General features: G+C 38.7%; 2 protein-coding genes across 4 annotated transcripts; both read left to right on the top strand.

The window, feature by feature from the left end:
• Nucleotides 1–31,761: 31,761 nt before the first annotated feature.
• On the top strand, nucleotides 31,762–116,831 carry tlk1.S (tousled like kinase 1 S homeolog). Of its 2 annotated transcripts, none has more exons than XM_018238853.2 (21): nucleotides 31,762–31,925; nucleotides 69,839–69,957; nucleotides 75,372–75,440; nucleotides 81,585–81,660; nucleotides 83,224–83,270; nucleotides 83,365–83,460; nucleotides 87,648–87,737; nucleotides 88,891–88,983; nucleotides 93,817–93,927; nucleotides 96,566–96,702; nucleotides 99,000–99,188; nucleotides 102,626–102,692; nucleotides 104,745–104,842; nucleotides 108,436–108,517; nucleotides 109,530–109,621; nucleotides 109,699–109,788; nucleotides 111,371–111,540; nucleotides 111,934–112,069; nucleotides 113,697–113,808; nucleotides 113,888–113,995; nucleotides 114,971–116,831. In XM_018238853.2, the coding sequence occupies exons 2-21, from the start codon at nucleotides 69,844–69,846 to the stop codon at nucleotides 115,145–115,147; spliced, it is 2,154 nt and encodes a 717-aa protein (XP_018094342.1). In that variant the 5' UTR covers nucleotides 31,762–31,925; nucleotides 69,839–69,843; the 3' UTR covers nucleotides 115,148–116,831. The 2 variants fall into 2 exon arrangements, with proteins under 2 accessions (XP_018094342.1, XP_041435096.1); XM_041579162.1 differs by lacking the exon at nucleotides 31,762–31,925 and adding an exon at nucleotides 33,411–33,560.
• A 7,644-nt stretch (nucleotides 116,832–124,475) lies between these two features.
• Nucleotides 124,476–140,407, top strand: gorasp2.S (golgi reassembly stacking protein 2 S homeolog). Of its 2 annotated transcripts, NM_001095992.1 has the most exon segments (10): nucleotides 124,576–124,688; nucleotides 129,818–129,898; nucleotides 131,410–131,613; nucleotides 132,231–132,317; nucleotides 132,406–132,536; nucleotides 133,371–133,503; nucleotides 134,611–134,734; nucleotides 136,683–136,766; nucleotides 137,694–137,813; nucleotides 138,736–140,172. In NM_001095992.1, coding segments are annotated over 10 exon segments (1,278 nt in total). In that variant the 5' UTR covers nucleotides 124,576–124,625; the 3' UTR covers nucleotides 138,987–140,172.
• The last annotated feature ends 3,772 nt before the right edge of the window (nucleotides 140,408–144,179 follow it).

The raw sequence follows: 144,179 nt of genomic DNA, 5'->3' as shown, positions 1-144,179 counted from the left end.
ATCACATGGTATGTGGGTGTACTCATGTGTCAGGCGATTGCTGCTTGTAAGCACAGCAATGAAACCATATACTGTATAGTTCAGGGGTCAGCAACCTTTACTATCAAAAGAGCCATTTTGCCACCTCTTCCACTAAAGAAAATTAGTCTGGAGCCGCAAAACATAACATAGCTTATAAACTTTTAAAACACTGAATAGCCCTATTAAATGCTAGTGTTCTCATCTGTTTAATATGACTTCTGTTCACGGCCGGACTGAGAATTAAAATAGGCCCTGGCATTTCAGGTACACAGAGGCCCAATCAGCCCACAAAGAGGCCCAAACAGCCCCCACTAGCCCACTAAATACTGACTTTCTATGGAACCTTATAGCAGCCCCTCTGGCATTCTTACCACGGTCGCGCACTCAAGAAGCCGCCAGCAGGTGTGGGCTGTATAGCCGACATGACAGGCAAAGCCGCAAGACTAAGCCACAGCAAGCAGGATGAAGAGCCACATGAGGCTCCGGAGCCTCAGGTTGCCTACCCCTGGTATAGTTAAAGAAGTGAACTAGTAACATTGAAGGGTATATATTTGTATATACACCTATATAACAGCACTTGCTCTGTAGACTTATACCTGTATTTGGTTATGAAGCTACCCGGCACTCCTAGCAGTTCATTTACTAACAATCGAATAGTGATTTAATTTTTTTTCAAAAATCACAAAAAAATTGAGATTTCTATTTTTAGAAAAAAAAAAGCTCTAAAAAATGTGACATTTATCTAATGAAAATAACACTTGCCTTTCATGCCAAATTTCGTCAAGTAAAAGTTGTAGATGTGCTATTGTAGTCAATGGAAGGAGCACTGATTCTATTTGACCATTTTTAAACCAGAAAAAAAAATCAGATCTTAGAGGTTTTCAGGGTTTTTTTGTTACGAATTGTCTGAAAAATTAATTTTTTTTGAGGTTTTAGAGGAATTCCCAGTTCTTTTCTGATCGTTCAGTGCTTTTTTCATTCATACTTTTTATAATCAGAATTTTAAATAAATTCAATGACATTCATGGTTTTAGCGTTTGTGAGTTTAGTCGTGGTTTCAAAAACCACTAATATCTGTCCTTAAAATGTATAGTCATATTATCTGCTTGTTTGCATTCATCTGGGAAGATGATCCACGGGTGCTGAATTTGTACCCTAAACTGAGTGCTAGCATGTTGATGGAGGATGTATTAGAGTGCATTCATTTACCAAGGCGCAGTGAGCAAAGTGCAGTTTTGTATGCAATGCAGCATTTCTTCCCAGAATCCTGGCGTCATTGCGGATGTAAACAAGTGATTCTCTTGATGCAATTGTGCTGCATCTACTGTAATAGCATCCAATTCAACAAACTTAAGGCAACTGCACGTTTGTTTGTCACAAATCAGAAGCAATTGTACGGAAGTCTGTCTGCCATAATTTGCAGTGTTCGCCATGCAAGTGCACCTGCACCCATTTCTGTAGGAGCCAGTGTGCTGCATCTATTGACTCTGGGTTGCAAAGTGAACCCTGGAGCTACCGACTGGTCAGGAGGTGAAGCCGGCAGCACCAGGGTTCCCTTGCATCAATAGGTGCAGCAGCGCCCAATTCAGAAAGGAAGGCAGGAAAGACTGCACAACTACACGGAAGTGCAAGGAGCATGTTTTGACACAAGTACCTATAATGAAAGTGGTTTTATATGCAACTCATTGCAGGGAAAAACCACAAGCTGCCCACTGCGCTTACAGATATAAATGGGCCCAATTATAATCTGGGTCGGATGTATCATATGTACATTGTACAGAATTCAACATATCCTTGTAGCTGGCTATGCTTTACACTTCACAGTGCACCAAAGGGAGCAACTGTTACTTATTATTTTATTAATCTCAGCCTGCTGCTAGTTTTGTTTAATTGTGCTCAAGTAAAAATCCCTTGGTTTTAACATCTGTGAGTAGGCAGTAATAAATCCCATCCAGCGCCTGTCCTAGTACCTCCTATTTCAGTGTATGCTCTGGAATGTATGAGATCAGTTACTACCTTGAGTGTACCGGTATTGCATTCCATTAAACTAATGGCAGATTTAATCCCAGTTTAATTGGTGTGCAGCACTGAATCATTTAACTGTTTCATTTCTCCAATTAATCTTTTGAACAAGTTGAACCAGGCCTGGACTGGCAATCTTTGGGTTCTGGCAAATGCCAGAGGGGCTGCTGTAAGATGCCATAGAAAGTGACTATAAGTGTGCTGGTGGGGGCTGTTTGGGCCTCTGTGTACTTTGAATGCCAGGGCCTATTTTGAGTCCAGACCACCATTTGTCATAAGAAGTGCTTCAGAGTATGAAAGGAGAGATGCCTTATGGTGCTTAATTCCTTTTTTGACAACCCCTTCAAAGCATTATAACACACTAAAATACATTATAATATATTTCATAAACAGGCAGAGCTCTGAGCATGATGGTGAGATGTGCAAACAAGAGTGTGGTTGGGGCAGACTAGAGTGTGGTCAAGATGTACCACAAATACAAGAGCACTAGGTTGGTGTTTCAGTCACTAAGACAGAGGGTTGGTTGACAGCACTAACAAATTATACCTTAGAAAGTAATAGAAAATGCTGTATTTTATATAGGGAACTTGTTATTCCAGCCCAGAGGTAAACCAGAGCTATGAAAGTTATAATGCATGACTTTAAATTTTGTTCACTAGGGATCGCCATGCTGTGATTTTTTTAGATTATCTTTTGACTGTCAGTGACCCTGCACATGCTCAGTGTGCTCTTAGCTGAAGCTTTGTAATCAACAAAACATTAGCAAGAAGTAAGGTAACATATATCAGAGAAGCTGAATTTACAGCGCTGTTTAAACCTCAAGCACAGTTCGGCTGCATGTTTATAGCTATGACAAATCCTCTTTGTGCTTTGCCTTTCTTTGTGATATTACATTTCTAAAAGTAAAACCTTTTGCACCAAACATGTTAGCTTTTTTCTCTCCTCTGGAAGGTGCCAAGGACAACTCAAGCTAGTTTGCTCATTATTCATCCCAAGGAATGATGGGGTTTTATTGTATCAATTCTTAATGCTGCAATATTTTAGGGCTATTAATATAACATCTAATATTCAGCTTTTTCTGGTGATAAAAATCGAAATTTGAAAAAAAAAAAAAGATGTTATAAAATGAGATAAAGATTGCACAAATAACAGGGATAAAAGATTTTGATTTCCTTTGTTCTGGAACAAAATGACAGGCTTATTACCATACCCATGTTTTTTATTATATGCTTTCGCCAGTTGACTAATAATATAGGACAAACTCGGTGCCCGTGTTCAGTCCATCCTGCTTTTATTTTGCAGCTCTCCCTGTGCATGTAAAACACTGAATATGTGAATTTTTATCATCCTCCAGACTGTCCGTTTTTCTCTCATCTTACAGAGCAGGCTTTGTCCATCTCATGCAATATGCATGTCGCTAGGGCTCTGCTCACATGCTGGATTACAGGCTCTTGAAGGGCAGCACTTTTCAGAGGCAGTTCATTTTTATGATGCTCTCTGGACTTTGCTAAACAAAAGGGTATTAAATCAGTAATCCAGTAGCATTATTAATACATAAGTACCAGGTCTGTATTTGTCTAACTGCCCCTACCCCCATCAGAAAATGTATGTTATGGTATGGGATCTAATATAAGGACACCAGTTATGCAGAAAGCTTCAAAATAGATACTGAATACTGTCATTTCCCCATAGAGACCTATCTAAACAAGCAATTATTTATTTTTTGTGGACTTGTTTTTTTCTCTGTAACAACTACATAGTACGTTGTACTACCTCTTTCTAACAGTCTCCCAGACTCCCAACTTTCTCCTCTGTAATCAGTTTTAAACTCTGGTCCTAGAATCCTCCTGCTCTCTGCTAAGAGGGAACCTGCTCATCCCCTAATAAAATCTCTATTATGGCCTGTTAAGCAAAGGATAGCATACAAAATCCATCTGCTAACATTCAAAGCCCTTCACTCCTTTGCTCCTCACTACATTTTTTTTTCCTATCTCCCAGTATGTTCCTGACCGTCTCCTTCACTACTCTCTAAGACACTGCCTTTTAAAACTCATTGCTATCTCTCGTCTAAACCATTCTATCTTGATACTCCTTGCCTTTGGCATTCAAATCCTGAATTTCTGCATACTCTCTGAACCTCTTCAAATCAGATCTTACTTTCTGGAGCACTGGAACTCTTCTTGCCTAGTCCTGGAATTAAGAACCAAAACCTTTACCCTCCAATTTGTGCATGTGTGGTATACACCCACTTGACTGTAAGATCTTAATTCTCATATGTTTATATTTATTTTTGTACAATTCATTAAATTATATTATTTGACTATATTATATATAATACTGAGATAAAGAAATAAGTTTTAAATTAATGTCATGTCCATGTTAAGCAAATAATTCTAATTTTAGCTTGCCTAGTCCTAGAATTAAAGACCAAAACCTTTACCCTCCAATTTGTGCATGTGTGTTATACACCCACTTGCTTGTAAGCTCTTAACGCTCATATTTTTATATTTATTTTTGTACTATTTATTAAATTATATTATTTTACTATATTATATATAATACTGATACATAAAAAATGATTTCTTTATATACATAAAAAAATAAGTTTTAAATAAATGTCATGTCCATGTTAAGCAAATAATTAAAATTTTTAAAAATTATTTATTTTTCTCTGCAGTAATAAAACAGTACAGGTATGGATTCCGTTATCTGGAAACCTGTTATCCAGAAAGCTCCGAATTCCGGAATGCCCGTCTCCCATAGACTCCATTTTATCCAAATAATCCAAATTTTTCCTTTTTCTCTGTAATAATAAAAAGTATCTTGTACTTGATCCAAACTAAGATATAATAATTCCTTTTTGGAAGCAAAACCAGCCTATTGGGTTTTCTAGTAGACTTAAATGAAAATCCATGATTTTCTAGTAGACTTAAATGAAAATTCAAATTATGGAAAAAACCGTTCTCTGGTAAACCCCAGGTTCGGAGTATTCTGGATAACAGGTCCCATACCTGTACCTTGTACTTGATTCTAACTAAGCTGGATGAATCCATATTGATGGCAAAACAACCTTAATGGGTTATTGCAATTTTTCTTAGCAGACCTTCTGTCCGGTGTAGGAAACCATTTTTGGATGACAGGTGTCCTTTAAGATATGGAGACCCATATTACAGAAAAACCTGTTGTCTGTAAAACCCCAGGTCCCAAGCATTTTGGGTAATAGATCTTACGCCTGTATAAAATCTTTAAAGGAGAAGGAAACTGTTTGTTACCCTTGGGGGGTGCCAAAAGTAAGGCACCCCAAGTGATTGTATTGATTTACCTGACACCCCGGGCCAGTGCTCCTAACAGCAGAAACCTGCACCGGCCTGGGGTTATTCCACAGAGCACCATGGAGCAAACTTCTTCCAGCTTCTTTAACGAAAAAGCCAGCTATTTCGTTTTACTGCGCATTTGAAAATAGAATAGTGAAGAAGACGATCACTCCGTGGTGCTCGCTGGAAGAACCCCAGGCTGGTGCAGGTTTCTCCTGATAAGAGCACCGCAAATACAATCACTCGGGGGTGCCTTACTTTTGGCAACCCCAAATGTAAATGACATTCCTTTTACTTAAAGTGGACCCGTCACCCAGACATAAAAATCTGTATAATAAAAGTCCTTTTTAAATTAAATATGAAAGCCAAGTTCTTTTTTTTATTAAAGCATTCATAGCTGTTGTAAACTCATTTAAAAATATCAGCTGTCAATCAAATATTGCCTACCCCGCCTCTATGCCTAGGCATAGAGGCGGGGCAAACAATTACTTTCACTTTCCATTCAGCACTTCCTAGATGTCACTGCTCTCTCCACATTCCCTCAGCTCTCTTAACGATTTAATTGTGTAACCAGGGCATGGGGATGGACTTTGGGTCCCTGTCCCCTAGTGCATAAACAAGATTCTGAGATGATACAAGACTTTCCTTAATAACACTGTCCACAAAATGGCTCCTTCCTGGTTAATATAATTATGAGTTCCCAGACTGATGGGAACAATATTCAAATAATTTATACAGTGTAATTAAAGTTCCTTTTGCTTGACTAACATGATAAAATAGGATTTGGAATAATTTTGTTTGGGTGACGGGTCCCCTTTAAATGATAAAAGTGATTTGAATTTCTGGTATGCCTCATGTGTTGCTTTGCTGACTTGGCTCCCTCTCATATACACAGTGTGCTAATCCCTTATACCACTTCTGAATAAAAGTATTCCTCTTTATATCTTCCTCTTACTATGTAGCTTCTAAGTGAAATGTTACCCTAAGGATGTTACATGGGAGATATATACAGCTCTGGGACCAATTAATAGAGCTACATAGAACAAGGCTATTCATTTAAGTAAGGCAAATAGTGGTAGAATATTTTGTAGGTCAATAATATGGTCTGCAATTCCCTTCTTAGAGCTACAATGAGTATAGATTGGCCAAATATAACAGAGAAAGAACACCAGATAAAGGATAGTACATGACACTGGAATTTAGGCTGTTAGGATGATGCTATAGTGACATAATTGAGAATAAATATAGCATAAAATATTTTTATCATTCTCATATATATATAGTAGTATGTAACATTTCCCATATCTTTCCCAATTATCTGCATAAGAACATTGATGCAAGGGTTACACTGCTGTGTTGCTTCCAGTGGCATTAGACTCTAAAAATATCAGGCCCTAATGGATATAAATAAATTGTGCAGTTAACATCTCCAGAGATTGATGCAACTGATGTAAACAATATGGCAGCCCTTGTGAATAGAAATAAGCATCTTATTGGCTGTTCAACAGAAAATACAAAGAATATAAATTCTACTTAAATGGACATATATTTCCTTTAAAGGGACAATATCATAACAATATAATGGATAAATTGCATTTAAATTTGTGCTTGAATATTGAACTTTATACCCCATGGTTCTTCTATTCTAGTCAAAAAGCAGCAGTTATGTCATGCTGTACAGTACAGCTATACAAGTCAATCTATTTTGTTACGTAAACTTAAAACAACAATTTTTTTTAAATGATGACCCAATTATAAACACTCAAAAAACGTAAAATATTTCAGATATACTTGAAATAACTGCATCATTGTCATCTATAAGCAGCCTAAATTACATATGTACCTACATTGGGGATCATATTATAATCTCCCTAAGCCTAATGCCAAGTAGGTCCTTCCAGCTGACACGTGGGCACCCATTCTGATTATAAGAAAGGAGGTTCTGGCTAAATATTCAGAAGGCGTTTTTTATAGTGAGAGCTGTGAAGATGTGGAATTCTCTCCTTGGGCAAATTCACTAACCTGCGGAGTTGCACTAGTGCAGGCTTCGCCACACTTCGCCAGGGCGCCGCTAATTCACTAAAAAGGTAGGCAAAAGGTAGTGAAGTTGCGCTAGCGTTAATTCGTCAAGGAAAGCGACTGATTTGCATACGGCGCCAAGTTAAAGTACAATGGATGTATATGTAGCAACAAATACATTACACTACACAAGTCTTGGAAAGCTTCATAAGATAAAATAGAGTTGTCACATTGCCCTACACATGAGCCCACTGTATAGTTTAGGTGCCATATGTTAGGAAATGTAGGGGGGAAGGAGGATAAAATTTACGATCTTTTTCAGCCCATCACCCTTAAAAAAAAGGAAAAGACGCCATCGTTTTTTGGGACTTAGAAAAAATTTCAACTTTTTTTGAAGCAATCCCAATCTACTCTATTGCACTTCGCCTGGTCTGAGGTGGTGAAGGCAAGTCTGGCGCAAGAAGTAACGTTCAGTAAAATGCGCAAGTTAGTGAATTAGCGTACTTACGTCCCTTCGCCATAGCGCAACTTTGCCTGGCGTAAGGGTGTGATGTAGCGCTAGAGTAGGTCCACTTCGCTATCAAATTTACGCTAACACCCGTTAGTAAATCTGCGAAGTAACGAAATGACATCAGGCTGGCGAATTTGCGCTAGCGTTAGGCGATTCGCACTTTAGTGAATTTGCCCCCTTGAATCAGTTGTACAGGCTGATATATAAGATAGCTTTACGAAGGGGTTGGAGGAATTTTTAGCAAGTGAAGGAATACAGGGTTATGGGAGATAGCTCATACAACAAGTTGATCCAGGGACAGGTCCAACTGCCATCTTGCAGTCAGGAAGGAATTTTTTCCCCTTCTGAGGCAAATTGGAGAGGCTTCAAATAGTTTTTTTTTTTTTGCCTTCCTGAATTCATCTTAACCTATTATGTTACTATACACATAAAGTACACTTAAGGTCCATTGCACATTAGGAGAAACTAACCATATTTGTGAATGCAGGTTGCCTGGAAGCACTGGTCAGGTATAGTTGCCTGCAAGATCAGACTGCCTTGTTTGCCAACCACCAGTTCTTGCCAACAATTTACATGCAAGTGAAATGGGGAGGGTTTTGGTACTTTGGCACCACATTTTAGGCTACTTAAAAAATAGCCAGTCTCGATCCCCCTGATCTCCCAGCACCCCCCCCCCCCTTGCAGTTGCAGGGTCTGCTACATTGTAGTTACACCACTGAAAATGTGCTTATAATGGGCACAGTGTGCATACTATACACTAGTTGTGCCTTCCATGCATAATTCTTTTTCAATTTAGGATAGCAGGATGCTGTGTGCTAACTCCACAAACATCTGTCTCTGCTTTACTTCCCTGTTCTGCTTTAAAATGTCCCAGTGACTGGGCACACTTTAATAACATTTTAACCTGATGATTATGACCTTGATTCTAAGCCTAGTCACCCATCAGCATGTAGCATCACTGGTCAAGTCAGAGATAGGCCAAAAGGTACAGGTGCCCAAGGCTACCAGAAGCCAAGCTCCTTCCTTGAACCTCACACCTGCTGTCCACCACCCTCCCACCCTCTGCCAGTTTTCCACCAGTTCACTGCTGATAACTGGCAGTCTCCCTGTGCCTAGTCCTATACACAGAGGACTTAGGGTGGTGGGAGCAGATGAAAACTGCAATTTGTTTTCCCTTGCCTTGCACCCCTTCCCAATGATGCCAGTAAAAGAATGAATGGCAGAAGGTGAAAGTTAAAAACAATGGTGCCCAGTTGACAGACCTTAACAAAAAAGGCACTGGGGATCCTCTGCTAATAGGAGCCACCAGTTTACTGGGAAATAGTATAGTTGAAAATAAACAAATTTGTTGCATAAAATATAAACAATGGAGATCTTTTCAAAGCAGATGGGCTGGAACTAGGGGTAGACAGAAGAGGCACATGCTTGGGGCGCAACAATCAAGGAACATGTACCTCTTCTATCACTTACCCTAGTTTGTGTCCCTGTCCACCTACCAAACACTTGGGGGGAAATTTACTAAAGGGCGAAGTGGCTAACGCTAGCAAAAATTCGCCAGCGTGACGTCATTCTGCCACTTCACTGATTTACTAACGGGTGCTGGTGTAAATTCGCTAGAGAAGTGGAGCTACTCTAGCGCTACTTCGCACCCTTACGCCAGGCGAAGTTGCGCTCTGGAGAAGGGACGTAACTACGCTAATTCACTAAGTTGCGGTTTTTAGTGAACATTACCTCTTGCGCCTGACTTTACTTTGCCACCTCAGACCAGGCGAAGTGCAATAGAGTAGATAGAGCTTGCTCCAAAAAAAGTTTACATTTTTTGTAAGTCCCAAAAAACGCTGGCGTCTTTTACTTTTTTAAGGGTGATAGGCTGAAAAAGGGTACCCTCCTTCCCCCCTACATTTGATAACATATGGCACCTAAACTATACTGTGGGCACATGTGTAGGGCATTAGAATACATTTATTAAGGTTCCCTGGCATTGTGTAGTGTAATGTGTTTTCTGCTGCATATACGGCCATTGTACTTTAACTGCACTCCGTATGCAAATTTCCGATCGCTAGCGTAACTTTGAACCGCTGATCGTAACATCATTGGCGCAACTTCGCAAACGATCAGTAACAGTAACTCCTAACTCAATCAGTAACTTCGGATCTTCGTGAATTTGCGCAGCCCTGGCGAATCTACTCCTGGCGAAGTTCGGCAACATCAGAGGTAAGTACATTTGCACCACAGTGTTTACCTTCATCTCCCCAACCCTGCTGTCAGTCTAAATATGTAGAGGGCCTCCTGCTGGGTGTCCCTAGAATGCATTGGTTGTGAATACATGTACTACCGAAACAACATTGTGATAGACAGCCAAGACTCAATTCCCACAATGCCCTGCACACTTATTTGATTAGCCTTCTTTTGAAATGCTCATCTTTATACAAAATATATTTGTATTAACAAACTATTTAATTTAATGCAAGTGCATTAGCAGAGAGCACACTTTTGCAATCCAATGGTTCATGTTAGGGACAGTTTCCTGTAGACAATTTAATGGCTCCCATATTGCTGAGTATAATTATATTTATCTTGTTATTCATTTGTATGTATAAGAGGAAACCTCTGATTTTTTTCCCCCTCATATTTGGGAAAGTTTTTATCAATGTGAAAGAATTCGGGAAGAGAAGCATGCAGGATTTTGCAGTCAGTCCGCTGGAAAAATTGGTCAATTTACTTTACCCACCAGCAACACAAGCAGCAGAAACAGTTAATGAAGAAAGCAAATTTGTTAGAGTTATGATTCAGACAGGACTGGATGAAAATACATTTTTAAAGCTCCAGCTTTGTGATACAGTTTTAAATTATTGATGACAGTGATGTCTTTAGATTTAGAACTTTATATTTTCCTTGAGTGTTTTTGGCAAGGATTACAGTAAGAGTGATACTGTATAAGATGATAGGAGAAAACACTGTTGTAATAGGGTGACTACGTGTCACATACATGTATGTTTTAAATGAAATTTGTATCTGATTTAGTCAGACCAAGAATTCAATTTGTGTAAAATCCCCTTATCCAGAAAACCCAAGCTCCCAACAATGCTACTGAATGTAGGCAGAGCTGTATTGATGTGGCATATTGCAAAATGCTATTCAGGTTGCACATGCTGTACCTGAAAAGTATTACAAGCAGAACTGCAAACCTTAAAGGGCACCTATGATAGTTAAATTGTTTCCCCTATCGGAGGAATGGGTTAATAGAACCCACTCTCTAGTTGGCAAAACAATATTTGTTTTGTAAAAAAAAAAAAAAGCTCCTAGCAAGCACAATGTCACCTGCACTGGAAAGGCGCTCCTGGTACGAGCAGCCGTGTTTGCTAACATGCACACGCATACTAAGCGAGTCTTGCCCGTGCACAGTGTGGCCTTCTACATTGAGAGCTCCCACACAGTGTGGGTGGCATAGTGCTCACAAGGAGCATTTTGGAGATAAAATAGTACTTTCCTATGATAGATTCCAGTTAAGAAAACAATCGTATATGAAAACTTCTTCATATTTGGATTCATATACTGTATGCATTTAGTTTCTGTTCCAGTTATTTTTCCAGGACGCTATTCAATCAAGGATCTGTGTGAAAAAAATGTAAATAGATGCCATGGAAAAAATATCATTACCCCTATAAAAAGGTCCATTTGGAAAGCACAGAGAAAATGTCTGACAAGAGTCATTTTGAAAATGGAGTAGAAAATTTTCAGGACATTGAGAAGAGACTAAAGCAAACACTGGTTAACAACTGAGCTGACATTTGAAGATATAATTGGAAGCTGTTCACTCTCTGTCATGTATATAAATGAGTAAGGAGAAGTGCAGCATAATGCAGCAGTATAGAGCCCCACAGTTCCCACTGTCAGCAGTATCAGGTTATATATCAGAGGGCTGCAGACAAAAACTCCTCTCTAAATAAACAACAGTATTTCAATGCAAATCATTCTTCATTTGGGAGCTATGAATTTACACGATGCACAGGAAGATGAGCTGTCCATTCAGGGACATTCTGTATTAATCATGATGAAAAAGACTATAAAATCTCTATGGCCAAATCAGACAGCAAGATATCATTAATAGAGTTTACTGTGAGATAACTGCACAGCCTCAAGTTAAACATAACCATTTGGCAAAGCCATATAGACGGGTACATAGGTAAAGAATTTTAAAAGATATGCCAGCAGGTGCATGCATGTGCTGTTAAGCAGACTGGGGAATTATATAAGCCTCCATATTTTCGGCAACTCATTTCCCTGTTAACCCTCTCTATAGAAAAGCATTGAATTGCACAAGACTGTATCCCAATATAGTCAGAAACGGGCAAAGCTCCCAAATGGGGAATGGCCAAGGGTGGAAATGGGCACCTGAAGATGTACCTGAAATACAAACCACAAGATTGGTATCTCCATACACTGCTTGGTTGGTATTTGAGGATTAAAAATCCAGTGTTTTCTATGGTTATGTACCACAAGTGGTCTTAACCAGAGGCATAACTTCATATAAGCAGACCCTGCAACACTGGAGGACAATGGGTACCTGGAAAAGAATGTCATTCTGCTAGAACTAAAGGTTAAAAATGAATGCTTTTAATAATCAAATAACAAACAAAATACTCTGGAATCAGAACTTAAGCAAACTTTAGTACAGTACAGCACATATTGATTGAGAGAGGTTATGTGGTTATTTGTCAGGGTCCACCAACTGTGACTGATAAACATCTGCTCCCCCACCAGGCTCAGGCAGACAGGAGGGAGGGTACACGCACCCCTACTGGGCTCCTCTCCAGTTATATGGATATGAATATACAGTATATATATGGTCAGTATATAAATTAAGGATGTCCAAAGTGTAGAGTAAAGCCCTAGTTTTTCAGTATGCATAACATTTTCTTAAGACTTTTAAAGGAAAACGATACCCCCCCCAAACAATGTAGGTTTCTATAAAAAGATATTGCATAAAGCAGCTCATATGTAAAACCCTGCTTCATGTAAACAAATCATTTTTATAACAATATACTTTTCTAGTAGTATGTGCCATTGGGTAATCATAAATAGAAAATTGCCATTTTAAAAAATAGGGGCCGTCCCCTGGGATTGTACGATTCACTGTGCACACAAACATACCTAACAAACTATACTTCTTAGGTCACATGAGCCAATTAACAGACAGAGTTACGTATTTTGCTTCAACGCTTCTTCCAGTTAGAGTTGCAGTATTTCTGGTCAGGTGATCTCGGAGGCAGCACACAGACCATCACGAACTGGGGGTTCAAGGCAAGAGATGTAAAATGGCAATATTTACTTAAATATATATATTCCAGTTTGGTAAGATTCTTTAATGTCACTTAATATGATATAAACTATAACTATAAATCAGTTACTTAAGCATTCATTTGGGGGTATAATTTTCCTTTAAGGACCGGTATTGTATTTTATATCTGGTATGTACTTAGCATTGTATCTAGTATTCATTTTGAAGCAGTTTTAAGTATTTCCTTCCCACATAGTTTCCTAACTTAGAATAGGTCAGTAACAAACTCAAACAATGACAAATATTCATGTGCATTCAAATATTATTTCCTCTCATCCATTATTTCTATAAAGAATTCCACTGTAGAAGAATTCCTAATTGGTATGAAAATGGTTTTCATAGTATGGGTGTTTACATAGCATTGACCTTGGTGAGACCCCTACATGGGACACATCACCTCACCTAGGTGTAAACCACACAAAGGCCTGTTTTTATAAGCCTAAGCATATGCGGGAGTGAGCTAGGAAAATCCAAAATCTCCCCACTGAAAAGTCAGTTAAAAGGCAAGGTATGCAGATGCTCCTTTCAATGTGATTGGTTGCCTATAAGTGGTGATGTAGGAGGAAAACAACAAGTATGTCAAAACAGGAGAAGTGATATGGGAGAGAGATAAAAGATAGTAACCACAGAGACACAGAGCAAGACACTGGTGCTATGGAGTAGCCATAGGTCCCGAGCATTCTGTATAACAGGTCCCATATCTGTACGGTATTTGCAGGTACAATATTTAAAAATAAAAAAATAAGCTTTACATCAAGCTGTTAACTTCCAGTTCAAAAGGCTGCATTTTATTTTCAACAGAGAACACAAACAACAGGGCAGAATGGTGTAAGTACAGCACTCACACACCCATATATGCAGTGATAACCTTATATAGAGAAATTTGTGTCTAGAAGTATGAGTCATTTCATACACTGGTGTGTGCCTACATCTAATTACCAATTTATTACTAATTATTTTACTTGATATTTTCTCACACTTTACAGGTATGGGATCTATTATGCCTGGGGTTTTCTAGATAAGAGGTCTTTCTGTAATTTGGATCACAAAACACAAACATCACACAGAGTCACATTGACCAAACTCCAATCCAGATTTTTACCTTATCATTAAATTAACTTGAAAATATCTGGTGCAGGAAAAGACTTTGAGGGCTGCTCGCCCTGGTGGCCTAGTGGGCCGGCAGGGATGCCTGCCACACTGGTCTTCATCTTCTGCGCCGGTTTCCTAGTGCGCGTGCGGCGCACATCTGCTGTTTATATAGGTGCATTGGCGCTGGGGTAATGATGTCAGCGCACAATGGCGCCAAATTCAAACTATTTAAAGGGGACGTGGCATCATTTTCATTGCCCGTTATAGGTTCATTCCTTGTGAGTTCCTGGTGCCTTCTGAGTAAATTCCTGTCTGATATCTGATACCTGTTGTGACCTCTGCCTGTTTTGACGATCCTGACTTCTGAAATCCTGACCCTGCCTGGTAATCAACTCTTCTATATCCGTATCCCTTCTGATTGATCTTCTGGTTTGACCTCTGCCTGTCTGACTCCGCTTGTACTCTGCCTGCCCCGACCCAGCCTGATTCGACTATGCCAACTGTTACTCCTTGTAGTGTGACCTTCTGCCCAAAGACTTTGCTTTACCGTCACTCCCCTTTGCTCGTCCAGAACCCTACGCTTGGCACCTCTCATAAAAGACCTGGCGGCATCCGATTAGTCGAGGGCTCCTCCCATGGTGAAAGGCAGTTGTTAAAGGCAGAAGCAAGAGCCGAGAACAGGGTGCTTAGCATTGGTTCTGGATTTAGGGTGCTGACCATGACAAAGACTTGATAGAAATTTTTTTTCGGATTTGTCACCCAAAACTCTAAATTTTTTGGATTATCCCCTGAAAACCACAAATTATTCAGATTATTGTATGAAACCTGGTGCAGATCATGATATCTTCCAATTGTAAAAGGGACATCTGCTATTGACTTCTACATGACATCGGCAGCTGGAGAACTTTTTTTCAGACTTTTAGCAGCCTCTGGGTTTAATAAATCTTGAAAAGTTTTAGTTTTTTTTCCCTACAAAATAATTGTTTTTCCCCTTTAAAACGCTGACCAAAAAAATTCAATCTGATGAAGAAGACCTTCCAGCAATTTGGAGCTTTCTAACTGATGGGTTTCTGGATAATAGATCTCATCACATACTAGGAATTGGTTGCATTTTTATAAAACAGTTAATTTATTACAGCAACAAAAATTTGCCCTCCCCCCAGGACTTTCAGAATCTTAAATAATCCTGTTCCATCGATTGGGTGGCTGTACCAGATCCAAGGCAACCCCTATGTCTAAACTGCCTCTTAAATTAGCTGTACTATCTATAGACCAGGGGTCCCCAACCTTTTTCACCCGTGAGCAACATTCAGAACATTAAGAGTTGGGGATCAACAAAAGCATGAAAAATGTTCCTGGCTGGTGTAAAATAAGGACTGTGATTGACTAGTGGTAGCCCCTATGTGGACTGGCAGCCTACAGGACTCTGTTTGGCAGTAAGTACATCTGGATTTTATGCAACTAAAACTTGCCGCCAAGCCAGGAATTCAAAAATAAGCATCTGCTTTGAGGCCACTGGGAGCAAAATCCAAGCAGTTGGGGAACAATATGTTGACACGAGCTACTGGTTGGGGATCACTGCTATAGACTATAGGATTTACCTAGGGCTCACCTAGGGCCAGAAGTTCTAAATTGCATCAATGAATGTACTCATGGCAACCAGTCAGCAATTTTAGATGGCACTAGGACACAGCCTAACGCGTTTCGTATCAGCAGGATACTTAATGCATAGGCTACATATTATTCTTCCCACAACATATTTAAAACAAGAAAGAGACAATTGGCTTTGTGAATACTAGAGTTACACATGTAAAGCAATAAGGGACATAATCAGTGTGACTTCACTCTAGTCAGACCCACCCTTAAGGGGTTGGTTAACCACCATCTTGGGTCTCTCTTGGAAGTCAAGACAAAGATATCTTTATACAAAATAACACAAAATAATAATAAAACAATGTATTAACAATGTATATACAAATATATTATATTGTTTTATTATTGTTTTATTATTATTATGTTTTATTATGTTGTGTTATTTTGTATAAAGTTTTCTTTGTTTTGTTTTGATTTACTGCATCTACCCATCAGTGTTTATGATTCTAATTCAGCAATTTTAGATGGATAAAAGTTGAAAAATTAGGATAAAAGAAAAGATCATCGACTGCTATAGTGTCACGATCGCCGCCCGGAGCAGGTCCAAGAGCTCCGGGCGGCGCGTCCCTCCTTGCCGGCGTCGCTCCCAAAATGGCGGCGCCCATGGCCGCCACGTGGGTAGCGGCGCCGGCGCGATGACGTCAGCGCGCCGACGTCGGCGCAAGGGCGTCAATGACGTCACAATGACTTTGGACTTTGCTGAATTCTGCCTGCCTGCCTGTGAACTCTTGCCAGGATCCTGACTACTCTTTGAATTAACCCTTTGGACACCGCGACCTTGCTCCCTCAAGAGGGCTTCCTCCTCGATCCTGACTGCCTCCCTGGAGGGAGCTCCCGGCTCCCTGACATTATACTTGGGCCATGGATCCTACTGAGGAAGCTACGCCTGATGTCGGACGAGCGCTCCGCGGACTGGCATCCCGCATGCAGGAATATGAAGCCCAGCAGTACCACATTGGACAGGCACTCGATACCCTTCTCTCCCGAGTGCCTCCAGCGCCTCCTGCTTCCCAAGCGGCTGCAAATCCTCCCATGGCGGACGTCTCGTCTAGCACAGGTTTCTCGTCTGGTGAGCCTCGTATTCCCCCTCCTCCTCGCTTCAGTGGGGACCCACAGGCCTGCAGAGGTTTCGCTACTCAGTGCCAGATCCAGTTCGAGTTTCAACCCTCGCACGAGGTGGGGTATGTGATGTCTCGTTTGGTGGGCAAACCGCTTGAGTGGGCAACATCTCTCTGGGAGAAGAATTCTCCACTGACTTTTGATGCCAAGCATTTCGTACTGTGTTTGATGCCCCGGGTCGGGTCACTAATGCCCCTTCTCGTCTTCTGCAACTCCGACAGGGTAACCGCAGTGTCAGTGACTATGCTATTGACTTTAGAACTTTGATGGCTGAAACTTCCTGGAATGACGATGCCTATAAGGCCGTATTCTATCAAGGTCTGTCTATCCGCATTAAAGATGATCTTGTCTCCAGGGAGTTCCCTGATCTGCTGGAAGATCTGATTGCACTATCCATCAAGGTGGACACTCGTCTTAGAGAGCATCAAGTAGAGAAGGAGCGTTGTAAACGATTTCTACCCGTGTTGGCACCGCGCTTCCAGAGACCTCTCTTGCAAACTCCGGCTGCTCAAGCTTCTCCTTCCCCTCCAGAGGAACCGATGCAAGTTGGAAGGGCTCGTCTCTCCGAACAAGAAAGACTCCGTAGACGAATGGCTGGCTTATGTCTGTATTGTGGCGGACAGTCTCATTTTGCGAACTCTTGTCCGGTGAAGCCCACGAGTTCTGTTCCCCGAGGTATATCTAGGGTAACTCATGTAGGGGGCACTACTCCGAAGTCTCAAGAGAACACTCACAGGTTTCTACTTCCTTTACAGATTCGCCTAGCCACTAAGACCATTGTCGGCTCAGCTTTCATTGACTCTGGAGCTGCTGGGAACTTCATAGACGCTCTTTTCGCCAAACACATGGAAGTTCCCTTATTCCCATTGTCCACTCCGCTTCGTGTCACTGCCATTGACGACAGACCCCTGGAGGCTGAATTTATCTCTAAGACGACTGGGGAATTGCCTGTGCAGGTTGGGACGCTGCATAAAGAAAGACTATCGTTCCTAATTATTTCCTGCCCATCCGTTCCTGCTGTCTTGGGTCTCCCTTGGCTGCGCCTGCATAATCCCACCATTGACTGGTCCGCAGGACAGATTTCCCGTTGGAGCCCATTTTGTCAGCAGCATTGTCTTCCTGCTAAACCCCTCCAGAGGGTGAATATCTCTATGTCTGATCTGAAGACTCTACCTTCCTTCTACAGGGAATTCTCTGATGTATTCTGTAAGAAATCCGCAGAATTCCTTCCTCCACATCGGCCATACGATTGTCGATCTCCTGCCAGGAACCATGCCTCCTAGAGGTCGCACTTATCCTCTCTCCCCAGCAGAGACCGCTGCCATGAAGGAATATATCCAAGAAAATCTCCAGCGGGGGTTTATTCGCCCTTCTACTTCTCCTGCCGGGGCAGGTTTCTTCTTCGTGGAAAAGAAGGATGGAGGCCTACGTCCTTGCATTGACTACCGGGGCCTTAATAAAATCACTGTTAAAAACCGGTACCCCTTACCCTTGATTGCTGAACTCTTTGACCAATTGAAAGGGGCTAAGATTTTCTCTAAGTTAGATCTCCGTGGGGCGTACAACCTCATCCGCATCCGTGAAGGGGATGAATGGAAAACGGCATTCAACACTCGGGATGGGCACTATGAATATCTCGTGATGCCCTTTGGCCTCTGTAATGCCCCCGCTGTCTTTCAGGAGCTTGTGAATGACATTTTCCAGGACCTCTTGGGAAAGTCTGTGGTCGTGTACCTGGATGACATCCTAATCTTCTCGAAAGACCTCGAATCTCACCGCTCCCAGGTGAAAGAAGTACTCTCTCGTTTGAGGAAGAACTCTCTCTTCGCCAAGTTGGAGAAATGTGTCTTTGAAGTGTCTAAGATTCCTTTTTTGGGTTATATCGTCTCCCCAGAAGGTTTCGAGATGGATCCCGTTAAGGTGTCAGCAATCCAAGAATGGCCCCTTCCCTTGAGCACCAAGGCTATACAAAGGTTCATCGGATTTGCCAACTACTACCGGCAATTCATCAGGGGGTTTTCTTCCCGGATTGCACCTATCCTTACTCTCATCCGAAAAGGGGGCAATCCCAGGTCCTGGCCTCCAGTTGCCGTAGAAGCTTTTCAGTCCCTAAAAGACGCATTTTCTTCTGCCCCAGTCCTCCGTCATCCGGATCCTAAGTTGCCCTTTTGCATTGAGGTGGATGCATCTGAGGTAGGTGCAGGGTCTATCCTATCCCAGAGACATTCTTCCGATGGGAAATTGCACCCCTGTGCCTTTTTCTCCAGAAAGTTTTCTCCTGCAGAACAGAATTACGATGTAGGAAATCGAGAACTCCTGGCTGTCAAACTTGCTCTCGAAGAGTGGCGTCACCTCCTAGAGGGTTCTTCAATTCCGGTCACGATTTACACTGATCATAAGAACTTGGAGTTCATACATTCTCTCAAGAGACTGAATCCTCGTCAGGCCAGGTGGGCTCTGTTCTTCTCCCGCTTCAACTTTGTCTTGACCTTTCAGCCTGGCTCCAAAAATCGGAAAGCCGACGCTCTGTCTCAAAGTTTCACTCCGGTGGATCGTACTCCTGAAAGACAAGAGCCTATTATTCCTCCTGTCAAGATCATCGCTTCACTGTACCCTCAGTTTGCTGATCAAATCCTGGCTGGTCAATCTTCTGCCCCTCCTGATACCCCCATCGGATTGGCTTTTGTACCTCCTGAGCTTCGTCTGCCTATTCTGCAACAGACTCATAGTTCCAAACAAGCGGGACACCCTGGTCCTGTTAAAACTCTTGAACTTTTACGGCGTCTTGTCTGGTGCCCGACAATCCGTAAAGATGTCAAAGACTTTGTTTCTGCCTGTACTGTTTGTGCCACTTCCAAGTCCAGCCATTCTCGCCCCAGTGGGTTACTACAGCCGTTGCCTGTTCCCTCTCGTCCTTGGACGCATTTGGCAATGGACTTCATTGTTGAACTTCCTCCCTCCTGTGGGAACACCGTGATTTGGGTTGTCATTGACCGCTTCAGCAAGATGGCCCACTTCATTCCTCTACGGAAGCTTCCATCTGCAGTGGTGTTGTCACAGTTGTTCATCCAGTTCATTTTTCGCCTGCATGGCTTCCCGGCTGAGATCGTTTCTGACAGAGGGTCCCAATTCACGGCAAAGTTCTGGCGTTCCCTGTGCAAAGATCTGGCTATTAATCTTCAGTTCTCCTCAGCTTATCATCCCCAGACCAATGGAGCGGCTGAGCGAGTGAAATAAGCCTTGGAACAGTTCTTGAGGAACCACGTTTCCCTTTGTCAAGATGATTGGTCTGATCTCCTCCCGTGGGCGGAATTTGCTCATAACAATGCCTGCCACACTTCCACTGGAAGGTCCCCTTTTATGTCGGTCTATGGTCAACATCCTCAAGCCATCCACAAGACTTTGTGTTGTCTGATGTTCCGGCCGCTGATGACCATGCAGCCCACATGTCTGCTATTTGGGCTGCAACCAAGTCAAACCTGGAGAAGAGTGCTCTGGTTCATAAGACGTTTGCAGATCGTAGACGTAGACCCTCTCCTCCCTACAAGGTCGGTGATAAAGTCTGGTTGTCTTCCAGGAACATTCGGTTGAAGGTACCATCTCCTAAGTTGGGTCTGAGGTTCGTAGGTCCATTTCCCATTTTGGAGGTGATCAATCCTGTGGCTGTCAGACTTCAGCTTCCCCCTGAGATGCGAATTCCCAACGTGTTTCATGTCTCCTTGGTGAAACCCGCCACCTCCAACCGCTTTTCCGTGGTCCAGCCTTCCCCTCCTACTATCTCTGTGGATGGCCAACAAGAATATGAGGTGGAGAAGATCCTTGACTCCAGGATCTCCAGGGGCTCTCTTCAGTACCTCATCAAGTGGAAAGGCTTCGGCCCTGAAGAATGCTCCTGGGAAGGACGCTCTGATGTCCATGCTCCTCGTCTGGTGAGGGAGTTCCACTCCAAATTTCCCCAGAAGCCAAGTCCTGGTGGTCCGGAGGCCCCCCGTGAGGGGGGGGGTACTGTCACGATCGCCGCCCGGAGCAGGTCCAAGAGCTCCGGGCGGCGCGTCCCTCCTTGCCGGCGTCGCTCCCAAAATGGCGGCGCCCATGGCCGCCACGTGGGTAGCGGCGCCGGCGCGATGACGTCAGCGCGCCGATGTCGGCGCAAGGGCGTCAATGACGTCACAATGGCGCCAAATTCAAAATAAAAACGCCAACTAGATGCCAGAATGGCGCCCAAGTATAGGACTACTTTCCTTATAGTATCCTGGGTTTCCTGTGAAGCTTTATTTGCTAAAATCTTGTTCCTGATCGATTTCCTGACCCTTTGCCTGGACTTTGGACTTTGCTGAATTCTGCCTGCCTGTGAACTCTTGCCTGGATCCTGACTACTCTTTGAATTAACCCTTTGGACACCGCGACCTTGCTCCCTCAAGAGGGCTTCCTCCTCGATCCTGACATATAGGACACGGTACTGGTGCAACATAGCCCCTATATTAATAAATCAACACTAGCATTTTCCATTCACCATAGCCATTTTCAGATTAGGGTAGACAATGCCAATTTTCGTCCTGTGTTATACTGGCCTTCGGGGTTGGGTGGGCAATAGAGGTACTTGGAGGGCGAAGTGATGTCATTTGGTGGGAAAATAGATGGGCTGGTGGAAAATGGGCAGATGGTTCAGAGAAATGGGCAGCGTGGAGGTGGACCGGCAAGCTTGTCAATTACCAGCCCAGTGGCAATCCTTATTCCGATATAAATCTAAGATTATGTAATGGGGAACTGGTAAGTGCTTACTTTGCATACAAAGATAATTAAAGGGGATCTAAACACTGCTGCTCAACCACACTTGTGTGTTGCCGAACCACATATTTTAACATATTATTATTCAGTGCTATATTGTGACATTTACATTGTATATTTATACAATATATTGTGCATTAGTCCCTAAGCTCAGTAAGTGACAGCAGCACACAGCATGTGAAGTAAATCAGCAGAAAAGAAGATGGGGAGCTACTGGGGCATCTTTGGAGCAAGATCTTTAGTGCTAAAGGGCTGTGGTTGCCTTGAGCAGGTACAAAAGTCCAAAACATAATGTACATTTCTACCCTACTTCTTTAGTTAAACTTTAGTTCTGTTTTAAAGCATGCTGTGGCCCGTCCTACAATATCAGGACTGTGTTATGGTAATATTGCCCCAAAACATTTATTACTGGTGGGATATGGAACAATAAATAGGACAAACTACATACTTGCAAAACAACTGTGTGTTGCTACATCTATTTTTTAAGATGCATTTATTATTGGGCAGCAAAAAGTAAATGTTTTTGCATATCCCTCTTTAGTAAAATGAAACACCTGTCTGTTTACAAACACAAATGGGGAATGTAGAATATCTCAAGCAATCTGCTGGTGGTGTTTCCCACATTGTTTTATGCACATTTGTTTATATGTAGATGCTTTGTTTACCTTCTTCTACCAGTACCTCTTGTATATACTGCATGGCAAGCAGAGATTTAGCATATAGAGTGTGCCATAGATGTGTGCCTTTCTTTTTTCTTGAAGCACAGCTAAAATCTATACTCTATACTCCTTAGAGTTCTTCACAAATACTTTTGTGACATCTGGAGGTTTGTCTGCCATGGTATTTGGGCAGTATTTAGTCATCCTTTTCTGTTCTCTGGTTCTGACTCTTGAAACATTGTAGCAGAAGTCAGTTCTCTACCTCTGATTTAAAATGTTGGCTTTGCATAAATGGCTCAATTCTAAGCAAGCTATTAGTCTTTTCTTAATGTATAGTTTAGGAATTAGTAGACTTCCTGTTCTGCCTGTGCAGCTAAAAAGTTATGGTGCCAAACCCAAGTGCAGGTGAAGGAGATCTGAATCTTCTGTGGTTGGATTAAGTTGCAGATACTCAGAATAGCCCCATCCTAATCTCTAATGTAATTCAAAAGGTTATTTTGGACAATGCAGAACAGATAACTTCATACTGGATCTGGAAACACAAAACTTTATGATAATGAACTGTAAAATCGATGACTCACCTAGCTCAAAGTCAAACACTTTTTCACTTAACTTACCACAGGGTATGCATAGGAGTCATACATACAATACATGTATGAATAGGAGACATTTCAAAGGGCCACATACATACAGTTACATAGAAGGATTACCTTTCTTTATTTTTCAGGTCTCTGCCTCGACCTGTGTCCATAGCAATTACAGATGCGCTTTTTGCCCGAGTGTATCCCATTCCCATTATAATTTTAGGGCGGTGGCTAGGGTTGCCACCCGGCCGGTATTTTACCAGCCTAGCCAGTAAAACACCTGCCAAGGCCGGGCCGGTATTACAAATTTACCGGCAATGTAGCAGCCGGTAAATTTGTAATACACCTAACAAAAGCCGGTGGCCTGCCCCCCAGTCTGGTGAAAACTCACCTTTTTGCCAGCTTCTTTCGACACGAGCACTGTGGCTCCACCCCTTTGATGTCGCGACCCGTCCCATCCAATTGCGCACTGTGGCCCCGCCCCTTCCAATCATGGTCCACCCCTTTTCACGTCACGGCCCGATATTTTGTTCCCGTGCCCTCCACCGGACGGTCGAATTTTTTTTAAAAGGTGGCAACCCTAGTGGTGGCACACGTGCACAGGCGACTAATCTCCTCTTCTTCAGGTAACTAATCTGCACAAAATGCCTTCCCGCTGGCAAGAATTTGAATCGCAGGCTGGATGGCATTCGGATTGCTTTGTTTTCCAAAGTCGCCAGAAGTTGCCTCACAAGGAAACATCAGGCGACTTCGGAAAACTGAAACGATCCATATGCCATCCTACTGACTATTCGCATTCTTGCTGGTGGGAGATTAGTCGCCCGAAGTAGAGGAGATTTGTCGCTGGGCGACCAAACCCCCCCTCCGGAATCTGCAGGTGTGCTAGCACCCTTATGGTCTATGGCAAATGTGAACAAATTCATTATCTACAATGTGAAGGTGTTTATTTAGTTGTTGAAGCTGTCTTGTATCACCTTGATCTCGAGGGTAATGTGTTCTTGAATCTGAATTTCATCTGAGACTCATGCACATTATTACATTTTTGGGCTGGAACATCAGCAGTATCATGTTGAATGCTTATCTATCCCTCTGTGCATGGAGATGAAGATTTCACCACTAACCTTGGAAACCTAGAAAGCATCCAAGGACTGAATTAAGTAGCCATCGAATACCCATACCATCACTCAAAAAATTACCATAGAGGTTGACAGTGTGCTTTTGCTATCTCGTTTTGTCATTTACCAATCAGATGTAATATTGCATAATATGTATGTAGCATCACAATTGCTTGAATACAAAAAAGATGCTACACCACTAACTCCCCACATATCAGATAAAAGTCACACTAAGACCCCCCCCTGCAGTGTTTCTGTCAAAAGAGGGATCTGTGTAGAGTGAATGGAAGCGGGAAAAATGATGGCCAGCAAGACTGGTTTGGCTGAACTCTGGGACTTTGAAACTATCCTTGGACTCTGGATAGTTGCTGTCTTTTGCTACATAGAAAGGGGCTCCTTGGTAGGCCCCTCTGATTATTTACAAGTGTCTTGTAATTAAATAAAAGTTTAAAATCACACTGCTATAAGAGTTTAGCGTTATTTCCTCAGACTTATGCTTTTACATACAACCTTGCAGGAGCATTTAAGCATTTAGGAATCAGTCTTTCAAACATGCAGAGATTCTGGTTTGTCCACAAGTCAAAACATGGTAGATGCTTCAACAGATGTACTAGGCCAAAGTATTCCAATGTGTGTAGTGAAATATAACGTTAACTGTTCTAATATAAGCGCAGTATTGTTCACTCCACCCCAATCTATACTGTATATGAGATAAAATACTAAGGCATACATACTTTATTACGGTGTTGTATGAAGTTACATAATTAACATATTTTAAATTCTTATAAAAAGGAAAAACCTTGCATAACTTCATATTGTTCATGCATTGGTTGAGATCTGTTTTCACAGCTTCTCCAGTACCATCAACATCACATTAATCCTGTTTGTTGTACGAAATGAATTGCTCACATCTGCCTAGTTCAAAAAAGCAGAATTGTCTCCTAATTCATTGGGACATTAGCACAAAAAACAAATATTTAAATATGAAATTATCATTGAAATTTTACCAAGTGGTAACTATTTTTTTTATATTTGGTTTACAGCTAAGTAACTGCATTTCTGTTCTCAGTTTTAAAAGTGGAACAGAGTACACTATGACTTGGGGCAAAGGTTAGGTTATTGTTTAATGTATTTCCTGTTTCACTTATGGCAGGCTACCACTTTCTGATTTTCAGAACTGAATTCGTACTAATATTATGATTTCCTAAAATAGCACCTACATTTTACCAACATCATTGCATCATTCTCCGCCTCAGAGGACTATATAATCTAACCCACAAAACGAGTGTGTTTTTCACCAGAAGCCAATTAACCTGTTCTGTATATTTACAAAAATCCAATTGATGGAAATATATCACTTCATATTCCTAACTTTGATACATCTCCACTGATAGATACCCCATCTGAGCTAAATACTTCACCAAACATAAATTAGCAAATTTCAAAAACAAACAAAAGATAGTCATCAAGGTGATCAGAGAAAATTATATTAATGAAACCCATTCTTTAGTTGATTTATTTTGGAGGTCATCTGTAATAACTACTATCTTTTCAGAGGCAACAGATTTCAGGGATGTTTGGATTATTTGAATACAATGAGGAAGTTGCTAGGACAAAGGGCTGGCCTTGCATTTTTGTTTAGAAAACAATGGAGAGTTTTTGTCTTGGAATATTTATCTCGTTACACTGTGTTGGAAACTCTTGAGGGAGATAAAAGTGTCACCTTAGTCAGCAAACACAACACATACTGTAGTTGTATATAAAACTTTTTTTAGGTTAATGGCATACTGGGAGGTTTGTCAACCGCGTTTAAATCTGTGCTAATGTGGGCGGCAAGTCTCCCCAAATGCTTTGCCATGGGCAATGAAGTAAGTCGTCTAGAGTCCAAGTTCAAGTCTTATACTTGCGGCCCTGGAAATATTCTGGCAGGAGGTGCGAAGTTTCGCTGCTGTAAAGATAGAACTATTTTGACAGCTCTAACTGGCAAATGGTTACAAGTAGCAACTGGCCAGTTATGATCAGCACAACGCTTGGCTATTTGAGTTGCAGTTTGCAAACATGACACTATTTTGTCACATCTAATGGTTACATCCAATAGCTGGTCCACATACAGTCTTTCAAGTGGAATGCAGTTTATTACTCATCAGATATCAGGCTCATGTGACCTTATCATTATATAGCCCAAACATAACTTCCTTGTAATTTTTTATAAATAATAGCAGCCCTACATGCGAAATGCAATATTATTTTCCTAGGGGAAGTTCACTTTTATTCTTATTTCAATATGTTGCACGTGTAAATAATCTAAACAATATACGTCTTTCTATTTTACCTCTTTTGCTGGAACCATTGACAATTTTTTTAGGTATTTTTATTTTACTATTCTAGTTCCATACCAACGTTCAAATAAATAATTGGTTAGCAGGGCCTGTGAACCTATTATGCAGATAGTACCTTTAAGGACGGTCCAAGTATGGGGCCCATACATGGGAAAACCATATCATATAGAGTCCCTTTTAATGAAATAAGTAAATTTTTTATAAATTGATTTCATTTTTACTCTGTAATAATAAGACAATTACTTGGACATCCAAAATAAGATGTAATTAATCCTTATTGGAGGCAAAATAACCCTATTGGGCTTAATTAATACTGAAATGATTTTTTAATAGACAAGGTATAAAGATGCAAATTACAGAAATATCCCTTATCCACAAGCCCCTAAGTATTCTGATTAAGAGGTCCCATATGTGTTTGTAGTTACTGTGTATTTTAATTGTAGAACTGCATATTTATTGCCTTACTGTTAAAATGGTTCAGTAAAATCCACTGATACTTGTTGATGCTGACTGTAAGCAAAGTCTATAATTATTATAGCATTTGAGTGGTTATTCTCTTTTTTCTGTGAAGTATTTTACCCTTTCCCAGAAAATGATAGACTGAGCAAGGGGGGAAATTATATACCAATGTTCATCAATTATTCTTTAAAGGAAAAGTAATAGTAAACTTGAGTGGCAATATGTTATGTACCCATCAATAACTATAATTACAAACCTCTTCCATCTTCTTCATGACTCCCAGGTATCCTTACACTTGTTCATGAAGTTTTATGTGTAATACAATAATCTCTACAAAAGGTCTCTACTGCACATGCATTGCCCATGGGACACCCTCAGGCACAGACTAACAATTTGTGGATTCTGATGCTGCTGTAGGATGCCATAGATAGTCACTATTCAGTGTGGGCTGGGGTGGGGGCTGTTTGGGCCTCTGTGTACTTGGAATGTCATTGCTTATTTTGACTCTCAGTCCAGAGCTGGCCACCCTACTTTAGAAGCTGTATGTGGCTAGATAATTTTAGAACCCTTTTTTTTCAGCATCTCTCCAGTTTTCAGTTTCAGCTATCTGGTTGCTAGGGGCCAAATTACCCTAACAACCATGCATTGATTTGAACAAGAGCCTGGCATATGAAAAGGAGAGGGCCTGAATAGAAAGATGATTAATAAAAACTAGCAATAACAATACATTTGTAGCCTTACAGAACATTTGTTTTTTTTGAATGGGGTCAGTGACCCCCATTTGAATGCTGTATAGAGTCAGAAAGCAGCAAATAAATAAATAAAAAACTATAGAAAATAATTAATGAAGACCAACTGAATTGAATTAGAATTGGCCATTCTAATTTTATTATTATCCTTTATTAGAAGTCATAGACTACAGCACTATACAGATTATTCATCATTTAAATTAGTCTGCAACCCAGTGGAGTTTACTATGGTTGGTTTTATACACAATTAAACATATTTCCCAAGGTAATCCTGAAACAAAGCTGTCAACTTCTAAAAACATATTGCTTAGGGAAGATTATTTTACATCTTGGAAATGATGTCACGAGTATGCTCACAACCTATCCTGAAGATTCCATGCCGCGCATGTGCACATAGCTCCACTGACTTCACTGAAATGTTCTGCACATGAGAACATTGGATTTTTGTCCAACATTGTGGAAAATTGGCAGAAAAACAGTGGGATGAAGCCCAAAATCGTGTAACTCCCGAAAAAAATGTGGAGGGGGGGTTGACAGCTTTGTCCTGAGACGCTTGAAGACCAGGGCATACCCTCTCTCTCCTACCCAAAAACTGACCCCAATAATAATAATACATTGAAAATGCCATCCAAATATGTAAGAAATCTAAAGAAATCTAGTTAGAATGAAAACAATGTGAACATGTATCATGAACAGTATCCTCATACCAAAATAAAAAAGTGGATGTTGTTTAATATAAATCTTATCAAGACTGGTGTGAACAAAAGAGTGCAAATACACAAGATTGCTGGAGGGCTGGGGCTGTGCTGCCAGGGGATGAGGAGGACAATAATATTATCATATATACATAGAGATCTATTTTTTCCTGGCATTGTTTTGCCTCAGATTCATAGGTCTCACATTACACAAGCTAAGCATGAAGCCTAGTGATGTATAGTTTACACAAACATGGGCTACTTGCAGATGTAGTGCAGTAGTAGAGGCAGGTTGTGCAATACACGTTGGGCCCGGCTGCAATACCCACAAACCTAGTCCAGGGGAAACCCCACAAAACCAGGGGAAACAATTTACTTCACAATTATATTTTCTGTTCTATGAATTGGAGGGGATGCCATGTTTGTCCCAGTTCTCCATATCCCTAGCCATCTCCAAAATAGTCTTTTTTGTCCTTTAATTGTGAAAAATCTGGTCATAGTATTTACATAAAACACTCAGATCTCTGATGCTAAAAAAGAACCTAAAAAACAAGATAATGTTTTGTATCATACCCATTATTTCACAGATTGTTTTGTCACCAATGTTTGCTGAAAACCACAGGGACCCTCCAATTCCACAATAAATATTGCACAGAAACTACAATTACTGTGGCTATATATCACCAATTGTCTTCTTCTAAATTAGCTCTAAAAACTCAAGATTATCTTTGGTCAGTTTTATCCATTAGCTTCAGGTACATTAGTTATTATTTGTTTCTAAATTGAAAAATCTGACTGGCACTTAAAAAACACAGGGACCCTCAGAAACAATAAAAAACTAAAGCTTAACTCAATACATTTTACTTAAAAATTCAGTCCAATATACCAAGCCACCACCTCTACACATACCTTTGTGTAAGACATGTTCTACTCTCCAACAAGTAACCATGCCCCAGTATCTCAATGTCATTTAAATTATGCTGACTCAAACACCCTACTAAAACTAAAGGCATTACCTTATCATATAGAATTTTTCAACAAAAATATGCAGACACTAAACCAAAAGCAATCATACTCTGGAAAAAGGTTGACAATAGAATTATATATTTGAACAAACACCAAAATACTCCAAATCCTTGAACAACCAGGAGCTATCCATTAAATTGATTTACATATACTGGACTCCAGATAAAATCCATGCAGCCTACCCCAATCACCCATCGTCTGCTGAAGGGGCAAGAAAGACACAGGAACCTTGTTTTACATATGGTGGACCTGCCCAAACAGTAAAATTCCAGTCCCCTCTTTAAAACTGATTCACCAATCTACCAATTCTACAAACAACACTATTACCCTCACCATATCAATGGCTCTACTAGGCATGTTCCCAAAGTACCTACCGACCAAAGCAAAATGAGTAGCACTCCAGGTTATATATGCAAGTAGATCCCTTCTGGCAAGAAATTGGAAGCAAACCACATTACCTAGAGAGACTACCATTAATTCTGAGACAAAGATATATGCCCTTCATGAATAAGCCTTTTCTACTGAATGTTATATTTAGCTCTGATCTCACTCTAAAGTCTAATGCATAACTTTTATTTAACTGTTTAGATTTTGTATAACATCTCATCCTACACTCTCAAACTTTCCTTCCCATCTTCCTTCTCTGCCCCCCACCCCTTATTCCATGGTTATCTTAAAAGAACAGTTGTAAAAATGCAAAAGAAAGTTAATTAAAAAAAAACCCAAAAACGAAAGTTTACTTTTAGGGGGTTATTTATCAAAGGTCGAGTACTGTGAATTTTTTTAAACTCTAACTGAGTTTTCCTTAAATAAAAACCCGACTTTTTATGACGCACATTTTTTTTCTCCAATTGGAGTCTATGGGGTGTAATTTGGCTCATCACTACTATTGACATCTTCAAATAGTTCAAGGGACCTCTGCCATTGACTTCTACATTAAAGGAGAAGGAAAGGCTTCATGCACTTGGGGATGCCAAATGTTAGGCACCCCCAAGTGATTGTATTGACTTACCTGAAACCCCGGGCCGGTGCTCCTATCAGCAGAAAACTGCACTGGCCCAGGGTTATACCAGTGAGCACCACAGATCGATCCTCTTCCGGCTTCTTCTTTCTTCAAATTTCCCGGGAAAGACGCATGCGCAGCTGAACGGAAAAGCGGACTTTTTAGTTAAAGTTGGGCTTTTCGTTCTACTGCGCATGCGCGGCCACCCAAAGAAAGAGGAAGCCGGAAGAGGATCGCTCACTGGTATAACCCCGGGTCGGTGAAGTTTTCTGCTGATAGGAGCACCGGCCCGGGGTTTCAGGTAAGTCAATACAATCACTTGGGGTGCCTAACATTTGGCATCCCCAAGAGCAGGATACCTTTCCTTCTCCTTTAACTCGGCAGGTTTTAGATGGAGAATAGTCGAAATAGAACTGTTTCCAGGGTCCTGGTGTGATAAATGTCACATTCAATTTCAAGTTGGTGGTTTTAAATTCAAATTTGTGAGTTTTGACCAAGAAAAATCGAATTTACCATTCGATTGGGAAAAGAGGCTTTGATGGTGGTAGATCAACCCTGGCTGGAGGACTGAAACATTTTCTTGTTGATGTCACTGGTGCCATCATTGCATAAGGACCACTGGAAGTGATGTCATTATGTATATGAACACTCTACTGAGGTCACTGAATGTCTACTGCACATGTGCACATTGCATTCAGCAGAGAAACTGCAAAAAACCCAGTGGAATTACTTATGGCAACAGGAGACCGGGGGAGGAGAGTGTGGTCCAAAACCAGGTAAATCTCAGAAAGCAACTAAAAAAAAAATGTAATTTTTGTTCCCTGTTGGCCCAAGACGTTGGAACTCACTTTTTACTTAAATTGTCAGGAGGAAAGGTTCTGGAAACTGTTAAGTTATAACTGGTACCCAGTAGTAAAAGAAAAAAATAAATAAAAGAGGATTTAACTTTCTTCTGTTTCCTCACAGAAGTATAAATTCAAGAGAGAAAACAATTCTATTTCTTAAAATACTGAGAGAAGGCTGATGCCAGCAATATGACAAAATATTCTTTTTTTTTACTATAACTTATCCCCTGACAAAAATAGGAGCTTTGAGCACACAAAAAAAATGCGAGAGGACGCACTGCACAAATGACCGCGTGTTACTAGAAACTTATAACTTGTGCACCACTGACGTTCTCCGTCATAGCTCGTCACTCCCCTAAGGCAGCTACGTGTCGCGTCACTTCGCTTATATACTTGCAGCGTGACGTCACAGTCTCGCGAGATGAGACTCGTGAGTCTGGATGTGCAGGTCGGCAGGAGCCGAGGAGCTGGACATTTAAATGGCGTTGCGGGACGTTTAAACAGCGATCCGGGACTGCGGGCTGTGTTGAGAAAATCTGGACTGTCCCGCTCAAAGCGGAACTGCTGGGCGGTATGTGAGCCATTGTCAGTTCCTCCTCTGTATGCACTTCTTTTAGTAGCAGCTGGGTCTCTTGGGAGAAAAAAAAAGGAAGGGGGGGTGAGTGAGTGAGTGAGTAAGAAGACGCTGGTCTCTTCTAATGCTCCAGATCTGCCTATTCCAACAGTTGCAATGCATCTCTGTAGAGCGCTGAAGTCCATTTTCTCCGAACCTAGATGTTTCGCCTTTAAAAATGGTGTCTTTCCCCATCCTGACATTCAGTTTGACAGCCAGACCCTGCTTCTGAGACCTTTGTCCTCTTTTATGTCATTCATGATAAATGTTTAGCACTGCTCTCGGGCAACGGGTTAACTTTTCATTGTAAAGGGAATGTAAACCCACAACGAAAAAATGTTTGCAAAAGGCAAAAAAAATTGAATGTCAAGCAACTTTTTTGACATGCATTCATGTCAGGGTTTAAAGTTTTGTATTTGAATTTAAAAGCACTGATAATCTGATAATGACCCTTTGCTGTCGACACCAGAACAGTCTAGCAGAAAACAGATCTGCTGAATTTTCGGAGGGTGCCAGTATGTCATGCAGCCCCCCACCCATCCATGAATCTGACCACTAAGTTTTTTTCCCTGTGCTGTTGCTCCTTGTAGCAAAAATGCATCCCCATTAGCCTTTCCTGATAAGCTGCCTTATGCTACATTGTTTCAGTAGTCAAAACCAGGAGTGCAGAAAATATGAACAGCCAGAAAGATTAAAAGTTGTTTACAATAATGTTTTCTTTTATTGCACAAAAAACAGTGTTTGGGTTTATTTAACCTAAAGTGTTGTTAAATTATGTGCAACATGAGAATTTGCAGTTCTAAAATTGGTGTCATTTTCTCTGATCAATTTTGACCAGAACTCCTTTATGTTCTGTCACGCTCGTCTGAAAACTCGGGAAAACTATGCAGTGCTGCACACTGGGATTACACAGTGACATGTGATATTCACAATGTTCAGTTTGTTACCATATTGCCTGTGGAATACATACTACATTGCATACTCTGCTGTAGTGTTTCAGAAGCTTGGGGGGGGGGGTGAAGAATGTTTTCTATTTTTTCTAATGGTGTTCTTTTTATACAGTAATTCAGTTTATTAGCAAAGTTGCAGATGCTAAAATGAAACTCTGTGGCCTTTACGTTTGCAGCTTTGCTCAGATAAACACATTCAAAGAGCATGTTTTCAGGGAGGTTTTTGACATTTCTGAGCTGGTTATCATTCATAGCTTTGACCTTCCTTTGGCTGCTTTAATAAATACCAATGGTAATGCATTTGTGGAGACTGTGTTTAATATTGTTACTGAATGGTTATGTCACATAGGATGACTTCCCAGAAGCAGAGGGAAAAGTTGGCATGTCACCCTGTGGCACATGACACATGAGTCTGCTGTTAGGCCTAAACCATTGCATTTTAAACACCTCTGCAAAATTAACATATTGTGCACACTGCTGAATCTGACTGATGCTGCACTGTAACTTTCACGATCACTTTATTGCAGTGAGGTGAAGTTGAACAGATGTTAGGATAGCAACCGTTGGAATCTCTGCTCTAGCATGTTCTGAGACCAAAATGGCCCATGTTTAGATTTCGTTTGTACTTCGCTAGTTAACACAGGTATGTGACATGGAAACTAGGTCTATGGTAGTAAATATGATGTTATGCTACAACCTGTAAGAGTTGCTTGTTTTTTTTTGTGGGGGATTTTTTAATCTAACATAGTCAAAATTCAAGAACTATGTAGAAAATATCTGTGCAGTACAGTTGTCTTAATCAATTAAAAAAAAACCCTAAAAAAAGCATTTTGCAGTATTTTGTTAATATTACAGTACTAACTATTGTATTGGGATTATTCACTGTAAGAAACCCATGTGTGAGGATGTTTTAAATTTTAAGGTCCAGCATTGCAGATTTTTTTTTTTTGTTTTCTGCAGTTCAAGTTTTCGCAATGAAATAAATGGTATCCTGATTCTTTTTCAAATGGAAGATTTCTGTTCTGGAATTTTTAAAGTTTATCAATAAAAAAAAAGAAATCTTAAACTCAAATGTAAAGATTGGGCACCTAAACCTAGCTAGCTTCTCTAGAATCAATTGGAGCGACATTCTCAAAATTTAATTTTTAACTTTTTCTGTGATTTTTGCAGTATATCAGTACAATTTGACTTTAGTCTGTTTTTTTTTTTTTTGCACAATTTAAAAACTGCATTTGAGTGGTTATTCAGGAATCATTTAAGATGTAAAAATCAGGACTAGCTGCATAAAGAATGACCGTAACGTAATTATTTTCAAAATAATGGGTGCATCCAAATCTTTAATTTAAAAGCTTAAGTAAAGTTTACAATTTTACTAAGGATGGTTATGGAGAGCTCGACTTTGTCATGTTTGAAATTTTCATTTGTAGATAGATGCACCAAGGCTGCGGTTGCATGATGAACTGGCAGATGATTATATTCCTTTCTACTCTTGGTCATTCAGGCTGTCAACCCAAAAGGAAGGAGCAATGGTGTTTTGCCATAATGTTTGTGAGAGCTTTTCGGGTATTGGTCAACTTTGTCCACCAGCACATCAGTTTCTGTAGAATATGTGTCAGCGTATGGTCAGCTTTAGTTTTTAGAAGAGTAGGGAGCTGTATGACTGCCATTTTTCAAAGTACCATTTTTATTTATATAGCTTTTTTATGCTCAAAATGCTAGTTAAGCAGCAGTTTCACTATTGATTTATAAACTACCATGTAAAGTTTTGTCACACCATGGTATCAAAGTAATTCACTAAAAGTTATACAAAAATGTATAACAACTATATGCTATATGATGTGTTGATTTAAGATGTTGATATTGTGGTTAAGGTCCCAATGGTAACTTTGCAAGTTTTTTGAGGACACTTATAACCTGTAGAGTTTAGCCCTAAGCTAATTGTCGGGTCTTGTTTCACTAAAAACATGTAGACATTTTTTGTGTATCTCTTTAAGGTTAATGGTATACATTGATTTAGAGAGTTTGAGTTCTTGTGAAATTTAGAAGCATGGGGTGGAGTGTTTCCCCAGTTGCATGCTATTCGATTATTAAGTGATTTAAGCTCAGAAACATGGCACTTATTGTTTCCAAAAGAATAGCCCAATCTATTGTTATTGACTCGTATTTATAAAGCACCAACATATATAACCACCAACATATTCCTCTATTCAATAAATGGGTGCATGCATTGAAAATACAGATTTACATACAAACACAGCCAATAACTGAGACAAGAGGTAAAGAACTCTCATGTGATTATCCATACAGCCAATGGAAGGGCAGTGGTGAGCATACTGCCATCCACCCATAAAAATGGAAATTGCACAGACGAAAAGCACTCGGTTTTACCGTATTATTTGAATCTTAGGTTGTAAGCTTTTTTGGGCAGGGCTCTTATGACCTCTTGTATTGGTTAGTGGCTGATTTGTATGTAATATGTATGTTTATACAGCCATTTTACGTCGCTGTGGAATATGTTGGTTCTTTATAAATACCTGATAATAATAACACAAAGTGGGATATAGCCCTAGCCACAAATTGTTAATTTTAAGCTTAATAGAACAATATAGTTTTCTAACTGATGGAGAGGGTATATGAAGGAATGTCGCCGCTCTTTGTAACTAATGGCTTGTGTGTCCGCTGGATGGAGCAACATGGCAGCTCTGTGTAGCCTATGAAGAGTGCCCCCCTTTACCCTTTGCTGTGACTGTTTGTCTTACAGATAAGGAGTAGTTCATTATTCAGGGGACTTATCTGTGCGCTTCAGTTTCCTTGTTTGTTCTGTTTAGCACAAAAAGTAATAAAATACCATATACAGGTATGGGACCTGCTATACAGAATGCTCGGGACCTGAGATTTTCCGGATAACAGATCTTTCCTTTATTTGGATCTTCAAACCTCAAGTCTTCTAGAAAATTATGTAAACATTAAATAAACCCAATAGGCTGCTTTTGCTTCCAATTAAGACTAATTCTATCCTAATTTGGATCAAGTACAAACTTTCGTTTAATCATCTCAGAGAACAAGGAAACCGTTTTTAAAAATTTGAATTATTTAATTAAAATGGAGTCTATGGGAGATGGTCTTTCCCTAATTCTGAGCGGGTTAATTATGAGGGGAATGGAAGATGAATAGGAGAGGTCTGAATAGAAAGAAAAGGAACAATAATATTGTAGCCTTACAAAGCAATCCTTTCTTGGCTGCTGGGTAAAAGTTGAAAAGAGTCAGAAGAGGAAAACAAATAATTTAAAATCTATACAGTATAAAAAATGAAGACCAACTGAAATGTTGATAAGAATTGGCCATTCTATAACACAATAAAAGCTAACTTGAATGTCAACTACAGTTTCTATTTTAGAAGCCCATACAACATTAGGCATATGGCAAACACGATGTATTTTGTCTGGCATATAAATGCCCAAATAAATTAGTTTTAATGGAAACTGCTGATGACAGTTGGATCTTGACCCAAAAAATACTAAAATTCATTCTATTAATATTAATTATTTTCTCCTCCACCTGCTTGAGGTGCTTCTCTTCAAATGAAAAAGGATGGAAGATATGTGCTACAATCCCACAGTACCACGTTAAAAAGAAATAAAGTTAAAACTCAATTTATAAATACCCTGTTTTTTTTTAGTTTTCTTGAGTTATACACCATTTTTTTCTGGTCCCCTGAAAAATATAAAATGGGTGTTCTATTGTATGTATATATGTGCTCTGTTATTGGAAAAACCCAAAAACCCACATGGTTCTTGAAAGGTGAATGCTTGATTTCTGGATGGTGAAGCCGAAGTAGGTATTTGCTGAAACCAGGATTCAGTTTGGGATTTGCCCAAATCCTAGCTCTCTTGAAAGTACTGTTAAGCAGAACTGAATCCAATCCCACATGATTTTAAAGCTCTGCACAACTATACTTAACAAATTTTCATACAAATTTATGGGATTTTTATTTTTTCCCAAATACGTGAATTAGGGTTCAGGTTCAATTTGATAATCTTTTCTGTAATCTTTGGTTTTCCTTGAAACCAAAAATAATGATTTGGTGCATCTATAGCCAAAAGTGACACAAATATGACATTTAGTATGTACATTACGTTCTTGGGGAGATGAGACTAGAAGCAGCTGTGTGGTATGTGTGAGTTAAAAAAGGTTTTAAGGGTAATTATTTCACTGGTGATGGGGGATGAATGTGTAATACATGATTGTATTAGGTGCATAAAGGCTTTGTGTTACAATTTGCCAAATGATGCCTTTCCTTTAGGATTGCTTCTCTTAGGGCTGCCTGTGCGCCAGACCTGGCGATTTTAGCTGGTTATATACATCTCCATAGAAATCTCTCCCGATTTGGTTGGCAATTTGTTTTTAAAGTGTGGGACTATACAGTGTATACACACTGTACATTTATATTGGGTGGACAAAGCTGTACAGATGCCTCTTTAGCTGCATTAAAAAAACTATACATTCCCCAATATTTTTTTTAGATACTAATTAAGAAGGAGTCCCTAAAGAAAACAGTATCATTCTCTTCTGGGAGACAGACGCTTGAATTGAGCCTTCTTTACTCCCAGCAGGACCAGGAATGTCAGAATCTTTAGCTTCTTTTACCTGCTTTGTGTAGACTATATTTCATTTTTATCTTTCAAATATTGCCTTATTTACAGTACTAGCAGCATAGTTGATAATTTGAAAACACCATGTCTTAAATGCCATGTAGGCTTGCTGCTCAGAATTTTTTTTTTTCATCTCCCTGCTTCTGTTTGACCTGGAACTAGCACAACAGCTGTTTATACATGTTTTCTCCCCCCCCCCATAGCTTGTCAACAACTGTAGTAAACAAAGTTATACTGCTAATTATATTAATCTTATATCAAATGTCCGAGAGACACACAAATTCAGCAAAATATGGACTCCTTGGCGGGAAGTCAAGTCGGAATATGCTTCAGTGTCTGCTGTTAATCTGCGATGAAATCTATGTGATTGTACTTTTATCTCACTTTATTATTTTTTCATAGGGACCTGTTGCCTAAAATTTGTTTTGACCAACTGCAGGTGCATGCTGACAGAGCCAGCACTCTGGCTCCTGGTGCAGGCAGCCATGTTGGGCACATTCATGCTTAGAATCCTGCATTGTGTCAGGTACTCTCTGTTAAAGCACTCTACTGAACATGCAGGTGGTCTGCAGGTATCTGCAGGAATTGGGAATGATGAAATGAGGAAAAAGATTTTTGCTATAGTGCCACAAGGGCAGGTTCAGACCGCTTTTTGAAGATAACAATGCACGGGCAAGCAGGTCTCTGTTGGACATGAGTCGACTGAACTAGACCCTTGCTGGGGTGCCCAATTTGTACTTTTGTTGTGCTCTTTAAACTATATAAATATCTGATACTCAATGAACTTTACGCTTAAAAAAAGTGTTTGAATCAGACTGTGTTGAGGGCCAAGAATTAATTCTGAATTTAGCAAATGGAGGTATAGTTTTCTAATGAGTCATATGCATGTCGTTTTCTTCTGCCGTTTTTGACTGTACTGCTTTCTATCAAAAAATACATTTGGGTGTGGATACGTTTTGCATTGGCATGGTCACCTACTGCAAGCCCAGTCAAACTGCATTGTCACTATGCAGTCACAGCCTCTGCATTTGCCTCATCTTGTTTGCTCTTATTTGCTGTGCTGCTTGATACTTCACAGAATCCCGTTCATGTGACAAAGGAAACACTTATTACATTTAGGATAGAGATCACTTTCAGCACAGGTGTAAACTCACAACTCTCAATTCCTGTTATTAATGGCATGCATATCTAAAGTGGCAACATATTCTTCAGTGCTGGACACAAGTACAGTTAGGCCCATAAATATTTGGACAGACCACTTTTTTCTAATTTTGGTTCTGTACATTACCACAATGAATTTTAAATAAAACAACTTGGATAAAGTTGAACTGCAGACTTTTAACTTTAATTCAGTGGGTTGAATAAAAAATTGCATAAAAATGTGAGGAACTAAAGCCTTTTTTTTTTTTTTTTAACACAAGCACTTCATTTCAGGGGCTCAAAAGCAATTTGACAATTGACTCAAAGGCTATTTCATGGGCAGGTGTGGGCAATTCCTTCGTTATGTCATTATCAATGAAGCAGATAAAAGCCCTGGAGATGATTTGAGGAGGTGCTTGTATGTGGAAGATTTCAGACAACATGATGTCAAAGGAGCTCTCCATGCAGGTGAAACAAGCCATCTTTAGGGCTCTTACACACGGGCGGTTTTTCCTGCGCTCCCCTGCATTGCGCTTTCTTCAGTTCAGCCACAGGGGAGTGCAGGAGTAGACGCACTCAATTTTTGTGAAGGGGGCTGTACTCACACAGATGCATGGTGGGATGCAGCATGTTGCATTTCACCTGCGTTCACACTCTGTGTGAGTACAGCCCCCTTCACAATAATTGAGTGTTTCTACTCCTGCGCTCCCCTGCGGCTGAACGGAAGAAAGTGCAACGCAGCGGAGCGCAGGAAAAAACACCCGTTTGTAAGGGCCCTTAAGCTGCAAAAACAGAAAAAAAACCATCCGAGAAATTGCTACAATATTAGGAGTGGCAAAATCTACAGTTTCATACATCCTGAGAAAAAAAGAAAGCACTGGTGAACTCAGCAACGCAAAAAGACCTGGACGTTCATGGAAGGCAACAGTGGTGGATGATCACTGAATCATTTCCATGGTGAAGAGAAACCCCTTCACAACAACCAAACAAGTAAACAACACTCTCCAGGAGGTAGGCGTATCGATATCCAAGTCTACCATAAAGAGAAGACTGCATGAAAGTAAATACAGAGGGTGCACTGCAAGGTGCAAGCCACTCATAAGCCTCAAGAATAGAAAGGGTAGATTGGACTTTGCTAAAAAAAACATCTAAAAAAGCCAGCACAGTTCTGGAAAAACTTTCTTTGGACAGATGAACCCAAGATCAATCTCTACCAGAATGATGGCAAGAAATAAGTATGGAGAAGGCGTGGCACAGCTCATGATCCAAAGCATACCACATCATCTGTAAACATGGCGGAGGCAGTGTTATGGCTTGGGCATGCATGGCTGCCAGTGGCACTGGGACACGTGTTCACCGATGATGTGACACAGGACAAAAGCAGCCAAATGAATTCTGAGGTGTTCAGAGACATACTGTCTGCTAAAATCGCGGAGCTTGGTTTTCCGAAGTTGCCTCACTTCGATTTTCATTTAAACCGGCAGAAGGCAGGGGGAAGTCAGTTCGGGGAGATTGTCACTCCAAAGAAGAAGAGATTTGTCACGGGAAATGCATGGATAGTGAACTGTACGTCTAAATAATGTGGCATCAATGTGTTTTCCATTATTGCTGAGAATTTTTTTTTTTTTTTTTTTTTTTTACAATACCAATGCTGGTTACCTAATAGAAAGATATTGAAGTACTTGTCCATGTATCCCAAGCACTTCCTGGTCTGCAGAAGGATTGTATTACATTCAATAAATAGAATGTATTGCTCCCTACTAAACTTGCTCCTTTTTGAGAAAACACCTGTTTGCAATAACTGTCTCCTTCTACTTAAGACTGAAGGAATGTCTCAGGATTTGCTTACAGTGAATTTTTATCCCTCACTCTCCCAGATTTGTCCTTATGCGCTCTCATGGTACTTGTTGCTAGTGCTGCTGCTTTTGTCTGCTTTCTCAAAAGAGTGTCTGCTTGTCATTGAGAGCAGTTAGTGCAACCCAACTGCTTCTCGCCACCATTACTGGACTTGTGGGCAATGACATCAGTCCCTTTTACTTTTTAGTAGCAATATACAGTACAATATACAGTATGTATTCATTAGGGATGCACTGAATACAGGGTTTAAAGGAGAACCAAACCCTTAATAATAAAAAAACCTACCCTACATAGGCCCCCTCCCTGCTCCCCCCAAGCCTAGGTGTTACCCCCGGTAAATGCCCCTACCTGTTTACTTACCCGCCATCTTCTTCTCTTTGGTAATCTTTGAGAAGAGAGTGTCATAACGGGGCATGTGCAGTTGGAGCAATCTTCCGGTTCCCGACAACTGCGCATGCACCAAAAGTGACGGAAATTGCAGAAGCACTGGAAGAAGACCTGAAGATTACCGAAGAGAAGAAGATGGCGCCCGTGAACTCTGCTGCACAGAATCTGCACCGAGGGGTAAGTAAAGAGGTGTGGACAACTGAATGTGTCTATTCTTGCTCACAAAAGCTAAAATTTAAAAACAAAAATAGCATTTTGTTTTCAAATTACAGTTCTAATTTGGTTCAGAATTTGGCTAAAAATAGTAGAGCCCTGATTTTGTGGCTTTTTTTAATTTATTTTTATTCCAGGCTTCGCATCGAAATGACAAGCATTTGCCTGTATGGGACTGAGTATAAAATTATTCTCTTTTTATTTTTTACTGTATATATTTTGTGTAGGTTTAGGCTGGTGGCATATGGGCAGATTAGTCGTCAAACGATTAATCTTTGCTACTACGAGCGACTAATCTCCGCGAAATGCCTTCCCCCTGGCAACAAGGTGAAAATGTGAATCACCGCTGCGGTGGCATTCACGTTGCTTCAGTTTTCCGAAGTTGCATCATAAAGAAACTTCGGGCGATTTAGGAAAACAAAGCAACGCAAATGCCACCCTGCCATATGTAGTGGATTCTCCGGTAACCCCATTAACCCCTACACTCCTAACAGCTTTCCAAAGTGCCTGCACCCGAAGCCACAGCGGCATCCCAGATGCCGGAATGAACAAATGTACGAATGAATGAATGAAACAGATTTCGGATGTGAAATGGACTAGTATGCATTTTGATGCCAAAATCTGCTCCACATGACTGCACCTGGCCTGACAAAGTGGCATCAGAAAGATGTTAGGAGCATAGGGACCAATTCTTGACCTGCATTTATTTTGTCCAATGCAAACATGTTGGGTTTGGTTCATCCCTGCAGTACCCATCTTGTAGACACATTTGATATAGACTGGAGCCTCTGCAGTTTGGTAGTTCTTTTTTGTGACCTATGGAACAGCTGTTTGAAGTCAAACTGCTTAATCACTGCCTTTTCTCTTGTAGGAGAGACTTTTATGGTGATTGATGGCTTTTAAAATGGCATCAGCTTCTGACAAAATTAACATTAAAATGGAAGGATAATATAGTCACACAACAGTAATCAAGTGTTGCTCGCACTATATTTTCATAGCATTTTAATGTAAACCTTTCAGTGATTCCAGCTAAAAGTTTAATTTGATTAATATCATTAATTCTCAGAGGTTCTAAAACCTACTTATTTTGTTGATTTATAATATTCTTTCTCTCAGCGGAAGAATCAGGAAAAGGGAGATTGGAATTGTACTCTACCTTCATAGAAATATCAATAGTTTCCTTATAAGATCAAGTTGTTATAACCACAATGTTTACAGAACTGAAGAATCAATCACAAGAAAATAACCACAATGTTTACAGAACTGAAGAATCAATCACAAGAAAATAATCAGATGGGTGTTTCACTATTTATGCTATTGCACAGAGTGCCAACCATTTTAAATAGATTATTTTGATTATCTGTTGTTAGAAACTCCCTTTAAAGGGACACTAAACCCTTCTACACTTCAAAACCACAATTCACTCAGTTGTTGCTGGACTGCATATCCCATCATACATATTTCAACATATTAACGAGGTTAAGGATAACGGGAGTATATTCTTAAAGCAATATTGCTCTTTAAAAAATTTTCTCAGCTCTCCAGGGCACTCAGCTCATTAAAATGTAATATAATCCTCCATTGAGAATCCCACCTATGTGAATATGTCTCCGTTATTCAGCTTAACAAGTCCGTCCTTACCCCTATTTCTGGTTCCATTGCTGTGCCCTCCACCTGCAAACCTACTCCAGGATTGGGCTGCCAACACCAATCACAGCCCTGCTGTCCCACAAGCAAAGGCAGGCTTCAGTTCCCTATCAGGTCAGCCTAGCTGCTGATTGGTTCCAATCCTACAATGAAGTGAGCTAAGTGCCGCAGGCTCCCTTGCATAGCCAGACAATTCAGTGTGTAAGAAGTAGAACAGATGGGCAGACTTGTAGGGTTTTTGCAGAAATTTTCAATAAAGTAACCAGAAATACAACTTTTTCAAGCATATTCTTTCTATATCTAAAGAGTAAAATGCACTGGTACATTCTTGTTTTTTATGCAATATGTCGCTAGAACCACATGTACATACTGCTTAAATTTTCAGCTATACCAGGAACTGACCTCCCTCATCCTGCTGTGTCTTTGTACATACCACTTAATCTTAATTTAATGTATGTCCTTTCTGTACAGTTATACAGTATACATATACATCACTGTGGAATTGGTAGCACCGTATAAATAACATACATTTTTCATACAGTTTGATTTAAAAATGTACAAAGTGGTACTTGTGAGCCCTTTAAAATGTTCAGTGCATCAGTATGGTGATCCATCAAAACAGAATACCGAGTTGATCAATAACAAAATTCTGTAAGTGTATTAAGTCAACAACAAGCCAGAAATGCATACGCTTCAATTTCTGCTTCATATATACTTATTTGTATAACTGGGCCATCCATGTTTGGGGCCAGATTTCACTAATGCCTGGCTGGTGTGAGGACAGCACAAAGCTTGTTTTGTCGGCCTGCCATGATAGTGCATCTGCATCCATTCATTCATTGGAGCCCTGTGAATTCTAAGCAGTAGAAAGCTGCTGAACTTAATCTAAAGACATATGCAATACTGATGCAGGTTGATCTGCAGTTCATGTACACTCCAAGGGGCCACTTTTAAATTCAGACTGGCTAGATGGGGCACATGTAGAATGTGAGTAATAAATGTGCTGAAGGTGGCCATAGATGTAGAGATCCACTTGTGTGGCAATGTCGCCAAACGAGTGGATCTCTCCCCCCATATTCGCACATAGAGGTGGGCGATATCAGGCTGATCATAATGCATCCGATACGGGTGGGCATATTGCGGGACCACATAAACGCACAGATGCGGCCGCGATCCAGTGGGATTTTTTAACCTGCCAGATCTCGATCGGGGAAGCCCGTCTGATGGCCCCACACACGGGCCAATAAGCTGCCGACTCGGTCTGTCGGCAGCTTTTATCGGCCCATGTTTGGGTGCCTTTACACAGAGCTTTTTGTTCTGGGTATGGTTGAATCCATTAAATACTTAATATAGACCACTGTGTAACCTTCCACATATGACTGCAGACATGAAATCTCATATGTCTAGTGTGATGGGTGCTGTGTATAAGACTTCTGTTTCTTCTTTGAGAGGACCTAGCAGGTGTTAAATGTGGATTTAGCACTTTCAGCTGCTAGCTGCATATTTAATAAAATAAAAAAAATTCACATTATTGGTAGTTTTTACCTCTAAAAATTGGATTACCTTGAAAAATCTGAGATATGTCTCATTTAGAAGGCTGATTGTAACTTTTTTTTTTTAATTGCAGTCAGTGTAGCCCTGTAACATTTATTGTGTATTCCTCAGTTTTTTTAGTGATGCAGTAACTTTACTACAAACTTATAATGTTTATCAATGTGCAATTTATATATGCCTTCAAACTCCTTTTCTTGCATTACTCTTTTTGTGGGAAATGTAATAAAAATTCACAAAGAGAACACATTTGGCATAAATAAGAATAAAGATTTGCATGTTGCAAAGTAATATTCTTCATTAGACTTTCATTGTATTGCGAATACGGTTCCACTGTCATGTGAAGGGCAAAGGGTTTGCAAAGGACATTTTTTCCCCAATGCAAATATTTATTCACATTGCAAACAATTTTTTGTTAGTGACCTATATTAACATACCCCTCTTTGAGTCACATTTTGATTTGCTGTAAATGTTTGTTTGAGCTACAGTTCCCTTGACTGTTGAAGGATTAAGTGAATATTATTCTCCAACTTTTTAAAGGAGATGCTGTCAATCATTTGTTTGACTCTATATTATACACCTCTAAACATTGGATATGTTTTTAAAGTTGCTTTTTGTAATCTGTCATCCAGAATCCTGTTGTAAAATTCTCTGAATTACAGGAAGACTATCTTTTATTGAGTCCATGTTAGAGGGGTGGTTAACTTTTAGTATTTTATAGAGTGGCCATTTCTAAGCAACTTTTGAATTGGTCTTCATTGTTTATTTTTATATCATTTTTAAATTATTTACCATTTTCTTCTGTGTCCAGCTATCAAATGGGGGTTGCTGACCACATCTAAAAACAGATGCTCTGTAGTGCTCTATGTACATATTGTTATTGCTACTTTTACACAACTTTCTATTCATGCACTCTCCTATTGGTATTCCATTCTATTATTCAAATCAGTGTATGGTTGCTAGGGTAATTTCTTTTTAGTAGACTTAATGAGTTTTCCAAATAACCGAAAGATCTTAAGAGGATCTATGGGAAGTTGCAGTAAAGGTGTAGTTTTTAAGCCCAAACTGAGATCAGTCCCTGTATATTATTCATTATTGCTATACAATATGGGTGATTTTCAGAAAATTGATATGCTGCCTTTCAGAATCACATACATGTTGGTGTCCCCACCTTTAAACTGTGATGGGTCAGTGGAGATAAAAATGTTACAGTATGTATTATATAAATATTAATAAATTGTATTTGGAGTTTGATTGACACCTTGATGGCGTGTGGTTGAATAGAGCTTGGTGTTAGCAAAAGGTGCTTCCTCTTGTGCTGCAGAGCAAAGAGTTTGGCTTCTGAGATCATGCTGAACCTGGCTGCTTTACATTTTCACTCTTTTATCTGTTATGCTGTTATGAAGGCAAGTGACCTTCAGATTCTGTTGATATCGAGGACATCCTGATGTGTGAATGTGGCCCAGTGTTGTGGCATATGGTCAGTGTTTTGTTTTTCAGTTCTTTTAGTGTGTATAGCAGACCTTGAGAAAGCATGAAAAAGTTCCTGACACTAAGCAAGTGATACTGATAATAATATTTGGAAATGAAACTGTGCATGCATATCTTTCAGTCGCTATTCTGTAATTGCCTTCTCTACAGACTCTACAAATGTGTGTATGATATGTTGGGTTGAAAAAATATTGAATCTGACACTGCCCCTGTTTTTACAGTGTTTGCTGCCATTCCTAAAGAATAAAGCTTGCATGCAATTAAAATCAAACATTTTATTTATAAGATCCTATAAATGTCTGTTTGTACTTTAGTTTCTCTGTATATTCAAAATAGTAAAACACTAGACCAAAAGGGACCATAAATTCTCAGTTCAGTCATTTGTGATAATATGTAATCAACTGTGTGTGAATACATTTAAATCATTGTTTTGAATGGGGCGGTTTATAGTGGTCAATGAAGCTTGTCATTTCCTGCAACTGAAGCACTAGTATATCATTGATTTATATGCTGCAATTAATGGTTTATTAGCTTGTCACTCTATAAAGCTCATTTGTTTTAGGGAGCCCTAATGGAGCACTAGTGAATTGTTTTGCTTTGTTCTTTTTTGTCACAAAGTTTTTAATACAACACTTTAAAAAAAAAAAAAAAAAAGTCCATGTAAAGTTCACTAAAGTGATTTTTAACAATTCTTTTTTATTTATGCACAACTGATAAGCGTTGCAGACCTATATGTAGCAGTTACATTTTTGTTGTACATATTTTAATGAAATGAACATAACTTAACAATAATTAACCCGAGTGGTGTCGTCATTTACATATACAATGCCATTGGAGAAAAAAAAGCATATTAAGTTCAGCATTTGTTTCTTAGGAAAATATTCTGGAGGGTAACCATTAGGAGTGCAAACCCAGTTGTACCTTAATTGTTCAGGTCCCTGGAGGAGGGCAGTGCCCCTCCTAGAGCTCCAGATCTCAAGGAGCAGCTAAGTCTGGGTCATCATCTGTCCACAGTGCCCACACCTTGTTAAATTTCTCCGGACCGCCCCTTCTTATATACCGGTAAGTTATTTATACATTGGTAGTGATTTTTCAATTACCTGCTCCCACTCTTGCACTGATGGCCCATTTCTTGATTTCCACTTCACTGCAATCATCTTTTTTGCATACATACATAGAATAGTTATTAGGTTTCTCTGTGCTCTTTTTGGTGATATTTCTGCTACCTGGTTTAATAATAATACCTTGGGGTACATTGGTAAGGGGATTTCAGTTTTAATTTTGATCAGCTGTGTTACCTCCCTCCAGAAACTATGAATGATCGGACAGCCCCAAACCATATGCATAAACTCTGCTGGGGAATCTGAGCATCTGGGACATTCATCTTTTATATTTGGGTTCATTTTGTGAAGCCTATGTGGGGTAAAGTAAACCCTGTGAAGGTAGTTCAGCTGTGTCATTTTATCTTTAATGCAGATGATACCTTCAAAGGCAGCTTCCAGTATATCCTCCCAGTCCTCTGCAGTAATCCCGGAATATCCCTTTGCCATTTATTTAATGGAGAGGCACTCCCTGCCTGAGACAACTGGGAATAAAAGGATGAAAGAGGATTCTAAGGGTCTCTTGGGTCTCTTTTCTAATGCTTAACTCAATACTTCTTGGAATTGTATCTACCGATACTTTTTGAAATTGGGTATCTACCGCATGTCTCAGTTGTAAGTATCTAAAAAAATAAGCTGTTGGGAAGGGTATAGTTTTGTTTCAGGACCTGGAATTTCATTATCTTCCCATCAGCCATACTGTCAGCCAAGTATTTTATATTATGTTGCGCCCATATCTGTGGGTCAGGGATAGTGCTGAGATGTTGTAATTTGGGGTTTCACCAAAGTGGAGAAAATTCAGAGCAGTGTTGTTGTGGTTTGGGGTAAAAATTTAGGACCACCTGCCATGCTTTCACCGTGGCTTTCATTAGAGGGGAGACATTTTTGGTATGTGAGGTTCCTCTATACAGTAGTTTTTTTTTTAAACCCTCTAGCAAACCCACCAGCTGTGCCTCAATGAGTGTTGCTGCATTTGATTGCGATGAGATAACCCAATTTCTTGCCACTACTAACTGTGCTGCGAGGAAATACTTATAGAGGTTGGGAGCAGCTAGGCCCCCCTGCGTGATTGGCAGTTCTCGGGTACTCAGGGTTACTCTTGGGTGGGCCCCGTTCCAAAACAATGTAGTCATAAGATTTCTCAACTTTGTAAAGATTGAGCTTGGAATCATTATCGGGGCTTGCCTGAACACGTATGTGAGTTTAGGTAAAATTATCATTTTAAATAAATTGATGCCTAATAAAGAAAGCGGAAGATGCACCCAAGCTTCTTTTTTCCCCTATCTACCTTAATATGGGTTGAACATTCAAATCCATGAACTGGGTAAGGTCAGCGTGGATCCAAATCCCTAGGTATTTAAAGGACTCTACCCACTGCAGGCCGTGAGTGGTTGAGGGCTTGTGAAGTGGGGGAGGGTCTATAGGGAAAATCACAGATTTAGACCAGTTAATTTTAAGGCCAGAATAAGTCGTATGTGTGTTAATGATCTCTAGTGCCCCAGCCAATACCCTGTGAGAATTAGGTAAGTAAAGGAGAGTATCATCAGCATACATGGAGATAATTTCCCGTTTTGTGCCTACTCTTGAACCCTCTACTTCCTGCGAGATCTTTATACGACAGGCCATAGGTTCCATCGCAATTGCAAAGAGCAGGGGGGGGATAAAGGACAGCCTTGCCTAGTCCCCCTTCCTATTGGTATGGCTTTTGATATCGAAATATTGGTCCTGACCTTGGCCACTGGCAAGTGGTTTAACACTTGCACCCATGCAATAAATTCTGGGGGTATTCCCACCCACTTCATTGTGGCCCATACATAGTCCCACTCCACTGAATCATGTCAGTTTTGAGTTCATCAATTTTACCCATAAGCATGGTATGATTTGTGGTAATGGCACTGAGGACATCAGTGATTGTAGGCTCCATAGGCCCAGGTGCGTATGTGGTGTTTGAGTGGGGGAGGGGGACCCTTCCGACGCACTGTCCCCTTGGTTTATTATATTTTACGGGGTATTCAGCGTACATTTGTTATTGCACTGTTGCGGGAATCTCTCGCGAACCGGGCTAGCCTGCTTTCTGCAGTATCTCCTGCCCTCATGTCTGTCTCTGGATGTACCCGCCTCGGCGCCATTTTGGTTCGGCATGGTGCGCTGATGTTTTGTGTTTGCTGGGGCTGCGCTTCTACTCCGGCCGTTCCGCACCATCAGTGCTATGTACAGGAGTCTTGGGTTGCTCACTGCTTGGTAGGTATCCTTGTGTGCGGGTATGCGACATTATAAATACAGTTTAATTACACCATAGGACGGAGCTCACACCTAACACGTCCTATCTGTACCCCATGCAGGCCATGCCCCCCTACCAATGATTTTTATATTTTACTGAGCTTTAAAGGGGTTGATATGTTTAAATAACCTGCTTTGTAGCAGACTTCAATTTTATTTTGAAAAATTTGAACGGATTCTCTAAGCTTACTGGGATGCCTTTTCATCCACTTTTGGATTTAAATCAAATTGTCAAAGGGGAAACGGAAACTTGTTGTCAACAGTGTCTCAAGTAAAAGGCACCCTTTTTTTGCTTATATGTGTGAAATGTATTTTACAAAGATGGCTTCCATGTACATGAAACATGCCTGTGTACTACTCATTTATCTATATAGCACTAGCAAGTTATAATTTATTACAAACAGGGGTCTTAACTAATTTAACATACTTGCTTTAAAGAATAAAAATAGCATCAGTGCATCCTGCTCACAGGAGCTTACTTGCTAAAAGGGTTAATTTGTTGTGCTGCTTTTGGGAAATTTGTGTTGTGATTAGATTTGGAGCCAGGGAAGGGGAGGAGGTGGAATACAAACATAAAAAATATTAATTTTAGTATCTATGGCATACGTAAATGAAACCTTATTTTAATTTTTTCATTTTTTTGCCACTTGGCTAAATCCGTGTAAGACCCAGAATACAAATGTGCTTTATTAGCTTAATCAGTTCAGCTGTTTGAGTTAAATGACTGTTAAAATGTACAAATGTGCCTAGTTATTTGTTGACAACGCAGGTTAACATTGATTGGAATAGGGTGGCTACCTAAAAGTCGTATGGACGTCTTTAATAGCAACGTTGGTGCAAATGTTTGAAGTGGCCACTTTTTAATACAAATGTCCAATGAGCCATAATAAAGACAGAACAGATACTCTAATGCGGTAGACATGAGCCCACCCTTATATAAATGTGGCATGCCCCTTAAATTATTTAATACAAATTTGTTCACACATACGTTTTTAAAAGTTTGGACTTTTGAAGGCAATCTTTAAAAAAAGAAAAGTCGTCAGCGATTTTACAACGTTCATGCATTTCCGGCATCCAGGATTTGGTGTCACTGACATAAGATTGAGGAAGATGTAGCTTCGTTTTATCAGTTTGCCTGGTCTGACATGGTGAAGTAAACTCTGGCGAAAGAGGTAACATTCAGTAAAATTTGCACTTTATTGAAGTGATGACTGTTCGGCAGAGTGAAAAGTCGCCTGGTTATAGAGTGCAAATGAACACGAACGACTGTCTCGTTCGCTAGCAAAATTGTCCTCTATGCCTGTTAGGGAATTGGTGATGTCCCTGCGGATGGAATTTTTTTAATTGATGCTAGCATTGGCCACTTCGCCCTTTAGTGTATCTGCCCCCATGTGTCTGATGTTCTCCTTGCCCCCAACTCTTGGTAGCCCTCGTGCATACTTTGTTTTGTTGCACACATTTTAGGGGGTTGGAGCATTCACAGCACACAACCACCACACAAGCCAGCCAGCAACATTCAAGGGCGCACGTTTTGTGCCAGGTCCAGTCTAGGGGTAGGCAGAAGAGGTAGCTGTCCAGTGCTCCCCAATCGTTGCGCCCTAGGCAGCTGCCTCTTCTGCCTACCCCTAGTTCCGGCCCTGGCTGCAAATCAAGCCAGAAAAAAAAAAGAGAAATGGCACACGTTACAAAGCACAGAACAGATAAGCTCTGTCCAATACAATGGTGTTTTATCCATTATCTGCTTTGTAATATGTGCTTTTGGCCTCTGGCTTCATATGTCGATTTTATTTTAACAAGGACACCTTTAACCAGCAATAGCCAGTGCTGTATTGTGTTTGAGGGGCCATCCATTTTATAACTAGATTTTTTTTGGCATCAAATAGGACAGTTTTAGTGAGAGATTCTAGTTAGGGATGTACTGAATTCAGGAGTCGGCCTTTTTCAGCAGGATTCGGCCGAATTCTTTTGCCCAGGCTGAACCAAATCCAAATTTGCGTATGCAGGGAGGGTAATCGCATGACTTTTTGTCACAAAACAAGGAAGTAAAAAATGTTTTCCCTTTCACACCCCTAATTTGCAAATTAGGATTTGATTCGGTATACAGCTGAATCTTTCTTGAAGGATTCGAGGTTTGACCGAATCCAAAATAGTAGTGGTTGTAGGTGGTTGTAGTCTTAACCAGTGAAAGTATTAGTATTATTCCCAATAAACACACCTACGTGCAAGCCCCAGGGAAGGCCAAATGTTGCAGTTGTTAATCCACAATTTTTTAGGGTGTTTAGTTATACATCTTTGATGTATCTTTGATACAGACATAGAATTACACAAAAATTTAGGTGAATTTGGAAAATGTTGGTAATTTTTGATACAATATTTGTTTTCTTCGGTAAACTAAAAGTTCCCTAAAGTGAAAAAATCAGCTGACATTTAGTCAGCTAGTGTGAGAGGAAAAGCCAACATGGGAATATATTTTATAATGCCATTTGTTTTATATGTACCTATTATAAGTTTTGATTCTAAAAAATCCTTGCACGTTTCATGCTGCGAGGCACAGCCTATAACTAAGTGCCACAAAACTTTTCAGGTTTTTATGTATATGTAATACTTAATGAATCAATACTTTGAATTTTATTAAACCATCACACTGCTCATTATTGAAGTTAATCCACGCCTAATATCTCTACTAGGGAGTTGATACATTCTATGTATCTATTACAACTCTTCTACTATACTTAATTTTTTTTTTTTTTAATTATCTTAACACACTTTTAATAGGTTGAAGTTTACCTTGCTTTTTCGGTGATTTCTAGCTGCATTGTTTGCCATTGCTGGGGCCACCAGCCAACAGTAAAGTATCGGTGAAAAATCAAACTGTCAACCAACAGTAAAGCAGTAGGGAATATATTAACTTACTATATTACTGTTGGGTTGTATTATGGGCAATGTGGTTGGAGATCAAGATAAGTTGCGTACTGGAGAAGTTAGAGATACATTATGTGTTAGAAGAGATCTGTTAATGGCACAAAGGTAGTCAAGTTATAAATGGCATGTATTGAAATTATGCTTAATACAAAAAAGTAAGTATAGAAGAATAAGGCACTTACAACAGAGATTAACTGCTCAAAAAGTGTTTAATTGCCACACAACATGTTTCGAGCCTGTAGAGCCCTTTGTCAACAATGCTTTTTTGCCCCCATAAACAGGTTTTAAGACCACATTCCTGTGCATTGGAGAACTTGATTTTATACTTGTGTATTTTGGCATGTGTTTGTATTGTTTAATTTCAGCCACAGTACCACATACACAGTTTTAATGACCCCCCCCCCCCATGTGTATTTGAGTTTCCGCACATTTTGTAATCTTCACGGTCCAGAAGAAACAAGTATATGAAGTATGAAAACTGCCCTGTGATGACATTTTCAATAGTTTGTTTGCCTTTGTGTGATTGGGAATTGTGCTTTGTTTACCTTAAGGGCTTTGTCACGCGTGGCATGTTCTCCACTGACAGAGAATAGATCCTGATCTGCCCTGTGTCTTTAAGTAGCTACATTAATGTCATCCTCACCTATTGTGATTTACAATGACTGCTTTGAGGTTGGGAAGTGGTTTCTGAAATCTAAACATGAAGGTATTTTCATTTTCCGCATCTGACAGTTACATTGCAGTGTCCACTCTTTTGCTGACATTTGCTTCTTTTTTTTCCCCTTTTTCCGTAGTATTGTTTTTTTTATATTCTAGTGCTGGTAGTCTTGCTATTTTGGCTGTTTGACCCCACTGTGCATGTGTAAAACAGTTTTGTTCCTGTGGGGGAGGACCAGTGTTTATAAATATTCTTTAAATCAGTTGATGGTGAATGTTCTCCTTTGGCTCTGGATCTGCTCAGGGCTCTTTAGGAAATGGATGCACAGGAGACTGGGGCTGTGTGATTTTCTAGTGGTAATATTTATGCTATTGAGGCCTTGTGCTTTTATATGGTAACTCCTCTGTGACTTATAATATCTTAATATATTAGAGTAGGGGAAACATTATCCACTATATTATAGCTCGAGTTTGCTCAAGGGTTCCATAGACTAAATTATGTGACATTATCACTATAATTATCAATATAATCCTGCCCTCGAACATGCTGTATGATAACTGGTCTGCTACATGTAATAAATTGGTTGCCACTGATGGGATTTTTAGATAATTTGTAGTTGGTTTTCATTTTTTAACCTTTGTGGATTTGGATCTGTAGCTTTCCATTTTGATATTAAATGGTTAATGGGATACTACAGTCCTTCTTGCTTATTGTTGCAACTAAAAAAAATTATACAGGATTAAAACCTACATTTTAGAAAAATAGAAAAAATATTAATATGCAATTGAAAATGTTATATTTAAGGTATGCTGTTTGAAAATGCAAAGTTGTATAATGGTGAACTGCTCCTTTAATTTTTTTCTAATTGGTCGGATCACTGACCTTAGGAACAGAGATTATTTTAAAGGTAGAGTAATAAGACTGAACATTTCAAATAAATAAATCACTTGAAAAACTAGTTGGAATATTTTTGGAATGTCATTGTCTTCTTCATTTTAAAATGTACTCGTTTGCTGAACTTCCCATTTAAATGAAGAAAATAAAATTTCAATCTTGAGATCAATTTTCAGTCTATTAAAATTTGAGTAACTTGCTTGTGTAAAGATGCCGAAGTGTGGCTTTTAATTTGTGCTTCAAACTATACAGCTCTGGCTATACAAGGAGGTTTTCCAACAGGCTATACAAGGAGGTTTTCCAACATCAGAATGGATTCATAAGATCTGATGCACTAAATTGCTTAAATGTGTTTCATGGAGTCCTATAATAACATCTGCAAACTATCCATTAGTCTGAGGCAGTTGCCATGTTTCATAGGCTCTCTCTAGTGTATCTTAAATTTCTTTTTGAAATGGCAAAGCCAGAATTTTGGTGAAAACTAATTATGGTCCACAACCAAAGAAAGTGTAACTAATTCTGCAGAGTCACACCAATCCCCCCCCCCTCCCCACCATTTTAGAGTTAAATTGCATTAATCTCAGCCACCTTCTCTTCCTAACAAGGTATTAAGCAGTTGTGTAAACAAGAGAAGACATTCATCATATTCTCTGAAATTATCTTCTGTAATACTCCATCTTTGAATATGTGATTGGAATGCCGTTTGGTAAAACATTATACTTTTACCTATATTTTGTTTAACTTTGCACATGTTGCTAAGAAAGAAACATCCATTGGATGCTTTACCTTCGTTCATTTGTCGCTATCCTTCATTCCCATCTTCCTAAGTGCCATTCTGTTCTTTACCTGCAACTCCTTATGTGTTATTTTACCTCCCTTCTTCCCAAGTGCCATTCACTGGTCTATGTCCACTCTTTATGTGCTAGTATTTCCTCTTCTGCTTTTCTATGCTTACTGAAGCTTCACTTTTTGTTAGACCCCCACCCTATGTATAATGTACATTTTCTGACAACTCTAAATGGAATATACATCACTTGGTATTGGTCTACCCTTTCCATCGCTATTTCAGGTTTTTCTACTTCATTAAAATAGTCATCATTTTGTTGTTTGTAGCTTCTGGCTCCATCTAATAAGTCCACAATCAGTGTAGAAGTGTACATGAGGGATGGGCGAATTTGACCCGTTTCGCTTCGCCAAAAATTTGCCGCTGGCGAAATGTCGCAGACGCCCATTAAAGTCCATGGGCGTCAAAAAAAATTTGACGCGTTGCGAAATTATTTTGTTGCGCGTCTTTTTTTTTTTTTTTTTTTTTTTGACGCACGTCTCCATACAAGTCTATGGGCGTCATTTTTTCTGCGAAACGAGGCGAAAAAATTCGCCCATCCCTAGTGTACATCATACTAACAAATTTTAGCTTTGAAATTCCGCTGGAAAATATCATAATGACCTCAAAGCAGCAGTTTGAATTCCTTACAATGTTGGATTGCCCTTACATTGTAATTCCTGTTGTGGCCTACCTTTAGAACCAGGCTAAAGGCTCCGCTTTAGTTTGCCAGGAGGGTTTAAATTTTTTTATATATATATATATATATATATATATATATATATATATATATATATATATATATATATATATATATATATATATATATATATATATATATATATATATATATATATATATATATATATATTTAGAATGGGTGGCACCCCACTTCTGAACATCACCCAGTTGCACGGTTATTTGCGATAGTGAAATAATATATATATTTGGAAGGCATGCATAGCCAACGTGACGTTTCGGTCCCTGCTGGGACCTTTCTCAGCAGGGACCGAAACGTCACGTTGGCTATGCATGCCTTACCAAATATATATATTTTTTCACTATCGAAAATAACCCTGTGTTGCTGGTTCTTTTTGAAGATATATATATATATATATATATCTATCTATCTATATCTATATCTACCAATAGTTTCCAAACTAGCACTCCCTGCAACTTACTAGCTGCTTTCAAAGCAGCAGCTAGTAAGTTGCAGGGAGTGCTGGTTTGGAAACTATTGGTGTATGCAAAATTACCGTGCACCCCCCTCTCTATTTTATATTGCCTTGGAGTGCGGATACCCATTGGAGAATTATATATATATATATATATATATATATATATATATATATTATATATATATATATATATATATATATATATATATATATATATATATATATATATATATATATATATATATATATATATATATATATATATACACACACATACATACACACAGTTAGGTCCATAAATATTTGGACAGACAACTTTTTTTCTAAGTTTGGTTCTGTACATTACTGCAGACTTGCAGCTTTAATTCAGTGGGTTGAATAAAAAGATTGCATAAAAATGTGAGCAACTAAAGCCTTTTTTTTTTAAACAAACACTTCATTTCACAGGCTCAAAAGTAATTGGACCAGGGGTTCAAAAGTAATTGGACAATTGACTCAAAGGCTATTTCATGGGTAGATGTGGGCAATTCCTTTATTATGTCTATCGATGAAGCAGATGAAAGCCATGGCGTTGATTTGAGGGGGGTCCTTGTATGTGGAAGATTTTGCTGTGAACAGACAACATGCGGTCAAAGGAGCTCTCCGTGCAGGTGAAACAAGCCATCCTTAAACTGCAAAAACAAAAAATACCCATCAGAGAAATTGCTATAATATTTGGAGTGGCAAAATCTAGATCCTGAGTGGTACATCCTGAGAAAGAAAAAGCACTGGTGAACTCGGCAACACAAAAAGACCTAGACATCCACGGAAGACAACAGTGGTGGATGATCGCAGAATCATTTCCATGGTGAAGAGAAGCCCCTTCACAACAACCAAACAAGTTAACAACACTCTCCAGGAGGTAGGCGTATCGATATCCAAGTCTACCATGAAGAGAAGACTGCATGAAAGTAAATACAAAGGGTGCACTAAAAGGTGCAAGCCACTTATAAGCATCAAGAATAGAGCTAGATTAAAAAAAAAATCTAAAAAAGCCAGCACTGTTCTGGAAAAAAGTTCTTTGGACAGTTAAACCAAGATCAACCTCTACCAGAATGATGGCAAGAAATAAGTATGGTGAAGGTGTGGAACAACTCATGAGCATACCACATCATCTGTAAAACGGCAGAGGCAGTGTGATAGCTTGGGTGTGCATGGCTGCCAGTGGCACTGGGACACTAGTCAGTCACCTGATCTGAACCCAATTGAGCATGCATTTTACTTAAATTTCAGACAGAAAGGCCACAGACAAACAACAACTGAAAGCCAATGCAGTAAAGGCGTGGCAGATCATTAAAAAGGAGGAAACCCAGAATCTGGTGATGTCCATGAGTTCAAGACTTCAGACTGTCATTGCCAGCAAAGGGTTTTCAACCAAGTATTAGAAATGAACATTTTATTTTCATTTTTTTAATTTGTCCAATTACTTTTGAGCCCCTGAAATGAAGTGATTGTGTAAAAAAAAAAAAAAAAAGGCTCTAGTTCCTCACATTTTCATGCTATCTTTTTGTTCAACCCACTGAATTAAAGCTGAAAGTCTGCAGTTCAACTGCATCTGAGTTTTTTCATTTTACATTCAGAGAAAAAGGAATACATTTTAAAAATAGTCTATGGGAGATGGCATTTCCATAATACAGAGCTTTCTGAAAATTTGGTTTCTGGATAACTGATCCCATAACTGCATTAGACGACTAAATATTGCGCAGGAGGAAGGTGTGATGGTTAAGTGCTTCTGTGTATGCTCAGGCCCCTTTGACATGCACTGGCAGCCAACCAGATCAATTTGCAGAAGAATTTAGACAGGTCATTCGTGCTCAGTAGCGCTTAAAGGAGAACTAACGTTTAACTAAAGAAGTAGGGTAGAAATGCTGTACATTATGTTTTGGGCTTCTGTACCAGCCCAAGGCAACCACAGTCCTTTATCAGACACTTTCCAAGATGGTGACCCCCTGTGACAAGTTTGAAGTCCTGGATCATTGCTTTTATTGAGAAGCTGAAACTTTAGGCTGTATAAAATATGGCATTTTTAGCCATATTCACTTTAACTTTGCTCTGGCCTGACTGACACTACCACTCTGACAGGACTTTGCAAAAGGTCAACATCCACTTGTGGTGGACTCTTATGCCAAAAAATAAAACCAGATGACAATGTGACCATTTTCAAATACGGGAATATATTTTTACCACCTAATATTATTAAGTGAAAATATATTTTCAAGATAGATAAATAGATATTTACACCTTGATCCAACACCATTATTACCAGAATGCAGATTCATTTAAAACCTACTTAATTTTTGGCAGCTCTGCTTCCTTTTGGTTACACGTGTGTGCGCCTCATAGGTGTCCAAGAAGCCCCTAAAGTTCAACTTTACAATGTGATGTTTTAATAATCTTCTTACACTTCCAAGTACAGGTATGGGACCTGGGACTTTACGAATAACGATCTTTATGCCATGTCTACTAGAAATCATGTAAACATTAAATAAACCCAATAGCTGTTTCTGCTTCCAAAAAGGATTAATTATCTCTTAATTGGGATCAAGTACAAGGTACTGTTTTATTATTACAGAGAAAAAGGAAATCAATTTTAAAAATTTAGATTATTTGGATAAAATGGGGTCTATTGGAGATGGCCTTTCCCTAATTTGGAGTTTTTTGATTAAAGGGTTTCCAGATAACTGATCCCATACTTGTACCAAGATATTTGAAAACCTGCCATGAATTTTTTTTCCTAAAGCTGTTCACTTAAAATAGGACTCACATTCATGACATATTGCTATTTGTGAACATTTAGACATAATTTCCGGTGCCCTTAATAGAGAACAATCACTTCATTGGTGAACGTTACTCTTCCACTTCCTTTAAAACTGACTCATCCAAGGTGGCGTATAATGAAAGAGCTTACTCAGAAGCACGCAGTGAATGAGACAGAATAACCAATCATCTGTATGACATGATGGGGGGAGTGGCATGCATATTTAGGGGATAGTTTGCTAGTTGCGTATATTTTCAAAGATGTTTAATAAAATGACCTAGAACCCATGCAAGGCTGTAATGCACCCTTTGACCTGCTTTTGCCATAAAGGCAGAGCACTCGAGCCATTGGTATGTCAGCTGCCAAAAGAAGTTTTCTGTACAAGGTTTCTGTTTAAACAATAGCTGCTGCATCCATGCATATTTACTGTCTGGCAGGTTCCATCAGTGGTAAGGCGCTTATACTTGACTTAGTTGTCATTCTTGCAATATATTTTAACAGCAGCTATCTTTTCTCTGTCTGTCACTGCATCTTTAAATGCCGGGCAGTGGAACAATATTCTTCTACTGACTAAAAAGATCTGAAACTGGCAGCTTTGTATAGACTTTAAAGAAGGAATTTTCAACCACATGAAAACATATCAAAATCAAGTTCATTACTGAGTCTCCGGAAGAAAGAGAACTGTAATACATTCCCAAATAGCAGGTAACTGCAGCACCTACGTCAAATGTTTTTGTTCCCCTCCAGAATGTACAGTAAGCTATCTGTGTGACAGAGGGAGGTGGTGTCTCGACACAGATGTGAATTGCTCAGCATGTTGGTTAAGTACCGAACAGCCATTTTGTGAGTCTCCTGTAACCATTCCATCGCCTAATGTAGATCCTCCACTGGGTTTGTACTCTGCTTTGATTTGATTCATTATTTTCTTAGGACTAGTAAAGAAGCATTGCATTCTATAGGCTTCAGAGTAATGCTCAGGAAGCAAAATACCTAACTACCTTCAGGAGGGGGTTTAAATAGTTCTAAATAAAAGCATTGTAAGCAAAATAGTTTAACCATTGAGGATACAAATGTTTTATGTCTGGCAGCCATTTCAGTAAATGGTACTATTATTTATTTTTAAGTTATAATTTCTACTTTCCAGTCTCCAGTAAGCATAATTGTTTATATTTTTATGCATGGATGGTGATTACTGTTAATAGTAAATTAAGTAGTAAATGTATTTTATTTATGACAATTCGGAAAAAAACAGGCAGAACCTTTTTAAACTTTGCAATATTTATCGGATTTATTTAATACAGGTATGGGACCTGTTATCCAGAATGCTCTGGACCTGGGGTTTTCCGGATAACAGATGTTTCTGTAATTTGGATCTTCATACTTTAAATCTAGAAAATCATGTTAACATTAAATAAACCCAATACAAAGGTTTTTACATTCAATAGGGATTAAGTATGTCTCAGTTTGGATCAAATATTAAGTACAGTCTTATTACAGAGAAAAAGGAAATCATTTTTCAAAATTTTGATTATTCAGATAAAATGCTGTCTATGGGAGACAGCTATTCCGTAATTTGGAGCTTTCTTAGCATAAACTTCAAACAGTTACTTAAAATTACTAGAAAACCAAAATGTTGTTTTTGTAGATGGTGACATTTATTTGCTTAAATTTGTATACAGAGATTACAGGTTTCGTTTTATGGATTTAGGATTTGCTGCATGCTTGCATATTTTGAAACTTTTTGATTTGTCTGCTTTGCGAGGAGCCTTTACTGAATGATAATATAAGTATGGGACCAGAGTAGTTGGGACCATGGGTCTTTCCATATTTTGGTTCTACATACTTTATCTGCTGAAAAATAATTGAATAACATTGAATAAAAAAAATGTTTTGGCTCCAATAAAGATTAATTTTATTTTATTTGGCATCAAGTAAAGGCACTGTTTGGTTATTACAGAGAAAAAGAAAATTTTTAATAAACGTTTATTATTTGATTAAAATGGGAGTCTACGGAAGATGATCTTACCGTAACTTAGATTTCTAAAAATTTGAAGCAGTTTTAGGAATGCTCTTTAGACACAAATTGCAGTGTTTGGATGTGGATACCTTTTATATGATGAAGCTCTGCCCAATATCAGTCATTTTATTATATTACAAATTTTAGATTCTCTTTCTGTTATTAAATAGACCTAAAATTTAGCTGGCCTTGAAGAATAAGCAGAGCAATTCAAGAATAAGCAATCCAAATCTATTTGGACCTGAATATTTCTTTGAGATCTTTAGGTAAATTAAGTGATCTGCCATAAAACTTTGCCTCTGACTTAAAAGCATAATTTCCTTTTGCCCACCATCCTAAGGCTAAAATACACGGGAGATTCTGATCAGATTTTGTGGGTAATATTTCAGCTGATCTTGCCACGTAACTGCAAAAGGTTTTGTTGGTTCCAACAAAATCTGATCCCCAAAGCTATAATGAAAAGTCGGATCGGATAAAGTCAGATGGTTTAGTTTGTTCATGCATCTACATCTGAAAGAAAAAAGTCTATTAAGACACCATCATATTTTATCTTGTTGGTTAAAGATACTGTAGGCATCATTTGCATCCAACAGGCTTTTAACATAGGATGGCAAATATTCCATGTAGATTACACATTTTTTTGCATCCATTTTTTTTACATTATATTTTGAACAATGTGACTACATCCGACATGTAGTTTAGCGCTTAAACTGGCAGTGATTCTTTCCCTCCCTCACCTTGATCCATGTTGAGGTGGTGAGGCAAGAGTTGAATGTGATTGGGGAGGGTGGTAGAAAATTTTCCTTGCTAGTCAGAATCAGATTGTAATGATTTTGTCTCCATCTGATGATGAATCATGTATGTCTGTGTAGAGAAAGGATAATGTTAGTGTGTGTATGTGCCAAAATGATGCCAGATAGGGTGGTAAAGAAGGCTGTGTAATATTAATATTGTACCTCATGATATAAGCTTTCGGTGGTAAATGCTATTGATTTAAGCATAGTTACCTTTAAATTTGTCTCTAAATCAACTTTAAAAAAAGCCTTTCTGTCATAGAAGGTATTTTTAGAATTAAGTTTGCTTTAATTATGAATTTGCAGAGAAACATTTCATTTTATTGTATTTTAAACATCTTGCCGTGTCTGGTCTTGAATGCTGCAATGGCTTTGCATGCCCCTTGGGGTCTGGCATTGTGGCTTTGCCTGTCGTCGGTAGCTCCCAGTCCAATTAGAACAATACAATGGTAGAAATAATTAACCCATGCAAAGTGCCATTGTGGATAAATGTCTTCGAGTCACTACCCATGATAATGTCAGGCCAGACAATTACCTTTGATTTTTACCTCTTTATGTTTGGTATTTTTTCTGGAAAAATATCTTGTTCACAAACGCTTTACTTTAGCCTTACATCGACTCTATTTTGGTTATATTCAGTAACCCACTGCTTATTTAGTATACAAACTTAAAGGTAGAGTAATGTGCTTTGGTACAGTATAACATCTGAAGATACACATACATTGGCCTGTCTCTATGGGGCAAATTCACTAAGCGCCGAACGCTAGCGTTACTTCGCTAGCGTTTGTCATTTTCGTTACTGCGCAAATTCACTAACGAACGCTGGCGTAGTTTCGCTAGTGTTACTTCGCACCCTTACGCCTGGCGAAGTTTCGCTAGCGACGTAACTACGCAAATTCACTAACGCGCGCAGTGTACTGAACGCTACCTTTTACGCTAGACTTCCTTCGCCACCTCAGACCTGGCGAAGCGCAATAGAGTAGATAGGGATTGTTTAAAAAAAAAAGTCAAAATTTTTTCTAAGTCCCAAAAAACGCTGGCGTGTTTTCTACATTATGGGTGATAGGCTGAAAAAGATCGAAAATTTTTTTGGGGCTCCCCTCCTTCCCCCCTACATTTCCTGACTCATGGCAACTTACCTAGACAGTGGGCACATGTGTAGGGGAAAATAAAATTTTTATTTGCTGATTTGAAGGTTTTCTAGGCATTTGTAGTGCTGATACGTATTCCTCCATTGAAATTTGAATTTGGCGCCGTATGCAAATTAGCCTTCGCTGGCGTAACTTCGCTTTACATAGCGAATCAACGCTAGCGCAACTTCGCAACCTTACGCTACCCCTGAGCGCAACTTCGGATTTTAGTGAATTTGCGAAGCGCTGGCGAAACTACGCCTGACGAAGTGTGGCGAAGTTACGCCTGGCGCAACTACGAATCTTGGTGAATTTGCCCCTATGAGAGAGGTTTCTTTCCTTTAAAGGAACAGTTCGGTGTAAAAATAAAAACTGGGTAAATAGGCTGTGCAAAATAAAACAAATTCTAATATAGTTAGTTAATCAAAAATGTAATCTATAAAGGCTGGAGTGACTGGATGTCTAACCTGACCAAACAGAACACTGCTTTCTACTTTTCAGCTCTCTAACTCTTAGTTTTTATTAGTCAGTGACTAATAAAAATACAATGCAGTGTTGCACTGCACTGGTAAAACTGCAATGTTTGCTTCAGAAACACTTCTATTGTTTATATAAATATGATGCTGTGAGACAAGGGGTGTAGCCATTCAAAGGAGAAAAGGCTCAGGTTACACAGCATTTAGCAGATGTGTCAGGGCCCAAAGGCTCAGGTTGGAGTTGTGGACCTGTAGCTGTAGAAGAGTAGTCAAATCCAGGCAAACGGTCAGTTCAGGCAGCAAGGTTCTTAGTTAGGATACAGGCCGAAGTCAAGATCAGGAATCACAATAGCAATATAACATAATATAATTGGCAATCCTTTTATAGGCAAGTGTTCCTTACAATAAGCTCTGAAGAACATAATGGTGTTAACTGTTATCCACTATTTAACCTGTGCCATATAGCCTTTTTTCAATCTCCACTATTGCTACACAGCAGCTTGTTTATATGAACTATAGTAGTGTTTTTGAAGCAAACCGTTTGACCAGTGCAGGGCAACAGTAAATGTTATTTCCATTACTTTAAAACACTTTCATATTTTAGTGTTACTGTTCCTTTAAGAGGGGCCACATGGGACATAACTTCAGTGAGTTTGCTTTTGAATCTGAGCTATGGATCAATTGCAAACAGTTATGACCCCTGTGGCGTCCCTCAAGTCTGATTGGTTACTGCCAGTGGTAACCAGTCAGTTGAAACCTAGAGAGCTGCAAAGCAGGAAGTATTGTTCTGTTCTGTTAGACATCCAGTCATTCTGGCCTTTATAGATTACGTTTTTGGCTAACTAACTATATTAGAAACCTTTTTATTTTACACAGCCATCTATTTACCTAGTTTTTTTTTTTACCCTGAACAATTCCTTTAACATACATTCGATCAAATGCAGGAAGCTCTTTATTGAAGTTCTGCTTTAAAATAATAATGAATAAATCATTAATTATATACAGTCATCTCTGCACCAATAGTTATTTGCAATAGAAACCTTAAAATGGCTCTTAATTATTCATAAAAATTTTAAAGGATCTTAATTAAACTTTCTATGCCTAGAAAATGTTACACCAAGAAGGTGTAACACCAAGGTTTGGTACGCACCACCAACAAAGGAGCAGAAAGGCTGAGCAACTGCAATAGATAAAATGTGACACAAAGAACAAACAAAACAAAGTCAATGTTGCTGGAACTTTTTCTGCATATACATTATTGGAAAGTGACAAACCAGGAATAGATCTTTTTAGAAACCCCAAACCTTTTGAATTTTCCCATAAGTGCTATGAAAGTGCTAATGGCTGCAACATGCTGCATTCCACCTGTGCTCCGCGCTTACGAGCGCCTGTGTGAGCACGACCATATTTAAATGAATGGAATGCAATGACTTAGACAAAAGCATCCGCAGCATATAATATAGCCAGCGTGTAAATGCAGACACATCCTATGTAGACTTCTGTTTCATCTGTTTAAAGTCCCAAAAACTTGTCTGGTCCTTGTGCTTTCCATATGCAGAAGTGAGGATATCAATTATGTCCATAGCAATTTAATCTTTGCGACTGACTTTAAAATTGAACACGATAATAGCTGCAGGTGGACATACATGCTCCATAAGTCTCGCTTTGTTTTAAGCAGACCCACTCATCTAATGCTTGTAAAGCAGACTCTATCCAGGTCTCAAATCTCTCTTCCCCTGTGGGAGCAGGTTATATGCCTGAAAATGTCTTTAGCTTTTTATAGTGGCTCAGCTTCAGAGCTTGAGCCAGTGCCTTTGTCATTTGGTTTATTGTGTCATTCAGTGAATGCTCTGAAATTCCGACATCTTTATCTTTATTGGTCTCAGGTGGTTCTTGCTTTACTGATGCAGTACATTACATGGCGGTGATGGAAGCAACCTCCCTTTTCTGACAATATAGCTTGCAGGTGAATTTGGTGCTTTACTTTTACTATTTGCAACAACAGTCTTTGGATACACCTGGGGGCGTCCCACAGTTAGATCACCCTGGGGCAACAGGGCATATGGCCCCCCTTCCATTGAGTGTATCACTCACTTGAAAAAGCAGGACTGCGTAACCATCCATGGCTGATCCCTCAGCTGCTGTCAGATGTGCAACCATTTTGACCAAACTCCTATCCACAATTTTACCTTATTTATCAATAAAATAACTCAAAAGATTTTGTGTAAAATTTGGTGCGGGAAAAGAATTGATAAAAGTGAGAAAATTCAAATCATATGAATTTCTTGTATTTGACGCCTGAAAACCACAAATGCTTTGGATTGTCGTACAAAAACCCAGCGCAGATCATATCTTCTACTTATAAAAGGGACATCTGCCATTGAGTTCTAAATGACCTCGGATTCAGAGAGGACTCCCTAAGTTTCTGTTCTTTAGGGCGTCGGATGTGCTATAGGGGAGACACTCTCCAGACTCTTTATTTGTTATGGTGTATGGGCCTCGGGGGTTATCTTTTTTAAAATGAGTTTTTTTTTTTCTTTTGACGCAGCATGCATTGTCTTCATCAGCTGACTCTACATACTGGGGTCTGCTCTCGGTAGGCCATCAAATCATACTTTAAGGCCTACCGAGAGATGATAAGGACCTTGTTCGTTTGGCGTTTCAAACCAGTCTGATTTATATCTGCAGATTTTGGACTAGATATTGGTAGACCTTGAAGTGGACCACATACATGAGCCTATAAGGTGTTGCTGCCTGGTCAAGTAATGGCTTTGTGTGTGGGTGAAAAATTACTTAGAATAACTTACTATTGATTGAAATGGCTAATAGACAAATTGTGTGCAGTCAGAAGATTGGAATTTGGAAATGCTGACTGTCTGATATTAGTTAACTGCAATTTTTTTTTTTTTGCAATTTTGTTAACTTAAATCTGAGATGTCAGACATTCATGCTGCAAATTTTCCTTTGAATAACTGAAAGAAGCATTTACAATTTTTGCACTTCTTAAAGTCATTATCTCACCCTGTTGGCTCATGTGTATTTATGGCAAGACATGGAAGTGCATTTTGATGATATCCTGACTTATTTACCGATTGCTTGCCATCTGTTAAGATTCAGTGCTCCACTCAAGAATCAACATGTTTTGTTCATCTTTGACTAAGCTCCAACTTTTTGATCATACAAATGTTTAAGTAATGCAGGCATGCAAGTTCATGAAACATTCATTTACATTTTGTGGTGCCCAAAATATATTCCATCTTTGTTGCCCAGTAGATCTGCCATTCATTCCATGGAAGAAGAGCAGCAACAGGTAAATAGAGAGAGATCATGATTGTTTGAGAGAGACAGCAGACCACCTGCAGCTTACTAAGGGCTGTAAAAATCTTTGACTTTTCAAATTAGTCGACCAATTATTTCAAACACATCATGTAAAATTAAAATGATGTCATACAATTAAGTCTTTAGAGCCCTTAAGTAGACTGGGGTTAATTTCAATTTTAATATCTCCCCCATTGGTCTCCATTTCCACTGCCCAAGTCTGGGGCATCATCTGATATGGCTCCTGTTTACCTCTTGCAGTTATGATCTTTTATAGGAACACTTCAGTGTGAAAATAAAAACTAGATAAATAGATAGGCTGTGCAAAATAAAATATGTTTCTAATATAGTTAGTTAGCCAAAAATGTAATGTATAAAGGCTGGAGTGATTGGATGTCTAACATAATAACCAGAACGCTACTTCCTGCTTTTCAGCTCTATAACGCTGAGTTAGTCAGCGACTTGAAAGGAATGGGCACATGGTACATATCTGTTCAGTGAGTTTGCAATTGATCCTCAGCATTCAGCGCAGATTCCAAAGCAACACATATGACCCATGTGGCCCACCCTAAAGTCTCTGGGTACTGCCTGGTATCCAGGGTAACCAGTCAGTGTAAACCAAGAGAGCTGAAAGCAGGAAGTAGTGTTCTGGCTATTATATTACACACCCACTCACTCCAGCCTTTTTACATTACATTTTTGGCTAACTATATTAGAAACATTTTGTATTTTGCACAGCCTATCTGTTTACCCAGTTTTTATTTTTACACAGAAAAATTCCTTTAAGCTAGCATCAGACCCATTCAACATTGTTTATTTCCCCTTGTACAGAATGCAGGTCCAACAGACCGAAACACAGGATCACCAAGAGAATGTCTCCATTTCTGTACAGGATAGAACATTGGGGTTACCGATTCCCATGTAATAATCTTGCTTTGGAACATATAGTGATTTTTAATGTTTGGTAATTTCTTAAAAACATTTTGGTCTGCAAAGCAGCCAGTAGTATGACTGTAGAGGGAACTGTGGAACTAGCAGGCATTCCAACCTTGCAATTTATGTGTTATGCAACTGTAGTTTTCTGTTGTTGCTTCACCATTTGGACATGACTTCAGGATGCCAAGTCTAAGCATGCAGTGGAAAGGTGTAATTTTAGCTAGTGTCATGTTTTTTGGTTATCCATATGTACTTAAGGACAGGCAGCTCAGTTGTTGGCAGTACTACCCTGCAGCACTGGGATCTTGAGTTGGATCCCATGTCATTACCTATATGAAGGTTGTATGTTTCCTTCTGTGCCTGGTTGGGTTTTTTTAGATACTTTGGCATGCCTCAAAATATTTAGATATATTAATGGGCTACTTATAAAACTGACCCCCCTCTTTTATAACCACCATTTTATGATGGTTTCCTTGACTACCACATCGGTAAATTCTGTTGGTTAGATTCAGACATGGAGCACCGAACCTACAAGATGATTATTGGAATTAGTGGGTGTAGTAGGTTGTGCATTTGTTTATGACCGTGCATGGAGCACCGAACCTACAAGATGATTATTGGAATTAGTGGGTGTAGTAGGTTGTGCATTTGTTTATGACCGTGTGGGGAGACAGTTAATATCTAGGGAAGAAGAGGAGGAGTTTTTGTGATCTCTCTTAATGCGAGAGGGTATAATTACCCAACTTTTATTCATTTTCCCATAAAAGTAACACAATCCCAATGTAAACAGACAGGTCACCGCTTATGGTTGCAATGTTTTATCTGCCACTGCTTAATCGCTGTAAAGTGAAAGGTGTTGGAAATTTTTACATGGAGTCCAGAATTATTATTTTATGAAAGACCGTGAACTTTCAAATAATTATTTATTAAAAGCTTAATAAAATGTAATGTTCATTAATTTGTAATTGCTGTTGAAAGAAGTGTCATTTCTTTTTATGCATTCCACTGCAAAATGTAAGGGGTAATATACCCTTTTTAACAACATGAGTTGAATGAATAAGCTTTTGTCCTTTTTTTTTTTTTTTTTTAATTTGCTCATCAGTTGCAAATATAATTATTATAAATATAATGTATTGACACCAAAACCACACTTGACAAACTTGAAAAAGGGTCATGGTGCCCGAAACATGTTGTGTGGATGCACAATAAAAGCATAATTTGTTTATACTGTGTGATTCCCAAATATAGACACCAAAACCATACCTAGTGCTAGAAATGTCTTGGTTCTGTCCAGTTGTTTTTTGTTCAGGGCTTCATCATAAAACAAGTTACCAAAAATGACACTATTGGTGTATTTGACTATTGCTTGTTTAGGGTATCATGGGTATAAATTTACAATGCAGAATATGGTGGTGAGATTATGTATAAGGAAGAGAAGGCTTGTGCAACAATTAGCTGCATTCTATCTTAGTGGATATATGTCGGATGTGTAATTTAGCATACTGCATCCCCATCTGAATTTACACAGAAGATTAGCATTTAAGATGGATAGCAGGAAAAACAGGTAACCAGAAGTTGCATTAAAGGGACCCTTGCTGTTTTTGGTTTTTTTTTGTATAATTGTGCAGAATTGTGTGTGGATTCATTGCTAGACCTTTGTCATGATGAACCATTTGGTCAGTGACCACTCCTCACTTAATGCTTGTCACCATTCTCCACTAGACTATCCCTTATGAATCTCATAAAGAGAAATTATAAGGTTGATTGGAGAACCTCGGGACTGCAGAGTATATAAGCAAGGTGTAGAAAAAGGGGGAAGCCAATGGCATTGTAGCACAAGGTAGAATCTGCTAAAAAAAACAAACAAAAAAAAAAGTCAATAACAAATTTAGTGTATTTGGAAAGTGTTTACAAAAAAAAACTATGATCAACCTGGTTCAGCTGAAGGTCTGTTGACTAGATGCTGCTGTGAAGAGATTTTGTCCCCCCCCCCCAGTCTCACTGGCAAAAGTTTGTACTGGTCCAACAACATGTAACTGCTAATGAGTAGGTGCCCTTTACTGGTAAGCAATTAGAATAATGAAAACAAGCATTTGATTGCTTGCTCTGGGTTACATGTTACTATGAACACACTCCATTCTAAAAGAAGAAGTTTTCAGTTTAAACCTCATTAGAATTTTATTTCAGTTCCACGTATAATGCCATTCCTTTAGATTTTAAACTCTTGATTCTAGCATCTGTAACCCTTGATTAATTTCTTATTTTTTTCTTGGTGCACAATAAAAAATTATGATGATGCAGCTGGTTATTCTACAGCAAATTAGGGACATATAATCAACCGATGCATATTGCAAAAAACATATGTCTCTGAACAAAACGACAGTACACGTGTCAGAAAAAAACAGAGATTAGGGTGGGGCAGGCTTAAATGAGGTGAAAAGGCCAAAAACAAAAACTAATTGTAGTCTGAAGATTTGTTTCATTACCTGATAGAACCATGTGTCATAGCCCAATTTGTCAACCGCATTTTGTCACTGCTACGAAATGCCAGAAAATACACTGCCATAGAAAATACTGCCTCCTTTAAAATATGTTTAGTATGAGAAGGTAGAGGAAAAATGAATAGGAAATGCTAAATATTTGTTTTATTTTTCTTTTAGGTGTCATGGATGAACTCCATAGCTTGGACCCCAGGCGGCAGGAATTGTTGGAGGCAAGATTTACAGGGGGAGTAAGTGGCAGCACTGGCAGCACAGGGAGCTGCAGTGTTGGAGCAAAAGTAAGTACTCGCTCGTACTGCAATTTTCTTGCATGTAGGGGGACACACTGTGTCCCTTACTGTGTTTTGCAACTTTGTGGTTACCACTCTTAACATATAGCAGTTACATTTACATTTAATAGTAATGAAAATATTAATGAATGGATAGTACAGCTGCCTAGAATTATATTTTCTTCCATTAGGAAATATTTGAATTTTTGATTACCATCACATCACAATACAGGCGTAGGACCTGTTACGCTAGATAAGAGACCTTTCCATAATATGGTTTCCCACACCTTTAAAGGTGGCCTTAGACATAACAATTACGATCTTTCCTGCGACCATTGGTCAGATATATAGGTAGTAACAATAGAATATTACCTGAATCTAACGATTCAGCAGTAAACACTGGCCATTGTTCGGGTGCTTTCAAAGGCAATATCTTCATCATCTTCAGTTTTCTTTGGATTCTCTTCATTCCCTTCGGCAGTATACAGAACTTTTTGGCGCATGCGTAGTTGATATGAATACCAGACTGCTCCAACTGCGGATGTGCCAAATACATCCGTGCCGGAGTTCCCTTACAGAAGAAGACCGAAGATCCGGAAGATGGCATCTATGAGCTCCACTGCGCTGCTATGCATAAATAACTGAGCATGCTATTCAGGGACACTTTTTAAAACACTGCACCATGTGGGGAGAAAGCAGGGGGGGACTATATAGGGTAGTGGATGGGGTTTTCTTATTGGGGGTGTTTAGTTCTCCTTCAAAACCTTGCCTGTAAGGCTTGAGGGAACATGGAGCATTGGTTCAGTTGCTTTCAGCCTGCAGTTTAGTAAAATTACACTGACAAGTACAGCTTCCGCCTCTGCCCGGGCTACACAAAGCCAAAAAGGAGAAAGTAGGCATTTTCAGACCAATTCTGACAACTTAAGCTGTACTTGTGAGTGTAGTTTTACGGAGGAGCGTAATGGAGCAGATCTGCTTCTCGGCTGTGAGAAGCAGAGCCATCGCTCTGTATTCCCTGAGCATGAAGCCTCCATATTCCATTCGGTTGGCTATATAACCTGCCTACATCCTTTAAGTCAACCTGAGCTCTCTTGTAGCTTTCTTCTGGGCCTAGTAAACCTAAGCACACATAAAAGCACAGAAGCTACAGGCATGTTTTCCAAAACTGCAGTTCTTGTTTCTGCTTGAACTCTGTTTCTTAAAGCGATACTGACACGTTCCTATAAAAATCATAGGAACGTGTCGGTATCAAGTAAATGCTGCACCCGTAATCATTCCCAGGAAAGCCACCACCAGCCCCTAGAAACCTGCATTCACCTGACCCTCCGACACTGCTAAAAGACCTTCTGAGTCGTTTCAGTGACGTTGGGCTAGCGGCGGCATGATCCTTCCATAGGCTGATTACGAATGAAAACAGGAATTCAGCTTATGGAAGGACACTTCCACCCCCGGCCCACCATCACTGAAGCAACCCAGAAGATCTGTTGGTAGTGTCAGCGGGTGGGCAGCACACAGGTTCGCGGGGCTGGTGGCGGCTTTGCGAGGGGACTTTTCGGGGAACGATTACGGGTGCATCATTTACTTTATACTAACACTTTCCTATGATTTTTATTGGAACGTGTCGGTATCACTTTAAAACATTTCAGTCTGTGAACAATCAATCCTGTTCCTAGAGGCAGGAGCTCTAGTGTGTCAGTGCAGTGCCTTAATACTTCAGCACACCCCTATATACACACTTCCTCCAAAATGTATGCAGATCTGTATGCAGATCAAAAAAAGGGTCAGTGTGCAAATGTGGACCAGGAAAAATAAACCTGCCCAGTTGACATTCAACATTGAGAGCCCCATGCCGAGGCAGATAAGCTGCTGATTTGGTCCGGACCATCACCTTAAATCTGCCTGTGTATGGATGAATGATTTTCACTTATTGGGGAGACTGCTATGGAAGTGAAGTCAGGAGAGAAGAAATGTGCACACACACACTGCAAGGTTCCTGATCTCTAGTTGTTGCTAGGTTTTGTAAAGCGAAGCGACATGTTGTTATTTATTTGTTGATTAGCCAACTGAAGTAGAGAACTGTAGTAGCCCTGTTACTTGAATTGCTTTGATAAGGAAACTGTGGGGTTTCTGTTCCTTTAACTGCAGCAAATGAATTCATAATATGAGGCTATGGTTCAGGATATTGTGTTTTTTTTGTGGAATCATTCAGATTTTTAATTTATATATTCTTTGAAGTATTCTTAACACCAGGGCATCATGCGGTACTCAAATTCCTAAAAAGAGACATTGAGAGCTTTGGAGCCAAGTATTCAACTCTCTCTTTATGTGGTCATGGGACGTTTCAGTGACTTATATTTTTCAATAGGGGGTATATTAAAGGAATTGTACAGTGTAAAAATAAAAACTGGGCAAATAGATAGTCTGTGCAAAATAAAACATGTTTCTAATATAGTTAGTTAGCCAAAAATGTAATGTATAAAGGCTGGAGTGATTTGATGTATAACCAGTCAGTCAGTCTATACACTACTTCCTGCTTTTCAGCTCTCTTGGTTTACACTGACTGGTTACCCTGGTTACCAGGCAGTAACCAATCAGAGACTTGAGGGGGGGCCACATGGGTCATTTCTGTTGCTTTTGAATCTGAGCTGAATGCTGAGGATCAATTGCAAACTCACTGAACAGAAATGTACCATGTGGCCCCCCTTCAAGTCGCTGACTAGCTCAGAGTTATAGAGCTGAAAAGCAGGAAGTTGGATTCTGGCTGTTTTATTAGACATCTGTTCACTCCAGCCTTTATATATTACATATTTGGCTAACTAACTATATTAGAAACATTTTTTATTTTGCACAGCCTATCTATTTACACAGTTTTTATTTTCACACTGAACTATTCCTTTAAGGCTATATGTACGTGCACTACAGTACATTACAGCCCCAGTATCCCTTTAAGAGTATAAAAAAAATTAAAGGTTTTATGGTGGGCCCTAAGGTTGATCCTGAGCTTAGTACTTTCTGATGGGAGCTTTTCTTAGGAGAAGTCTGACTTTAGGTACAACGATGTCAGTCACAGCTGTCCACCTAATGGTAATGACAGTCAGAACATTCAAAGTGCAGTTAGCCTTAAGCATTAGAAATTCACCCCTCCTCCTCCATAAACTGTAAAAACAGCTGCTTAGAGGTTACTTAATAATTAACGTACATTTATTTTTATGTTGCCATATTGAGAAGTTTCCTCAGCAATCACCCATGATATGCAAATTCAGTACAAATAGCTTCCCAGAACATAGTTCACCGATATGAGATGCTAACAACTGTCACAACCTTTTTTGTTGTACCCATCAGTCAAAAACTACTGGAGGGAAGCTACTTGCTATCTAGAGACGCACACTAGTTTTACCTAATCTCTATTGTCCAGAAATTGTCAGGTGGCACTACAGTTCTACATCTTATAAAATGAGGTTGGTGGTGCAATAGTAGCATGGTTGCTTAACCTGAAGGCTAATTTGGATGAGATTTTGAGGGAAAGGCTGGGTGCTCATTCTATCTCTGATACTTCTTTAGCAATAATCTGTTTCATCCAATCCCTCTTCTTTACTTGAGTTTTGGTTTGTATTAGGTATCTACAGTGTTTAAAATTGTTTATATAAAAATGTACTAGCTTGTGCATTCTGAACAGAACGGCCTGGTCAGTTTAACTTTAAGGGCTTCCCATTGATATGTGGCTATTGCCACATTATGAATAGGAGGTAATTTGTTGTTGAGGTGTTATGTTAACAGGTTACTTTAACCAGGTGTTGATATCTGACCAGTCCGATATTTAACTACTGTATATGTAAGTGGAAAACACAGCAACAACTAGCAGGATTCATTATTAATATTGCTTATTTACTGATGTCCCAAATGCATTTTTATTTTAATATGAGCTTCACTTTTTAACGGGAAAATAACATCTTTCTGAGTAACAATTAGGATGGCAAACACAAAGTGAGTTGCATTCTGGCAAGACTCTTCTAAGGATGAAGTGAAATGTCCTTTCTACCATTTTTATTACTTTGATAAACTAGGACCATCGCATTGAATCCAGAAATATTCATCTTTGGTCGCCTGGAAAAAAAATCAAACTGAATAAAAAGGGAAGAAATACACTTGCTGTCAGCTTTACTGTTGAAGAACTGAGGGTGGCATGGTGAAGTTTAGTTTATGAAAGGAGCTTGTTTGAGACTTTAATTAAAAAACAGAGGACATGATCATTACTGAATTGGCCATACACAGGCAGATTTGGGTCCTTTAGACAGATTCTGCAGCTTATCTGCCAGTGTATGGGGCCCTCTGACGGGTCACCCCAACCAATATCTGGCCAAAAATCGGGCAGGTTTGATTTTCCCGCCCAATCAAGGACCACGGCAGTTAGTTGATGTTGTGCTCCTTCTGTCAAGTTGTTGGAAAACCTGCCAGGATTCCCTATGATTGACGTGTCGATTGGCCGTTCGTCATGTCCTAGCCGTGCCCCTAGACAAATACAAGAGGTCCTCTGCACTTAAACCATAATATGTTTAAGACATTGAGACATTTTGTGCATAAATCTACATACCTATGCAGATTTATCAATACAATTTAAAGTCAGGTTTATAATCAGGTCAGCTATTAAGGCCCTAATGAAGTAAAAAAAAAAAAAAAAAAACACGGCATGCATTTTATTAAGCTATGCAAATCTATGCTATACACTCACGTGTATATATTTTTAAAGGCAGACTGGTAAAGGTGTAATGATAGATGACCATATTGGTTATAAGACTGCTTGGCTGACCTTACCCTATACTGTGCACACTAGTAACATTGCTTTGCATTGTGTTATATTGGTTTGTTATGAGTCTACTACACCCTGGAACTTTCTTTTTCTATTTTAAAAGAGCCCGAATCCTCCGAGCGTAAATGTCATTTGTCATGTTTATTGCTGAATAATAATTCTCCACCTACTGGCAGGGGCGCTCCACCAATGAGGCGAGTTGAGACACTCGCCTCAGGCGGCAGCGCCCCCCTGGTTGCCAGGGGCGGCAAAAATGCCGCTCCTGGTAACTAAGAGCCGAATTTCCGGTTTTCAAACCGGAAATTCGGCTCTTCTAGTGCAGAGAGCGCTATTGCGCTCTCTGCACTAAGCGTCGCGGACCGCCCCTGCCCTCTCCGGCGCTATAAAGGTTAGTGCCGTGGGGAGGGGTGGGGGCGGCGAAAGAAGGCCGCCTCAGGCGGCATTATAGCCAGAATCGCCCCTGCCTACTGGAGTATCTGTTTTTTAAGGAAATGACTTGCGTTTCAGAGGATTCTCTTCAAAACAATTGACTTCTGCATTGAATTGTTTTTTTAAGATATATTTTCAGATGTACTGTATGGCATTTGCTTATGTATTTCTCTTTCTTAAATCACAGGCATCAAACAATGAAAGCTCAAACCACAGTTTTGGAAGTCTAGGTTCTTTAAGTGATAAAGAGTCAGAGGTATGTTGTCTCTGTATTTATTTCTGTTTTTCTTTATTTGAAATTTCTTTAACAACATATTTTTATTCAGTAGCTTTTGTAAGCTACAAATTGTGCCTTTTGGGTCATATGGGTGTTAAAACACCTTTCCAGGGTGCTCAGGGCTTTGATGTTTTAGACAAAAATGAAGACTGCTGAGACCAGTTATCACCAACCTATTTTACCCGAAAAAGTCACACTAGTATGAAAAATGTTCCTGGGGTTGTGAAATAAGGGCTATAAGGGGGTTTCAAAGTACACACAGTGTTTTTATGCAGCACTTTCTTTCAATCCAGGAATTTAATCATAAACATTTGATTTGGGTCCACTAGCAGCAATATCAAAGTGGGTGTTAAAGGGGTAGTTCACCTTTAAGGTTACTTTTATTATATTATAAAACTGCAAATTCTAAGCAACTTTTCAATTGGTTTTCATTATTTATTTTTATAATGGGCATTGCTGACTCACTTCTAAAAAATGAATGCTCTGTAAGGCTACAAATGTATTGTTATTACTACGTTCTATTAATGATCCTTCTATTCAGGCCTCTCCTATTCATATTTCAGTCTCTTATTCATATCAATTCATGGTTGCTAGGGTAATTTGGACCCTAGCAACCATATGGCTAAAACTGAAAACTGGAGAGCTGCTGAATAAAAAGCGAAATAACTCAAAAACCTTCAATAATAAAAAACGAAAACAAATTGCAAATTGTCTCTGAATATCCCTCTCTACGTCATACTAAAAGTTATCTCAAAGGTGAACAACCCCTTTACGCAACATTTTGCATTTGAGCCATTGGTGGGGATCATAGGCTTAGACTAATCTGCAATGCAGGATGTTCTATTGTGTCATATAAATAAAGGACATTGCTGCAATTTTATGGTATTCAAATTTATGGTATTCTTTTTTTACTTATTAGGGTAAGGGCACACTGGGCGATTTTGGGAGATTTAGTTGCCTGGCGACTAATAGCCACGACTTTGCGGCGACCAACCTCCCCGAACGCCTTCCCTCACTCTGCGCTGGCTATAATGAAAAATTGTGGGCGCTAATCACAAGCGGCAATTAGTTTTCCGAAGTTGCCTCACGAGGAACTTCGGGCGACTCCGGAAAACGAATTGGTCACCGTAAAGTCAAGGCGATTAGTCGCCAAGCGACTAAATCTCCCCAAATCGCCCAGTGTGCCCTTATCTTTAAAGGGGAAGGAAACCTAGTCGGCGCAAACCCCCCACCCCCCCTCCCCCCCTCCCGTTTGTTGCCTACCCGTCCCGCTGGGCAAATGCCCCTAACTTGTTACTTACCCTTCTGCGCATGTCCAGTCCAGGGAGTTCACAGACGACATCTTCTTCCACACGATCTTCTTCCTGCTGTGAACGGCGCATGCGCAGTAGGAGCATTTCGCCGGTACGGATCTACTGCGCATGCGCGTGACTTTTGGCGCATGCGCAGTAGATCCGTACCAGCGAAATTATCCTACTTCGCATGCGCCAAAACGCCGTTCACAGCAGGAAGAAGATGTCGTCTGTGAACTCCCTGGACTGGACCTGCGCAGAAGGGTAAGTAACAAGTTAGGGGCATTTGCCCAGCGGGACGGGTAGGCAAGGGGGAGGAGGGAGGGTGGGCAACAAACGGGAGGGGGGGTGGGGGGTTTGCGCCGACTAGGTTTCCTTCCCCTTTAATGTAATTAGGCCACATCATCTACTCCATAAGTGTAGGATAGCTCTTGACACTTGCTGCTTTTGAACTACAACCCTAATACATTTTTCAGCTTGTATGAGTGATATAAATGATGAATGTCTGAATGTTAACCAGAACTGTTTCCTAGAATCAACACGTGAGTTTAGATATGTTAGTCACTTAGTATTTATTGGCTTTTTAGTGGATTTTCAGAAACCACTTCACTTTTTTAGGTTTATTTGGGCTTATGGTACATTTTCTATCTCTTATCTGGAAAAGATTGATGGATTTGAATAAGCGTAAAGTCTCGAAGAATTTTCATAGTTATGGCACATAGAGGCAGATATTACCTTAAGATGTGGGTATCTATTTTTTGGTAATTACTGTATTTCTTATTTGTTCCATAACCAAAACTATTCCAGTGAACTTTTCTCCGAGGCAATTCTTGGCATTTAATCTACAATTTTTTCCTGGGAAAATATGTAGATAACAAGTAAAAGAAATTGCTCTGTGTCTATTAAATGGTTTGTTTACCTTTGGATTAACTAACTATAGTTATGATGTATAAGTATAATGCAGAGAGGGATATTTTAAGACAATTTGCAACTGGGTTTCAGCTTTTATTTTTTGTGGGTTTTGAGTTATTTAGCTTTTTATTCAGGAGCTCTTCAGGTTGCAACTTCAGCAATCTGGTTGCTAGAGTCCCAATTTCCCTTGCGAGTCAGATGAAGAAGGCAAATAATCAAAGTATAAAAAATTAAATAAGGAATATCAATTGAAAAAAAGTTGCTTAGAACTGGTTATTTTACAAGATACTAAGTTATCTTAAAGGTGAACCACCCCTTTAATATTTATAGTAGGGTGGATCATTTTTGCATTTATTATGCCCATAGGGAGATTAGCATGTACACATTGACAGTGTAGCTATCAAATATGGTACAACTATTAAGATGATACGCTCATGGATATCAATGGAATACTAAATTCAGTTTCATCTCTATATATAAGGAGTTTGTATGTTTTCCCTGTGCTTGTGTGAATTTCCTCTAACTGCTCCTTTCCCCATCTACTCTTAAAAACACATAAGCAGGTTAATTGGCTCCTATAAAACTGACCATAGCTTGTGAATTGACTATATTCTCCCAAGGGCAGGAACTGATGTGAATAATGTTTTATCTCTGTAAAGTAGGGATGCATGAATCCACTATTTTGAATTCTGCCAAACCACCAAATTCTTCGCGAAACATTCATCCAAATACCGAACCGAATCCTAATTTGCATATGCAAATTGAGTAGTAAGGGGAAACATTTTTTACTTAATTGTTTTGTGACCAAAAGTCACGTGATTTCTCTCCCCTCCCCTAATTTGCAAATGCAAATTCGGTTCGGCCGGGCAGATGGATTAATCCGAATCCTGCTGAAAAAGACTGAATCCCGAACTGAATCATGGATTTGGTGCATTCCTACTGTAAAGTTCTGAGGAATAGATGATGAACTAGAAATAAAGAATAATGTTGCTCCTTTTTATTGCTGTTTATGAAGGAACAAGCTGTCCTTTTAATATTAATCTGCTATAGATAAGTCTAAGTATAGCACATAGAAACAGATTTGTTCAGACTTTATAAAAGGGGTGCCGTCACATTGTTTGGCTCAAACTGATCTTTCTAAACAATCAAAATCTTAACTGACTTAATTAGGTCATGCGAAGATCTGATTGTTTGGCGAGCTCGCCAAACGAGTGCATGTTCCACCGATATGTCCACTTGGGATGAGCAATATTGTGCTGATACAATCGTTTGGACCCTTGGCCCAATGTTCAGATCATAATTTCAATTAGGCAGGCCACCGGGACTAGGACCACATTGATGCATACATGGGGTCCTTGATCGGACATCCACATCAAAACTGTCTCACTGATCCTGCTGATTTTCAGATATTAGGCTAGGCTGGCCCGTGGGATGGCACTATACACAGGACTGTATGGCCACATTTATTCAGGGGTTAGAGACCTATATTGTGTTATTGAGTAGACCCAGATGTGTGTACCTACTCAAACCTGCAATCATGATTAAGCTATACATTTATCTGTATGTATATATGTATAACTTTATTTGTAAGGTGCTGTTAAGGAGCCGCAGCGCTGTACAGTGCATAAAAGTACAATATATATAAAAATTTAAACAGGGTAGACAAATCACATAAATGTTTACAGAATCATATCAGGACAAAGATGTGGTAAGATGTTGTAAGAGACATAGTGGGAAGGAGGTTCCTGCCCTGTAGAGCTTACATTCTAAGTGTCACCCCAATCCACTGGCGGTCGTAGAACTAAACTGAAATAGTTTTAAACCATTGAATTCAGGGAAAGAGAGAAGTGAGGCATACTTGTGAAGTGAACCCATACTTGTGATGGCAGGCTCTGACTATATAGTCTGTTCTGTTGAGGACAGCTAATCACATGCAAGTAGGGTCCTCTCAACTGATTTGAACAAGGACGGAGTATTTTCTTTTAAAGTTAATAAGCTATTATTAAATCATATGCAGAGGGCAGTGAAAACATATTCACTATATCTGTGTTTGTTGTCAGATTTGTTACTTTTTGTGATGTGTTCTTATTCTTTGTTTTAGGAAAATTCTCCTTAGTCACTCTAGTATTTCACACGGACTCCAACATGGAGCTTTCCAAGCATTCATGCTGTTTTCTCATCTCCTACTCTGGAGTGTGTGCTATTACAGGTTAAGGTGGCCATAGACGCAAAGATCCGCTCGTTTGGCGACATCGCCAAATGAGCGGATCTTTCCCCGATATGCCATTAACGAGCATGGCTATATCGGGAGTAATCTGAATGTTCGGCCGTATGGCTGAACGATCAGATTATGATGTGCATTGGGCTCCGGCGGGATTGGTCAGGTCAAAATCAAACCTGTCCGATCGACCAAACGACCGATCTCCGCCGAATGAAAGATGTCTGCACTCTCCACACACTATCCGAAAATCGTACGAATCCTCGATTCGTATGATAGGATCTGTGCGTCTATGTCCAGCTTTAGCTTGTAAAGGGACTGTATTTGCAGAGCATCTTTAGTATGCCTCTGAAAAATTGATAATGCTCCAATAATCTTCTATGGAACCGTGTGAGCCATGTGTGGATTATCTGTAGGCTAATCCCTCTCTGTTGTTGCTTTATGTGAAGTTAGTACCAAAATTTGATGTAATGAGTGTACACAACTATGGAAAATTGTGAAGGGCAAATCCAACATGTGGCCTTATGAATTTAGATCTATAATGGGGTTGTTCGCCTTTTTTTAGTGTGATGTAGAATGATATTTTGAGACCATTTTCAATTGGTTTTCATTTTTTCTTATTTGTAGTTTTTTGAGTTTAGTTTTTTATTCAGCAGCTCTCCAGTTTGCAATTACCACATTCAACATTCCCCATCTAGTTTCTAGGGCAAGGGTCCCCAACCTTTTTTACTCGTGAGCCACATTTAAATGTAAAAAGAGTTGGAGAGCAACACAAGCATGAGAAAGTCCACTGGGATGTCAAATTAGGCCTTTGATTGGCTGTTTGGTAGCCCCTAAATGGACTGACAGCCTACAGGAGAGTCTGTTTGGCAGTACACGTGGTTTTTATGCAACCAAAACTTGCCTCTAAGCCAGGAATTCAAAAATAAGCTCCTGCTTTGAGGCCACTGGGAGCAACATCCAAGGGGGTGGAGAGCAACATGTTGCTCGCGAGCTACTGGTTGGGGACCACTGTTCTAGGGTATACATTACCATAGCAACCATATACTGATTTGAATAAGAGACTGGATTATGAATAGGAGAGGGCCCGAATAGAATGATGAGTAAAAAAAAAAAAGAAATATCAATACATCAAAAATATCAATACATTTTTAGCCTTACAGGGCATTTGCTTTTTAGAAGAAATCCGTGACCGCTATATGAAATTTGGAAAGAGCCAAAAGAAAAAGGCAAATAATGCAAAAACAGTAAAAAAAAAAAAAAAAAAAAAAAAAAGACAAAATGAACACCAATTGAAAAGTTGCCTAGAAATAGCCATTCTATAACATATTAAAATTTAAGTTGAATCACCCCTTTAAAGAATATGGATTTAAACTTGAGCACATTATTGACTTCTGTATACCCTTTGGATGGTTCCTACCCATTACAGCCACAAAGATAAGTAAAAGCCATTGTGTTTATTTTTGGAGATGTAAAGCAACTATATTAATAGGCCCCTATATATTCTTTTAATGTAAATGTGAAGAAATTTGGTTAGCCAAAAATCCTGCATTTTTCTTAAATAGGGTTTTGATGACTGAGAGCAATAGTTTTACCTACAAAGAAATGGAATTTCTGAGTATGGGATTCATATAAGATTATTTGCCTTTATGTTGTCCAATGCTGTGCAGCAGTGTAATATTTCCTGATCATTATTTCAAGACTCCAGAGAAAAAGCAGCCAGACTCATCAAGAGGAAGAAAGAGGAAGGCAGAAAACCAGAGTGAAAGCAGTCAAGGTAATGAACAAAAATAAACCACTTGCCAACTGTAGGATTTTATTTTTGCAAGCAATTCCAAACATAGTCTTTCATCCACAACAGTAAAGGAAAAAAACTGCTGTGCCATGAGAATAACTAGGAATGCAAATTGTACTGTAGCAAGTACCATACACATACACCTGAGGCCTCTGTATGACATGTATTGCATTTAAATCTTATTTAATGTCCTTGCTGTAGTGCCACAAGGGTCAGCTTCATGGAGTAGTTTAGGTGGGAGATGCCCTGTACATATTTTTTTGCACAAGCAGGAATGCTAGTGGAGGTGCCTATATGTTATTGCCTAGATTGTTTAATTCACCCCACCAGTGCAGTGTTCTAAAAAGATGTGTCTATTACAGATTTATATTGGTATAGGGCATTGATTCGTTTTATTGGTCTACTGGTTCCTATCAACCTCATGTTCTTTAAAGGCATGTCCTTATATAAGAGATTTATAACAGTTTAAAGCTGGCCACAGACGCAAAGATCCGATCGTACGAATCAATGTACGATCGGACTTTCCCATCTCCCGCCTCAAAGTCTTACCATTCTGACCAAATAAAGTAGTTAAAGAACAGATCAGCCGATGTTCTGCCCCTGACAGCAATCGTACGATAGACAAAGCTAGTGACAGTCTCCCACTGAAAATCGTACGATCGGTAGTACACGCAGAGATATTAACCGCAGCCGACAGAAATTTTCTAACCTGTCCGATCTACAAAACGACCGATCTCCGCCGGACGAAAAATGACGGAACTCTCCACGCACGGTCCGAAAATCGTACGAATCCTCGATTCGTACAATGAGATCTTTGCGTCTATGGCCAGCTTTAGGTATTGGGAGGTTTCATTGCTGTTCCTGTGCACTTCATTTTTATGGTCTTATGAATGCACCATATAAAAGCAGGCCTTTTTATCAGTCTTGAGCATTTGGGTTCTCTAACTGCTGCACTGGCACACTTGCAACAGTGTATTTTACATATGTGAAGACAGAGGATTATGATAGTGATGTATAGACTGCATCATGCATCTGCAGTTCCTGTCTTTTCTCTGCATGTTTAGGGTAAGTCCACACAGGGCGTTTGGGGAGATTTGGTTGCCTGGCGACTTATCACCTCATTTTTGCGGCGACCAATCTCCCCAAACGCCTTCCCTGACTCTGCGCTGGCTAAAATGAAAAAACACCGGCGCTCATCACACGCGGTGATTCGTTTTGCAAAGTCGCCCGAAGTTTCCTCGTGAGGCAACTTTGTGATTGGGTCTGTCAGTCGCCTTCTGCAAAGTTAAAATATAATTGATTTTTACCCCCCCCCAATCCCATCTGAAGCAGAATTGCCTGCTCTTACATCTGTATCCTTGTTTGGTGAAGTTTGCCCAACTTGGACAAAGTGCACATGAACAAGAAGTGCTTGGATCTAATTAAAAATTAGACTCAGTGTTGTCAACTTTAGCTAAGTGGTCTGAACCTTCTAGGAAGTGTTGTATTCATTATGTACTGGCAAGATTTTATAAACTAATTTCTTTTTTTTTCTTTTTTTTTTAGGAAAAAATAGCGGTGGACGTGGCCATAAAATTAGTGATTATTTTGATGTAAGTCTTTTTTTTATTATTTACTTATTTATCTTGTCCTTTATCTTTCATCTTGTCTTTTTGTTTGTATTGACTTCATTGACTGTCTTCATAGTATCAAGCTGGAAACGGTTCCAGTCCTGTAAGAAGCCTGCCTCCCTCAATCCGGTCTCCTCAGAACTCACACTCACATTCCACTCCTTCATCCTCTGTAAGTAAGAACTATCAGTTCCCAGTTTTTGCATTTATGGCATGTGTATTTCTTGGTAATCAGGTGGCCCTACCCTTCCTTGCCTCCTTCCTTCCCTCCCTCAGCCTTGACATGCCTTATGGCTGGAATTCTACTAATAGGATTAGAGTCAGAGCAATAGTCTCATTAAGCTTACAACTGGATCAGTGATCCTTATCTGAAAGGCTGCTGTTTACATTTAGGTCAGGGACAGACAAACAAAATTGTCCCCTTGTTTTGTTTGTTGTACATTTTGTGTTATCACCTGTATAACTTAGTATTCCCATGAGCCTTTGCTGCTTCACTGGATGCCCATTGGATTTAACAGTCCACAGAGACCTACAATCTTCTTTTTTTATTTATAATATATATTGGCCCCTTATGCCTTTTAAAAATCCAACTGGCACATAAATACACTGCCAATAAATGTTCCATGAATACTGATAGCAATGAAAACTCAGTGGTAACTACCACAAATGGCTAAAATACGCTGCTGTTTCAAGATGGCTCTAGCAATTCTCACAATGCTTTGCCACTGCATCATTATGTGGGCATAGTGGTGCCCCACGACATTATGTATAAGCAGTTACACGAATGCAAAGATGCTGTGCTTCAATAAGTTAGTGATAAACACATTGAAGCTTAGGAAAGTATTAAAAAAGCTTGGCCTAAATTAGTTTGAATCTGCTTTATGTATTGGTGTTATAGCACCAAGGGAAATTTTAAAATGCCACATGTTACATTAGCATAAAATTTGAGTATAATTGATGTTTTGGCACGCCCTGGGGTTTTTCTCATTCTACCCAGTTGTACAGTATATCACCGAACCATGGAGAGACTTTCAATTACCATTTTTATTTAATATATATATATATATATATATATATATATATATATATATATATATATATATATATATATATATATACACATATACATATACATATACACACTCACACATTTTTTTATGATTGATTTGTAGTTTTTGTGTTTAACTATTTATGCAGCAGCTCTTCAGTTGCAGTTTTACCAATCTGATTTCTACGGTCCAAATTATCCTATTGTCCTGGTTGCCAACCAGAGAGAGCACAAATAATTATTTCAAAATTCGCATTAGTGACACCATAGTTTTTGGCAGTTAGTTAGTTTTTTAGTATTACAAATATGGAGGAAATATCATACAGAGAGCACACACAGTTGCTTATGTGTTCACCATAGTATTTATTAAAAGTCATAAGCTACTTCATGTGCTCTGCTGTAAATAAGATTACAAAGTTATCTTTTGGCCTTAAAGCAAGTCACTAATGGAAAAGCCATTTAGTCACTCATACAAACACTTATGCACCAAAGCATATAGATCCAGTGCTACTCCCAGGCTTCACTATAGATATATATTGGAAGAAACCCACGTCCTTGGGGTTGATGAGGACACACTCCTGAAACATGTGGTTGAGTTTTGTCACTATATAGACAATCTTCTTTTCGTTTGGGCAGGAGGAAAAAATCAGTTTGAGGAGTTTGTCACAAGTCTAAATAATGAGGCCCTTAATCTTAAATTCACCAGCTGCTTTGATGCAAAGAATATCGCATATTTGGATTTATGGACCAGCATTCTGATAGAATATACTGTAACTAATTAAGAAAAATAGAAGGAAATCCAGAAGAAAGAGAAAATAACCAATATAATAGAAATAGAAAACTGACCAAAACAACTGGAAATGCAATAGAAATAGGAATAGGAAACTAATTTTGAGTGAAATTCAGTACACTGTTTAATAAAATCATAAATCAACATCTACCGATATTATATGGGGACAAAATCTTTAAACGATTGCTAGAACCTGGTATTCGAGTAGTAGCAAGGAAGGCCCCTACCCTGGGAATGATGTTAGTACCCAGCATGTTTATTAAAGAATCAAAATCTGAAACATGGTTACATAATCTCGGAATGTTTAAATGTGGATCTACGAGGTGCATCACGTGTAAGGCAGTTCATGTGTCTAGCACATTTATATGCAGTGTGACGAAGGAGACCTACCAAATCAGGTGTTACATAATTTGTAACACAAAATCTGTGATCTACATAATACCTTGCCTGAAATGTTATAAACAGTATGTTGGCTGGAACCTAAAAAAACAGAATAAGGGAACACCTCAATAGTATCAAAATCTTGGAGTGAGAACACCCCAGTATCGAGACATTTCAGGGAATGCAATGGTGGAGATGTGAAATGGTTTTCAGTACAAGATATAAAAAAAGTATCCCCAGGCCCGAGAGGGGGACACCTACAATCTAAATTATTAAGCACGGAAGTGAAATGGATGTATAAGCTACACACTAGACAACCTGAAGTGCTAAATTCAGTATTTGTCATTTGCTGTTACTTTTAGATTACACACACGACAGCTCCCTTTTGAATCGCTAAATTGTTTAAATGTTCTCAAGTATCTTTGTTTTGTTACAGTATCAAATTGATTACTGGAAGGGAACTTTAGCATTTGATTCAATCATGAATGAAGTATACATACAATTATGAGGCATTGTATAAAACATACTTTTAATTCATCAATTAAGACATACAATTTAACAAATATGTAAATTAAATGCTCTGAATGGATCTGATTAACTTTATTGTTTTTAACTAATTTTGGAAAATGTTTTTTATATAATGAATTTGAATAGTTAATATACTAATTAGCAGGGTGGGTTTAAATGTTGTGTGTATGCTAATGGAAAATGAGGTCTCTGAGGAAGTGAGTAGCCACGAAATGCGTCAGACCTCGGATGCTATCCATTGTAAATCAGATGTTAAAATAAAGGCTGCCAATTTTTACCCATAATCTGGAAGTGTGCGGTCCTTCAAAATGCTTCCGGAGTGTGCTGACAAAACTATTGATTTAGTTACTGATAACCTTGGCACTTGTAAGTGGTTACCATCCACACAGATGGCATGGCTTCCCAAGTGAGCCAGTGATTTTGGCTGGTATGGAAACAAGGGGGGGGGGCTAGACCCACTGTTTCAACTATCCCTTCTGATTTGAGCCTTAAGATGGAGGTCTGGCTATTATTGTGACTGCTACTAAACTTCATTAGATCAAATAGTTAAACATCACAGCTCCAAGACTTGGGGGGAAATTCACAAAAGTGATATTGAGACAAAATAAAAGTGGAGATATATTTGTTGAATTTTCTGCCATAGTCAGAAACCTCCACTTCTATGAATCTGTATTTTTTAAACAAAGTAGTTTCCAGGTTTTTTTTTTATTTCACACTGCGTTTAGGAAGACATTTTGCATTTAGCTTTTCCTAAACCTGTTAGTCTGTCATTAGGTGACTCTCAGCTGTACATTTGCCTCGTACTAAAGTCTGGGCCTTCAGAGAAGAGATTCCCTGCCACTTAAAATGTTCAAAATGGCTTTATGACATGTCCATTGCCATGGTTTATCTCACATGTGCAGTAGCACAAGATCCCAGTTTAGTGCCTGCTTACCAATCACCAAAATGGATGCTGGAAACAGAGGGGACACAGCTAAATGTGGGGCCAACACTGCTGAGCAGCTCTGTAGTTCTGGGCATGATGGGGACTGAGCTGTGTACTGGTACTAAAGCTAACATTTTCCATGGCGCCTTCACTTCACTTTTAAATAAAGATCTAACATATATTTATGAACACAAAATGCTAATATTGCCTCATTCATTTAGCAAATAATGGCAAAATAATGCAAATGTGAGGTTATACACATTTTTGTCACCTATTTTATGTTGACAATAAACAAATTTTATATACAACAAGTTTTAAAATATACAGAGCTAACACGTATGGTTAGAGGAGTTACACTGAGCTTTACTCCATTTTAAAAATGTTTGGAGAAAATATTGTTAAAAACTCGTTTTTTATTCTTATTTGTTTTTGTCGTTTTAATGACTTATTAGCAAAAGTGTCTGTAAACTGTTCTTTCTTTTACCCCTTAGTGTCAGAGCAGGTTAATGACAATTTAGAGTTTTCTGGTTATTTTAGGGTTACAACTGTGGTTAAAACCCTGTGCTTCTCTGTATCTGTGCAACCGCACATCAGATAGTATCCATGTAATGCTTTAGTTGCTAGACAAATGTGGTATAATGTTATTATTATTCATTAATATTGTGCTTTTTTTCCCCTTTTTGTTAGGCTCAACAGAACAGCCCTTCCCCCACTGCATTAGCTTTTGGGGACCATCTACTTAGCCAGTCAAAACAGTTATCATATAAACTAGTTCAGGTAAGTAATAAAATATATCTACACTAGGAGACTGGGGCATGAGGAGCTACTAGATTTTGAGATGGGAGACCATAACAACTTGAATCAGTTATCATCTACTGTATAGCCGGAACATGTTGCTGCACCTTTTTCCCCACTACAGTACATATTAATTATTGTGCTATTGTCCAGATAACAAGTTTATACTTTACTATAAATGCTTATGTTATAGAGCTTGACATTAAAATGGTGTAGGGACTCTACCAACTCATCACCCTCAATCTATCATGTAGAAGTAAAATAGGTAAAAGCAAACTGGTAACTTTGTTGCAGGGAATATGCTGTTTTCAAGTTAGTGAAAGAACTGCAGCTAACTACATATACACTTCTTAATTAGACTTTGATAGTATGCAATCTCATAAATCTCTGAAAATGGTTTCCGAGCAGGGCCAGATTTAGTTTCTTTGTGCCCTCGGAGACTCGCACTCCATTAACCCCATCCCCCCTCCCCACCTGCTTGCATACCCCAAGACCAGAACTTGCGTCTGCCAATGGCTTTTATATTAGTACGTCTGAGTTGCACTGGCCAGGCAGAAGATTTGACAGCTGTTTAAATCTTCCATATAGTCCCCAGTGAGGCTCCTGTCTTTCTTTCTTTTTTTCATCACCTATACTTCCCACAGGCAGCCAGCTAAATCTTAAAATTTGTTCCCATAGGCACAGGACTTCCCAAATATTTGGCCGTGAGCCAAAGGGACTCACCGCCAAATTTCTACCATATTACTGGGTATGTGTGACATGCCTCTGCAAATTTTCAGGGATTTTATTATGTATACAACAGTACAGATGGTATTCACACAGGTCAGGGATGCAGAAATATTTCCTAGCTGTTAGTGAGGTGAGACGTCAAGTCTCCTTTATCATACAAAGGGATACATCGCTGATTAGTTTTCACTGGCTCTTCCGGTGGCCCAATTGGTGATATAAGGCTTTGTGGTGTTATACATGCTCGTATCGGACTCTTTATTGCAACCAGAATCCTGAAAGATTTTCTAGTGAGTGAATTGCTTGGATGATTGACATTCAATCCTTAGGTCAATCATTTTAAGGCCTTAGTTACAGGAGACTTAACAAATATGACTGTGAAATAAAAATATCCCTTTTATTTTCCTAGACGGATCTCACAATGCTGAAATTAGCTGCTTTAGAAAGTAATAAAAACCAGGACCTAGAAAAAAAAGAAGGAAGAATAGATGATTTGCTCAGGGTAAGTAATGAAGGGAATTATAACTTCTGTATAACTCCTCCTTTAATCCCCATAAAAAAACATTCTAATTTATTTTTTGCTGTGGCTAAGACATCACTTAACACTGTGTAATAAAAATATTTTGCCCCTCCATAATGTGTTGGCTAAATATATCCCAAATCCATCCTGGCAGATTTGCCCAGTTAATTTGCTTATTCCCCAACTGTCCTATGGTAGTCAAACCAGTCAGTACAAAGGCTGACCTGTTCATTCAGCATTTGCATAAAGGGACAGATCAGGTAAGGGATTATTAAATCCATTTGCCCATTATACAGACAATCACTTGCATGCTTGTTATTTTAAGGAATTTGGGTAATCTGGACCTATGTATATAAGAGCTTTTCACTCAAAAATTGATGAATTTGGCCATTACTTTCCAGTCCAGTGTATTTTGATGCTTTTGGTGCTGTCTTCACTCCTGTACAGCCTCTCCATCGCAAAAATCTCATGGTTTGGTTTTAAAAGAAGAGTTGGCAGACAGGCACCATGTTTGCCCACGTTATATCTGTTGTCTGGCTCTTAGGAGTATGTAAACTGGAAGTTGTTCTAATTTTGGTTTTCAGTGTACTTGGTTCTGGTTGTCACCACCACCACCACCAGGTAGCCATACACTAGAAATGCTGTAATAAAAAATGGCGACAACCAACCAGTTTAATAAATCTGAGGTTAAAGACGAGATATGGGAAAGAAGAGTGGCAGATAGAGATAGACTTGCTGGTTGCCAGGGAGCCAGTAATGATGTAGCTAAACAAGATGACTACCAACATCACTGGGCAACTCTGCTTTCAAAGAGCAAGTCCAGGAGAAAAGTCTATGATTGGGATAGACTGTCTTTGCAATTTCATTTAAAAATAACTTAAAATTTTAAATATTTCTGTCATGTTTATTAGAATATTGTTATGAATTGGCTAATGAGCATGCGGGTGCATGTATATGTTTGTATAATTGGGCACATGGATTTAATGACTACCTGCCTGAGCTGTTCATTTATATAGGTGCTGAATAAACAGACCAGGGTCTGCATTGACATTTGTATTTATATCTGATTAACAGATATAAAGTTATCACAGATATGTAGATATCTTGGCTGTATCAGATTACATTTCACTTGCATACATAAGAGGACTTATTCCATTTTTTTTTATCATTAAATGGACATTACAATGGCCAACAATTTACTAGTCTCTGTTCCACTGCTATTTTTTCCTCATGGACAAACCGCATACAGATATGGATTGGTGAACTGCTCCAGTAAGGCACAATATTTGTTCTTTACAGCAGTCTTCTCAAAGGGGATGGTAGTTTTTATATATTTTTAGGGAGTTTGTCTTCTGGAATAGTATTTTCCTTTTCCCAGGATCAATTATCAATATCCTTATCATAGGATATTGTACTGCAAAACAGTGCAGATTGCTTGACTTATTGCTTGTTGGGACTTATTTCATGTTGGGACACTAAGCATAGTGTCATAATTTTCTCTTGTGATATCACACACGTGCATAAAGAGCGAATCAGTATGCGCATACATATCACTGCAGATGGGCAGTCACTTGCAGGGGCCTAAAGAGCCCTGTGTTATAGCCAGAGCATTCTCAGCAAGAACATGAGTGTTGTTTGGTTGGGATTGATAGTGGAGATTTTATTAATTAAATAACAGCACATTCAGTGCCAGAAAAAATGTTCATTTCCTACAGTGTTGTATGAAGCATGGTTGAATCTGGGTATGCATCTTAGGGTACTGATAGACTGGAGATTTGTCACCCGCAGGTGTGCGCTTCTGCTGGTGACACATTTTATCAAAATGCATTTGCACCATAATAAAGTAAATTGCCAGTGGGAAAACTTACCTACAAGGAAACTTTGGAAAACGAAGCCTTGTGTTATATGTTTCCACTGGCAATTTACTTTTTTGCTGGTGGGAAAACATTTGGGGAAATGTGTTGACCGCCAGTACCCTAAAGGTTTGCTTTTCTTTTGCTAACTTAAGCTAACTTGTAGTTTTTCTAGCATGTCCTATATTAAACACCATTTTAATTGGTCTTCTTTTTAAACTTTTTATAGTCTTAAATTGTTTTCTTCTTTCCAGATACCAAAGGGGGATCAGTGATCCTCCCAGATAAAAAAAAAAAAACTAGATCTGTGAGGCTACAATTTAATTTTTATTGTTTGATACTTAGCTTTTTATACAGGCCCTGTCCTATTCATCTTCCGGTCTCAATAACCCACAGCTGGTTACTAAGGTAAATTGAATTCTAGCAACCAGATAGCTGCTGAAATTACAAATTGGAAAACTGCTGAACAGAAAGCTAAAAAAAAAAAGATATATATATATATTTATTACAAATATTGCAGATTATCACTGTTTACATCACTGCAAAAGTTAATCTAAAGGTGAACTGCCCCTTTTAATAGAATATAATTTACTTGTACAGTCTCCTACTGAATGGGCTTGAAAAGGCACGCTAAATTGACTTAAATATACTACTTGCAGAAAAACATGACACAGACCAGGCTACAGCAGTGCGTCATCCTTTGGAACACATTTTTATTCTCAGCTGAAGAATCATTGCTACAAATAGATGTGTATTTCCAGTAGTACAGTAAAGCAGTTGGGTGCATACTTCCAGAATGAGATTCATAAGGAAAATCTCTAACCCTCTGCCATTGGTCCCTTTTGTTACACTCAAGAATGAGCACTGCAGCACCGTATAATGGCTTGCAACACTGTGCTGCCAAATGTCCTTGACAGTTTTAGTCACACACTAATTGCTGCTCTCTCTGAGGTTAAATGCAATAATGCTTCTTCTATCACTTTGTGCCGCTAATCTTGGCCTTCTGTAAATTTTATGGAATGCTTATTCTATAAATAAACCCTGAGCTGCCTGTTCTATAAAAGTTGCAGGGAAAAATAGACAAAGGATTGAGTGGAAATAGAATGGAGATGCCATGCCAGTAATATTATTGTATAGTGTATATATGGCTGGTGGCTTGGCTCACTTGTACAGAGGAATAGTGGTTGCTCAAAAGCCACAAATTGAGTGACGCTGGCAAGCATTCATGTCCTATCACTTTTTGTGCTGTTAACTTAACTATTTCATTTATTCATATTATTCTCACTGTAGTTATACACTCAAGGACAGGTTATGGTATGTCCTATATATGTCCCACTGGTGCTCTGTCTCAACACCATATAATCCAACAGGTAACGTAGATGAGAGGGACAAAAGGACAGGATTACGTCCACAGTGCAATTTTATTGAGATCCACACTACATGTTTCGGGCATCACAGGCCCTTTTTCATACGTCGTGTGGGTCGCAGTAAAATTTCACTGTGGCAGTAATCCTGCATCCTGTCCTTTTGTCCCCCTCATTCATTCATATTATACTTTCTTGACTGCTGGTTCTGGTATTGAAACAGTGTAGCAGAAGCCAGCTGATTACTACACCTGTGAAGAAGCATGCACGGCATGGTGGGTAATGATTCCAGGCCTGGGGATAACAGGGCAAACTGCACATCACTAGGAGTAGTATTGCTTCTGACTGGAGACTACAAGCTATAACAGGGCTTATGTAAGCGTCTTAACTGAACATATAACTTATTCCCAAAGTATAGGAACTCCAACATGATTTTATTGTGGGTCCAGTAACTTCTAGTTAAACAGCTGGTTCTGACGCTTAAAGCAGTGTAGCAGATGTCAGCTCTTCTCCAGCCAAGACTTTGTTTCCCTTAATGCTTTGCATGCTTTTGCACAATTGGCTTCTCCGGCATTGTTTCACTAGCAGGGCAGAGAATTAGAAAACCCGCACCTGATCCACACCCGCCGGCCCAACTTCCGGGTTCCTCTTATAAACCTACGCCACCCCACCGATGACATCACAAAAGGGGCGAGTAGGCGTGCGGCTGTAAAATCGGAAGCCTGCAGTCTAAGGTGGCGGATGGGGAGAGGTCGGGGGGCAAATGGGGTGCGAGGTCAGCACGAACCCGGCTGACCCCCGGGTCCTGTGGGTATCGGGTCATCCCGCACATCACTACAGAGTATAGTAAGCCTCAGACACTGCTTTCAGTTACAATCCTCTACAAATAATTTTAAAACTGCTGAAATGTTGTGATATTTTTGTTTAGAATGACCTTTTCTTTCATTAGGCAAAAGTTTAGTTAGGGAGGTTTGCAGCTCCTTTAACATGTTCTTACTGATAAACACAATAATATCTATTAAGGGGTTATTAAGTGTTGACTCTTCCCATTCATTGTAATGACAGTTGCCTGGACCACTTGAACAGCTGACCTTTGAACAACACTATGAATTCTAGTTTACTAGCTTCTCGCTTATTCCAGTGTCGATTGCCTGGATGACGCAGTTGCTTGACCCAAGATTGCATGGCTCTCATCTTGGCAACTGACATTGAAGTGAGTGGGAAGCAGTTCATTATGATGTTTGCCAACTGATATTGGAGTTCTCAATGTCTCACCACTAAAACTAATTAACCTTAAGGAGGTTGAGATATTGCTGCTTGCATAGGTAAAGCAGGCAGAAACCATTCTAGCAGCTCTCCTTGAGTGAGTTAGGCCTGGGAGGTCAGTGCAAATGATGGCTTGAAAGTTGCCAATATCCTGGGATGCTGTTCCAGTTTGACTATTTTATAAAAAGTACAGTGGGAGAGATTATAGAGGATTTATATGCCTTTAAATTTGACACAGTAAGTATTTAGTTTGTCTTCTTTAACCGTTCTAAAAAATACTATATTAGAATTTGGCTTTTGCATTGATGGTGTAATGTCTTTGATTTTTGCAGACGAACTGTGACCTTAGGCGACAAATAGACGAACAGCAAAAAATTCTTGAAAAGTATAAAGAGAGATTAAATAAGTGCATTTCAATGAGCAAAAAACTTCTGATTGAAAAGGTAAGTGTTGGGGAATTGCTGTTTGTTGTGTTGTGTCCCAGAAGGCGTGCCTTCCTCCCAAAATTCCCAGTAGGGCCATGTCCCAGCCTTGAAATCCAGATATACCCAGTCACCAGTGTTCCCTGTTAATGGGTTCTGGGACAATGACACACATGCTGTAGAAAGCAGAGGATTGAGCAGGAAGATACCTGGCAAGGGCCTTTGTGGCGTTACCATAAACTTATTATCACCTAGTCTATCTCCTCCTAGACTCATCATCACCTAGTCTATCTTTTTTTTTTAATTACATGTAATATAAAAGTTACATGCTACAGTGGCTACCTTTTGCTTGTTTTACTAATAGTACCAGGGCAGTTTGGCCATCACATGTGATAATGATTGGTTGGATAGCCAAAAGCTTGGCCTATATAAAGCATGGTCTATATACTTTTGGGCAGTTTAGCCAGACTGACTACTTGGCTCATATATTATACATTGGCAGATTAGAACGGACAAAGGACACACTTCCCTACTTTTCGTACTTTGATCATCTTATGGAGATGGTTACATGTCCAATCACAAAGCCTGTATTTGACAGGGAGGACGTGTAAATGACACATCAGAATGATCAATCAACATGTTTTTCCTGAATTATAGCAGTTGTGTTATTCCATAAATACTCTTCTTTGCCCAACAATGTTCAGAACTGGTTTATATCAGGGTTACTAACTGGTTTCTTTTCAGAAAAGTCCATTCGATTAAAAGACACCTCATAGTAAAATTGTTTCCCCCATTGGAGGTAGAAGCTAATCGAGTCTACACTTCAGCTGTGGAAAACAGTATTACTTAAGCCAGAAAATGCTTTGCCCACCACATCAAGATGTATATTGTCCTAGTTTGGGTGGAATTCTAAGCATACAAACAATGAGGAGTGTCCCAGGTTACTCCTTATGAGCATAAGTGTGACACATCACAGATCTGGGCACAATGAACAAGAGACTCGCTTTGAGAAAGCTATTATAGCGAAACGCGTTGGCGTTCCGGGTGCTCTTTGATTCTAATCGATTTGGCACTATACCTTCTTTATTTTAACTGAAAAACGCTTTGGTCCAGTTATAGATTTACAAACAGGTGGCAATTAGTTGCTACTTGCTCGGTTCTCTCTTTCTTCTACTCCAATCTATTTTGCATTCTAAGGGGCCCTTGGTTTGTGGTTTTTTAGGCTTAGTCATCTCTTCTAAGTTTAGGGTTAGTGTAAAATTCAAGACCACAGTCACGGTTACCCTGCCTGCCTCCATCTTTGTGGTGTCCCAGGGATATAGAAAATACTAGGCAGCAGCTTATTGGGACAACTCCACCATTCTCCATTTTACATTTTCTTCCCTTTTTCTGAACCGGAGAAAGTGGCCTTTTTTAACTAATTCAATATTTTTTTTAATTCTGGAATCCAGATCAATCATGTCTTACCACATTTTTAATTTTTTGAGGAATCATATTTATTCTATCTCTGCACTAACACTTTATATCAATCAATTTCTAATTAATTTATTGGTCACTCGATTTATTTAATGTAATGTTGTCTTACTCTAACTTATGGAATGAATTGGGAACTGTAATTTATTTATAAATTATGCACAGCACTTTAGAACTCATATGACCTTGTTAATTAATTTATGAAATACAATTGATTGGATTTTTAATTAATTGTGTTTTTATGGTTGATAAATAATTTATTCTAAGCAATTAATCTGAGTAGTACCGTCTTTATTGGGTTGTTGGACCCTAAGCACTTGCACTTTATATATTTGATTGAGGGTTTACAGTAGTTGGTGATAAGTGGAGATTTTGATTCCTCAACTATAGGTTATTATAGACTGATTATAATTTGGAAATTCTATTATTAAAGGTCAAACGGGGTATTTTCTTTACCTTCTTACCGAGCATTATACCTATCAAAGTTACATCCCTGCCTTGACCTTGTGCAGGGGCGTAACTATAGAGGAAGCAGACCCTGTGGTTGCAGGGAGGGCCAGGAGGTATAGGGGGCCCCATGAGGCTCTAATTCATATACAATTTCTATAAATATTGGTAAAACAGGGCAACCTTTGGATATGTTTGGGGCCCTAAAATGAACTTGATGTGGGGTCGAGTATCATCTAGTTACACCACTGACCTTGTGGTTATTAAAGTAGACAACCAAGGTATCAAATCTTTGCTTCATACAAGTTAGGAGACTCATCATTATTCACATGTGCATAACTGATCATGCCAGTTTCCCCAGGTGGAGTGCAGACTCCACATTAGCCAGCACCTCTGGTGAGGGAAACAATTTTGCTATGATTGAATCCCTTCAATAGCACATGGATTGTTTCCTCCATAGACCCAAATTGATAAGTGTTTCTGAGAGATACTCGTTTGACCCCCAAGTTCATCTGCTGGATTCAGGTGATTACCATTTTGGTCAGTGGAGGGCCAATTCCCTGTTTGCCATTTTAAGTACATAATGCAATAACGCACATAATATAAGCATTTATTCAATATTCTTTCCATTTTCTCTGCTCATCTTAGGTAGGTAGGTAGATAGGCGAGTTCAAGGAGACATCAATTACAAGTAGTAACTAATACTGAACTATGGAACCCTTTTCTTGATATGTTACAGAGCACCCAGGAGAAGCTTGCAAGCAGAGAGAAAAGTATGCAGGATCGATTACGACTAGGACATTTCACCACAGTCCGGCATGGAGCCTCTTTTACTGAACAGTGGACAGATGGCTTTGCATTTCAAAACCTTGTCAAGTTAGTCTTTTGTTATGGAATCTCTAAAATTTCACCAAATGCAATAGGAATAAGAGCCAAATGATGTCATGATGCTGTGCTGGAAATAAGCATTAGGTGATTAGGAGTACATTGCAGGGACTTAAGCACAGAAGTTATACTGGTGGCATAGTCAAAAAATCTGAATAACTATTATTTATTCAGTCTAGTTGTGAATAAAGAGGAGGTCTGATAAACAGGATTAACAGAACTGAGCAAAAAAAAAGGAAAAAAGGCGCAAATGCTTTGCTCATAATATGAATATTTGTTCAGCTTGCTAGGGGACAGTAGTCCTAACCATAAGGAAAAAGATTTACTAAATAGTTGCAACTGTATTGTTTATATCCGCTGTAAAATATAGTTTCATTGATATTACATTAGTTTTCATTGAACAGAACCATTGACTCCATTCTCCTGTGATTATTTTTATCCGATTCTTAAATATTTACATTTCTGAAATCACAAGTGCTAGAACAGACTACAGCTAAAGGTGGTAAATTGTAAGTTAGTACAACATTTTCTGCCAAACAGAGGAGCCTTCCAAAACATAGGAGACAAGGAATGCTAATCATATTGAAGGTGCAGAATTACAGTATCAGATGCTGACTGTGAGGCAAAATATCGGATAGGAAAATACCCCCGTCACACACACAACCAGTCAGTACACTAGTTTACATTACTAACCAATAATAGAATATAAGCCTTTGTAGGAGTTCTCTTCTTTTCTTAAAAAAGAAAGAACAAAAAAAACTTTTCTTTCTTTCTTTTTTTTATTTTTTACACACAACGAATTCTAAAAAGCCTTTATACTACACAAGATATATATAATTTTTTTTCTGTGCCTAGTCATAAGTTTGTTCTTTCCTTACTTCTTTGAGAGATGTTTTGCATGCTTGAGGTTATTGCTTTTTATATGCTGTGGTAGAGTGACTAGGAAAAGGTGGAAAAAGGTCACTCTAGCCTTTAATTTCTCCCCAGGTACTGAGTTAGGCTCCAGGAAGGGAGTTATGAAACAGAGAATTAGTGCTCTGTTTAAAGACTTTAGTAGCCAGGGACTCCATTCCGCAGATCCAGTCCGGAGATTGGAGTTCACCTTCCACAAGAAAACTGTCCTGTGGAAAGACTATTTAAAGTTAATTGGAATAGGAGAGTGGGTCTCTCAACAGGGCACAGCAGGTAGGAGACCTGGCTGTGTTAGGAACTCCCAGAGGAGCTGGGAGTGCCGCCTGATCCTGCCAGAAGCAGAGGGAGCCCGTGGCTGTGACTAAGAGCCAGAGTTGTTGTCTGTGTGGGACATTGGAGAAAAGCCAGGAGGCTAAAAGGTTCACTCAAAGACTGTGAGTACAGGGGTGAGCCACAACAATTGTTTTGTTTGCTGGTAGTCCACAAGGGGCCCAGCCTAGTCAGGGACTGCTTCAAGGTGTGAAGGTAGTGCCCAATGGGCTAGGTTTTTATTTTATTATTTGTTTGAATGATAAAATGGTCACCCCTGTGTCTGTGGACAATACTGTGTTTGTGTAAAGTTGGAAAATAAATCTTTGTTTTCCTTGAAGAAGCTGTGTGTCCCTGTCTTTCGGCTCCTTTCTCCTATGCTGCCTGCTCACCATTGACTAATCCCCCTAAAAGTTACGTGGTCAAGCCGCCAGCTTGTCACAATGCATAACTAACATACTAGCTGTATGTTAAGCTTAGTATGTTAAGCTTCCTATTTGCCTATACCTATAATTTGCTACCGTTGACTTTGAATCTGACCTATAGTTCCTATTCCTTAAGTCTTTTCTGTACATGTCTCCTTTTTCCTAATAAAACCTTTAATAAAAATTTACAGGTTAAATTTAAAAAGAGCTGACATTATGGGTTTTAAATCGGTCAGCTGGCTGAGATAGCGTTGGGCTTAGAAACGTCCCAGCTCCCAAGAGAAAGCAATAATTTATATATTAGAAATGCAGTTCTATTGATGTACTTTCCAGTAACCTGTTAATTGATCATACTGATTTTCATAGGTTAGCACTACAATCTGTATTTTGTTTCTCTATACACAATTTTTGGAAAATAAGAGACCTATCATGCTTGGCTACCCTGGGAAGCCTTCCTGGTTAAAGCTCTGCTTGATATAGTAAACTTGCATGAAAACATGTGATTCACTACCACCTCTTGCACACACCTACATTAGAATGAATCCATAAAATAAGCACACATATTGTGTTGCCTGGAAAGTTTTTACAACTTAATGGCATATTCTTCGTTGTTCTTTTGTTCAAGTGTCTGTCTGTTTACAGGCAACAGGAATGGGTAAATCAGCAAAGAGAAGATATTGAAAGACAAAGAAAACAACTGGCCAAGCGGAAGCCGCCATCATCAAACAGTTCCCAGACTCCCTCCGCTAACTCAGAACCAAAGCAGCGGAAAAACAAAGCTGTCAATGGAGCTGAAAATGACCCCTTTGTAAAACCAAGTTTACCACAATTGTAAGTAGAGTTTCATGTATTCCCTTTTTCCCACCATAATTTTTTATCCTGATCGGTGATATTAGGAGATGATAAATTACACTGGTCCTCATGCAAGCTCACATTAATTATTTTACATGCAATGCTTTCCTTTGTGAGTTCCAGATTTAGCTAAAAACCAGGTCATTGTTTATTCTGATTTTATTTTGGCCATGTGTGCAAACTTTTTCTTTTGTGCAAGCTGTGTGTGTACGGAGCAGTCAATGGGTCCAGATAAGTATTATGTATTTTCTTTCTGAAAAGTGCCAGTTCTGGTGCCGTCAGAAAATTCCTATTCTATAAGAGGAGCACTGACACTTTTGGCCAATTCTCTGCTAATTTAAAAACCTGTCGCCCCAAGAAATAATTCTAAATCCTATTTTATGTTAGTCAAGCAAAATAAACAACACTTAAACAACACTTAGACAATATAAATGATTTACATTTTGTATTGTTTAGTCTTGGAATTCACAAGCTTTGTATGAAAATGGGGTACCTGATGCCCATGCAATTTAACTTCAAATTAGATGGTGAATAGACATGTAGATTTACCTCCATATCGGATGAATGATCGTTCCGTGCCATCTCCCGACCTGCCACTAACCATTCAGATCAAATAAAGTAGTAAAAGAACAGATCAGGTGATGTTCTGCCCTGACAGCAAAGTTATGTCTGACAAGCTGGTGACAGTCTCCCACTGATATTGTCAGATCAGCAATGCATGCAGAGGTATTATCAGTAGCCTGTCTAACCTGTCCGATCAACTGAACGACCAATTGACATCTCACGGAAAATGTCGGGACACTCCACACACGGGCCGAATATCGTACGAAACAGAGATTTGTACGATCAAATCTTTGCATTTATGGCCAGCTTTAGGCATAAAAGAGGGGCGGGCAATTTATGATTGACCACTTAGATATTTCAGCACGTTTAAAATGGGTATGGATGTTTTAATTTAAAAAAAAGAAGGTTTGGGTTTCATGTTTAATTTGAAAATAACTTTTTATGTATGGATGACAGGCTTCCTTTAGGGCAGAAACAGACGAGAAGATTGGGGGAGATTTAGTCGCCTGACAACAAATTGGCTCTTTTTCAGGCGACTAATCTCTCCGAACTGCCTCCCTGCCGGCTATTTAGATTCTAGGCGGCACTCTGAGCTCTTCGTTTTCTGAAGTTTCGCCCAAAGTTTCCTCGCGAGTTCTTTTCGAATCTCGTCTGTCTCTGCCCTTAAAGGGGAAGGAAACCTCGTCGGCGCTAACCCCCCTCCCCCCTCCCGTGTATTGCGCCCCCTCCCATCTCCCCCCTGGCCTACCCCTCCCGCTGGGCAAATGCCCCTAACTTGTTACTTACCCTTCTGCGCAGGTCCAGTCCAGGGAGTTCACAGGCGACATCTTCTTCCACGCGATCTTCTTCCTCCTTTGACCGGCGTTTTGGCGCATGTGCAGTAGGAGCATTTCGCCGGTACGGATCTACTGCGCATGCGCCAAAAGTCACGCGCATGCGCAGTAGATCGTACCGGCGAAATGATCATACTGTGCATGCGCCGGTCAAAGGAGGAAGAAGATCGCGTTGAAGAAGATGTCGCCTGTGAACTCCCTGGACTGGACCTGCGCAGAAGGGTAAGTTACAAGTTAGGGGCATTTGCCCAGCGGGAGGGGTAGGCCAGGGGGGAGGAGGGAGGGGGGGGCAATACACGGGAGGGGGGGTGGGGGGTTAGCACCGAGGAGGTTTCCTTCCCCTTTAAGTGTGTCCTGTGTGCTGTGGTTACAGCCTGAGTTAGCAGAGAGTGAACAAAATGCTGGAAATGGATAATAGCTGCTGGCAGATAGTCATTTGTTTTCCAATGGTTAAGCACTTTACTATGATAGATTTGAATCCTTCAGTAGCCTTTATACATTTTCTTAAAAATAAGTTGCTAAATTCTGGGAATATAAATTATATAAATTTAACTTTTGTATTTGCCCCTAGCAACAAAACCATAAATTATGTTGGTCAACAGTAGCATTAAAGGGCAACTAAAGTCTAAAATAGAATAATGTTAGAAATGCTGTATTATGTATACTAAATATAAACATGAACTTACTGCACCAGCAGCCTAATAAGACAAATGATTTATGCTTTCAAAGTTGGCGCAGGGGGCTGTCATCTTGTAACTTTGTTAGACATTTCTGCAATATCAAGACTCGCACATGCTCAGTGTGGTCTGGGCTTCAGTTGGAAGGTTAAGCTTAGGGATCGTCATAAATTATCAAAACAGCACAAGTCAAATAATATCTGCCATAGAAGCCAATACAGCAAGGCTGATTAATAATCATAATATAGAAGACTGCACTGCGTCTCTGGATACAAATCTCTACAGGGAATCCAACAATGCTGCTCGAGTTCTGGGAAGTAAGGTGGGGGGCCCCCCCGCCATTTGAAAGTATGATTGTTTACCTGCACAGCAGTTGGGGACCATCTGACAATTCCTATCAACAGCAGTAAAAGAAGGGGGAATTGCACTGCATACAGTCAGGTTTATGATAAAAACTGTAGACATCTTTTAATTAAAGTATATTGGAGATAGATTTATTTTTCATTAAAGAAAGTAAAAATGGGATTTTATATTTTTGCCTTTACATGCCCTTTAATGAAAGCAGAATACTAAATGTTTGCTATGGGTTTCTACACCATAAAATGCAAGGTCATGGTGCTACTACTGGGATGACATTCCAAAGGCCAGGGCAGAGAGTGACATGCCAGGGCAGAGAGTGTTCAACAAGATGGCTACATTAGAGTGCTGGTTTGTTTTCATGATGGCTGCCGGCCTGAGGGCAGAAGGTTAACTATAAGATTTACTGGGGTTTTATTTTCACTGTATATTTGTTATTGAATATTGTTGAGAATTGTGTTGTGTTCAAAATTAGCTATGCACCCATACTGTGCTAGTAGAACCTTACTATAAAACAGGGTTTACTTTTTCCTTTAAAATATAATTTTTATCTCTAAATAAAAATTATGCTCAGAGCATTTTTAGTTTTTATAATTATTATATTTGTAATGTATTTCTGGTATTTTGTAATGAGCAGAGCTCCCAGGTGTTGGTACTTTTTCCTGATTGTGTTGTGCACTCTAAGAAGAGTGGGAATAGCTGCAGAAACATTTTGTTCCTGTATCCTAATATTTAAGGCCACTGCTTCCAACATTTCTTCAACTGGAGAGATGACTGTTTCCAGTGAGATCATTTTTATGCCTCTTAAACTACTTTATGTTCCAAATCTACTTTAAAATGATTCAATGTCATCTTTAAGCTATGCCTGGAATGTGCGTTTCTTATTTCACATTTTTCAGAAGAAAATCAAAATGATTCAGTTTTTGCCAATAAATATTTATGAAATTGTGTGGTTTCTAACAGATGCATTTATTGCTTTTTTCAGATTATCTTTAGCGGAGTACCATGAACAGGAAGAAATTTTTAAGCTTCGATTAGGTCATTTAAAAAAGGTATGTGGTTGTAACATTTCATTGCAACACAGTTTGCTTTGCATTTTTGTAAACTGCATCAGACATTCATATTTCACTGGAAATTGACACTTGTATTAGATACAGGGGATAGAAATTGGGATGTAATGATATTACAAGGAGGGCCTATTATACTGGGAACAGGTGTATTGTGGGAGTAGAGAAGTGGCACAAATAATTTAAAATTTTAATAATGAACTGCTTCCTTTATTGAATATTTCTATTTATGCAAGTTGATAAACATGCAACTGATGTAGCTAATTTTGCCTAAGATTATAAATCTTAATACATGATGTTGGCCAGTGCCAGTACACCTGCTTCAGAAACAGAATACTGCAACTTCCCAATTTTCAATGAAAAAACAGGAAACAAAAATCACATTTTGCATTTTAAAGGACAAGTAGTTCACTTGAGGTACCATATATTAGGAATTTGTCCCTAAAGTAGTCTTCTGCCTTAGCAGAAGAGTATAAGCCAAAAGTTTAATTTTACATAAGGATGACTGGGAAAGGAAGGAAAGATTGCAGCGCTAGAAAGTAAGTTCCCTGGGCTAGTGCTCCTTTTCTTTCTTGGTTTCCATGCCCCTTAATACTCCAGTGTCAAAAGATGCTCTCGCATCTGCTAGAAGAATCAACTGGTAAATATATCATTAAAGAGTTTATTGTATGGATCCCTTTTATGTGTCCCTCATATGTCCCCACTAAATGTGTCTTCTTTATTGTAAATTATCTTAGCCTGGACAGAATATCTTCATAACCAATATCTTTTGAAAGCATTAAGGACCAAAACTGTACTGCATGTTGTAAATGGGACATTACTAGTGTTTTTAAAGGGATTGCTTACACACTCATCCCATTAATCTATATCCCTTTTAATACAAGAAAATAGGAAAAAAAGACCTGAATAAAACTAAAGTACTCAAGGATGTATTCCATCAGGCCCCAGGGTGTTTTTTAACATTAATTGTCCTTAACAATATAAGTAACATCTTGAGACATTTGTCCTCACTTAGGGCAGGACTCGATGATGCGTATTGACCCGACACGTCACAATGCGACTTGTCGGATGGTTTACTGAAAACAGAAGTGAAGGAGAAATCGCATATTACAACTACATTGATCCGACTGTCGGATCAAATCGCAGCGCGATTCTCAGCATTGCGAAGTGTCTGGTCAAAAAGCATCATTGAGTCCTGCCCTTAGTCTCAACAAATAATTAAGCACATTTGCACATCAGTTAGGCAGGTTATATATATATATATATATATATATACATTAAAGGTTGAACTTGATAGACGTGTCTTTTTTTTCAGCCTACCTTACTATGTTACTAGCACGTTTGCTTTTTTAATCAAAAATCAATCAAAATCTTTAAGCAACGCTCTCATCCTGCATTTTTTTACTGATTATATAGTATGGGATCTTTCATCTGGAAACCCAATGTAGAATAGTTAATTATTTTTGCATTTGTGTTTGCAGGTGAAGCTGTCAAGATTTTTTATTTTTGCCGCCTTAATTGCAGCTTTACAGCAATTTACAATATTTATCTTCCCTTAAGAATATTTTACTACCTCCAATTTGTAATGCTTGCCACCTAAATGCTGTATACTTCCTTATATTAGTGCTAAACCACAAAGGGTGATCCTCAATGCTGTTACATTTCTTTCCAATGAGAATACTAGTTGCTGCATGTATTTTTAAACAAGTATTTTAGTTACATTTTCTTAGGCTGCTGTACTTCCTGAAATTCCCTGTTGAACCAAAAAAACATTAAATAAGATAATATTATGGAAACTTTTACCTTTTCATTTTAGTTCAGTAGTTGGACATTTGTATGTCATTCTGGGCTGTATCATATCATTTTTTTTCCTGTGCAACAAACTGAAGGCTGCAAATCTCATGCAAACATTTACTCTCATCTTGCTCCCTCCCAGGAGGATTTTAATATGAAAGCTTGAGGAGGCTAAGCCTCCCCAAACTATAAGGATAAAAATTGCTCCCCCCTAATACAACACAATAATATGCTCGTTTTCAGGAAGAAGCTGAAATCCAGGCAGAGTTGGAAAGATTAGAGAGGATTCGAAATCTTCATATACGGGAGCTTAAAAGAATAAATAATGAAGATAATTCACAGTAAGTACTTTTGGTTTTGCTAACACAAATATTTATATGTGGTTTTTAACATATTTTACTTGTTTCTCAAAACTGAAAGTGAACTGTTTTAAGCTGTAAAAATCGTAAAGAATCTTTTTCTTGCTCCATTCTTAACAATAGGTGTGCAAGACATTGTTAAACAAAAGCATGGGTTTTTATTTTTACTTGGTACTGCACAAAAACAACAAAGCAATATTCAAAATGAAATTTCAGCCAATGAAGATAGTAAATCCCTGAAGTCTAGTGTTGCACACTTCCACTACCTTCCCTTAAGCCTATCCGGCAGCAGCTGGAATTAATTTTGTATATTGCTCAGGTGAGGCCATTTAGCTCTGTTTTTAGTACAATACATGTGCGTTATGGTGAGTTCAGGTGTGACATTACAATCTCATATAAAACATAAACAGCATGCTTTTCAGTAGACTCACCCCTTAATTACTATTGAAATCATCATAACTTACATAGTTAAAGGGGAACTCCGGGCTTCCAGACCAAAATTTGATAATGAGGTCCACATATACACAGAAACCCCTAATGTACCCATCACAGTTACCAGTTTCTTCAAAAAGTATGAATAAATGCCATTTTCTATACTGCAATCCAGCTGGTTAACAGTTCTCTTTCTGCATCATTTGAAATCCTGGCAGGGAAGGAGGGACTAAACACTGATGTTACAAATTGTAACAACTTCTCCACAGCTTACAGACAGCATGCAGGAACTACATACCCCACAATGCATTGCACTGTGATATTCCGTTCCTTATTGAAATCGCGTGTGCAGGGAATTGTGGGGTTTGGAGGATGCAGACTAAGCACAGATCGCTGCCGATACAAAATAACAGTAGTCAACCTGCTCAGCAAAGTAGCTAGGCTTAGGGAACTGTTACAAACCATTAAAAATCATGAAAAGTCTGCATATTTTTTTAATTGATGTATATTGCAAAGTTGCAATATTGCTTTTTAAAAAGTTTAAGTTGTGAAGTTCCCCTTTAAGTTAAGTTAAAAAAAGACCAAAGTCCATCAAGTTCAACCCCCTCCAAATCTAATTCTATACATACGATTGTGTTCATCATAATAACAGTGTGTTTATTAGGCTGTTAAAAAAATAGAAAAAAATAGCAGAGTCTGCATTCTTCTTTACAGACTGAAACATTCACTGTATTAACTGAAAAATATTTCAAGATTTTGCTTTCCTTTGGATCACTGAACTAATATTTAGTTGTATAATCAGTGTTTCTGAGAACTGCTGCACATCTTTGTTGCATGGAGTCGACCAACTTCTGGCACCTGTTACATTCCACAATTCTTCTGCATTTCTTGGTGTTGCCTCAGAAACAACATTTTTCATATCATCCCACAAGTTTTCTATTGGATTAAGGTCCGGGATTGGGCTGGCCACTCCATAACGTCAATCTTGTTGGTCTGGAACCAAGATATTGCTCATTTACTGGTGTGTTTGAGGTCGTTGTCTTGTTGAAACACCCGTTTTGAGGGCATTTCCTCTTCGCCATAAGGCAACATGACCTCTTCAAGTATTTTGATGTATTGGAACTGATCTATGATCTCTGGTATGTGATGAATAGGCCTAACACCATATTATGAGAAACATCCCCATATCATGATGCTTGCACCACCATGCTTCATGGTCTTTACAATGTACTATGGCTTGAATTCTGTGTTTGGGGGTTGTCTGACAAAATCTCTGCAGCCAATAGACCCAAAAATAACGATCTTGCTTTCATCAGTCCACATTGCTTTTCATTGCTCCGTTTCTCTTTAGGACAATCAGTGTCTTCTTTGGCAAATTGTAACATCTTCAGCACGTCTTTTTTTTCAACAATGGGACTTTGCTGGGGCTTCTTACCGATAGCTTGGCTTCACATAGACGTCTTCTAATTGTAACCGTACAGTTAAGTTTAGACCTTGTTTGATCTTCCTAGAGCTGATCATTAACTGAGTCTTTGCCAGTTTAGCTATTCTTCTATCCATTCGAATGGTAGTTTACTGTTTTCTTCCACATCTTTCAGGTTTTGGTTGCCATTTTAAAGCATTTTAGCTGAGCGGCCTATCATTTTCTTTATATGTTTTACCCCCCTCCAATCAACTTTTTCGTAAAAGTACGCTGTTTTTCTAAATCATGTCTGGAACAACCCAATTTACTTAAGAAAGAAATCCACTATAACCAGCATACACAACATTTGCTGCCTTCCTTCCTTAAATAAGGGCCGTAATTGACACCTGTTTTTTCACAGAATGAATGACCTCACTAATTGAACTCCACACTGCTATTATTTGGAACAAGCTATTTTTTGTAAAAACAAGCCTCAATTAATGGTTCAGTTACACAGAATCAGCAGCATGCATGTCATGACTGTTGGTTTTCTATTAATTTTACAGTAACTAGTAAATTATTTGCCATATAAAATATAATTTCTACCAAAAACAGTGATTGATCAGGTTAATGATGTCGACTTCTATTATCTATCTAACTAACTATCTTACTCTCACATATACTGTATAATCTATACATACCAACATACTAAAAAAGTAATTATCTGTCGGGTTGGCCAGGTGTATTTACGAGCTTTCTCATTATGGGGTTACAGCAGCTTCAGTTAACCTACAGTGCCAGAGCAGAATCATAAGTTAGGGTTTCTTCGAGTGTGTGTGCAGCAATCTGACTACAGCTAGGCTGCTGAGTCTTGATGGTATGTATGGCTTTAAAAACAAAAGTGACACCTCTGGATACCTACTCCTGGGCATGGCACTGCATAAATGGGCTACCATTCATTTAGGTATTTCATTGGTGCCAGCATTGCTTCTTCCCTATGTATAGCTATATATGTTTGAGAGACCTGGTTAATTACTTTAGGTTCCTGAGTGTTTCATGTCATAACATAACAGCTTCATCTGTGAATGTCATTTATTTGAACACTGGCACAATGTCCCATTAAAGTACAGCAGGTATGTAGATACAGGCTTACAGTACTAGCAATGGTATAAGGTGTAAAGCACCATAAAAATGAGTTACCCACAGGCCTACACCGATAAAGGCTGGACAGCATAAGTATGTGATGTGCAAGAAGAACAGCTGCACCATTTTAATATTAACAATAGAGTTGGTGCCTCCAAATATTTAGTCATATTATTTTGGTCCCATATTGCTGCACTCACTCTCAACTGTTTTGTTATATCTTAGGTTGAATTCTGTTTCATTGCCAGTGCTGTTATTATTTTGTTTAGATTTTTCTTGTGATTTGTGATAAGAGAGCAGCCAACCACAAATACCCTTCCATAATACAGAACTACGTATAACAGGGATATTGATTAGGCAATGGAATGGTACAAGTCACTGGGGCTTATTTATCAACACTGGGCAAATGTTCCCATGGGCAGTTACCCATAGCAACTAATCAGTGATTAGCTTTTAAAGCCAGCTGCAAGTAGAGCAATGAATGCAACAATCTGATTGGTTGCCATGGGTTATTGCCCATGGGGAAATTTCCCCAGTGTTGACAAATGATCCCCACTGTATCTAAACACTGAGTGTTTTTTGTTTTTTTTTACTTTAGATTTAAAGACCACCCTACTCTGAACGAACGGTATTTATTACTACATCTACTAGGTCGAGGCGGCTTTAGTGAAGTATACAAGGTAAGGTTGTTATTTAAACAACTGTATATTCAAAGCAATTTTAATCTATATAAAATATATATATATATCTAAGACATGCCATTTATTTGTTATTTGTCAAAAGATCAGTTCTCGCTTTGGTTTGATTAATAGATAGCTTCACCAGAATTGCAGTGGTTAGTAGAGGTCATGCTAATGCACACACAGAACATAACAAAAATGCAATTTATCTGAGTATCGATTTGGAAATGGTGTCTGTCCTCTGTGGGTTATAAAAGAAGCAACTGGACCACAAACTTCACCCAGCTGTCTGTTTTGCATTTGCAGCCTAATATAAACTTAGTTTGTGTATCTACCGTAGCACTTCTATACTGAAGCTATCATTTTTTTTAGCCAGAGAAGCTTGCGTGTGGTCCTCTTCAATTTTATACTTAAGACATTGTTTGTAGCATAAGTTGATGTACTGAGATCTTCAGTTTATGCTTATTTTTTGAAGCACAAAGTAAGGAGACCACTCTGATCCAAATGGAAGTAGACATCAATATGAGCAATGTTTTAGACCCTTTATAGTATAGTATCCTGTATAAATATTTAGATATACATTGTATAATATGAAGCTATATAGTTCTTGCATAGTTTTATTAGTTTATAACTAAGGGTCCCTTTTCAAAATTGGTACATTTCTAGATACAAAATCCAGTCTTTGTTCTGCATATGGAATAGCCTTAGTTGACCTAAAAGCATGGGCTGAATCTCCTATATGTGGCCGTTTTGCATGTGAATTTATTCAGTTTATATCAAAATCTGTACATTTCTAGATATGAAATCCAGCCTGTGTTCTGCATATGGAATAGCCTTACCTGACCTAAAAGCATGGGCTGAATTCTCTATATGTGGCTGTATTGCATGTGAATTTCTTGTTCAGTACATATCACAAAGATATTAGGCGGGGTGGCTGAGACCAGGAGACAGAGGGCATTGAAAGCTGCAGGAATCTCTGCATTTGCTTATCAAACCACATAATCTCTTTCAGGCTTTTGATCTCTATGAACAAAGGTATGCTGCTGTGAAAATACATCAACTAAACAAGAGCTGGAGAGACGAAAAGAAAGAAAACTACCACAAGTAAATATTTTGCATCCCTTTGATAGTGAACTCATCACTTATCATGGATTCTGTACTGATCATGCTGTTTGTTGTAGGCATGCTTGCAGAGAGTACAGAATACATAAAGAACTGGATCATCCCCGAATAGTTAAACTTTACGATTATTTTTCTTTGGACACAGACACGTAAGTATTGCTCACCTGTCTCATTTGCTTATAAAATAAAGTCCTATATAATTTGTAGTCTTGTGCACATAATGCTGTCTCATTGGGTTGTTGTGTGGTGTTTTTATGTGATTCACCTCTTCGTAAAAAGCAGTATAACTGCATTTAGACTATCATCTGTTTTATCCCCTATCATTTGCTCTCCAACTACTCCACAAAATCCTTCTTGTAGGTCAGAGTGAGGTTTTGTGACTTAAAACTTATTTTTTACATGAACTTTTGATGAAAGGTTGATACAGCAGTGTTTTCTATTTCTGTAGCCTTGTTATGAGTTAAGAGGAACTAGTTGATCCTCAAAAGGGGGATTTAAAAAGTTTACAAAGTACAAAAACCTCTGGGTTAGACTCACTCTTTAGAATAACCAGTAACAATAAATTAGACTTTCTTGGTTTATTCCCTTTTTGGGATCCATCTTAAAGTTGGGGCTCACCTTAAGGTGGCCATAGATGTAACAATTACGATCTTTCTTTCCAAAAAAGATCGTTCATTTCAATACACACTTGTAGAGCTGAATAGTCAGATATACAAGTAAAAACAAAAGAATTCTACCTGTATGTGTGAATTCTGCACTAACAGTGGCCAATGTTTGGGTGCCCTCAAAGGCACCCAATCAAAATTTTCCGTCCAGCCCGACCGATGAGCCGACCAGTATCCAACCAAGGGGCAAATTCACTAACATTCGTAGTTTCGCCAGGCACAACTTCGCCGCACTTCGCCAGGCGTAGTTTCGCCAGCGCTCCGCAAATTCACTAAAATCCGAAAGTTGCGCTCAGGGGTAGCGTAAGGTTGCGAAGTTGCGCTAGCGTTGATTCGCTATGTAAAGCGAAGTTACGCTAGCGAAGGCTAATTTGCATACGGCGCCAAATTCAAATTTCAATGGAGGAACACGTATCAGCACTACAAATGCCTAGAAAACCTTCAAATCAGCAAATAAAATTTTTATTTTGCCCTACACATGTGCCCACTGTCTAGGTAAGTTGCCATGAGTCAGGAAATGTAGGGGGGAAGGAGTGGAGCCCCAAAAAATTTTTCGATCTTTTTCAGCCTATCACCCATAATGTAGAAAACACGCCAGCGTTTTTTGGGACTTAGAAAAAATTTTGACTTTTTTTGAAACAATCCCTATCTACTCTATTGCGCTTCGCCAGGTCTGAGGTGGCGAAGGAAGTCTAGCGTAAAAGGTAGTGTTCAGTACACTGCGCAAGTTAGTGAATTTGCGTAGTTACGTCGCTAGCGAAAATTCGCCAGGCGTAAGGGTGCGAAGTAACACTAGCGAAACTACGCCAGCGTTCGTTAGTGAATTTGCGCAGTAACGAAAATGCCAAACGCTAGCGAATTAACGCTAGCGTTCGGCGCTTAGTGGATTTGCCCCCAAGTCTTCTGCTGATATCGGTCGGTTCTTTTCCACAACATAACACGCGCCAAATTATCTGTGCTTCTATGGCCACCTTTAGAGTCTTACATGAATAAGCATACATATACAGTAAGCATTGTATTAATTAAATTATTAAATTATTATTATTATTTTTTTTATCTTTTACAGGTTTTGTACAGTGCTAGAATACTGTGAAGGTAATGACCTTGACTTCTATCTAAAGCAGCATAAGTTGATGACAGAAAAAGAAGCCAGGTCTATTGTGATGCAAATAGTCAATGCACTACGTTATCTCAATGAGATAAAGCCTCCCATCATCCACTACGACCTAAAGCCAGGTAGGCAGAACACACTATTCTGCATGATACTCATAAACCACTATATTGTCTTTTTCTTTTTGCCACTTATCAGACTCTGTCACCTTGTCTCACTGCTCCCCCTGTCTTTGTCTGTGCTTCAAAGCTTTCTAATAGGTGAATAGTCTTTTTATAATCCAGAGTACACCATATAACAAGACCATAGTTTTCAAACTCAGCAAATATTTAATGGGTGTCCTCATGATGTGCATTTGCTGCATCACCCTTTATTATTATTAATATTATAGAAATCAATTTTACACATTTACACTTATTGCTTTTGCTCAGTGTTTAAATAAACTGAATAGAGACACACTGAAAAGCTTAGATCCGGAATCATTGAATAAAAACAAATGAAATGTCCATTTTGATCAGGAAATATCCTTCTTGTGGATGGGACAGCTTGTGGAGAAATAAAAATCACAGACTTTGGTTTGTCCAAGATAATGGATGATGACAGCTATGGTGTGGATGGAATGGACTTGACTTCTCAAGGAGCAGGGACATACTGGTGAGTGTTCACTGCTTTGTTTTACATACATTTTCCTAATCTTCTTTGACTTGTATCAGGTTCATGTACCTACCTGTATAACTCTGCAATCGATGATCTTTTTTGCTTTTTACAAAAAAAAATTTCTTAAAGGAGAAGGAAAGGCATATTTACTTGGGGGTGCCAAAAGTTAGGCACCCCCAAGTGATTGTATTTACTTACCTGACACCCCGGGCCGGTGCTCCTATCAGGGAAAAACTGCACCGGCCTGGGGTTCTTCCAGCGAGCACCACAGAGCGATAGTCTTCCTGCTTCTTCTTTCTTCAAATTTCCTGGGGCAGAGGCATGCAAAGTAGAAGGAAATAGCCGACTTTTTGCGCTACTGCGCATGAGCACCAGCACAGAAGAAGGAAGATGATCGCTCTGTGGTGCTCTCTAGAAGAACCCCCTGACTGCTGCAGTTTTTTGTTGATAGGAGCACCGGCCTGGGGTGTCAGGTAAGTAACTACATTCACTTGGGGGTACCTAACTTTTGGAACCTCCAAGTAAATACTGACTTTCCTTCTACTTTTATGGATTAGTCAATCAATGCTCATATTATGACTAACAAGAGTGCCATCTGGTGTTATGTTCAGGTCGGCTAGAATATAAAAATCATAATTTACTGATTCAGGCGGTGTTTCTGATGCTTCCTGCTTAGTTCTATCACTCGGTGTGACAGGAATGATGAAAGACGCAACAGGAGATGTTTTTCTTTCTCAGTAACTTGCTACTATGTACAGCCCTTGCATGGATAGAACAGCAGAAAGCACTCCGGTTACACATTCAGGATATTTACAATATGTTGACATCTAAACAAAGAACAAAAAATAATGTAAATTGCCAAAGTACTCAGAAGAGCACTCTGAGCAATTTTGCCTTGTTAGTTTTTACCATTAAAGGCAAAATAGAGCGCTATAAAACAAGCTTACATACCTGCAGCAGTTGTTCTAGCCAAATGGTCCTTGTGCTTTACAAATCCTGGTAGGTCTGGTTCTCCACCATCCATCTTTGCTTGATAAACATACCAGTGATTTGCAGTGCAATTTAACAGCAGTTGGGTTGAAGTGTTGCACTAATAAGACAACTTTGTATGGTTCAGTAGATAAATGCCTCTATTTAGATTTAGGGTTAACTTGGATATTATAGTAACCACTGCCACAGGCATAATTAGAATGAAAGATCTACAGATTAGAACCTGTGCAGTAATTTATTAATTTTAAAAACTTTGTCCACCTCCTCAAAATGGTACAGGGATGGGATTGGTTTTCCAGACAAGGGATCTTTATGTAATTTGGATCTTCATCCCTTAAGTCTACTAAAAACAATGTAAAGATGAATTAAACCCAATAGGATTGTTTTGCCTTCAATAAGGATTAATTGTATCTTCGTTTGGATCAAGTACAAGTTACTGTTTTATTATTACAGAGAAAAAGAAAATCTGTTTTTAAAAAACTGAATTAATGATTCCCATGATTTTGAGTTTTCTGCATATCTGGTTTCTGGATAATGGATCCCATACCTGTATTTTGTCCAGTGAAATTGCTTAAATTAAAATGCCACATGCTTAGTTAAAATTAATTATTGATGTTGTGTTGTAAACTTTCAGGTATCTACCACCAGAGTGTTTTGTCGTGGGCAAGGAGCCCCCAAAAATCTCCAATAAAGTTGATGTGTGGTCTGTAGGGGTCATCTTTTTCCAGTGTCTCTATGGCAGAAAGGTATGGTATACTCGTTAATTTTGAACTGTACCCCAACTCTTAATTCGTGGTCAATAATGAAACTCCTTTTGTTTTTCAGCCATTTGGCCACAATCAATCTCAACAGGATATCTTACAGGAAAATACAATATTAAAAGCCACAGACATACAGTTTCCAGTGAAGCCTGTTGTAAGCAACGAAGCCAAGGTAATATAACATGCTGTGTTTAGATTGATCATGGATACTAGTTATATACAGCTCCTGGTGATATTTAGAATAACTAAGTCACTGGGTATAGGACAGCGATCCCCCAACCAGTGGCTCGTGAGCAATATGATGCTCACCAAGTCCTTGGATGTTTCTCCCAATGGCCTCAAAGCAGGTGCTTATTTTTTAATTCCTGCCTTGGAGGTAAGTTCTTTCCATGTGTACTGCCAAACAGAGCCTTCTGTAGGTTGACAGTCTGCATGGTGGCTACCAAATGCACAACCACAGCACCCCAGGAACATTTTTTATGCTTGTTGCTTCCCATAGGTTCCCATAGACTTGCCACGCTGTCATGCATGGCACTGCAGTCATCACGAGCATTTTTCCAGCTTTCAAATGGGAATCAATGACCCTATCTAAAAACAAATGCTCTGTAAGGTTACACATGTATTGTTATTGATACTTTTTAGTCCGCATCTTTCTAATCAAGCCTCTCCTATTCATGTCCCAGTCTCGTATTCAAATCAATGCATGGTTGCTAGGATAACTGGGACCCTAGCAATCAGAATGCAGAACTTGCAAACTGGAGAGCTGTTGAATAAAAAGCTTAACTCAAACCATAAATAATAAAAAATGAAAACCAATCTTGTCTCAGAATATCATTCTCTACATCCTACTAATAGTCAATTTAAAGGTGAACAACCCCTTTAATAATGCATTTTACCATATATATATTGTATAAGTTTGTGGAACTTTGAGACTGAAAAGCTGCAATAAATGTTTTTTTCCACAAAAAAATCGAACACCAAAAAAGAGGTTTTGTGTCGATTTACATGTAATCCACTGATAAAAAGCATTCTTCATGCAATTTTTTTTTTTTTTTGATCATTTAAATTACCAGAATAATATTTACTGCGTAAAATTTGGTTTTGTAGTGGCGTAAGTGTGATTTCTTAAAATGTTTCCTATTTTCAGGGCTTTATTAGACGATGCTTAGCATACCGAAAGGAGGACAGGTTTGATGTCCACCAACTGGCTAATGAAGCATATCTTCTCCCGCATATGAGAAGATCCAACTCTTCAGGAAATCTACATATGCCTGGGCTCGTGGCCTCTCCAACAAACCCTACATCAAGCATCATTTCATACTGATATTCGCCCCAAGTTTGGCATGATGATTCGTTACATAGCTTTTCGGCGCAGCATTTTTTTGCTTGACTTGACGCTAAAGGAAAACCAAGAAGGTGTTTGAAGATAACTGTGTGTTTTTGGGGAGATTTTTTTTTTTTTTTCTGTAGTGTTATTAGTATGGCAAGAGCAAATGAGACTGTGAATAAATTTACCATTTGACTATGATGTGATTTGGCATTGGCCTCAATTCATTGTCCTACAAGCCATTTTCAAAGTAATGAGGTGCAATGCTTTAGGTTGTGTTCCTACGCAAGTTTGGGGCCACGGTCAGTATGTACACGTTTGTCCCACCATGTGCATTCAATATGGACAAAACTAAATATAATGAGAAAAAACTTTCCAGAGAGGACATTGTAAATAAACTTTGTAATACTGCTACATGATTGGTTGATACTGAAGAGTTTTAGCACGAAGGGCATTTTTCATTATTTAAGAAATAAAAAATAAAAAAAAGGAAAAAAAAACTTTTGATCATGAGCACACTGCACCCAAGTGATCACAAACTGTAGCACTGCCCACAAACTCCAACACCCATTTATTTAAACCAAAGCCGACTATAAGAGGGTTTCACACTTTATGTTTGGAGTTTTAACATATTCCATAAGAATTGTTCACGTTTCACTTTTTTGTTTGTTTTTATTATTTGAAATTGGCAACCCCCACCACAAGTTCCTTTTATGGATCATTCCACTTGATACCTGTGATTCATTTGTTTTTTCTCTCTTTGTTACATTGCCATAAAACACACAAGAGTTACCAAAACCTTCAATAAAATGTTCTATGCAGGATAATGATAAATTCCCTTCTCGCACTCATGTATATTGCTGTACAGATGTCCGTTTCAGTTATCCATGTCCTTTCAGCAGCTGTTTGCCCTTGTACAAATGGTTTGAACTTTTTTTTTTTTTTTTTTTTAAGTCTCCTAGATGGCACTTTTATTTTGCTGCTAAATAATGTTGCTTTGAGTATTTTTTTTATTTGTTGCAAACCAATAGTATTGCCCTATTTAAAAGTGGCAATTAAAAACAAAAAACAGATGAATTCATTAACGATAAAGCATGTGTACACATCTGTAAAACATTTACACAGTACTGTAAGCCTGGTTTATTATGCTCTGTTACCCAGAGCTGGTTACTGAGACTTTACGGAGGTTTTTGTTCTCTGTTGGCTGAAAGATTCTCTATGTAGGAGGCTGTAAGTATGAAATACATTAAGTGAAACCTATTGCTCTTGACTTAATACAATGTTAGGGGACAGCAGATTCCTTTATAACAAACTAAACGCCTTTCTAGGATGCTGTTTCTTTATTGCAAAAATAAAAGGAGAGACCCTTCAATGACAGAGTAGGCATTAGTCTTGCAATATATTGCTCTTTTCTGTAGCATTTAAGGGGACTAATCCTTAAACTCATGCTGATGAAAAAAAAATTGTGTCATTTTGTTCATGTTACAGAAGAGGAAGCTTGTATTAACACAGGTTACCATTTAATATTGTACAGTTCATTGTGGCTCTTGTTTCTGATGTTGCAAGAATTTTCATTATATTTCATTGTACATAAATATACATTAACTGTCTTTCAGATGCTGCTGAAAATTGTAGAGAATGTAGCCAAACAGTAATAAACAACGAAAGTTGAAATTTCAAATAAGTATTTAATTTCCAGCTTCCTTCCTTTTCGATATTAGTCTGCAGGTAGTTATACTAAAGATGACTTACAATACATCAATTTGGAAAAATGACATCTTTTGAAAAGCAATGTCGAACTGGACCACTGAGGTCCCAGAAGAAATTCTGATTCCGGGGATCAGCATGTCAGTGGCCATTTAGCGCAGATCCTCAAGTGGGCCCGAAGGTCTCCAGCCCAACACCGCTTATTTAAGAATATAGGTGCTAATTACCAAGAAAAAATAGACTCCGTGACACCAGGAATTAGATGGCATTACTAAGAACAGGTCATTCTATAATATACTAAAGTTAATTTACATTACTAAGGACTAAGACTTATAGGTGTGAAATGACATCTTCATTTTACGATTTGTGTTAATGCTGTTAACACAAAGAATTGGCCTTCATTTTTTCTTCTTTATAGTTTTTGAATTGTTCGGCTTCCTCATTTCACTCTTTCCAGCTTAAAATGGGGTCACTAACTCCATCAAAATTCTCTGTAAGGCTTCAAATTTATTGTTATTGCTACTTTTTATTACTCATCTTTCTGCCAGTCTCTTATTCAAATCAATGCACGGTTACTAGGATCATTTGTCAAAAAAGAGCAGGGCTGTCCAGCACTCAAAGGGATCCACAGGACCAAAATATTTTAGTTAAAAATATCTTTATTAGCCAAAGTTAAAAAATGTATACTTGCATCTCCATTCACCCTATGCATTTCATACCCACAAGAGCACTTAATCATGGGCTACTAGGATCATTTGGACACTAGCAACCAGATTGCTGAAACTGCCACCTGGAGAGCTGCTGTAGGAAAAGCTACAAAGGCCAAAAACCACAAATTGGTCTCTGCTATATTAAAACAACCCCTTTAATGTGAATTGCTATGTAAGACTAGGACTATGGCAGAATAGTATTACTGGTAATGTTTTAAAGCGATACCGACACGTTCCTATAAAAATCATAGGAACGTGTCAGTATCAAGTAGTTGCTACACCTGGAATAGTTCCCCTGAAGGCCCCCCTCAAAGCTGCCCCCAGCCCCGCTGACCCACCGACACTTCTAAAAAAATCTTCTGTGCTGTTTCAGTGACGCTGGGCTGAGGGCGGTGCGATCCCTCCATAGGCTGATTACAAATGAAAACAGGACTTCAGCCTATGAAAGAATCGCTTCAGCCCACCGTCACAGAAGCAAGGCAGAAGATCAGTTAGCTGTGTCAGCAGGTCGGCTGCGCAAAGGTTTGCGGGGCTGGGGTGAACTATTCCGGGTGCAGCAACTACTTAATACTTACACATTCCCTTTTTATAGGATAGTGTAAGTATCGCTTTAAGTACTATTTTTTTTGCACTCATTTCCCATTTGAATGAATGGGAAACGCTTCCAATAGTAGATGCTGGTGCTGCTGGAAGGCAGGAAATGATCTTAAATGGGGAGCCATAAGTCTAAGGCACTAAATAAGACAGGTCCCAGGTAAAAAAATGAATGCAGAATTGCAAATGGTGAATAATCTGGGAAAACATAAATTCAGGGGAATGTAAAATCAGGCTTCTACAGAATAACCCTACAGTTTACAAAAATGCCTAATTTCTAAAGTCTGTACTTAAGTACATGTATTCATGTTATAGCTACCTCCCCCCAGTGCAGTAACCCCCATAGCAAACAAACGGTGGTATGTTCAGTATGCAGGGCCGCTATTAGAAATCACAGGGCCCAGTACAACAAAATTTTTAGGGCCCTGCCCACTCCACCCTACAGTTAAAAGACCACACAGACATCAGTGCTAAAAAAGGTAACCCACACACACAAGTTATATAAAGCTATTGATGGTCCGGCCCCCTTCTAAATTAAAAAAAACTGTGGTGCCAGGGCCCCCCATAAATTTTTTTTTAAAAAAATTGGTGGTCAGGGCCCCCTTATAAGTTAAAAAAAAATATTTAGTGATCGGGGCCCCCCAAAAAGTTAAAAAAATAATAATCAGTGATCAGGGTCCCCCTACAAGTTAAAAAAATAATTGGTGATCAGGGCCCCATTATAAGTTAAAAAAAAACATTTGCGCCAGGGCCCACCATAAAAAAGCCATTGGTGATCAGGGGTCTGCCTGCAAGTAAAAAAATAATTGATGGCTCCCCCCCCTCCCCTGCAAGTAAAAAAAAAAATTGATGGCCTGGGCCCCCCACAAGTTATAAAAAGCCATTGGTGATCAGGGGCCCCCCTGCAAGTAAAAAAAAATTGATGGCCTGGGCCCCCCCACAAGTTATAAAAAGCCGTTGGTGATCAGGGGGCCCCCTGCAATAAAAAAAATTGATGGCCTGGGCCCCCCCCCCACAAGTTATAAAAAGCCATTGGTGATCAGGGGCCCCCTGCAAGTAAAAATAATTGGCCAGATCCCCCCCAAATTTTTTTAAAAAAATTGCTTGCCAGAGTTTTGTGTCTAAGGTGCCCCCCTGCTTTCAGCGTGCTGCCAGCTTCACAAAATAGGACAAAAATAGGACACAGCAGCTCCGTGCACGGAAGCTTTTCTCCTAATAAGATTTCCTGTACTCTTGTGGTCCTTTAAGAATAAGTCCCGGTAAATCTGTACAGGAATTGGATAAGGGGATCCAATCCCAATGCAGATTTACGGGGACTTATTCTTCAAGGACCAATGAGGGTACAGAAAATCTTAATATGAGAAAAGCTTCTGTGCACGAAGCTGCTGTGTCCTATTTTGTGAAGCTGGGAGCACGCTGAAAGCAGGGGGGTCCGGCTAATCAAGTTAGTGAAGCACAGCCGAGCCGCCCTTAGACAAAAAAAAAACTTTTTTTTTTTTTTTTTGCATTATGTGTTAAACACATGTTAAAACGCAGGTTTGAGCGCAAATAAACACATTCTATAATTGATTCCATTATATTCTGCCTGGCTGTACTTGAGTGTTCTAAGTTGCATTTCTTCCATTTTCCATGCTGCATTTGCTTGCACTTGGCATGTTCCGCTATCAGTAGAATTGAGGGTTGTGATTGGAACAGGCCCGTCCCCATTGTGTCCAAGCCCCGTCCCCTGCCTGGATTCAACTGGCCAAATGGTAGCTACCCTAGGAGGCCTACTGTAGGGAGAGGCCTCAGTGCATGTTGCAGCAAAGTGTTCTCTTTCATGGAGCACAAGGAAAGGCAGTCCTTGTCAGGGCTCTGGCTATTTTCAAGGCACGGAACCTAGTGATAGCAATTCAGTTACCAAGGAGGAATAACATAACATTCTGTCCTGGCCTTGGGTGGAGACACACAGTACTATTATTTTAACATGCTCTCTCATAAAGTGAAGATGCAGCACCAAACAAGGGACAGTTAAGAAGAATAGGGCTATACAGATGAATAGGGAAGACTTCTGGTGTTTCTTACAATAAATCTCTTAATTTCCTACAAATGTTTTTGGGTGATGGCCATTTGACTTGGTATGAGCATAAACAATTAGATCTCCACAACTCATTAGCCTGACTTTGCATCATGCCATATTTAGCTTGGAAAAATAATATATATATATATATATATATATATATATATATATATATATATATATATATATATATATATATATATATATATCCATTTCTAAGGGACTAAAACATAAGACAATTTAGTGAAGCTACTGCAGTTAACTACACCATGAAATAAAAAGCATGACAGATCCATTAGGGGTGTTTTTCTCAGCCCCATTTCTGAAAAAAAGGTTGGACACTGTAAAAAAACAATATTTTTAAAGTTTAATTTTTAATGTTTCACGCTGTAGCCCTTTTAGAAATAAAAGGATAATAATATTGTTACCACACACCCTTTCCCCAAATCTAAATGCGGTGATGCACAAAAAGATGGAGAACAAAGCAGGCTGAAATCCTCTGTGAAGCAGGAGCCACAACTTCTGGTTTTAAAGAAAGAGCGCACACATAACAGAATCCATGTTGCTCTATTGCCTTTTTAATTCAGTACACAACCGGAAGAGGGATTTTGTCTAGGTATTTATTTATAAAACAATAAAAATAATTAACTTTGTCCAGGGTGGATGTGTTATTTGAGGGTGGGGGGGTTAGAATGATTTTTTTACAAATAATATTTGTTTTACTGGTCCTTTATTAATGTTCCCCCATTCTTGTCTGATTCAGCTGCTCAACAGTTCGGGGTGCTTTTTGTCATATATTTCCAGACCTGGGTAACAGGTCAGTTTAGCAGCTGGACTCAATACACAGCTAACAGTTTGCAAATACTTATAAATATAAGTCCCAATATGCCAGCACTCAATCCATATGATACTTGCAAGGTGCAGGATCAAAATTGTGATATATTACAGAGATGAATTAACACTCTCTTATATGAATAATTGAAGTTTTATTATTCATGGGGAAACACGTTACAATCGTATATACTATATATCTACGTATGTACACACACACACAGTATTCACACCAAAGGGTTGAAACCGGTGATTAAACAGTCCAGATAATCAATTCCTTCCAAAGGACACACTAGCCTTAAAGAAAGTTGATTAATCTTCAGTTATCTAAAAAAATTAAATAAAAAGGGAAGACAAGCCCATAGTGTGTACCATTCAACATTTATTCACTGATAAATGAAATTGCACTTTTAAAGTGTCAACAGATTTAAAGGCTTATCGGTCAATTCCTGGCACACAATGGCTCAACTCTCTCCAATACACAGGTAGTCTGGCAAATGTTCTGTGCAGGTAAGGTGTAATACCAACATAATTTTGATGTGCGCACACCAGCTTTTTAAAAGTGCACATACCATTCAAAAAGTAAGCACCAAATAATTTTTTGTGCACACACAGCCAAGAAGAAATTAGAGGGAACATTGTTTGAGTCTCTGCAACTTCCCCATCTAACTGACCGTTTTGGTCAACAAAGTGAAAAGTCAGATCTTACATTGTACTTCAAGTTTTCGAGTCTGAACTGTCATCTTCTAATATTGATTCTTCACTTTCTTCTTTGTTCACTTTCACTTCCTTCTGTACTTTTACTTCCAGTGTCTGATTCATTTTCTGATATAGTTTTTCCCTACTTTGTTTTTATTTTCTTTGGATTTTTTTTCTCCAAGTTCTAGGTCTACTTCAGCTTTTCAATGCATGCATTCTTTTTTCTCACAATAATAAAAAATTGTGAAGCTTTTGAAAACATACATAGACAGTAACATATATGGACCAGTAACACCATAAAAGAGTATTTATTTGACCTATTAGTTTGTTATTTCTTATAAATGTATTTATGTTGTCTTTAAACAAGAAGCCTTGTATTTTTCATTGCAGCATGTTTACCTATCTATTGTGATAAGACATTTTATATGTTGTCCAGACAAAGCCCCCTAAACTAATCCCATATTTATAAATGAATATTAATATGTGTTTTGTTCTCTAAGTAAAAACTTATAATAAGGGAAAATTGATTTACACCATCAAAAGGCAAATATTACCAGAACAGCAATGAAGATAAGAATATCTTGTAGCTGCTTGATTGAAAATAATCTATGAAGATGTATATGAAAAAATGGTGCACAACTGGTATCTGAGAAAATTATCTTAAATATAATTATCTATCATAATATAATGCCAAATGGCTAAGAAATTAGGAAAAATGTAGCTGATGATCACCCCAACATTGTCCTTGGAATTATAATAAAGGCCATTAAAACATAGAAATACACATAATATCACATGTTGAGCAATAGCTTCAGTTCCTGAAACATCATCTAAATACTGTATATGAATAAGAAACTTCCTTGTGGGGACCCTCAGATAATTAAATGTTGCGCAGATCATTTTCTTTGTATAATACTTTAATACTAATAAACGTAAGAAATGTCACCCCATTCAAAACAAAATGAAGACCTGGAATGTTGCCTCCACACACTTCTCCGGCAAAACATTGGTCCTCCAATAACAAATTACAGGTGAATGTGTCCATTGATCACAGCTTAAATGAGAACCTGTCATGATTGCGTTAACACTTGGAAGACAATGCCACTATTAAAAAAACACTTATCTCAATTTATTTAAATCAATTCTCACTAAATCCCAATAAATTACTATTTTTGAAAATGTCCACGAGACACTGAAGCCCCGACTTTCCTGAAAGTCGGGAGAGCAAGGCATCGTGGGCAGAATCAGCTTTGTAGACTCCTCTTTCGATACACTGTCTTGTGATGTTGTTAGAGCCAGGAGCTGGAGGACCCTTTGACAGTGGCTAAAACTGAACAAAAGGGATGGGACGGATGGAATTGGGGGTGGGGCAGTGATTCTGCGGGTGGGTATAGTGACATCAGAGGCAGCCACACTGATGCTGGGTGGAGTTATGACACTAAGGCAGGTTTATTGCATCACTAAGATTGGCTGGATTTCTGTGCAGTTTATTCAATGTTTTGAACAGTGCAGCCCTTTAAAAACTGGGATGTCTCATTCAAAACCACATGGGTTTACTATCTATCTACATACTATCTCTATCTATTCAAGATATAGAGTCTATCATACAGAGATCAGTGATCCTGAAAGCTCTGAAACATAGCAATGTTAATTTAAAAAAGCAAATTCAAAAAGACCAAGCGAAATTAAGTTGAAGTTTGTTTTCGTTCGAATAGGTCCGTATTCGGCCGAATTTGAATCGTTTGAATGAACGAATACCGCATTCTATCGAATTCGATTAGAAGTTTTTCCCCAAAGACACTTCAATTTTTCAAAGTCCACCAATTGACTCCAAATAAGTTCTAGGAGGTTCCCCATTAGCTAAAACAGCAATTTGGCAAGTTTTAGATGGTGAATGGTCGAAGTCTAATTTTTAAAGAGACAGTACATGATAATTTTCGATATTCTAATTTTTTTTTAAATTCGAACTAAATTTGAACTATTCCCTAGCTGAAGTACACAAAAAATAGTGCGAAATTAAAAAATTTTTCATTCGAAAATTCAGCTCAACCTTTGATAAATCTGCCCCTTACTGTTATTACTTTTTATTACTCACCTTTCTATTCAGGCCTCTCCTATTCATAATCTTCTCTCTTATTCAAATCAATGCACGGTTGTTAGGGTCATTAAGCCCTAGCAACCAGACTGCTGAAATGGCAAACTGTAGAGCTGTTGAATAAAAAGGTAAATAACTAAGAAAACAACAAATAATAAAAAATAAAAACCAATTGCAAATGATCTCAGCATATCATTCTCTACATCATATGAAATAATAACTCCAAGGTGAACAACCCCTTTAATAATGTATTTGAATGACACCTAAACAAACTATGTGATAGAGAAAATCATGGAGAGTATCTTTAATATTTAAATGTTTTTCATTTAGGTTATTGTCTGGGTTTCACAAGGCTGAAAACTGAACAGATACTTGAGACCAGAACAGGCCATTCTTATGGGCTTAGGGCTTCTATCTGGCCAGTGTTTTACTGGCTTGGTCAGTAAAAAAAAGAATTTAGGATGCCAATGTCAATAATAAGGAATAAACTAGATACAAATATTGAAAGGCTGCTGCTGTTCTATCCCAGAAGAATCCGCTGACAACAGAATTCAGGCTAAATACGTATACTTCCACCCACCAGGTGTCGCTGTCTGAAAATATTCCGGAAAAGATACTGTGCTCCCAGCATGCAGCGGGGCTCCCACAGTGCCACGTAACAGGCTGCCGCTGCTGTGCGTACTGTGAGTGCGTAGAGTGTGAGTGCGTGTCACAGCCGGGTAGTAGCCGGGAGTGGTACCGTGGTGGCAGCGGTCTACGCCTGGGGGGTTGGGGTTTAATATGGGAGGCTCGAACAGCGTGGAAATCCCTGGAGGAGGCACCGAGGGCTATCATGTTTTGCGGGTATGTATAGGCTCCAGGATGTCACAGGCCTGCTGGGTGAGATCCAGTCCTGCAGTGCGAGTCTCCTTATATACCTTGCTCATTGCGTTTCTAGACAGCTGCTGTTGGACTGGGAAGAGATCATGGGAAGTGTAGGACTCTGGCAGCCGCTTCCGGTATTTCTGGATCTTCCTTAGGACTGTTCTAATGGTGGTGCCTTTGTCACATTAACAAGGCAGAGGGGGGCTTGTTCATCAGCTGGAGGAGAAATGATTGGTTATCCATGGGTTAACTGAGCGACCTAGGGATACTTAATATGTACATACCCTTAAATATGAAATCTAAACATGCCATCACTAATGACACTGCTTTAGCCTCCCTGCACTTTTAACCATTTCTATGATAAAGGCACAAACACATAATTATTACACTGATTACCATTGCATTTAATGTGACAAGCGCAGGCCTGTCAAGCTGCCTTTACATGCTGGCAATGTATTGGTGGATGTAGTAAGCTTGTAATAGACTGTATTTGTCAATCTTATGATACACAAAAGCCATGAATATCTTGTAAATTATATCCTTATAAACGGTGAGTTCTGATGTCATTTCTGTCACATGACTCACTGAAACTTGTGTATTATAATAACTAAAGAACCTTCCAACCTATAAACGAACTCCCGAGACACCATTTTTGTCTGGTGATGCTGAAACTGTTTCAGGCAAAGCTCGGCAATAGTTCATGGCACACTGGACACCACCAAAATAGTCTCACAGTGTATTATACAGTGAATAAAGTACCCCCTCTTGCAAAATATGAGGATATTAGAAGTTACCTCGGAGTTCCATGACCTGTATATGGTCATGAAACTCCTCAGTAACTTATAATTTACAACAACTATTGCCGATCTTTGGCTCAACGACAGTTTCAGCATCACCAGACAAAAACAGTGTCTCAGGAGTTTGTTCATAAGTTGGAGGGATGCAGGTAGAACATCCAGGGTTATAGAAGAGGCTGCTAGGGTTAAAAAGCGCATTTGTTGATGTTTATGATTTACTATAGTGTAATGCCACAGGCCATTTAAGTTTTTTATTTCTGACTTAAACCTGACTTAAACCAGAAAACCACTTATTAAGGTTTTTGTTCTTACATTGTGTCTACATATATCGTGTGTTCAGAACAGTTAACTTTGGAGAACTGCTGTTTATAATTTGCCTCAATTTCTTGTGTTCAGCCACATTCACTAGAATGCTTCTTGTTAACGGAATTGACGATGTTTATATTAGCATTGCAAATCCTCCTCAGTAGCATTTTTAAATTGCTGTGTAAATAATTTATGTGGCCAACGTGTCTTTTTCCGGTCAGGTGCAACGGGTTGGCTTTTGGTGCCATATCCGATTTCTCACTGTGGCATAAATGATAGTTGAATGATGACGCACAGAGCTGCTAGTTTCTTAGAGATTTTATATTCCAGGTATAGTTATTTTGTTTGGTTAGGGAAACCTGTAGCTTTGGCTGGATGCCTTCAAAGTTATTTGTAAATTATTTAAGATCCTTCTAAACATATAATTTGTTTATACTGTAAATTAGTATTAATTGTTATACTGTATGAATTCACTGTCTCCTCCTCCTAAACAACACTGGGCTGGCAGACCTTGAGTCATTACTTTTCTGTTCATTATTCCTACCTTTTTTTTTTTTTTTAAGATGGAAATATTGATCCATTGGCCCTTTCCCCATTCATTTAACCAAAGCTCAGTTTTTGTATGAGAAGCCAAATCATTCTTACATATAATTCACGGTATGGAGGTTGCATTCCAGGTCATTTAGATAGTTTTGAGATTGTCATTTAGATGGCCTTCTTTGCAAAGTGTAGTAATTGCAAAAAACATTCCCTGTCATGTGACCTCAAAGCTAGACCCATGGGCCTCTGTTTGGGGTTCAAATGCCCTTGGGCATTTTTGTAAATTTTCGTATGCAATTCTGTGTTTCTATGATACTTGGCCATTGTAAAATGGGTCACCTCCCTTGATCTGGCACCTCATTTTTATTATTTTTACTTTGTACATTTTCTGTCTCATGCTTTTCCTATCTAAGAGCCAGGAGACCTAAAGCAAGGAAGCATACATTGGGAAGCCGTAGTAGTCGTGGCATATTGGCCAAAATGCGATGGGTTATGTGGGAATATCTCAGACATGAAAATATGCTGTATACCTGAATATTTAAAGGGGTAGTTCACCTTTCAGTTCATGTTTAATATGTTATGGAATGTCTTCTTAGCAACTTTTTAGTTGGCCTTTATTTTTATTTATTATAGTTTTTGAATCATTCACAAGGTTGCATTGTTCCTATAAATAAAATTAATTTGCTCACATGTCATCATAGTAATGAGCAACTTTTTCTTTTCTTTCACTGTGAAAATGATGCCCATATACTCTAATGGGTGAAGATATGTTGTGTGATTTTTGCCATTTTCAGAATTTTCAGAGAAGCAAAACAGGTCAGATTGGCCATCACTAGTCATGTGATCTAATGTTTACTTACTGACGTCAACTCTGTGTGCCCCACATTAAAGGGGTTGCTCTCCTTCAAACACTTTTTCCACTTCAGTTGGTTATAGATAGTTCACCAGAAATACACATTTTCCAGTTAAGTTCTAATTTCTATTTGTGACTGTTTTTCTAATATTGAAGTGTAATGTTTCATTTTTTCAGCTCTGTGAGGGTGGTTGCTCACTCTTTAACTGTTTTAACTGGATACTTTCAGTTGATATATTTCTTATATTTGCCCCTGTTGAGCAGAATCTATATATCAATTCTAACAGCTGCCTTTAAAAGGCAATTTTATCCCCAATCAAAGGTGCGGGCTAATAGAGCCCGCATTCCAGTTGGGGATAACAGTATTTATTTATTTTTTTAAATGCCCCCGGCCAGCGATATGCTATCCTCACCTGGAGGGAGTTGCAGGTAGTGTAGCACTCGTGTTGGGCATTTTTTAAAAAAACTAAAAAAGGAAGGCGTTTGGGGAGATTGGTCGCTGCAAAAACGAGGCGATTAGTCGCCAGGCGACCAAATCTCCCCAAAACGCCCAGTGTGGCCTGACCCTTAGAATTGATACAATAGTTGCTTATAATACACAAAAGCCATGAATATCCTGTAAATTATATCCTTATAAACGGTGAGTAGTGATGTCATCAGTTATAAACGGTGAGTAGTGATGCCATTTCTGTCACATGACTCACTAAAATTTGTGTATTATAATAAATAAAGTACCCCCAGTTGTAAAATATGAGGATATTAGAAGTTACCTCGGAGTTCCATGACCTGTATAAAAACACTCGGCCTTCGGCCTCGTGTTTTTATATGGTCATGAAACTCCTCGGTAACTAATAATATCCTTATATTTTACAAGAGGGGGTACTTTATTCACTATATATTCCACAGATGCTGCTGAGAAATGTATCAACTAAATGTAGAAAACTGTAACGGTTCAGAATGTTCCTGAGTCACTGAGCTGCCAGACTGAGACACCAGAGGCAAGAACATTGCACTTTAAGCTTCAACTTTGGAAAAACGGTAAAAAATAAAAGATGGAAAGCAATTGAAAATAGTCTTTATTTCTGGTGAACTATATGAAAACAACTGAACTGAAAAAAGTGTTTGGAAGGTGAACAACCCCTTTAACAAGTCAATGAAAAGGGAATAGTCTGTATCAAGTGTTATTCTTATCAGATGTATCCAGGGTTCTGTATTGTGTCATTTTATTTAAAACACACAATCATGCCATTTGTGTGCGTTGTGGCACAGTATGAGAAGCACAGTGCATGTGTCCTATAAACTAAGGATTACAGGCATAATGGTCCTGTAAGTATTCATAGCCTTTGCTCAGCATTTTATAACCATCACTGATGTCCGGATCAAACAACAGGAGCTTTTAAGGATTTCCTGTAAGGAATGTTGTCAATAATTCATTTGATAAAATTCACTGACGTAGCTCATAGCCCAGGTCTGAATACATTGCATTTCTAACTCAACACTTCTGTAGTGAATGGAAATAGAATTTTGTGAAATATACAGAGGAATATAAGAAAACTGTCCCACAAAGCTGTGAGGCTGTGGGTGCTGTTTATCAGAACCTAGAGCAGTCCATTTCCTTGTGCATTTCAGTGCATATAGTTCGTTATCTGTGTGCAGTAGGTACAAACCTTTTAATATTGAAGAACCCCACGTCAGCTGTAGTTGCTTACACAGAATTCATGAGACCCATTACCAACCTTCTTTCTTTCTTGTTTCTCCAGTGTCCCGTTCTAGTCCTCCCCCCCCATGCCGTTGTTGTAATTTACCTTTCCTTATCCTCTTTTTTTTTTTTTTTTTTTTTTTTTATCTTCTCCAATTTCTATCTGGCACCTCTGAAAATATGCATCCTATTATTTATGTACATTGACTTAAATCTTGTTCTGACTTCTCTGCTTAGTAATATGTGGCAGTGAACATTTTCAGCTTGTAACCTTATGGGCTTGTTATAATTCCAGTTACTCTTTCTGTCTTGTGTTCCTGCCCTTTTGTGTTTTTTTTTTTTTTTTACTAATACACTGGAATTTATACTCTTTCTGTATTGTGTTCCTGCCCTCTTTTGTTTTTTTTTTATCTTGTAAGCCTATAATATACTGACAACCGTCTTCTTGTGTTATAGCAAGAATGCTTTTTTTGCCCCTGTAAAGTTATACACAATGGGGGTTATGATGTATAATCCTTTTACATAAGATTGTGGCAAAGATTAATTTTAGCAGAACAAACTCTAGAAATGTTAAAATACATAACTAAATGAGACCTCTACCATTAATGTATCTGTTTATCCTGAGGGCAACATAAATGTACCTCTGCATGCACAATTATGTTGCTATATTCGTATCTATACCCTCTCAACTTAAGTTCCATATGAATGGATATTGTGCTAATTTTAGCCTTTATCTATGGATGGCCCAAATATTGTGATATAGCAGTATTATATATTTGAGATCGCTTGTACAAAAAGACGTATCTTGTAGTTAGTTGTTTACACAGCTGATTAATCCTAAATGTAGATTTAATGTCTGTGCTAATTTATTGTTCATTGATATCATAAATTAGATGTCCTTTTTTTCTTTTAGGTCCAAGAGAATTCCCCGGGGCACAGAGCTGGCCTGGAGCCATTCTTTGATTTTATTGTTTCTATCAATGGAATAAGGCTTGTAAGTTGTGAAAATACTGCATTTCTCTGATATGCACTTGCACCTATCAATTATAAACATAAATCAATATTTACTAGGGGCTGGTTCCAATTTGTTAGGCTATTTAACAATTGCACAGGACACAGGGGGTCATTAGACTTCTGTAAATATGGTGGCACAATATTCAATGGAATAGTTCTGGCAAACACGAGCGCCATCTAAGGTTAATAACTATATTTATTTTCGTTGCTTAGCAAATTGGCATCCCCCCCCATGGATGATATATTTGCTTGTAATTTAAACTTGTTTGTATTCACAGTGAAATATGTGTCTATTTATCAATAAACTGGAGCATGGCAGTTACAGTAAACCGCAATCTTTAAAAAAGTGTTTTCAGACAAGTTGCAAGTGTTTTTTCAGAGCTTCAAAATTGATTGCAGGCAGACAAGTCATAACTTATAAATTGCAAAAATAAATAGAAGGTGGACTGCAAAACCAATATATTAAAAGTACAATTTATTATATAATCACAAAACACTGGCCGGCCAGAAAACACAGTGAATAAATTATGAATAAATAATTCTAAAATCAGTAATAAATACAATCCAGGTGGGCAATCACTTTTCCTAGAAAAGTTATTTGCCAAAAGTTAAAGCTGGAATTTTTGAAGCAGTGGAGGATGGTGTGAGTTGTAGTTCAACAAGACAGAAAAGTTATTTCCCAGAAGTTGGAGCTGGGATTTTGAAGCAAGGGAGTGTGCAGAGTATTTGATTAGATATAGCAAACAGGCCGGCTGGTAGATGGCTGAATTTAGAGCAGATTATACAAAGAGGTATATTGGGGCGTCCCCCACTCCCTCCTCCTTGCCAGCTGCACAGGCCCCCCAAAAAGAAGTTGGAATAATCTCACCAGATACACAGTTCCGGAATTTCTCAAGGGCACAACCGGATTGGAACTCTCAGCAGCCTTAAGCCTGTTTCTCTGCAGATGTCCTTTTCACGATGATCCAAGATGGCACACCGTCTGTTCCAGTGTGTGTGCTCCACAGCGGAATGCAACCTCCGATTTCTTTTCATGATCTCCCGCAGCTTCACCGATTTCACCAACTGGCAGGTCATGAAGAACCAACAACTTGTAACTTTTCACGATTTTTTCGTGATTTTGAAAAATGAAAGTCCACACCAAGGAATGATCCCACCTGGATACTGCAACGCGTTTCGCCACACTAAGGCTTTCTCAAGCAGTTAAAGACTTAAACTGACTAAGTATATAAGCCCTTATAATTATACACAAAGGGCAATTCATTGTAAGTGCATTGCACATTAGAGCCTAGGTTTGCAGATCCAGTTACATTATGATATGAGGGTGGATTCTTATGCCCTGATTATGTATAAAACTATATAGATTGGTCTCTTACAACTGTAACGTTCATGTGTCTGTAACCTGGTTATGTACTTGGTGGGAAAGGAGTAATGAATTCAGGATGTTTTGAAACCTGTCTGACTTTCTTTTTTTCTTTTTTTTCTTTCAAGAATAAAGATAATGACACCCTTAAAGATCTGCTAAAAGCCAATGTAGAGAAGCCTGTAAAGATGGTGGTGTACAGCAGCAAGACACTGGAACTGAGGGAGACAACAGTGACCCCCAGTAATATGTGGGGTGGGCAAGGTTTACTGGGAGTCAGTATACGCTTCTGCAGCTTTGAAGGAGCAAATGAGAACGTATGGCATGTATTGGTATGTATTTACTGTCTGTTCTGTAAAATAAGTTCTGTTAAAAAAAAAAAAAGTGTTTTAAAGTAAAACTAAAGCTTTACCAAAGAAGTAGGACTTTTTGTACCAGCCCAATGCAACCACAGCCCTTAAGCAGTAAAGATCTGTGCCTCCAAAGATGCTCCCACTAGCTCCCCATCTATTTTAGAGATGCTGAACCATTAGTCTGTTGTAATAAGTTCAGTATATAAAATATGGAATTTCTAGAGTTTCATTCTCCTTTGTCTGTGTAATTCTTACAGATTAACAGCTAATATGAATTATGTTGTGATTCCAGGATAACGTTTTTGTCACAAATTCTAGAATGAAGGGGCCACTCAAGTATGTGGGCTGGTATAGAATAAAGATACTGCAGTGTGCCCTCTAAGAGCCTTCCTTTGAGTATGATTAACCTATTCTTTTGTTAGCACCAGATTATATATTTGGCTTTGAGTGATTTAAAATCATTGCATTGCAGACTAATATTGCCAAAGTAATGCTAAAATATAAACACTGATTTGAAAGGATTAGTCACAATTATGTGTATAAAATGTACTGGATTGAGAAAGCATGCAGTGATTTTTTTTTTTTTGTCCATCTAGGAGGTGGAACCAAACTCTCCAGCAGCACTGGCTGGACTGAGACCCCACAGTGATTATATAATTGGAGCTGACACTGTAATGAATGAGGTAAATGAATCTTCATTATAGTATATGCAGATTGAGATTTTATTTGTGTCAAATTTTCTAAACTTTTTTTGTTTGTTTTTTTTTACAGTCTGAGGATCTATTCTCCCTCATTGAGACACACGAAGAAAAACCTTTGAAACTTTATGTGTACAACACAGACACAGACAACTGTAGAGAAGTTGTCATCACTCCAAACACTGCCTGGGGTGGTGAGGGCAGGTAAGGTATAGTGCCCAAAGGCTGATAATATAATATAATATACTGTAGATGTGGCACATCACGCCATATAACTTTCTAATTATAAGATCAATAGTCTCCAAGTGGTCATGTCATGCAACACTTAAAGCAAAATTAATGTACTCATGGATTTGGATAAAAAACTGAATTTATTGGGACATATTAAAATCTATTAGACCCCACAAAAAAGCCTAAAGTGTTTCATTCTTACCCAGCACTCAATCATAGGCATAGTATTCACTATGGGTGCTGATATGTTAGGCAACTGCCATTAAACCCTATAACTAATTAATTATTTTCCCTGGCCAGGTGCTCACTTTAACATAAAATGCCACAGGCCAGGGAAATACAATGTGTCAGGTGTTATATTTTCCCTTTTCTATATGTCCTTAGCACACTCTTTTAAAACTTGATGGAAAAGGCACAAATTCTTTTACACAGCCCTTTTGTTGGGGCTGTGTAATGCAGAGATATAGCATCAAAAACAAAATTCAAGGGTCAAGAAGTTAGAACTTTGTTAGGACATGTAAATTAAACACTGTTAAAAGCTGCTTTTTTTTAAAAAAAAAAAAAATTTAAATTTTGCTGAACACTGCAAATAAACCATACTGATTTGAGAGTGATCAGAGAATTCTGATAAAAAGTACATTCAGAAATTCTTCCCATGTATAGTTGTCATGCCTGACTAGTAATGACTGAGCAGTAGTAGTTAAAAGGATTATTACTGAGGTGTTTCGTAGTGCTGTTAAGCAACACCCAGTAATGCAGCTTTGTACTTTTCTCAAATGTTTTCAGTTGAACACACTTGTCTTTCAGTCTAGGGTGTGGTATTGGCTACGGTTACCTCCATCGGATACCAACAAGACCCTTTGAAGAGGGAAAGAATATCTCTTTGCCTGGACAAGTTCCGGGGGCCCCAGTGAGTCCTCTAAAAGATGGCTTTACAGAGGTACATATTACTTGGTCTAAAAGTGAGAGTTACAAAATTATTTAACTGCAACTTTAGTGCAAAGAAGAGAAGGTTATTGAAAACTTCAGTGGCTATAAAACTGTCCCCTATACATAACACTGGTTACTATATCTCCAAGATTTTTGTCAATGCAACACTCGGTTAAAATAGTACAGGTACTGGACCTGTTATCCAGAATGCTTGGTACCTGGGCCTTTCCGGATAATGGATATTTCTGTAATTTGGATTTTGATACCTAATAGAAAATAATTTAAACATTAAATAAACACAGTAGGGTGGTTTTGCTTCCAATAAGGATTCATTATATCTTAGTTTGGATGAAGTACAAAGTACTACTTTATTATTACAGAGAAAAAGGTAATCTTTTTTAAAAATTTGGATCAAATTAAATCTATGGGAGATGGCCTTTCTGTAATTCTAAGCTTTCTGGATAACGGATCCCATAACAACTACTATTCATGCATTAAGTTATGTGAAATACATGTCATAGATAGCCATATAATTGTGGCCTTCAGACTGAGCTGCTTTCAGGTGCTTTAGGGTAATTCCATTTTTTAATTGGAAAAAATAAATAAAAACATGGAGTATAGTGAAAAATATTACAATATACTTTCATTTATTATTGACATAAGACTCCATTTCCTTTTTATGAATTCATGCTTTTACTGTGTGGGTTTTACTGCTAGCTACTTTTTCTGCATTCTCTAGGCAGAATATTTCGCTCTATCCACGCCCCTGACTGATCATTTTGAATAGCAAGTACTGTTTAGTTGTTCTTACACTAGTAGATCTGCTCATGTTAAGAGAGTCTAAACAAGCAGATCTTTGCCCAGTTTAGCCACCCAGGCTAACAGACCTTTAAGATAATTATTTCATGGGCTTTATAATGGTACGCCCAACTGTAGCAGAGCCCTAATACTTTGTCTAAAGCACCAATTTAGGACATCTAATTCACAACCACTCACTGGCAAATTTTCTATTTGAAACAGACTATCCGTTTTCTTTTTACAAGGCATTGTTGTGTACCTTTTTCATCTCATGGTTAGTACCAAAGGTTCTGCACTCTGATGATTTACTTTTTTTCAGGTACAGCTGTCGTCTGTAAATTCCCCACCTACTTTACCTCTTGGCACTGCAGGAATTGAAGCAAGCATGTCTGGGCTATCAATCGGTGCCAGTTCCCCTGTAGTTAGTAATGCGATTAATGCAGGTAATTATTTCTCTAAAGAGTTATGCTATTATAGAATTGTTTAGCTAAATATTTTCACCTCCGAGCTGTTGGTATCCATTGGCTGAGGACTGGTAAGATTTTCTTTATTTTTGCACACGAACTAGCAGCTACTAGCAGAAGCATGACTAAATGGCTGCAATAGTAATATCTTAAAAGTTATTCACTGGAGAATTCAGACTGGTTGTGTGCAACATGTGAACAGATCTATCTTCTAACTTGTACATATAAATATCTATTATGATATGTCTGAAGTGTAAAGATATGGTAAACTCTAGTAAGCTTGTATTGTAAAGTTCTTTATAATATAACACGCCTTTACAGTAAGCGGTGGGTGCTGTTTTAATTTATTCGCCTTATGTTCAACACAAGTATGTTCAACACAGGCCCTATTCTTTGAACTCGTGTTGAACAAGGGGTGTAATTCAACTTTAAGGGAAATGTTTTGTTGCCCGGTGGGAAAACATACATGTTTAGAAGTAGCCCAAAGTTTCCTTGTGAGGCAACTTGGACTACTTCGAAAAGGCAGACACGACACGTGCGTTTCCCCACCAGTGATGCATTTTACTGGCAGTGGGAAGGTAAATGGGCATGATTCGTCACTGCAGTATCGTAGATTTAATGTGGGCAAGAAAACACCCAGTGTGCCATTGCCTTAAAGTAAATAGGCTGTGCAAAATAAAAAATGTTTTCAATATAGTTAGTTAGCCAAAAAGGTGATCTATAAAAGTTGGAGTGACTGGATGTCTAACATAACAACAGAACTTCCTGATTTTCAGCTCTCTTGGTTTCCACTGACTGGTTACCAAGCAGTAACCAATCCGTGACTTGAGGGGAGGCCACATGGGACATAATTGTTGTTTTTTAATCTGAGCTGAATGCTGAGGATCAATTGCAAACTCACTGAACAGTTATGTCCCAAGTGCCCTCCCCCCTTAATAAGCTGACTAACTCAGAGTTAGAGAGCTGAAAAGCAGGCTATTATGTCAGTCATCCAATCACTTCAGCCTTTATATATTACTTTTTTGGCTAACTAACTATATTATAAACTTTTTTTTTATTTTGCACAGCCTATGTATTTACCCAGTTTTTATTTTTACACTGAACTGTTCCTTTAAGGCAATGGTCCACAACCAGTGCCTTACCGGCAACATGTTGTTCACCAATCCCTTGGATCTTGCTGCCAGTTGCTTATTTTTGAATTGCTGATTTTGTGGAGTTTTGGTTGCATTAAAATCAGCTGTACTGCCAAAGAGCGCTTACTGTAGGCTTCTAGTCCACATTGGGGCAACCACATAGCCAATCACAGCCCATATTTGGCAACTCCCATGAACTCCTTCATGCTTGTGTTGCTCCTAAATCATTTTACATTTGTATGCAGTTGGGGACCCCTGCCCTAAGGTAAGTGCTGCCAAAGTAGATGCTGATAGCTGAACCTCCTCAGCAATGCAATTGTGAGTATAGAGCTTTGCTGACATTACCCCTTAAAGAATTTAATGGCTCAGTGTGCACATTGTGACCCTTCTGATGGGTGGGTCTCCCTAAGGACATGTGGTTTGCTCAAATGTAATGCCTCTGTATTTCTTTATAGCTGCAGTATCAGTCAGAATCATATGATGTTTCCACTACCAATTTAACTATTATTAGGCAGTGCGGTTATGAGGGGATAATTTGAATCTTACTTCATTTCAAGAGGACTGGAATAACTTCTTGGTGAAAAAGTACCTAAATTAAATAGTTTTCTGATCAATGCAGAAATGAATTTTGCTTATCTGTGTACAGACTTAAGAATCTACGATTTGTGGATAAAGGAACAGGTTGTATTGAACGATCTTGAAGTGCTTCCAAGTTCATACTGACATAATTTTAAATTTTTATTAAAAGACACTAATACATCTTGTCTAATTAGCTATTTTTCTTGTATTTGCAGGTTTACCTACTGTGCCAGTGCTCACGCCACAGATAAATCCATCTTTCACCCCTGTCCCTCTGAATCCATCTGTATCGCTTCCAAGTAAGTCTTGGTTGGAGTTAAACATATATTCAACTCCATAACAACGGTTTATGCTAGCATTATTCCACAGAGATTCTATGCAATGTAGACCGAGAAAGGGAAGGTATTTACAGGGGCAAACCAAGGAGTTGAAGGGAGCACTACAGAATATAGTCTGTTACACAAGGAAAAAAAACAGTTGGCTACATTGTAAATGATGGTGATACCAGAACATAGATAACTGCCCCCCCCCCCAATACAGTGGGAAGGTTTACCTTGTAAGTTAACTTTTAGAGTGTTATAGTATGGCCAGTTCTAAGTAACTTTTCAATTGGTCTTCTTTGTTTTTTTTTAATCATTAGACTTTCAAATGGGGGTCACTGACTCCATCTAAAACAAATGCTGTGTAAGGCTACAAATCTATTGTCATTGCTACTTTTGATTACTTATCTTTCTATCCAGGCCTTCTCCTATACGAATTAGTGTCTTACTCAAATTGTTAGGGTAATTTGGACCCTATCAAGCAGATTGCTGAAATTGCAAATTGGAGAGCTGCTGAATAAAAGCTATATAGCTCAAATAAAGCAGAAATAAAAAAAAACATCACTCTCTACATCATACTAAAGTTGTTGAGCTTTCTGTACTTATGCTTTCACTATTGGCAGTGTTGCGGGGATACAGTAATACTCTGTTAATCAGTACTGTAAAAGCTGACCTTATATAATATTTTTGTGCAGAGCAGATTATTATATAAACAGTATATTAGTTGTATTCCTGTAGAATGTAACTGTAACATAAAATGTAAATGTGACATAAAAATATCACTGAAAGCAAAACTTCAGTGTGGGATTTGCAATCCAGTATCTAATAGTGCAATATCTCCAACATTATTTTCTGTGGGAACAGTGTAAAAATAAAATGAATCCTAATTTTTCTTTGTATTTTAAGGTATCATGCCATTATCCACTGGACTCCCTCACCTGCCAAATCTCCCGAATCTCCCCAACTTTAACTTGCCTGCCCCACACTTAATTCCACGCCCAGGACTGCCAGACCTTTCACAAACTGGTATGTTCAATTGAAGTGCTAATTCTTTTTTGTAATATCTTTACAAAAAGAAAGGAAAGGAACGGAAGAAAGGGGGAGGGGGCGGAAGACAAATTTTTCAAATGTTCCATACATTATAACATCAAATCCTTTATAGATAATATCTAACTGACTCTCAAACGCTTTCCTGAAATTAACTCTATATTATAAGATATTGGTAGTAAATGTAAGACATATTCTACCTTTAAATGCTTAGAAAATATTTAAAAATATTGTATCAGAGTTTTGGGGGCTTACATGTAATGTAATGAGACACCAAATTTTCCAATAATTAATGCTACTATTGTGTATAATATGGGTTAACTCTTCCAGGCTTCTGATTTCTTCAAACTTGATTTAACCATTTAGAGAAAGTTGGCGTGGTAATAGATTTCCACATCAGTGGAATCAATGCTTTAGTCGATAGGAGTAAATGTAGCGTTAACGGGTCTGTAACTACTTTATTTGACCCCTGGAGAATATTCAGCAAAATTTCAGCGTTGTTTTCTATCCCAGAATCACTCTGTTACCTTGTTAATAAATTGCATAATTTCATTCCAATAGGAAGTTAAGCCCAGATATGTAAGACACACGTGTTATTACATCTCCAACAATTAATTAAGGAGCTAGGGAATATGCTATTCAATTTAAAAGGTGTATACTGCCATCTAGTGACCAATTTATACGTGGCCTCCCTTATCCTTGAAGCTATAGAGGATTTATGAATCGTTTAAATAGTGTTAATTCATGCCAAGGTGGAAAGGTTGACTACGGTATTGCAAGGCAATTATTGTTGTGTGAGCTCTGTCCCATGAACTGCAGCTACTATTTGCTAGTTATTCTCTGATTATAACAAAAAACATTTTTTTACATTGGTGCAGCAGTTTAATCCTCTGTCTTTCAGTTGCAGGTTTGCAGTCCTTTGGACCATTGCCACCTTTAAATCTGACAGGAATGCCACCTCTATCAGTTCCTTCTCCGTTTCCTGCATTTCCTTTAGCGCCAATGGCTGTTGATGTACCTCCTCTATTGCTGGACCATTCCCTGGCACCCACCACCGAACATGTAACTGCACCTGCCCAAGATGCGACCCTTCCCGTCACAGAGAAACCTGTTATTAGCAGCACAGAAGCAAGCACCAATGAATCTTCATAACTCTGAACCTTGTCTATGGATTGGATGGGCTTAAAGGGGAACTTTATGTTAGAATTTACTTGAGTATGATATACATTGATATTCTGAGACAATTTGCAGTTTCTTCTTTTAAATTTAATTAACCTTTCTGCTGAGCCTCTTTCTAACCTGAGATCTATAATACTGTCTGGTTGCTAGGGCCACTTCTTGTCTTACTCTACATGCTATCTCCTATCATTAAACTTCTGTCTGGTTGTTGGGGCAAGTAATACCCTAGGAGCAGCATGAAACTTTAAAGGGTAACTCCACAAAAACATAACTTAAGCTTTTTGAAAAGTAAACATAATTTCAAGCAACGTTGCAAAATACATTGTTTAAAAAATATGCAGACTTTTCATGATTTTTAATGGTTTCTGACAGTTCCTTAAGCCTAGCCCCCTGCTCTCCTGCTGATCTGTCTCACTACTTTGATGAGTTGGCTGACTACTGTTACTTTGTATCAACAGCCAACTGTCCTCAGCCTGCATCCTCCAAACCCCACAATTCCCTGCACACGTGATTTCAATAAGGAATGGAACATCATAGTGCAATGCATTGTGGGTTATGTAGTTCCTGCATGCTGTCTGTAAGCTGTGGAGAAGTTGTTACACTTTGTAACATCAGTATTTAGACCTTCCTTCCCTGCCAGAATTTCAAATAATGCAGAGAGAGAAGAAATGTTAAACAGCTGGATTTCAGCATAGAAAATGGCATTTATTCATAGTTTTTGAAGAAACTGGTTACTGTGATGGGTATATTAGGGGTTTCTGTGCTATGTTGGCCTCTTTATCAAATTTTGGTTTGATAGCCAGAGTTCCCCTTTAAATTTGAAATTGTAAACCTGCTGAAGTGTTCATTGACCACACAAAAGATTCAAATGTAAATTGTCTCATTTTAGCATTGTATCCATCATACCACACACACATATTTATTTAGCCACCAGATGTGTTTCAGAACGCAATCATTCATGTCCTACTAGTTTATACTTATACTGTATGTAGGAGACCTGTAAATATATAAATAAAGCTAGCAACGGGGGTCCAGAAGAATGTAAGAAAACTGCAGATGAAAGAAATGCCAAACTCTTAAGTGTTTGTAAATTATTTTAGCCTAAGACAATTTGCAGCTGAGGAATAATAATAATAATAAAGATCCACAATGTACAATGTATAATGTCTGTATGGTTTATGCAATCCTCTATGAAAGTTTAGTCTATGGTGGGGGCTGCGTTGTGTTCAGGTCTCTACAAGGGTTAATGTTGCTGCTTTGCTTTAAAAACAAAAACTACTGTATATGGCATTGAAAAGATCGATCCGTTAAGGTGTGTGTTTGAAATAGATCACAGGATCTTCATTTAATCTGGGATATACTTTCAGCAATAAATTACTGGAGTTTTACTTTTATCCTGCGTGTTAATTTTGTGTTGTGCCCTTCATGGGATATGTCTAGCGAGTACTGTGTGCCTTTGTGTTCACCTGTGCTGCACCTGTGATAAAAGGCTCACAAACTCAACTTTCATTAGGATTCTGCTGTGCTTAGGGTATAATAGGAGCAATGGCAGCCTACTTGTACCCTGAGGCCCTATAACACTCAAGCAGGACAGAAAGCAAATTTTGCAGCATTTAACCACTTTCTTGCTTTGTATTACTCAGCTGCCATTATACTGGGCAGTTGTTTGAAAACTGTAAGTGTTGTCAGTCTGGTTTGCTGAAAAAAAAAAAAATATTTATTTAGAATTTTGCCACTGGAGGACACTGTAAATAAAGGCAAACGGTGCATAAAATGAGGCATCTTAATACTGTATGTGCCACACAAACAGAATGTTAACCCCAATCTAAACAATTTAAATTGTCATAATCCGTGCCTGCTAGTATCTGGCAGCAATATCTGCTTCTCTTGTTTTATGACCCCTTAATATGTTATACACAGAGAATATGTTATATATATAAAGAGTGAGACACGTGTATTAAATAGTGACAGTGTCTTTGAATGGGGTGTGATATTGCTGCCCCCTGCTGCATAAAATGTCATACATGAAATAATGTTCTGTCTGTTCTATGTATAAAGGTGGCCATAGACGTAGAGATCCTTTTGTTTGATGATGTCGCCAAACAAGTGGATCTCTCTTTGATAAGTCCACATTGAAGTGGGTGATATCGGCTGATCCGATCGTGAGCCCTAGGGCCCAACATTCTGATCATAATGCATCTGTTACGGGCATTCGGAACGCGGGACTGCATACATGCACAGATGCGGCCGCAATCTAACGTGATTTTTTTTAACCTGCCTGATCGAGATCTGGCCGACTTTCTTTCCGATCTGTCAGCAGCTTTTATCGGCCCCGTGTATGGGGGCCTTAAGATTCTGTTTTTGTATTTGATCCAAACTAACATATATTTAATCCTTATTGGAAGCAAAATTTGCCTGTTAGGTTTATTTAATGTTTAAATTATTTTCTAGTAGAATTAACAGAAAGATCCATTATCAGGTTCTGAGCATTCTGGATAACAAGTCCCATACTTATAATGACTTTTATTTCCATACACGCAAATGCATTGGGAACACTGCACATTCTATTCCAAATCAAGACATGAAGAAAAATGTATCTTCATTTGTTTTAATTACTTTACAGAAAGTGAAGAAAATGGAATATTAGGCTGTTCCAAAAAATAGCAGTGTCTGCATTCTTCTCAAACATTCAATGTATAAACTGAAAAATGTCTCCAGATTTTGCTTTCCTTTGAATCACTGAACTAATATTTAGTTGTATAAGCAGTGTTTCTGAGAACTGCTGCACATCTGTGTTACATGGAGTCCACCAACTTCTGGCACCTGTTACATTCCACATTTATTCTGCATTTCTTGGTTTTACCTCAGAAACAGTATTTTTGATGTCACCCCACACGTTTTCTATTGGATTAAGGTCCGGGGATTGATTGTGATTGTGGCTTGAATTCAGTGTTTGGGGGTCGTCTGACAAACGGTCTGTGGCCTCTAAACCCAAAAAGAACAATATTGCTTTCATCAGTGCACAAAATGTTGTGCCATTTCTCTTTCTCAATGTGTTCTTTGTCATCTTCAGCACATCTTTTTTTTTTTTTTTTTAAAAAGGGTCTTTGCGGGGGGCTTCTTGCCGATAGTTTGGCTTCACACAGGCGTCTTCTAATTGTAACAGTACTCACAGGTAACTTTTTACCTTATTGGATCTTCCTGGAGCTGATCATTGGCTCAGTCTTTGCCATTTTGGCTATTCTAACCATTCGAATGGTAGTTTTGGGTTTTCTTCCACATCTTTCAGTTTTGGTTGCCATTTTAAAGAATTTCAGATCATTTTAGCTGAACAGCCCCTCCAATCAACTTTTTAATCAAAGTACGCTGTTCTTCTGAACAAGGTCTGGAACGACCCATTTTACCCAGATTTTCAGAGAGAAATGCACTATAACCAGCTTGCACAACATTTGCTGCCTTCCTTCCTTAAATAAGGGCCGTAATTGACACCTGTTTTTTCACAGAATGAATGATCTCACTAATTGATCTCCAAACTGCTATTATTTGGAACAAGCCTCAAGATTAATTACACAGAATTAGCAGCATGCATGTCATGTCTGTTGGTTTTCTATTTCTCTACTGCACCTACTAGTAAATTATTTGTAGAAATAGAATTTCTGCCAAAACAGTGATTGATCAGGTTTGTGATGTTGGACTGGTATTATTCTGAACACAACTGTAAATACTACACTATATATTTTTTATTATTTCCCTTTTTTATTGTTGTACTTCTTTACCAGTCTTAGGACGCTGATAATTACTGCATAGTCTGTATTTCTGTGTCCCCTCTTGGGACACTATGTAAATGTGAATAATAAGAGAATGGTATGATGGTATAGATAGATTACACCTCTGGGGAAGCAACAAGAATGCTGAATGCTATATATAGGTTTTTGGGGCTTTTTTTTAGGGAAGGCCTTGCTTATCTCAGCAAGACGTTTGCAAACTGCATGACTCTGTATTAAAAGAGTCTGGGTGCTAAACTGAATGCAGGTCTGGAAATATTTGGAAAATTATGAAACAAAAAAGATGACAAAGGGGACCTAACATGTTAAGCAGGTGAATCAAGCAAGAATGGGGCAACATTTAGGGATCTTACTGACGAGCGGTTGTAGCTGTGCTCCCCTGCGTTCCGTTTTTCTGCGTTCAGCCGCAGGGCAGGAATAGACACATTACATTTTTTCCAATGGGGCTGTACTCACACAGGCACGTGTAGGCGCCGAACGCAGGTTGAGACGCAACATGCTGTATTTTTCCTGCGTTTGGTGCCTACACGCGCCTGTGTGAGTACAGCACCATTGGAAAAAATGTAATGCGTCTATTCCTGCGCTTCCCTGCGGCTGAACGCAGAAAAACGGAACGCAGGGGCAGCTGGGAAATTTACAAAATATCTAGCCCCAGGTCAGATTTCAAAATTGAATATAAAAAAATCTCTTTGCTCTTTTGTGAAATGGATTTCAGTGCAGAATTCTGCTGGAGTAGCACCATTAACTGATGCCTTTTAAAAAAAAAAAAAAAAGTTTTCCAATGACAGGTTCCCTTTAAGCTAAGCCAGGAATAGGATTTGCTTGCTTATTTCAGTTGGGAACCCTTCTTGTGAGGCAGTTTTTCAATATCTAAAAAAAACACCAGTGTGAAATTTGCTATATTTGCATACATTTGGCATATTTTCAAAGCTTTCTTTTAACCCTCATACTTAACAATTGTGGGAATCTTTCAGCAAAGACAAATGATTATTTCACAGAGCCATGTCATAATTCAGTTGTGGAGCTTATTAAAGTGGAAATTCTAGTTTATGGCCAGTCTTATCTTTCATCGGGAAATTTGAGGTCAGTACATATAAGATGATAACATCAAGAACTGGTAATCTGCAGCAACATATTTAAATGTCATTTAAAGTGAGGTAGAGGTGGACCTGGTAGGTTTCTTTCCATAATTGACTGCTTTGTTTTATTACATACAGGGATGATTTAATATGTGTGTAGCAAAACAGCATCTCCAAGCTGTGGGCTCTACTAAAGGAATTAGAAACAATCTCTATGAAAGCTTTGCTCATTGTAACGATTTACCCTTGCAATGTCCTTACATAAATAATGTAAGCTAATACCCAAACTTATCATTTTCCTT

Source organism: Xenopus laevis, chromosome 9_10S, assembly GCF_017654675.1.
Source record: "Xenopus laevis strain J_2021 chromosome 9_10S, Xenopus_laevis_v10.1, whole genome shotgun sequence".
NCBI classification, from domain to species: Eukaryota; Metazoa; Chordata; class Amphibia; order Anura; family Pipidae; genus Xenopus; species Xenopus laevis.
The sequence above is the reverse complement of the archived record's forward strand: the minus strand, read 5'-3'. Positions and strand labels throughout refer to the sequence as shown.

Excerpts from the sequence above, each read along its gene's own strand:
- tlk1.S (XM_018238853.2), top strand. The coding sequence starts at position 69,844 with ATGGATGAACTCCATAGCTTGGACCCCAGGCGGCAGGAATTGTTGGAG. Across the intron at positions 102,693-104,744 it reads GATTAGGTCATTTAAAAAAG|GAAGAAGCTGAAATCCAGGC; the intron begins GTATGTGGTTGT and ends GCTCGTTTTCAG. Across the intron at positions 104,843-108,435 it reads AATAATGAAGATAATTCACA|ATTTAAAGACCACCCTACTC; the intron begins GTAAGTACTTTT and ends TTTTTACTTTAG.
- gorasp2.S (XM_018237590.2), top strand. The coding sequence starts at position 124,626 with ATGGGAGGCTCGAACAGCGTGGAAATCCCTGGAGGAGGCACCGAGGGC. Across the intron at positions 124,689-129,817 it reads AGGGCTATCATGTTTTGCGG|GTCCAAGAGAATTCCCCGGG; the intron begins GTATGTATAGGC and ends TTTTTCTTTTAG. Across the intron at positions 133,504-134,610 it reads TAAAAGATGGCTTTACAGAG|GTACAGCTGTCGTCTGTAAA; the intron begins GTACATATTACT and ends ACTTTTTTTCAG.